Source organism: Scyliorhinus torazame, chromosome 10 (genome assembly GCF_047496885.1).
Source record: "Scyliorhinus torazame isolate Kashiwa2021f chromosome 10, sScyTor2.1, whole genome shotgun sequence".
Classification (NCBI taxonomy): Eukaryota; Metazoa; Chordata; class Chondrichthyes; order Carcharhiniformes; family Scyliorhinidae; genus Scyliorhinus; species Scyliorhinus torazame.
In genome coordinates this window covers 133,861,206-133,993,156 of record NC_092716.1, presented here as the reverse complement: position 1 = coordinate 133,993,156, position 131,951 = coordinate 133,861,206, and the positions used below count along the sequence as shown (strand labels likewise).

Here is a 131,951-nt window from a genome sequence, read left to right as displayed (position 1 = left end):
TCGGTAGTGCCAGCCCCCCCCCTATCCCTGCTACGCTGTATGAATCCCTTCCTCACTCTCGGGGTCTTCCCGGCCCACACAAAACCCATGATGCTCTTTTCAATCCTTTTAAAAAAAGCCTTCGTGATCACCACCGGGAGGCACTGAAACACAAAGAGGAATCTCGGGAGGACCACCATCTTAACCGCCTGCACCCTCCCTGCCAGTGACAGGGATACCATATCCCATCTCTTGAAATCCTCCTCCATTTGTTCCACCAACCGCGTTAAATTTAACCTATGCAATGTGCCCCAATTCTTGGCTATCTGGATCCCCAGGTAACGAAAGTCCCTTGTTACCTTCCTCAACGGTAGGTCCTCTATTTCTCTACTCTGCTCCCCTGGATGCACCACAAACAACTCACTTTTCCCCATGTTCAATTTATACCCTGAAAAATCCCCAAACTCCCCAAGTATCCGCATTATTTCTGGCATCCCCTCCGCCGGGTCTGCCACATATAGTAACAAATCGTCCGCATACAAAGATACCCGGTGTTCTTCCCCTCCTCTAAGTACTCCCCTCCACTTCTTGGAACCCCTCAACGCTATCGCCAGGGGCTCAATCGCCAGTGCAAACAATAATGGGGACAGAGGGCATCCCTGCCTTGTCCCTCTATGGAGCCGAAAATATGCAGATCCCCGTCCATTCGTGACCACGCTCGCCATCGGGGCCCTATACAACAGCTGCACCCATCTAACATACCCCTCTCCAAAACCAAATCTCCTCAACACCTCCCACAAATAATCCCACTCCACTCTATCAAATGCTTTCTCGGCATCCATCGCCACTACTATCTCTGTTTCCCCCTCTGGTGGGGGCATCAATCATTACCCCTAACAGCCTCCGTATATTCGTGTTCAGCTGTCTCCCCTTCACAAACCCAGTTTGGTCCTCGTGGACCACCCCCGGGACACATTCCTCTATTCTCATTGCCATTACCTTGGCCAGGATCTTGGCATCTACATTTAGGAGGGAAATAGGTCTATAGGACCCGCATTGTAGCGGGTCCTTTTCCTTCTTTAAGAGAAGCAATATCGTTGCTTCAGACATAGTCGGGGCAGTTGTCCCCTTTCCTTTGCCTCATTAAAGGTCCTCGTCAATACCGGGGCGAGCAAGTCCACATATTTTCTATAGAATTCGACTGGGAATCCATCCGGTCCCGGGGCCTTTCCCGCCTGCATGCTCCTAATTCCTTTCACCACTTCTTCTACCTCGATCTGTGCTCCCAGTCCCACCCTTTCCTGCTCTTCCACCTTGGGAAATTCCAGCCGATCCAAAAAGCCCATCATTCTCTCCCTCCCATCCGGGGGTTGAGCTTCATATAATTTTTTATAAAATGTCTTGAACACTCCATTAACTCCGCTCCCCGCTCCATCTCTCCTTCCTCATCCCTCACTCCCCCTATTTCCCTCGCTGCTCCCCTTTTCCTCAATTGGTGTGCCAGCAACCTGCTCGCCTTCTCCCCATATTCGTACTGTACACCCTGTGCCTTCCTCCATTGTGCCTCTGCAGTGCCCGTAGTCAGCAAGTCAAATTCTACATGGAGCCTTTGCCTTTCCCTGTACAGTCCCTCCTCCGGTGCTTCCGCATATTGTCTGTCCACCCTCAAAAGTTCTTGCAGCAACCGCTCCCGTTCCTTACTCTCCTGCTTCCCTTTATGTGCCCTTATTGATATCAGCTCCCCTCTAACCACCGCCTTCAGCGCCTCCCAGACCACTCCCACCTGGACCTCCCCATTATCATTGAGTTCCAAGTACTTTTCAATGCACCCCCTCACCCTTAGACACACCCCCCTCATCTGCCATTAGTCCCATGTCCATTCTCCAGGGTGGGCGCCCTCCTGTTTCCTCCCCTATCTCCAAGTCTACCCAGTGTGGAGCGTGATCCGAAATGGCTATAGCCGTATACTCCGTTCCCCTCACCTTCGGGATCAACGCCCTTCCCAGCACAAAAAAGTCTATTCGCGAGTAGACTTTACGGACATAGGAGAAAAAAGAGAACTCCTTACTCCTAGGTCTGCTAAATCTCCACGGGTCTACACCTCCCATCTGCTCCATAAAATCTTTAAGTACCTTGGCTGCTGCCGGCCTCCTTCCAGTCCTGGACTTCGACCTATCCAACCCTGGTTCCAACACCGTATTAAAATCTCCCCCCATTATCAGCTTTCCCATCTCTAGGTCCGGAATGCGTCCTAGCATCCGCCTCATAAAATTGGCATCATCCCAGTTCGGGGCATATACGTTTACCAAAACCACCGTCTCCCCCTGTAGTTTGCCACTCACCATCACGTATCTGCCCCCGTTATCCGCCACTATAGTCTTTGCCTCGAACATTACCCGCTTCCCCACTAATATAGCCACCCCCCTGTTTTTCGCATCTAGCCCCGAATGGAACACCTGCCCCACCCATCCTTTGCGTAGCCTAACCTGGTCTATCAGTTTCAGGTGCGTTTCCTGTAACATAACCACATCTGCCTTAAGTTTCTTAAGGTGTGCGAGTACCCGTGCCCTCTTTATCGGCCCGTTCAGCCCTCTCACGTTCCACGTGATCAGCCGGGTTGGGGGGCTTCCTACCCCCCCCCCCTTGTCGATTAGCCATTCCCTTTTTCCAGCTCCTCACCCGGTTCCCACGCAGCTGTATCTCCCCCAGGCGGTGCCCCCCCGCCCATCCCCTCCCATACCAGCTCCCCCCTCTCCCCAGCAGCAGCAACCCAGTAATTCCCCCTCCCACACACCCCCCCCGCTAGATCCCCCGCTAGCGTAATTACTCCCCCCATGTTGCTCCCAGAAGTCAGCAAACTCTGGCCGACCTCGGCTTCCCCCCGTGACCTCGGCTCGCACCGTGCGAAGCCCCCTCCTTCCTGCTTCTCTATTCCCGCCATGATTATCATAGCGCGGGAACCAAGCCCGCGCTTCTCCCTTGGCCCCGCCCCCAATGGCCAATGCCCCATCTCCTCCACCTCCCCTCCTCCCCCCATCACCACCTGTGGAAGAGAGAAAAGTTACCACATCGCAGGATTAGTACATAAAACTCCTCTTTCCCCCCTTTTTAACCCCCCTCTTCACCCCCCACATTCGCCCCACCACTTTGTTCAAACGTTCTTTTTAATAATAACCCGCTCATTCCAGTTTTTCTTCCACAATAAAAGTCCACGCTTCATCCGCCGTCTCAAAGTAGTGGTGCCTCCCTCGATATGTGACCCACAGTCTTGCCGGTTGCAGCATTCCAAATTTTATCTTCTTATTATGAAGCACCGCCTTGGCCCGATTAAAGCTCGTCCTCCTTCTCGCCACCTCCGCACTCCAGTCTTGATAAACGCGGATCACCGCGTTCTCCCATTTACTGCTCCGAGTTTTCTTTGCCCATTCTAAGGACCATTTCTCTATCCTTAAAACGGAGGAATCTCACCACTATGGCTCTGGGAATTTCTCCTGCTCTCGGTCCTCGCGCCATCACTCGGTATGCTCCCTCCACCTCCAACGGACCCGCCGGGGCCTCCGCTCCCATTAACGAGTGCAGCATCGTGCTCACATATGCCCCGACGTCCGCTCCCTCCGCACCTTCAGGAAGACCAAGAATCCTCAGGTTGTTCCTCCTTGCGTTGTTCTCCAGTGCCTCCAACCTTTCCACACATCGTTTCTGATGTGCCTCATGCATCTCCGTCTTCACCACCAGGCCCTGTATGTCGCCCTCATTCTCGGCTGCCTTTGCCTTCACGACCCGGAGCTCCCGCTCCTGGGTCTTTTGTTCCTCCTTTAGCCCTTCGATCGCCTGTAGTATCAGGGCCAACAGCTCTTTCTTCATTTCCTTTTTGAGCTCTTCCACACAGCATTTCAAGAACTCTTGTTGTTCAGGGCCCCATGTTAAACTGCCACCTTCCGACGCCATCTTGGTTTTTGCTTGCCTTCCTTGCCGCTGTTCTAAAGAATCCACTGCAATCCGGCCACTTTCTCCTCCTTTTTTCATCCGTATCCAGGGGGGATTCCCTTCTGGTTTACCGCACAGTGTTTTTAGCCGTCAAAATTGCCATTGGGGCTCCTATCAAGAGCCCAAAAGTCCGTTTCACCGGGAGCTGCCGAAACGTGCGACTCAGCTGGTCATCGCCGCACCCAGAAGTCTGTCTTTTTGTATAATGTTGACCAGCGGGCGATGGTCGGTCTCGACAGTGAATTGGGGGAGGCCGTACACATAATCATGAAATTTGTCGACCCCGGTCAACAGGCCCAGGCACTCCTTTTCGATCTGCGCGCAGCGCTGTTCCGTGGGGGTCATGGCACGTGACGCATATGCAGCAGGGGCCCATGATGAGGCCTCATCACGTTGCAGGAGCACCGCCCCAATGCCGGATTGGCTGGCCTCTGTTGAAATTTTTGTTTCCTTTGTGGGATCAAAAAATGCCAATACCGGGGCCGTGGTAAGCTTGGTCTTAAGCTCCTCCCATTTGCGCTCGTGGGCGGGAAGCCATTGGAAGTCTGTTGACTTCCTGACCAGCTTCCGGAGAACTGTGGTATGGGAGGCAAGGTTGGGGATGAATGTCCCCAGGAAGTTGACCATGCCCAAAAATCAGAGGACCGCCTTCTTATCCGCTGGCTTCTGCATGGCCGTGATGGCTGCCACCTTGTCCGCATCCGGCCGCACACCCAACCGGGAGATGTGGTCCCCTGGGAACTTGAGTTCCGTCTGGCCGAAGGAACATTTGGCTCTGTTGAGGCGAAGGCCTTGGTCCCGTATTCGTTTGAAAACGCGCTGGAGGCGACTGATATGCTCCTGCGGGGTGGTGGACCAAATGATGATGTCGTCAACATAGACGCGCACACCCTCAATGCCCTCCATCATTTGCTCCATGATCCGATGGAATACTTCTGATGCCGATATAATCCCAAACAGCATCCTGTTGTAGCAGTATCTGCCAAACGGGGTATTAAAGGTACACAGCTTTCTGCTGGACCTGTGTAGTTGAATTTGCCAGAATCCTTTCGAGGCATCAAGTTTGGTGAAGATGTTGGCCCGAGCCATCTCGCACGTGATCTCCTTGCGCTTGGGGATAGGGTAATGCTCCCTCATTATGTTGCGATTCAGATCCTTTGGGTCAATGCAGATCCGGAGCTCGCCGGAAGGCTTCTTTACGCAGACCATGGAACTGACCCAGTCGGTTGGTTCCATCACTCTGGAGAGCACTCCTTGTTCTTGGAGGTCCTCCAGTTTGCCTGGAAGTCGCTCCTGTTTTGCCGCTTGGAGAACTTGAATTTTTAAATTAAGATTTCTTCTGCTCTGGCACCGGCGATGGTGAGGAGAAGCTCTGTTTTTTCAGGATCGGCCAGGTCTTCTAGTTCAGCTGTCAGCAGGAAGATTTCAAACTTTTGCCGGAATGCCCGCCAGTTTTCGCGGCGATCGCCGTGGCACTGGAGCTGCTGCGGAACCCGGATCTTGAACATCTTGCCTGGTTATCGTTGCTGATTGTCACTGTACGCTGAGGTGCCGGTGATGCGGAGCGGCGGCAGCGGGTTGATGTTCTCCATACTGCAGGATGCCGGAATGCTGATTAGTTGCAGGTGGGTCTCAGAAGTGCTCGTATGCAACCACTCCTTGTACCATGATGTGTTGGGTGTTCTGGATCACAAACAGGTCACCAACACTGGAAGTGGTGCAACTCGATTTTATTATAAGGTTAACTATATTAACATGCTTGAAATGTGGGTAAATGCAATACCAGCTTTAACTGTTGACCCTTGCCTAGTCCTAACCAGGTGATGCACTCAGCACATGGTGAATGTCTGTGTTGCAGGCTGTGAGCTCTGTGCTCCGAGCTGGCTGCTACTAGAATGAGCGGGAACTCTCCTGTCCCCTGTCTTTATAGTGCGTGTGCTCTCACTGGTGATTGGCTGCGGTGTTGTGTATGCTGATTGGTCCCACTGCATGTCCATCAGTGTGTGTGTGTGTCTGCACCATGATATACTGGTGTATATTATGACAGGAGGGAGGGAGGGGGGGAAGAGAGAGGAAGGAGGAAGGGAGGGAGGGGGGGGGAGAGAGGAGGGAGGGAGGGGGGGAGAGAGAGGAAGGAGGGAGGGAGGGGGGGAAGAGAGACAAGGGAGGGAGGAAGAGGGGGAAGAGAGAGGAGGGGGAAGAGAGAGGAGGGTGGGAGGGAGGGAGGGGGAAGAGAGAGGAGGGAGGGAGGGAGGGTGAAGAGAGAGGAGGGGGAAGAGAGAGGAGGGAGGGAGGGAGGGTGAAGAGAGAGGAGGGGGAAGAGAGAGGAGGGAGGGGGAAGAGAGAGGAGGGGGGGAAGAGAGAGGATGGTGGGAGGGAGGGAGGGGGGTGGAAGAGAGAGGAGGGGGGAAGAGAGAGGAGGGAGGGGGGAAGAGAGAGGGGGGGGGAAGAGAGAGGAGGGAGGGGGATGGAAGAGAGAGGAGGGAGGGATGGAAGGGGGAAGAGAGGAGGGAGGGAGGGGGGAAGAGAGAGGAGGGAGGGGGGAAGAGAGAGGAGGGGGAAGAGTGATGAGGGAGGGAGGGGGAAGTAAGAGGAGGGAGGGGGGGGAAGAGAGAGGAGGGAGGTGATGTGCTGGGTGTTCTGGATCACAAACAGGTCGCCAACACTGGAACTGGTGCAACTCTATTTTATTATAAGGTTAACTATATTAACATACTTGAACTGTGGGTGAATGCAATACCAGCTTTAACTGTTGACCCTTGCCTAGTCCTAACCAGGTGATGCACTCAGCACATGGTGAATGTCTGTGTTGCAGGCTGTGTGCTCCGAGCTGGCTGCTACTAGAATGAGCGGGAACTCTCCTGTCCCCAGTCTTTATAGTGCGTGTGCTCTCACTGGTGATTGGCTGCGGTGTTGTGTATGCTGATTGGTCCCACTGCATGTCCAGCAGTGTGTGTGTGTGTCTGCACCATAATATACTGGTGTATATTATGACAGGAGGGAGGGGGGGAAGAGAGAGGAGGGAGGGAGGGGGGAGAGAGACAAGGGAGGGAGGAAGAGGGGAAGAGAGAGGAGGGGGGGGGGGAAGAGAGAGGAGGGTGGGAGGGAGGGAGGGGCATAGAGAGAGGAGGTAGGGAGGGAGGGAGGGTGAAGAGATGGGAGGGAGGGAAGAGAGGGGAGGGAGGGAAGGGGGGAAGAGAGAGGAGGGAGGGAGGGGGTAGAGAGGAGGGATGGAGGGAGGGGGAAGAGAGAGGAGGGAGGGAAGAGAGAGGAGGGAGGGAGAGAAGGGGGGAAGAGATAGGAGGGAAGGAGGGGGAAGAGAGAGGAGGGAGGGATGGAGGGGGAAGAGAGAGGAGGGAGAGAGGGGGGAGAGAGAGGAAGGAGGGAGGGAGGGGGGGAGAGAGACAAGGGAGGGAGGAAGAGGGGGAAGAGAGGAGGGGGGGAAGAGAGTGAGGAGGGAGGGAGAGAAGGGGGGAAGAGATAGGAGGGAAGGAGGGGGAAGAGAGAGGAGGGAGGGATGGAGGGGGAAGAGAGAGGAGGGAGAGGGGGGGGAAAGAGCGAGGAGGGAGGGAGGGGGGAAGAGAGAGGAGGGAGGGAAGAGAGAGGAGGGAGGGCGAGAAGGGGGGAAGAGATAGGAGGGAGGGAGGGGGAAGAGAGAGGAGGGAGGGATGGAGGGGGAAGAGAGAGGAGGGAGGGGGAAGAAAGAGGAGGGAGGGACGAAGGGGGGAGGAGAGAGGAGGGAAGGAGGGAGGGGGGGGAAGAGGCAGGACGGTGGGAGGGGGGGACGAGAGAGGAGGGGGTGAGGGGGGGAAGAGGGAGGAGGAAGGGAGGGAGGGGGGGAACAGAGAGGGGTGAAGAGAGAGGAGGGGGAAGAGAGAGGAGGGAGGGGGAAGAAAGAGGAGGGGAAGAGAGAGGAGGGAGGGGGAGAGAGAGGATGGAGGGGGGAGAGAGGGGGAAGAGAGAGGAGGGGGGAGGGGGGAAGTGAGAGGAGGGACGGGGGGAAGAGAGAGGAGGGAGGTGATGTGCTGGGTGTTCTGGATCACAAACAGGTCACCAACACTGGAACTGGTGCAACTATATTAACATACTTGAACTGTGGGTGAATGCAATACCAGCTTTAACTGTTGACCCTTGCCTAGTCCTAACCAGGTGATGCACTCAGCACATGGTGAATGTCTGTGTTGCAGGCTGTGTGCTCCGAGCTGGCTGCTACTAGAATGAGCGGGAACTCTCCTGTCCCCAGTCTTTATAGTGCGTGTGCTCTCACTGGTGATTGGCTGCGGTGTTGTGTATGCTGATTGGTCCCACTGCATGTCCAGCAGTGTGTGTGTGTGTCTGCACCATAATATACTGGTGTATATTATGACAGGAGGGAGGGGGGAAGAGAGAGGAGGGAGGAAGGGAGGGAGGGGGGAGAGAGACAAGGGAGGTAGGAAGAGAGAGGAGGGGGGGGGGGAGAGAGAGGAGGGTGGGAGGGAGGGAGGGGCATAGAGAGAGGAGGTAGGGAGGGTGAAGAGATGGGAGGGAGGGAAGAGAGGGGAGGGAGGGAAGGGGGGAAGAGAGAGGAGGGAGGGAGGGGAGGAAGAGCGAGGAGGGAGGGAGGGGGTAGAGAGGAGGGATGGAGGGAGGGGGAAGAGAGAGGAGGGAGGGAAGAGAGAGGAGGGAGGGAGAGAAGGGGGGAAGAGATAGGAGGGAAGGAGGGGAAAGAGAGAGGAGGGAGGGATGGAGGGGGAAGAGAGAGGAGGGAGAGAGGGGGGAGAGAGAGGAGGGAGGGAGGGAGGGGGGGAGAGAGACAAGGGAGGGAGGAAGAGGGGGAAGAGAGAGGAGGGGGGGAAGAGAGAGGAGGGTGGGAGGGAGGGAGGGGCATAGAGAGAGGAGGTAGGGAGGGAGGGAGGGTGAAGAGATGGGAGGGAGGGAAGAGAGGGGAGGGAGGGAAGGGGGAAGAGAGAGGAGGGAGGGAGGGGGTAGAGAGGAGGGATGGAGGGAGGGGGAAGAGATAGGAGGGAGGGAAGAGAGAGGAGGGAGGGAGAGAAGGGGGGAAGAGATAGGAGGGAAGGAGGGGGAAGAGAGAGGAGGGAGGGATGGAGGGGGAAGAGAGAGGAGGGAGAGAGGGGGGAGAGAGAGGAGGGAGGGAGGGAGGGGGGAGAGAGACAAGGGAGGGAGGAAGAGGGGGAAGAGAGAGGAGGGGGGGAAGAGAGTGAGGAGGGAGGGAGAGAAGGGGGGAAGAGATAGGAGGGAAGGAGGGGAAGAGAGAGGAGGGAGGGATGGAGGGGGAAGAGAGAGGAGGGAGAGAGGGGGGGAAAGAGCGAGGAGGGAGGGAGGGGGGAAGAGAGAGGAGGGAGGGAAGAGAGAGGAGGGAGGGCGAGAAGGGGGGAAGAGATAGGAGGGAGGGAGGGGGAAGAGAGAGGAGGGAGGGATGGAGGGGGAAGAGAGAGGAGGGAGGGGGAAGAAAGAGGAGGGAGGGACGGAGGGGGGAGGAGAGAGGAGGGAAGGAGGGAGGGGGGGAAGAGGCAGGACAGTGGGAGGGGGGGACGAGAGAGGAGGGGGTGAGGGTGTTGATCTCCAAATTTCTTTCTCTGTCAGTCTGGCCTCAATAAAAGTTGAGACGGATTCGCACGTAAACAGAAGTTATTTATTTAGCTTGCAAGCTTGAATCATCTTACAGAAATGTAACAGGACATCCTGCCTCTTACACTCCAGAAAACGACTGACTAAAAGACAAAGAGATCTCTGCAAAATCAATTCAAATGGTATCAAGTTTCACATACTCGACGGACATAGGTCAGCCTAGGTCCCTCCTGACCTGTTTAATCCATTCTGATTGGCTCACTTCCAATCCCTTTCTCTGGCCCCTATCAATGCAGTCTCACTCTCATAGACACACCTCGTCCTGCTTTTTCCATGCGGTCTCGAATTCCTTTGTCCCTAACTGCAAAAATCAAAGTGGCTTATTTCTACATTACATTAACTAGTAACTCTAAAGTAACTATTTTATATCACATTCGTCATTCCCTCCTTTTATCATTCCATGATAACCGAACTATCCAATCTATAGCTACGGTTCCTCATCTAAAAAGATTCGTCGCTGCATTTCCAATTCCTGTCTTAGCCCCCCTTCATCTGCTTCACCCTCATGGATTTTAACAGTTAAATTTTTTTTCTCGGTGATTGGGGCGGTGATCTGATCCAGTGCACCCAGCATTCTACCCATCACACATTTAAGGATGGCCAGGCCCACAAAGATGCAGCCGATAGCTACCACTAGATACATGGCCATATTTATCAACCAGTCCTTCCATCCTCCAAATCCCCAGTTACCCCAAGAGCCAGGATCCTGCATCCCGTCCAAGTGATCCCGTATGCGATCCATAAATTTAGTGATGTTAGCGGTCAAGTCTTGAACACCCATAATACACTTGCCCTGTACTATGGCGCATACCCCACCCTCACGGGCCAGAAGATAGTCAAGAGCATACCGGTTCTGCATTGCAAACAACCGTAGCTGAGACAACTCCTTAGTTATTGCCCCGAGGGCTCCCAAGGTTTCATTTCCCAAAATGGTAAGGCCGCAAATAAAATAATTCCGATCACTAACAGCCAAGGAACCCCCCACACCTCACAGTGTCAATACGCTCAGAATGCCCCACCCGGCTGAGTGGCCCCGGTTGGGCGCGAGAACCTGAGGTTTTTTCCAGTTCTCGCAAAATTCAGCAGAGACTGCCCGGCGTGCTAACTGATTATGCAGGTTCCACGCCGAAGGGCAGGGGACTGTGGTAGGGACTAGAGTCCCTATAGCAATTCGGCGGGGAAATGGGGGTGACAAAACGTTGGTCGCCGTACCATTAAATAAAAAGTAGTATCCTTGTTCCGTGTGGAGACTAGCATCACAATCAGTATATCGGTTGCGTAAGGACCTCCCAGTAGCCCAGTTTATCCAATTTTGAAATGCCCATTCGGGCCGCCCAGCAATGCGGAAAGCCCTATTCCCGACAGTGATATGAGAGACATTCGCCCAGCCACAAAGGAGCTGGAGGCCAGCGTTCAATGGAACGCAAGTGGTGCTATAACAAACGCATTGGCCAGACGCCTGGGTGATATGGCACCTCCTGTCCGTACAGGTGGGAAACAGACATGTTATATTTGTGTCCACCTCTACCAGCAAACAGCCATATCCTTCACTGCTGAAGCAATTCTCGTACGACCGGGAATCCCTATTGGGAGTGAAGTGGCTAGGTATGTACGCCCTCCACCGTCGCAGCCTATCGTACTGTGAATGGGAATTATCCCGAGGGAGGGGAAGGCAAATAGCCGGTGGTGCTGAATCCGGATCGTAAGGAAGAGTGACGTGCTCGGGCAATGGCTCGGAACGCTGACAATGAACCACCGTTTGGGGAGTGCCCCAAAGCGGTGAAACAGAAAATAACCTAGACACCGCTGCGGGGTTTGGGTAGCAGACAACCCGTCCCTGGCCATACAGACGGTGGTAAATCTGGTAGAAGAGATTCATACTACCCGGGTTTTCCTCAGTTTGGCCTTTAATTAACTTAAGTGTATCTCCCGGTAACCTACGTTCTAGCTGTACTTCCCTTCTCACACGCCCCGTCCTCTCTCTAGTCCCTTTCTCTTTCTCATGGTCTCTTCCTACACTCTTCTGACAGCCTGATGTTACCTTTATTGTACCACTTTTAACACATCCAAAATCAAATTTACATGTATTCCAAAAACAAGGCAATGTCCATATAATGTTCCCTTCCCATCGCCGGGACCGGTGCAGCTGCTTCATGACTCCCGCATTCTCCTTAACTTTGATGACCTTCCATGAGTCGATACCATGTCCTCGTATATGGGGCAGTGAAGAACATCACCTGTGCATAGGTGATGTATCCTTGTAGATTGGTTGGGGCTACACAGATACATAATATTCCCCTTTTCCATGTCCATCGCCAATAACACGCCAAGCGAAGTGAGGCCAAATATCAGACAGACGATGCGTAGCCACTCCATCATGCTCCACACCTGTAAAATAGCACTGGAGAAGGGAGGCAGGTTAGTATCCGACCTTTTACAGTAGTGGAGATGGACTCAATTTACAGTGATGTAGGTGGACCCAAGCACTTCGCCCCTCCACTTTAACTGCTGTGGGGGTGGTAAGGAGAACTTGGAAGGGCCCGTCCCATCGCGGCTCCGACCCCTTCCTAGTCCAATTTTTGACCATTACATAACTACCGGGCTGGACTGAAAGTGAGCTAGGTACTGGGGGCAATGGCTCGTGAGTGGCGCGGACTTGGCCATGGAGTTCCTTGAGCACTTGCGTAAGGGCCAGAACATAGGTGGTCATTTCCTCAGTCATCTGATGAAACTGAACCCGTCTGGGAACCTGCAGGCTCCAGGGAGTTCTAAGAGGCCTGCCATAGAGAATCTCGGCGGGAGAGAGCCGGGCTGGTCCCGCAGGTGTAACCCGCTGCTGGAAGAGGGCAACGGGGAGCAACTTAAGCCATGTCAGTCCCGTGTCTGCTCTTAAGTTAGCCAATTTAATTTTGAGGGTCTGATTGTGTCTTTCAACCACCCCGGCTGCCTGTGGTCTGTAAGCACAGTGTAACTGCTGGCGTATGCCCAACTGGGAGCAAAACTCCTTGTTAATTTGTCCAATAAAATGAGGCCCATTATCAGAACTTAACTGAGCTGGTATACCGTACCGGGGAATGATTTCCCTCATCAAGACTTTAACCACAGTAACAGCTTTACTCGATAGTCGGATACGCCTCAACCCATCTGCTGAACACATCCACAATGACCAAAACATATTTATAACATTGACACCTTTCCAACTCAATGTAATCCATTTGGAGCGTCTCAAAGGGACCACTGGGCAACGGGGTTTGCCCCTTCCCACAAGGGATACCTTTTCCGGTGTTATATTGCTGACAAATCAAACACCGATTACTGATACTTTGGGCCAACCCCTGCATTTTAGGGTGCCACCAAGTGTCCAGCAACAAATCACTAGTCCCCCGAGCCCCACAATGAGTTGCAAAGTGTACACATTCGATGACCCATAAAGCCAGTACATCAGACATACAAGTCTGATGTGCAGGCGTGGTCCATAAAGAGGAAACAGAATCATATGTACAACCTAACCGTTTCCACATTTGTTTATCACTCTCAGGAGCGTCCTCCTGTAACCTTATGACGTCTTGGATGGTTGGCATTGGCTTGTCAGAAGCAGACACATTCATAGTAGATCGTTTAGTCTGACTTAACATTTTAGGCACCATCACTTGCTGAATTTGTGCGGCTGTGCGCGCTGCACAATCTGCTCGTTCATTACCAACGTCAACTGGGGTTCTACCATTCGTGTGGGCAGCGCATTTAATAACGGAAATCTGCGCTGGCAGAAGGAGGGCCTGCAGTAGGTCATTAACTAAACCCCGGTGGGATATTTGACCACACATAATCATGTCAGGTTGTTCTGACGAAATGTCACTCAAATCGCCCCTTATTGTGGTAGTTTCCTGAATCAAGGCTAAACAGTCGTGGCCAGGTGCGTCTTCATGGACAGGGGGACCACTAAGAAAACAGGCTGGATTGATAGTGGTACAGTATTTAAATGTCAGACGTGGATTGTTCAAAAGGTATATCTCATACCTATTCTGACGAGCTGCGGTAAGATGCTGACCATTCGCCCCATATCCCTGGCATGGTACTGGTCATGGACCTGACGTGTAATATGAGGGCTTACCGAAGCTGACTGTGGCCATAAATGTGGTGATATTGTAACAAAATCGGCTTTTCCCGTGACTGTGGCTGTAACCTTGACTGGCCATTCGGTCTCAAGTAATGGCCAGTATTTGTCCTCCAACTCCCTGTTTCGTCCAGTTCTGTCATAGGCCAGGGTAACGTGATGCAGTGATAGTGGCTGTTCAATGTCTAACGTCCACCACTGGGGGGTGATAGAAATATAGCACTGTTGTCTCATCCTCCTCTTCGCTGATCCACCCACCCAAAGTCACTATATTGGAGCTCCTGCTGGTAAACTACCATTTCTGCCGCTTGTTGGGATCGCAGATCATCCTTTTTCATTACATACTCAGTCTTAACCTTTGTAACTGAGCCTCCTTCTTGGCCTACACCCTCCTTCCAGTAAAATCTGACTGCCCTTGCCATCTGGGAAGGGTCGTTCTCCGTCCAATTCATGTTATTACATTTCACAGCAGTAACCACACAAGGTGGTAGGCAATGCATTAACATAGCACAGTATTGAGGGGAATTCTGACCATTTTGATACAGCAAATCGCCTGACTGCCCCCGGTAGATTTCATTAAAACGCCCCAGACATTCCTATGGCTCATCAATCTTCCTAGGTTTTAGGTCTAAGATAACAGAAAGATTTATGGGCCTTTGAAATGTGCTATTCAACGCATTCAAGATCTGTGTCCTTCTTTTCTCTATTTGCTCTCTTCTTTTTTAAAACTTAAAAATGTTTGAAAATTCAAATTGAATTACTGCAACTTGCAAGCTTAGCTCTGATCTCAACTCAGAACTAAATTTACAATTTGCTTAACACAAACTTGTATAACATTTACAACTTAATTATTTCTTTATCTTAACAATTTTTTCTTTTAACAAGTTTTTTTTCTGTTACATACACATAAGTATTAGCAAAATCAACTATCATAAGTATTAGCAAAATCAATTATCATCTCCAGATTGACACTTTTTAAAATGGTGTCCATGATCTTCTTTAAGTTTCTATTAATCTCCAGATAAAATGAGATAAACCTTATTTCAAGTAAGTAAAATTTAAGATTCTGGCAATTTCAATCAATTGCTTTCGAAAATAATAACTTTTATCAAAGAGGTGGAGAAACCCACTGGTTTCCTTTAATTAATTCAAAACGTAACTTTGCTGGTGTTCACTGACTCAAAGGAAAGGTATCCGATTACACTGCAGACTGTTATCTCAAGGCCTGAGTGAGAAGCACTGTCTGTTTTCAACTCCGCCTGCTGCTGTTAACCCTTTGAGAGACTTCTGCTTCAACCTCACAATCTCAACTAGACCTCGGAACTTTACAGTCCAAGGAGACAATTTTAGCTTAATCAACTATATATTTAAAACACTCACACATAGAGTTGAACCATCTTCAGATTTAAAAACAGTTATACTGGACTGAACCCCCATCTATTGAAGTCCCATCAGCCCCTGAACCCATATAATAGACTGAACCTTTATTATTTAAAGTCCCATCAGCCTCTGAACCCTGATAATAGACTGAACCTTTATTATTTAAGTCACATCAGCCTCTGAACCCCGATAATAGACTGAACCTTTATTATTTAAAGTCCCATCAGCCCAAAACCCTAACCCAAGCCGAAACAACAATATGAAATCCCATCAATTAAAGTGCTAATCCCCAGTCTGACCTGTGATTTCGTCGAGGCGGTCTTTCTGTGCCAACCGCGAGTGACCAGACTAATCAGACGATAAGAAGAGGGGAACAATCAATGCTGGTCGTTTTCCATTTCTACATTGAGGGCCCTTTGTTCCCGTCCTCCTGTTCATAATCAGTCTAATTCTGATTTCGCAGTTGGAACAGGATCGCCCTGAGAAATCCCGGGTTTCGGCACCAAATGTTGATCTCCAAATTTCTTTCTCTGTCAGTCTGGCCTCAATAAAAGTTGAGACGGATTCGCACGTAAACAGAAGTTATTTATTTAGCTTGCAAGCTTGAATCATCTTACAGAAATGTAACAGGACATCCTGCCTCTTACACTCCAGAAAACGACTGACTAAAAGACAAAGAGATCTCTGCAAAATCAATTCAAATGGTATCAAGTTTCACATACTCGACGGACATAGGTCAGCCTAGGTCCCTCCTGACCTGTTTAATCCATTCTGATTGGCTCACTTCCAATCCCTTTCTCTGGCCCCTATCAATGCAGTCTCACTCTCATAGACACACCTCGTCCTGCTTTTTCCATGCGGTCTCGAATTCCTTTGTCCCTAACTGCAAAAATCAAAGTGGCTTATTTCTACATTACATTAACTAGTAACTCTAAAGTAACTATTTTATATCACATTCGTCAAGGGGGGGAAGAGGGAGGAGGAAGGGAGGGAGGGGGGGAACAGAGAGGGGTGAAGAGAGAGGAGGGGGAAGAGAGAGGAGGGAGGGGGAAGAAAGAGGAGGGGAAGAGAGAGGAGGGAGGGGGAGAGAGAGGATGGAGGGGGGAGAGAGGAGGGAGGGGGAAGAGAGAGGAGGGGGGAGGGGGGAAGTGAGAGGAGGGACGGGGGGAAGAGAGAGGAGGGAGGTGATGTGCTGGGTGTTCTGGATCACAAACAGGTCACCAACACTGGAACTGGTGCAACTATATTAACATACTTGAACTGTGGGTGAATGCAATACCAGCTTTAACTGTTGACCCTTGCCTAGTCCTAACCAGGTGATGCACTCAGCACATGGTGAATGTCTGTGTTGCAGGCTGTGTGCTCCGAGCTGGCTGCTACTAGAATGAGCGGGAACTCTCCTGTCCCCAGTCTTTATAGTGCGTGTGCTCTCACTGGTGATTGGCTGCGGTGTTGTGTATGCTGATTGGTCCCACTGCATGTCCAGCAGTGTGTGTGTGTGTCTGCACCATAATATACTGGTGTATATTATGACAGGAGGGAGGGGGGAAGAGAGAGGAGGGAGGAAGGGAGGGAGGGGGGAGAGAGACAAGGGAGGTAGGAAGAGGGGGAAGAGAGAGGAGGGGGGGGGAAGAGAGAGGAGGGTGGGAGGGAGGGAGGGGCATAGAGAGAGGAGGTAGGGAGGGAGGGAGGGTGAAGAGATGGGAGGGAGGGAAGAGAGGGGAGGGAGGGAAGGGGGGAAGAGAGAGGAGGGAGGGAGGGGGGGAAGAGCGAGGAGGGAGGGAGGGGGTAGAGAGGAGGGATGGAGGGAGGGGGAAGAGAGAGGAGGGAGGGAAGAGAGAGGAGGGAGGGAGAGAAGGGGGGAAGAGATAGGAGGGAAGGAGGGGGAAGAGAGAGGAGGGAGGGATGGAGGGGGAAGAGAGAGGAGGGAGAGAGGGGGGAGAGAGAGGAGGGAGGGAGGGAGGGGGGGAGAGAGACAAGGGAGGGAGGAAGAGGGGGAAGAGAGAGGAGGGGGGGAAGAGAGAGGAGTGTGGGAGGGAGGGAGGGGCATAGAGAGAGAAGTAGGGAGGGAGGGAGGGTGAAGAGATGGGAGGGAGGGAAGAGAGGGGAGGGAGGGAAGGGGGAAGAGAGAGGAGGGAGGGAGGGGGGAAGAGCGAGGAGGGAGGGAGGGGGTAGAGAGGAGGGATGGAGGGAGGGGGAAGAGAGAGGAGGGAGGGAAGAGAGAAGAGGGAAGGAGGGGGAAGAGAGAGGAGGGAGGGATGGAGGGGGAAGAGAGAGGAGGGAGAGAGGGGGGAAGAGCGAGGAGGGAGGGAGGGGGTAGAGAGAGGAGGGAGGGAGGGGGGAAGAGATTTGGAGGGAGGGAAGAGAGAGGAGGGAGGGCGAGAAGGGGGGAAGAGATAGGAGGGAGGGAGGGGGAAGAGAGAGGAGGGAGGGATGGAGGGGGAAGAGAGAGGAGGGAGGGGGAAGAAAGAGGAGGGAGGGACGGAGGGGGGAGGAGAGAGGAGGGAAGGAGGGAGGGGGGGCAGAGGCAGGAGGGTGGGAGGGGGGGACGAGAGAGGAGGGGGTGAGGGGGGGAAGAGGGAGGAGGAAGGGAGGGAGGGGGGAAGAGAGAGGGGTGAAGAGAGAGGAGGGGGGAAGAGAGAGGAGGGAGGGGGAAGAGAGAGGAGGGGAAGAGAGAGGAGGGAGGGGGGAGAGAGAGGATGGAGGGGGGAGAGAGGAGGGAGGGGGAAGAGAGAGGAGGGGGGGAAAGAGAGATGAGGGAGGGGGTGGAAGAGAGATGAGGGAGGGGGAGAGTGAGGAGGGAGGGGGGAAGAGAGAGGGGGGAGAGAGAGGAGGGAGGGGGAGAGAGAGGAGGAAGGGGGAGAGAGAGGAGGGGGGAGAGAGAGGAGGGGGGAGAGAGAGAGGAGGGAGCGGGGAGCGAGATGAGGGAGGGGGAGAGAGAGGAGGGAGGGGGGAGAGGGAGGAGGGAGGGGGGAGAGGGAGGAGGGAGGGGGAGAGAGAGGAGGGAGGGGGGAGAGAGGAGGGAGGGGGAGAGCGAGGTGGGAGGGGGAAGAGAGAGGAGGGTGGGGGGGAGAGTGATGAGGGAGGGGGAAGAGAGAGGAGGGAGGGGGAAGAGAGAGGAGGGAGCGGGAAGAGAGAGGAGGGAGCGGGAAGAGAGCAGGGAGGGAGGAAGAGAGAGGAGGGAGGGGGGGAAGAGAGAGGAGGGAGCGGGGGAAGAGAGAGGAGGGAGGGGAGAAGAGAGAGGAGGGAGGAGGGAAGAGAGAGGAGGGAGGGGGGAAAAGGGAGGAGGGAGGGTGTAACAGAGAGGAGGGAGGGGGGGAAGAGAGAGGAGGGAGGGGGGAGGAAGAGAGAGGAAGGAGGGGGGAAGAGAGAGGTGGGATGGGGGCAGAGAGAGGAGGAAGGGAGGGGGGAAGAGGGAGGAGGGAGGCAGAGACTAGCCACCTTTATACCGAGCCCGAGAGGAGGCGGAGCCATCGGGCAGTGGTTTACCACATTACATGTAATACAATAGCCCTTTACCACAATACACATATTATACAGTACAGTGGTTTACCACATACACCCCCTGTTAAAAAAAGAGTGGACTTAAAGGAAGAGTCTGTCGGGGGCCTTAACCTTCCGCCCTGATCGCCTCAGTCCCGGCTGTGATGTGGGCACTGGTGTCGAGACCTGCAAGTCCGGGAGCGTGTTGTCCTTCTTCGCCCAGTAGTTGAGTCAGTGGAGGGGTGGGGGAGTGTAGGGGCGGGGGTGGTGGTGATGGTCACCGGTGGGCCTGCGGGTGCTAGATCTTGAAGCAGCCGGGTAGAGGTGGAGGGAGACGGTTCTGGGTCAGGGGTGGTGGTGATGGTCGCTGGGGAACCTGCATGTGCCAAATCCCGGAGGGAGACTGTGTCCAGCCGCCCGTCCTGATGTGCCACGTAGGCATATTGTGGATTGGCATGGAGGAGCAGGACCTTCTCGACGAGGGGGTCCGATTTATGACTCCTCGCATACTTCCCAAGGAGGACGGGCCCTGGGAGTGTCAGCCACGACGGGAGCGAGACCCCGGAGGTGGACTTCCCAAGGAAGGCAAACATACGTTCGTGAGGGTCTCTTTGGTGGCAATGCACAGGAGCGACCGGATGGAGTGGAGCGCATCGGGAAGGACCTCCTGCCAGCGGGAGACTGGGAGCGTTCTAGACCGTAGGGTCAGAAGGACGGCCTTCCAGACCGTCGCGTTCTCCCTCTCCACCTGTCCGTTTACCCGGGGGTTGTAGCTGGTTGTCTGCTGGAGGCGATGCCCTTGCTAAGCAGGAACTGACGCAACTCGTCGCTCATGAAGGAGGAACCCCGGTCGCTATGGATGTAGGTGGGGAAACCGAACAAAGTGAAGAGACTGTGCAGGGCCTTTATGATGGTGACAGAGGTCATGTCAGGGAATGGGATGGCAGAGGGGAATCGTGAGTACTCGTCAACAACATTGAGGAAGTACACGTTACGGTCAGTGGAGGGGAGGGGCCCTTTGAAGGCGATGCTGAGGCGCTCAAAGGGATGAGAGGCCTTTACCAGGTGCACCCCGTCTGGCCGGTAGAAGTGCGGCTTGCACTCCGCGCAGACCTGGCAGTCCCTGGTCACGGTCCTGACCTCCTCGATGGAGTAAGGCAGGTTGTGAGCCTTGATAAAGTGAAAAAAATGGTTGACCCCCGGGAGACAGAGGTCATTGTGGAGGGCCCGAAGTCGGTGGCACATGTACCGCGGGATAGGGCATCTGGGGGCTCATTGAGCTTCCCAGGTCGATACAAGTTATCGTAGTTGTAGGTGGAGAGTTCGATCATCCACCTCAGAATCTTGTCGTTCTTGATTTTGTCCCGCTGTGTATTATTAAACATGAAGGCAACCGACCGTTGGTCAGTGAGGAGAGTGAATCGCCTGCCGGCCAGGTAATGCCTCCAATGTCGCACAGCTTCTACAATGGCTTGGGCCTCCTTTTCGACGGAGGAGTGTCGAATTTCGGAGGCATGGAGGGTACGGGAGAAGAAAGCCACGGGCCTGCCCGACTGGTTGAGGGTAGCGACCAGGGCAAAGTCCGACGCATCGCTCTCCACCTGGAATGGAATGGACTCGTCCACAGCGTGCATCGCGGCTTTGGCAATATCTGCCTTGATGCGGTTGAAGGCCAAGCGGGCCTCAGCCGTCAGGGGAAAATGGTGGATTCAATAAGTGGACTGGCTTGTCCGTATAATTGGGGACCCACTGGGCATAGTAAGAGAAGAACCCCAGGCATCTCTTCAGGGCCTTGGGGCAGTGGGGGAGGGGAAGTTCCAGGAGGGGGCGCATGCAGTCAGGGTCGGGCCCTAGGACTCGTTTTCCACAACGTAGCCACGGATGGCTAGGCGGGTTGTGCGGAAAACGTATTTTTCCTTATTGCAGGTGAGGTTCAGGAGTTTAGCGATGTGGAGGGAATGCCGGAGGTTTTCGTCATGGTCCTGCTGGTCATGGCCGCAGATGGTGACATTATCTAGGTACGGGAACGTGGCCCGCAGCCTGTACTGGTCAACCATTCGGTCCATTTCTCGCTGGAAGACCGAGACCCCATTGGTGACGCCGAAGGGAACCCTGAGGAAGTGGTAGAGGCGGCCATCTGCCTCGAAGGCAGTGTATTGGCGGTCCTCCGGGCGGATAGGGAGCTAGTGGTACGCGGACCTCAAGTCGGCTGTGGAGAAGACTCGATACTGCGCAATGTGGTTGACCATGTCAGATATGCGGGGGAGGGGGTACGCTTCGAGCTGCATGTACCGGTTGATGGTCTGACTGTAGTCAATGGCCATCCTGTGCTTCTCCCCACTCTTGACGACCACCACTTGGGCTCTCCAGGGGCTGGCACTAGCCTCAATGATCCCCTCTCGTAGGAGTCGCTGGACCTCCGACCTGATAAAGGGTCTGTCCCGAGCGCTGTATCGTCTGCTCCTAGTAGCGACGGGCTTACAGTCCGGGGTGAGGTTAGCGAAGAGCGAGGGTGGGGCGACCTTAAGGATCGCGAGGCTACAGACGGTGAGGGGGGGCAGGGGTCCACCGAACTTTAAAGTAAGGCTCTGGAGATGGCACTGGAAGTCGAGCCCCAGTTGCAGGACAGCGCAGAGATGGGGGAGGACGTAGAGCTTAAAGTTAGTGTACTCTACGCCTTGTACAGTAAGGGTCGTGACACAGTACCCCCGGATTTCTACTGAATGTGATCCGAAAGCCAGGGAGATTTTCTGGGTCGCGGGTAGGATTGGGAGGGAGCAGCGCCTTACCGTATCTGAGTGTATGAAGTTGTCTGTGCTCCCGGAGTCGAAAAGGCAGGCCGTCCCGTGCCGTGCCCGTTGACCCGGACGGTCATCGTAGATTTTGTGAGGTGATGAGGCCGGGACTGGTCGATCGTGATGGAGGCGAGCTTTGGAAGGTTATGGTAGGCCGGTCGGAGGTAGCGGCGGCCAGCGTACTACCCGGTGAGCAGGGCTCCGGGGAGACTGCAGAATGGTCCCAAGATGGCGGTCCCCATGGGTCGCGTGTGGTGGGTGGAGTACAAGATGGCATCAAAGATGGCGGCCCCCATGGGTCGCGCATGGTGTGTGGAGTACAAGATGGCATCAAAGATGGCGGCCCCCATGGGTCGCGCATGGTGTGTGGAGTACAAGATGGCATCAAAGATGGCGGCCCCCATGGGTCGCGCATGGTGTGTGGAGTACAAGATGGCATCAAAGATGGCGGCCCCCATGGGTCGTGCGTGGCGGGCGAAATCGAAGGTGGCGGCGCCCACGGGTCGCACATGGCTGGTGGCGCGGCAGCTGGGGGCGCCCCGAAAGGCAGCAGGCAGTGCTGCTGGGCCTAGGAGTTTTAGGGAGAGATCGGGCCTGGCAGGCTTTCGCAATGTGGCCCTCCCTCCCACACCCATTGCAAGTTGCGTTCCGTGCAGGGCAGCGTTGTCTGGGATGCTTACCCTGTCCAGAAAAGTTGCACTTCGGGCTTCCGGCGTTGGCGGGCTGCTGCGTGGCACAGGATTGCGCCGCAGTCGGGTCGGATGATGGCGGCGCCCACAAGGGTGCCGCGTGGTTGGAGGTGTAGGCCTTCATGTTCTGGAAGGCTACCTCCAGCGAGTTTGAGAGCTGCACTGTTTCTGGGAGGCCGAGTGTTCCCCTTCTAGCAATCGCTAGCGGATGTAGTTCGATTTCATGCCTGCGACATAGGCATCCCTGATCAACAGCTCCGTGTGTTGGGTAGCCGATACCGCCTGGCAATCGCAGTTCCGGCCGAGTACCCGCAAGGCACGCAGGAATTCAGCGTTGTCGCCTCGTGGCAAGAAGGTGCCTAGCATACACCTCGTTTACAGACTTTACATATTGTCCCTTCAGCAGCATTATCGCCTCCGTATACGAGGGGGCGTCCCTGATTAGAAGGAAAACTTGTGGGCTCACCCATGCATTGCGGGTCTGCTGCTTTTGGAAGTCGGTGAAGTCTTCGGTGGAGGATCCGAGGTAAGCTTCGAAGCAGCTTAGCCAGTGCTCGAATGTTGCAGTGGCGTTGGCTGCCTGTGGGTCCAGCTCCAGGCTTGAGCGATGAATTCATCTTAGAAGTTTAGTCTATAAAATTGATGTGCCATCAATGAACACACGACGAGTAGTGAACGTAACTGAGGCTTTAATAAACTAAACAGAAAGCCTCCTGGCCTCGGATCCCGAACTGGATCAGAGGCGGAGACCAACCACCTTTATACCGGGCCCGAGGGGAGGTGGAGCCATCGGGCAGTGGTTTACCACAATACATATAATGCAGTAGCCGTTTACCACAATACATTTATTATACACTACAATGGTTTACCACACATGTACAGTAAACGGCGTTCATATATCATTTGTGGGCCTGATCCGGTATTCTCCCAGGCCTCTGCGATACTCCAGCTCCGCCGGGAGGAATTACCCACAGCGGGTTTCACGTGTGGTCTCAAAAACCGTAGCTGATGAGGGAGAGAGAGGAGGCAAGACATGCAGAGGCACGACCGTGGGCTGCCGGGTCTGTCACTGGCAGGGCTGACTGTGGAGGGGGGGCCTCTGCCAGGCCCGGGGTGCAGCGGGGGATGACCAGGAGGTGGGCCTTGGGGTCGGGACTGACCCCCATGGGCTGCCATTGCCTGCAAGGCAGCCATTTTGCTGCGCACCCCACTGAACACCCACCTTGGCCCATGGTTGTGCAGCGGGAACACCAGCCGTATGGGTGCCCCCACCCCAACACTCCACCCCCACCCTCAAACCAATCAATCCCCCCCTCCCCCCAAACCAGCTGCCACCCACTGGCAGGGCAGCACACTGCCCACCCAAGGGCAATGCCCACCCAAGTGGCCCCTGCAGGAGGATGCTGGATGGGGGCCGCGGAGCATACCCCTGGCCTGGGTGGCGCCAACCAACGGTATCCCTGGCAGCAGGGACAGGCGCCGGGGCCAGAGGCCCGCAAGGTGCCGGGCACCACGGGTGCGGAGGGCAGAGTGCTGGAAGAATGGCCGGGGCTGGGTGTGGGGATGGGGAAAGGGGAGGGGGACATGCGGGGATAGAGACTGCAGTGCAGACCAGGGCCAACATGTAGCCCGTTGGACCTGGTTTGGGCACGGGTCTATGCATCATGTTAACATGTCTGTTAACCCTGCAGACAATGGATATTGGAATTCAAACCACAATGGTGGCCTATATGCCTAGTCGGCACAATATATCAAATTCAATATGGACCAAGCCCACCAGGATGCCCGGGTAGCAGGTTCGCGTCATTGCCGAGATGCCCCGGGTCCAGGGGGTGATCGACGGGATGCACCTACGAGCACCGGCCCATGACAGGCCAGTCTTCGCAAACTGAAAGGGGTTCCACTCGATGAACGTGCAGCTGGTGAATCACCATGAGATGCACGTCATGCACGTCTGCACCCGATACCCGGGCAGTGTGCACGATGCCTTCTCCCTGGCACACCCAACGGTCCCCGACTTCGCCGAGGCACACCCCCGGGTGCGGGGTTGGCTCCTGGGCAACAGGGGTTATCCCCGGCGGTCAGGGCTGATGCCGCCTGTCTGGAGGCCACTACCGACGCGGAGACCCGCTACAATGACACCCATGCCATGACCCGTGGCATGAGCGAGTGGTGCTTCGACATCCTGAAGATCTGGTTCAGAAACCTGGACCACTCTGGAGGGGAACATATAGTGCTAGGAGTGTCTCCCACATCGTGGCAGCCTGGTGCGCCTTCACAACATTGCGCAGCCGAAGAGCAACATGCTGGAGGAGGATGAACACCAGGCCTTGTCTGACGAAGAGGACCCGGGGGAGGGCGGGAATGGGCAGGACATGGTGCCTGGGCAGGCACAGAAGGCTGCATAACATGTGCGCCAGGGCCGGTGTGCACGGGATGCGCTAATCGCCTTCAGGTTCACTGACAGGGGGGCCTGGCCAACAGCACATCCCCCCCCGCGATTCCTACCTGCCTCACTACGGGGTGGGGGCCTTGGGTTGGCAGTAACTCTGGCACGGGGCTAACCCCTCAAGGTGACGGCTTGGCCCCTAAAGGTGCGGAGAATTCCGCACCTTTGGGCCGGCCCGACGCTGGAGTGGTTCCCGCCACTCCATTATGCCGGAACGCCCCGCCGCGCCGGGTAGGGGAGAATCCCGCCCCATGTGTCTATTGTGAAATGGTGAACCTACATATACAGGTTTGTGCATTAGCCACTATCACTATACTGTGTGTTGCAGTCGTGCCAACTTAACAGGTGTTTACCTTTATGGCCTTATGGGCCCTAATGCTACACCTAGGTGGTTCCCCAGGTGGTCCGTCAGGATGGAGGCAGCCTGCTGCGGTTCCCACCCTGTGACTTGCTTTGGCAGCCGTCTTCTGGAGCGACCGGGCCTGGACAGCTGCTCAGGTGTCCCTGCTGGTGTGGTGCTGCCCTGTTCTGCCCACTGCCCATCAGATGCGCCAGGGATGGGGGGGGGGGGGAGGTCTAAGGCGCTGATGTTTACTGGCATCACCCTTGCGGGGGTCATCAGCCTGGGCCCCATCACCTCCTCCTTCCTTGGGGTGTCCAATGGCCCCCAGGCTGGTCTGTGGGATGTAGGTTAAGCTAACCTGAGGCTCCCACGCCATCTGCCGCTGCCAGTCCCAGAGGTGTTTGCCTGGGTGGCATGCCTGGTCTGCACCGCCTCCTGCCCCTGCAGGAGCTGGATGGGTGCTGACAACCCGCTACGTGCAGCACGGTAGCCTTGTGGATAGCACAATTGCTTCACAGCTCCAGTGTCCCAGGTTCGATTCCGGCTTGGGTCACTGTCTGTGCGGAGTCTGCACATCCTCCCCGTGTGTGCATGGGTTTCCTCCGCGTGCTCCGGTTTCCTCCCACAGTCCAAAGATGTGCGGGTTAGGTGGATTGGCCATGATAAATTGCCCTTAGTGTCCAAAAAATTGCCCTTAGTGTTGGGTGGGTTACTGGGTTATGGGGATAGGGTGGCGGTGTTGACCTTGGGTAGGGTGCTCTTTCCAAGAGCCGGTGCGGACCCGATGGGACGAATGGCCTCCTTCTGCACTGTAAATTCTATGAAAACCCCTCATATAGTCCCTGGCTCCACTATCACCCTTTGCAGAAGTCCGAAAACAATCCATCTGATGTATTGCAGCATGTATGTGGTGCGCATCCGATAGTGCCCCAGGAGCTCTTCGCTAAAGTGCCCAACTGAGCTGAGTGTCTGTGGGATGCCTGAGGGTGTTGGTGAGAGCTGTGTCGGGAAGTCAGTGTTGTCCCTGGACTGGTGCTCCGGGGTGTCTCTGGTCGTGGTTTGAGGGCTCCCGTCGCTGCCTGTGTCCTCTTTCTCTATGCTATCCGCCTGCCGATGGTGTCTGCCTCAATGGAAGGTGATCCTGAAAGACAGAGACATGATGCACGATTGGATCGCGCATGTGGGATGGTGGAGGGGGGGGGGGGGATTGTGTGGGCAGAGGGGCTGCCGGCGGGGGTGGAGGGGCTGCGGGCGGGGGTGGGGGGCTACGGGCAGGGGGGTGGGGGCAGCGGGGCTGCGGGCAAAGGGGCTGCAGGCGGGGGGGGTGTGGGGGGTGGCGACACGTGCCATGGGGAACCGCAACTCAGCAGGGTCTCACTTGCTCGCCCGATGCCGACCTCCACCTTAGCGACTGCCCTCTCTCCGGGCCCATCAACCATGTCCAGTGCCTGATGCTCCGCTGCAGTGAGGGGCCGCAGATCCGGTGGTCCCCTCCAGTCATTTCCCTCTCCGGCGGTTGTAGGCTACCTTCTCCTGGGGCTTTTGTGGCTAGGGCATCCAGCTATGGCAGCCGGTAAGGATGCTGGGATGTGGTGCAGAGTGGGGAGCGTGCACATTGCCGGCAGGTGGGGTTCGGTCGCCCTCCGTGTGAGTGGGCGGGCAGGGTTAGGGGTGCGTGGGACAGGAGGGGCACCATGCTGGCAACTCACCCTGCCCGCCCGGAGGAGCTGGAGGTTTTTGTGACACTGCTGTCCGGTCTTGGAGGCGGGGCCGATGGCACCAGTGCCCAGGCCCAATGTACAGCAGTGGGAGGCAGCATCCTTCCCACTCCAGGGTGCAGGGTATCCCGCCTCTCCTCCACGTGTCCAGTAGGGTCTCCAGCTCTGTGTCCACGAACCAGGTGGCGCTTTTCATACTGCCACCTTGTTGGCTGGTGTGAGTATGTGTGTGGAAAGGAGTGCTAATATACGGTTGCAGCTCATCAGCCTCTCGAGTGTCAATCCTGACTCTGGTGTATCAGACACCGTTTCTCATTGGAATTGATCGTGTTCCATGTGGCGTCGGGGCTAGATCATTAACGGTTGTTGAATTGTTCCTGGAGTGGCGCCAATTTTGCTGACGTAAAGGTCCACCAGTTCTGTCTCGGGGATCAACACTTTGGGCTGGATTGACGCCAACGCAGAATCCACGGTCTTTCACAACAGAGAAATTGGTGCCACACTGCACCGATTCCACTACTATTTAAAACAAAATCTTTATATTGGCATTTTCAAAATTATATACATTGCTGTTGGTTTTCATTTATTGTACAGTCACAAAGGTTCCTTCTTAGGTTTCTCTATTTACAGTCTGTTGCCATATGGCTGGCTCAGCCTACAATCCTCCCTATTTCTCCCCCCCGCCTCCCTTCCCCTCTTTTTCACTGCTGTTCCCCAATTTTTCTTGCTGGGTTTTGCTACCTCGCCTTGCTCCCCCCCGCCGCCCCCCTCGACGCGGCAGGTTGTTACATGTATGGGTTCAACGACAAGGAAAATTAGGAGAAACGTTAAGAGTAAAAATAACTTAGAGGTTACTGATCGAGGTGTTAAGATTCAAAACAGAGGTATAAAAGCCAACATAAGTGTACTTTACCTGAATGCTCGTAGTATTTGGAATAACGTAAATGAGTTGATGCCGCAAATCATCGTGAATGACTATGATTTAGTGGCCATTACTGAAACATGGTTAAAGGATGGTCACGACTGGGAGTTAAATATCCGAGGGTATCAAACTATTCGGAAGGACAGAGTGGATGGTAAGGGAGGTGGTGTAGCTCTGTTATTTAAGGATGACATCTGGGCAATAGTAAGGGATGACATCGGTGCTATGGAGGATAAAGTTGAATCCATTTGGATGGAAATCAGGAATAGTAAGGCGAAAAAGGTCACTGATAGGAGTAGTCTATAGGCTACCAAATAGTAACATTATGGTGGGGCAGGCAATAAACAAAGAAATAACTGATGCATGTAGAAATGGTACAGCAGTTATCATGGGGGATTTTAATCTAGATGTCGATTGGTTTAACCAGGTTGGTCAAGGCAGCCTTGAGGAGAAGTTTATAGAATGTATCCACGATAGTTTCCTAGAACAGTATGTAATGGAACCTATGAGGGAACAAGCGGTCCTAGATCTGGTCCTGTGTAATGAGACAGGATTGATTAATGATCTCACAGTTAGGGATTCTCTCGGAAGGAGCGATCATAATATGGTGGAATTTAAAATACAGATGGAGGGTGAGAAGGTAAAATCAAACACTAGTGTTTTGTGCTTAAACAAAGGAGATTACAATGGGATGAGAGAAGAACTAGCTAAGGTAGACTGGGAACAAAGACTTTATGGTGAAACAGTTCAGGAACAGTGGAGAACCTTCCAAGCGATTTTTCACAGTGCTCAGCAAATGTTTATACCAACAAAAAGGAAGGATGGTAGAAAGAGGGAAAATCGACCGAGGATATCTAAATAAATAAGGGAGAGTATCAAATTGAAGGAAAAAGAATACAAAGTGGCAAATATTAGTGGGAGACTAGAGGACTGGGGAATCTTTAGGGGGCAACAGAAAGCTACTAAAAAAGCTATAAAGAAGAGTAAGATAGATTATGAGAATAAACTTGCTCAGAATATAAAAACAGACAGTAAAAGTTTCTACAAATATATAAAACAAAATAGAGTGGCTGAGGTAAATATTGGTCCTTTAGAGGATGAGAAGGGAGATTTAATAATGGGAGATGAGGAAATGGCTGAGGAACTGAACAGGTTTTTTGGGTTGGTCTTCACAGTGGAAGACACAAATAACATGCCAGTGACTGATGGAAATGAGGCTATGACAGGTGAGGACCTTGAGATGATTGTTATCACAAAGGAAGTCGTGATGGGCAAGCTAATGGGGCTAAAGGTAGCAAGTCTCCTGGCCCTGATGGAATGCATCCCAGAGTGCTAAAGAGATGGCTCGGGAAATTGCAAATGCACTAGTGATAATTTACCAAAATTCACTAGACTCTGGGGTGGTCCCGGCAGATTGGAAATTAGCAAACATGACACCACTGTTTAAAAAAGGAGGTAGGCAGAAAGCGGGTAATTATAGGCCAGTTAGCTTAACTTCGGTAGTAGGGAAGATGCTGGAATTTATCATCAAGGAAGAAATAGCGAGGCATCTGGATGGAAATTGTCCCATTGGGCAGACGCAGCATGGGTTCATAAAGGGGCAGGTCGTGCCTAACTAATTTAGCGGAATTTTTTGAAGGCATTACCAGTGCAGTAGATAACGGGGAGCCAATGGATGTGGTATATCTGGATTTCCAGAAAGCGTTTGACAAGGTGCACATAAAAGATTGCTGCATAAGATAAAGATGCATGGCATTAAGGGGAAAGTAGTAGCATGGATAGAGGATTGGTTAATTAATAGAAAGCAAAGATTGGGTATTAATGGGTGTTTCTCTGGTTGGCAATCAGTAGCTAGTGGTGTCCCTCAGGGTTCAATGTTGGGCTCACAATTGTTCACAATTTACATAGATGATTTGGAGTTGGGGACCAAGGGCAATGTGTCCAAGTTTGCAGACGACACTAAGATGAGTGGCAAAGCAAAAAGTGCAGAGGATACCGGACGCCTGCAGAGGGATTTGGATAGGTTAAGTGAATGGGCTAGGGTCTGACAGATGGAACACAATGTTGACAAATGTGAGGTTATCCATTTTGGTAGGAATAATAGCAAAAGGGATTATTATTTAAATGATAAAATATTAAAACATGCCGCTGTGCAGAGACCTGGGTGTGCTCGTGCATGAGTCGCAAAAAGTTGGTTTACAGGTACAACAGGTGATTAAGAAGGCAAATGGAATTTTGTCCTTAATTGCTAGAGGGATGGAGTTTAAGACTAGGGAGGTTATGCTGCAATTGTATAAGGTGTTAGTGAGGCCACACCTGGAGTATTATGTTCAGTTTTGGTCTCCTTACCTGAGAAAGGACGTACTGGCGCTGGAAGGTGTGCAGAGGAGATTCACTAGGTTAATCCCAGAGCTGAAGGGGTTGGATTATGAGGAGAGGTTGAGTAGACTGGGACTGTACTCGTTGGAATTTAGAAGGATGCGAGGCATCTTATAGAAACGTATAAAATTATGAAGGGAATAGATAGGATAGATGCGGGCAGGTTGTTTCCACTGGCGGGTGAAAGCAGAACTAGGGGGCATAGCCTCAAAACCAAGTGTAGATTTAGGACTGAGCTTAGGAGGAACTTCTTCACCCAAAGGGTTGTGAATCTATGGAATTCCTTGCCCAGTGAAGCAGTTGAGGCTCCTTCATTAAATGTTTTTAAGATAAAGATAGATAGTTTTTTGAAGAATAAAGGGATTAAGGGTTATGGTGTTCAGGCCAGAAAGTGGAGCTGAGTCCAAAAAAGATCAGCCATGATCTCATTGAATGGTGGAGCAGGCTCAAGGGGCCAGATGACCTACTCCTGCTCCTAGTTCTTATGTTCTTATGTTCTATCTTGTCCTGGCTATTTTCCCCTGGCTACTGGCTATTCCTGGCTACTGGCTATGTATTTATTTATGTGTTGGCCACAAACAGGTCTCGGAACAATCGGGTGAATGGCTCCCATGTTTTGTGGAAGCCCTCTTCCGACCCACGGATGGTGAATTTGATTTTCTCCATTGGGAGAGATTCCGAGAGGTCGGACAGCCGGTCTGCAGCTTTGGGTGGTGCTGCTGACCGCCAGCCGATCAGGATTCTATGACGGGCGATCAGGGAGGCAACGGCAAGGGCATCTGGCCTCCTCGCCATGAATAGATCTGGCTGGTCTGAAACCCCGAAGACCACCACTTTCGGGCATGACTCCGCCCTCATCCCCACCACTTTGGGCATTGCATCGAAGAAGGCTGTCCAGTACCCAGCAAGTACCCTTGCTAGTAAGGGCGTCTAATGAGGCTAGGGAGTGAGGGGTACTTACCCCAACGATGTCACAGGCCTCGATCTCCCTTATCCTGAAGCGGGAGAAAGACCCGGAACAATGTGGGTCATACAGACCAATCTCCCTTCTGAGTGTGGATACCAAGTTGTTGGCCAAGATCTTGGCCTTGAGAATAGAGGATTGTGTGCCAGATCAGATGGGATTTGTGAAAGGGAGGCAGTTAACGGCGAACGTCAGAAGGCTTTTAAATGTGATTGTGATGCCCTCCGTGGGAAGGGAGGTGGTGGTCGCAATAGATGCGGAGAAGACCTTTGATTGGGTGTAGTGGGGTACCTATGGGAGGTCCTGGGGCGGTTTGGGTTTGGGCAGGATTTTGTGGACTGGGTCCGGCTGCTGTACCAGGCTCCGTTAGCGAATGTGCAGACAAACCGAGTGAGCTTGGATTATTTTAGGTAGCCCCGGATGACGAGGCAGGGATGTCCCCTCTCCCCACTGTTGTTTGCCTTAACCATAGAGCCACTGATGGTGGCGCTGAGAGAGTCAAAGGGCTGGCAGGGGACGGGGGACAGTGGAGCACAGGGTCACGCTATATGTGGACGACCTACTCCTGTATATTTCTGACCCATTCGGGGGGATTGGAGAGATTATGAGGATCCTAGGGGAATTCAGCCAGTTTTCGGGGTATAAATTGAATATGGGCAAAAGCGAGGTCTTTGCGATTCAGGCGAGTGGCAAGAGAGGAGACTGGGGGGATGCCGTTCAAAGTGGTAGGGGGGAGTTTCCGGTATTTGGGAATCCAGGTGGTGCGGGGGTGGAAGCAGCTACACCAGCTGAATTTGGCTCGGGTAGTGGAGCAGATGGAGGAGACGGGCTATGCTCCTGTTGTCACTGGCGGGGAGGGTACAGACCGTAAAGATGACGGCTCTCCCGAGATTTTTGTTCGTATTCAAGTGCCTGTCTATTTTCATTCCGAAATCTTTTTTTAAGAGGGTGAACACGGTACTCTCAGGGTTTGTGTGGGTGGGTCAAACCCCGTTGGTAAAGAAGGTGCTGCTGGCGGGGCTGAGGGGCGGTGGGGGGGGGGGGCGCTGGACCTACCGAATTTCAGGAACTACTATTGGGCGCCGAACATAGCAATGATCAGGAAGTGGGTAGTGGGGGAGGGGTCGGTGTGGGAGTGGATGGAGGTGGCACACATTTAGGGGCACTAGCAATGGCACCTCTGCCGTTCTTGCAGGCTCGGTACTCCACAAGCCCGGTGGTGGTGGTGGCTTTGAGGGTGTGAGGACAGTTGCGGAAGCATATGGGAGTAGAGGGAGCGTCGGCATGGATTCCAATTTGTGGCAATCACCGGTTTGTGCCGGGGGGCTGGACGGGGGGGTTTCGGGGGTGACAGCAAACTGGGATTGAGCGGTTAGGGAACCAATTTATTGACGGCAGCTTTTCGTGCTTGGAGGAGGGGTTTGATCTGCCAGATGGGAATAGGTTCCGCTATCTGCAGGTGAGGGACTTTGCACAGAGGCAGGACTCGATCTTTCTTCACCTACCGTCCCAGAGGATACAGGATAAGGTAGTGTTGAAAACGGGAGTAGAGGAGGGGAAAGTCCCGTAAAATTTAAAAATAGCTCATGGAATGTGAGGGAACCCCGATCGGGGAGGTAAAGTGAAAATGAGAGGAGGAGTTGGGCAAGGAATTAGAGGCGGGTTATGGGAGGAGGCCCTGAGTAGAGTCAACGCGTCCTCGTCATGTGCCAGCTTGGCCTGACACAATTCTAGGTGGTCCACAGGGTGCATATGACTGTGGCCCGGATGAGCAGGGGTGGAGGACAGGTGTGGGCGGTGCGCGGGAGGGCACGCAAATCATGTCCACATGTTTTGGGCAAGTCCGAAGCTTAGGGGGTTCTGGCAGGGATTTGACTATGTCGTGTCCGCGGTATTGAAGATATGGGGGTAGTTCCGAGTCCAGAGGTGGAGATTTTTGGTGTGTCGGAAGACCCGGGAGTCCAAGAGGTGAGGACGTTTTGGCCTTTGCCTCCCTGGTTGCCCAGAGACAGATCTTACTGGCGTGGAGGGACTCGGAGCCCCCAAAATCGTGCGAATGGGTTAGTGACCTGGCCGGGTTTCTCCGACTAGAGAAAATTAAGTTCGCCCTGAGAGGATCAATGTTAGGGTTCCCGTACCAGCCTCCCCGAACAGGCGCCGGAATGTGGCGACTAGGGGCTTTTCACAGTAACTTCATTTGAAGCCTACTTGTGACAATAAGCGATTTTCATTTTTCATTTTCATTTCATTTCATTTTCATCTGGAGGTGGCAGCGTTTATCGATTCTTTTAAATCAATTAATTTTAAACTGTCAGCAGATACAAAAAGGGAGGGAGACAGAGAGGGATGGTTGAGGTGGAGGCGGGGGATGGGGCAACTGTGTATGTAAGCCATGTTGGCTGGGTGTAGCTGTTGGTTGGGGGGATGTTACTTACTTGGTTGTGTTTTCTCTTGAAATTGTTATTAAAAATTTACAAATGCCTTAATAAAATGTTTTTTAAAAAAAATCACAACCTTGTCAAGGCGGCCACGATGAGGAGGCAGCACTGTGCCCCTGACCCTGTGCCCCTGACCCCGCCACCCCCCCCCCACACCCGTAACCAGCCCCCTCCCCCCCCACCCCCAAAGGGGACAGCAAAATCCCTACCATGCCCCACATGCCAGCACCCATACCCAGCTGCAATGGCCGGGTACCCTAGCCACTGAGGCCACCAGCTACCCACCCCCTGGGCTGAATCGTCGCAACGTCTAACACAGTTGTGTTTCCTCCAACTCTTCCCCTCGCCGCGCCCCCCCCCCCCCCCCCCCCCCCCACCCACCCAACCCCCCAACACAGCGGTTTCTCAAAAGAAGAATCCCACCCATCGGTTTCTGATACGGAGAATCCCACTCCAGCGGTTTCTGATACGGAGAATCCCACTCCAGCGGTTTCTGATACAGAGAATCCCACCCCAGCGGTTTCTGAAACGGAGAATCCCACTCCAGCGGTTTCTGAAACGGAGAATCCCACTCCAGCGGTTTCTGAAACGGAGAATCCCACTCAGGGGTTTCTGAAATGGAGAATCACACCCCATCGGTTTCTGATACGGAGAATCCCACTCCAGCGGTTTCTGATACAGAGAATCCCACCCCAGCGGTTTCTGAAACGGAGAATCCCACCCCAGCGGTTTCTGAAACGGAGAATCCCACTCCAGCGGTTTCTGAAACGGAGAATCCCACTCAGGGGTTTCTGAAACGGAGAATCCCACCCCCAGGGGTTTCTGAAACGGAGAATCCCACTCCAGCGGTTTCTGAAACGGAGAATCCCACCCCAGCGGTTTCTGAAACGGAGAATCCCATCCCCAGGGGTTTCTGAAACGGAGAATTCCACCCCAGCGGTTTCTGAAACGGAGAATCCCACCCCAGCGGTTTCTGAAACGGAGAATCCCACCCCAGCGGTTTCTGAAACGGAGAATCCCACCCCAGCGGTTTCTGAAACGGAGAATCCCACCCCAGCGGTTTCTGAAAAAGAGAATCCCACTCCAGCGGTTTCTGAAACGGAGAATCCCACCCCAGCGGTTTCTGAAACGGAGAATCCCACCCCAGGGGTTTCTGAAACAGAGAATCCCACACCAGCGGTTTGTGATACGGAGAATCCCACTCCAGGGGTTTCTGAAACGGAGAATCCCACCCCCAGGGGTTTCTGAAACGGAGAATCCCACCCCAGGGGTTTCTGAAACGGAGAATCCCACCCCAGCGGTTTCTGAAACGGAGAATCCCACCCCAGGCGTTTCTGAAACAGAGAATTCCACCCCAGCGGTTTCTGAAACGGAGAAACTCACTCCAGGGGTTTCTGTTAAGGAGAATCCCACCCCAGCGGTTTGTGAGAAGGAGAATCCCACCCCAGCGGTTTCTGAAACGGAGAAGCCCCCTCAGGGGTTTCTGAAACGGAGAATCCCACTCCAGCGGTTTCTGATACGGAGAATCCCACTCCAGCGGTTTCTGAAACGGAGTATCCCACTCCAGCGGTTTGTGAGAAGGAGAATCCCACCCCAGCGGTTTCTGAAACGGAGAAGCCCCCTGAGGGGTTTCTGAAACGGAGAATCCCACTCCAGCGGTTTCTGATACGGAGAATCCCACTCCAGCGGTTTCTGAAACGGAGAATCCCACTCCAGCGGTTTCTGATACGGAGAATCCCACTCCAGCGTTTTCTGAAACGGAGAATCCCACTCCAGCCGTTTCTGAAACGGAGAATCCCCCCTCAGGGGTTTCTGAAACGGAGAATCCCACTCCAGCGGTTTCTGAAACGGAGAATCCCACTCCAGCGGTTTCTGAAACGGAGAATCTCAGCCCAGCGGTTTATGAAACGGAGAATCCCACTCCAGCGGTTTCTGAAACGGAGAATCTCAGCCCAGCGGTTTATGAAACGGAGCATCTCAGCCCAGCGGTTTCTGATACGGAGAATCCCACTCCAGCGGTTTCTGAAACGGAGAATCCAACCCCAGGGGTTTCTGATACAGAGAATCCCACCCCAGCGGTTTCTGAAACGGAGAATCCCACCCCAGCGGTTTCTGAAATGGAGAATCACACCCCAGCGGTTTCTCAAATGGAGAATCCCACTCCAGCGGTTTCTGAAACGGAGAATCACACACCAGCGGTTTCTGAAACGGAGAATCCCACTCCAGCGGTTTCTGAAACGGAGAATCCCACTCCAGGGGTTTCTGAAATGGAGAATCCCACTCCAGGGGTTTCTGAAACGGAGAATCCCACCCCAGGGGTTTCTGAAACGGGGAATCCCACTCCAGGGGTTTTTGAAACGGGGAATCCCACTCCAGCGGTTTCTGAAACGGAGAATCCCATTCCAGCGGTTCCTGAAACGGAGAATCCCACTCCAGCGGTTTCTGAAACGGAGAATCCCACTGCAGCCGTTTCTGAAACGGAGAATCCCCCCTCAGGGGTTTCTGAAACGGAGAATCCCACTCCAGCGGTTTCTGAAACGGAGAATCCCACTCCAGCGGTTTCTGAAACGGAGAATATCAGCCCAGCGGTTTATGAAACGGAGAATCCCACTCCAGCGGTTTCTGAAACGGAGAATCTCAGCCCAGCGGTTTATGAAACGGAGAATCTCAGCCCAGCGGTTTCTGATACGGAGAATCCCACTCCAGCGGTTTCTGAAACGGAGAATCCAACCCCAGGGGTTTCTGAAACGGTGAATCCCACCCCAGCGGTTTCTGATACAGAGAATCCCACCCCAGGGGTTTCTGAAACGGAGAATCCCACTCCAGCGGTTTCTGATACGGAGAACCCCACCCCAGCGGTTTCTGAAACGGAGAATCCCACCCCAGCGGTTTCTGATACGGAGAATCCCACCCCAGCGGTTTCTGAAACGGAGAATCCCACCCCAGCGGTTTCTGAAATGGAGAATCCCACCCCAGCGGTTTCTGAAACGGAGAATCCCACCCCAGCGGTTTCTGAAATGGAGAATGACACCCCAGCGGTTTCTCAAATGGAGGATCCCACCCCCGCGGTTTCTGAAAGGGATTTTAACACCCCAGCGGTTTCTGAAACGGAGAATCCCACCCCAGCGGTTTCTGAAACGGAGAATCCCACACCAGCGGTTTCTGAAACGGGGAATCCCACCCCAGCGGTTTCTGAAACAGAGAATCCCACTCCAGCGGTTTCTGAAACGGGGAATCCAACCCAGCGGTTTCTGAAACGGAGAATCCCACCCCAGCGGTTTCTGAAACGGAGAATCCCACACCAGCGGTTTCTGAAACGGAGAATCCCACACCAGCGGTTTCTGAAACGGGGAATCCCACTCCAGGTGTTTCTGAAACGGGGAATCCCACCCCAGCGGTTTCTGAAACAGAGAATCCCACTCCAGCGGTTTCTGAAACGGAGAATCCCACCCCAGGTGTTTCTGAAACAAAGAATCCCACCCCTTCCGGATTCTGATACGGGGAATCCCACCCCAGCGGTTTCTGAAACGGAGAATCCCACCCCAGGGGTTTCTGAAACGGTGAATCCCACCCCAGGGGTTTCTGAAACAGAGAATCCCACCCCAGCGGTTTCTGATACAGAGAATCCCACTCCAGCGGTTTCTGAAACGGAGAATCCCACCCCAGGGGTTTCTGATACGGAGAATCCCACCCCAGCGGTTTCTGAAACGGAGAATCCCACCCCAGGGGTTTCTGATACGGAGAATCCCACCCCAGCGGTTTCTGAAACGGAAAATCCCACCCCAGCGGTTTCTGATACGGAGAATCCCACCCCAGCGGTTTCTGAAACGGAGAATCCCACCCCAGCGGTTTCTGAATCGGAGAATCCCACCTCAGCGGTTTCTGAAATGGAGAATCACACCGCAGCGGTTTCTCAAATGGAGGATCCCACCCCCGCGGTTTCTGAAACGGAGAATCCCACCCCAGCGGTTTCTGAAACGGCGAATCCCACACCAGCGGTTTCTGAAACGGGGAATCCCACTCCAGGGGTTTCTGAAACGGGGAATCCCACCCCAGCGGTTTCTGAAACAGAGAATCCCACTCCAGCGGTTTCTGAAACGGGGAATCCAACCCCAGCGGTTTCTGAAATGGAGAATCCCACCCCAGCGGTTTCTGAAATGGAGAATCCCACCCCAGCGGTTTCTGAAACAGAGAATCCCACTCCAGCGGTTTCTGAAACGGGGAATCCAACCCCAGCGGTTTCTGAAATGGAGAATCCCACCCCAGCGGTTTCTGAAACGGGGAATCCAACCCCAGCGGTTTCTGAAATGGAGAATCCCACTCCAGCGGTTTCTGAAACGGAGAATCCCACACCAGCGGTTTCTGAAACGGGGAATCCCACTCCAGGGGTTTCTGAAACGGGGAATCCCACCCCAGCGGTTTCTGAAACGGCGAATCCCCCCTCAGGGATTTGTGAAACGGAGAATCCCCCCTCAGGGGTTGCTGAAACGGAGAATCCCACTCCAGCGGTTTCTGAAACGGAGGATCCCACCCCAGGGGTTTCTGGTACGGAGAATCCCACCCCAGCGGTTTCTGAAACGGAGAATCCCACCCTAGCGGTTTCTGATACGGAGAATCCCACCCCAGCGGTTTCTGAAACGGAGAATCCCACCCCAGCGGTTTCTGAAATGGATAATCACACCCCAGCGGTTTCTCAAATGGAGGATCCCACCCCCGCGGTTTCTGAAACGGAGAATCACACCCCAGCGGTTTCTGAAATGGAGAATCCCACCCCAGCGGTTTCTGAAACGGAGAATCCCACACCAGCGGTTTCTGAAACGGAGAATCCCACTCCAGCGGTTTCTAAAACGGTGAATCCCACTCCAGCGGTTTCTGAAACGGAGAATCTCAGCCCAGCGGTTTCCGAAACGGAGAATCCCACCCCAGCGGTTTCTGAAACGGAGAATCCCACCCCAGGGGTTTCTCAAACGGAGAATCACACCCCAGCGGTTTCTGAAACGGAGAATCCAACCCCAGGGGTTTCTGATACGGAGAATCCCACCCCAGCGGTTTCTCAAACGGAGAATCCCACCCCAGCGGTTTCTCAAACGGAGAATCACACCCCAGCGGTTTCTCAAATGGAGAATCCCAATCCAGCGGTTTCTGAAACGGAGAATCCCACCCCAGCGGTTTCTGAAACGGAGAATCCCACTCCAGGGGTTTCTGAAACGGAGAATCTCACTCCAGCGCTTTCTGAAACGGGGAATCCCACTCCAGGGGTTTCTGAAACGGAGAATCCCACTCCAGCGGTTTCTGATGCAGAGAATCCCACCTCAACGGTTTCTGAAACGGAGAATCCCCACTCAGAAGTTTCTGAAACGGTGAATCCCACCCCAGCGGTTTCTAAAACGGTGAATCTCACCCCAGCGGTTTCTGAAACGGAGAAACACACCCCAACGGTTTCTGAAACGGAGAATCCCACTCCAGCGGTTTCCGAAACGGAGGATCCCACTCCAGCGGTTTCTGAAACGGAGAAACACACCCCAGCGGTTTCTGAAACGGAGAATCCCACTCCAGCGGTTTCTGATACGGAGAATCCCACTCCAGTGGTTTCTGAAAAGGAGAATCCCAGCCCAGCGGTTTCTGATACGGGGAATCCCACCCCAGGGGTTTCTGAAACAGAGAATCCCACCCCAGCGGATTCCGATACGGGGAATGTCCGTGGTGTTAGGGCCACAGCGGTGACGGCCTCTGCCACCTCCCTCCACAGACGCCGGCTGTGGCGTGGGGCAACTCTGCGGCCGTGCCCGGGATACAGGGCGTCCCTCCTCTGCTCCACCGCGTCCAGGAGCGCCTCCACATCGCGTGACTCGAACCCCGGGGCTGAGCGACGGCCAGCCATCAAGTCGGGTGTTGCGGTCGGTTGTTCCGGTCGGGTGGGGGGGAGCTGCGCGGCCTTATGAGCCGTCACGCCGTGCAGCGCGTATGACGCTGCACGGCGTGAACCACTGCGCAAGCACGGATCCCGTTACGTCGCTGCTAGCCGATTTTGGGCCGCAGACAATCGGCCCATTTTTATGACGTGACGCAAGTGGGATTTGCGCCGTTTTTTGCGCCGATCGGCAGAGTTTCCGCCGATAACGGAGAATTTCGCCCGGAGAATCACACCCCAGCGGTTTCTAAAACGGAGAATCGCACCCCCGCGGTTTCTGAAACGGAGAATCCCACTCCAGCGGTTCCTGAAACGGAGAATCCCACCCCAGCGGTTCCTGAAACGGAGAATCCCACCCCAGCGGTTTCTGAAACAGAGAATCCCACTCCAGCGGTTTCTGAAACGGAGAATCCACCCCAGGGGTTTCTGAGACGGAGAATCCCACCCCAGCGGTTTCTGAAACGGAGAATCCCACCCCAGCGGTTTCTGAAACAGAGAATCCCACTCCAGCGGTTTCTGAAACGGAGAATCCAACCCCAGGGGTTTCTGAAACGGAGAATCCCACACCAGCGGTTTCTGAAATGGATAATCCCACCCCAGCGGTTTCTGAAATAGAGCATCCCATCCCAGGGGTTTCTGATAAGGAGAATCCAACCCCAGCGGTTTCTGATACGGAGAATCTAACTCCAGGGGTTTCTGAAACGAAGAATCCCACTCCAGGGGTTTCTGAAACGGAGAATCCCCCCTCAGGGGTTTCTGAAACGGAGAATCCCCCCTCAGAAGTTTCTGAAACGGAGAACCCCACTCCAGCCGTTTCTGATACGGAGAATCCCACTCCAGCGGTTTCTGAAATGGAGGATCCCACTCCAGCGGTTTCTGAAACGGAGAATCCCACCCCAGCGGTTTCTGAAACGGAGAATCCCCCCTCAGGAGTTTCTGAAACGGAGAATCCCACCCCAGCGGTTTCTGAAACGGAGAATCTCACCCCAGCGGTTTCTGAAACAGAGAATCCAACTCCAGGGGTTTCTGAAACGGAGAATCCCACCCCAGGGGTTTCTGAAACGGGGAATCCCATCCCAGCGGTTTCTGAAACGGAGAATCCCACTCCAGGGGTTTCTGAAACGGAGAAACCCACTACAGCGGTTTCTGATACGGAAAATCCCACTCCAGGGGTTTCTGACACGGAGAATCCCACCCCAGCGGTTTCTGATACGGAGAATCCCACCCCAGCGGTTTCTGAAATGGAGAATCCCACCCCAGCGGTTTCTGAAACGGAGAATCCCACCCCAGCGGTTTCTGAAACGAAGAATCCCACCCCAGCGGTTTCTGAAACGGAGAATCCCCCCTCAGGGGTTTCTGAAACGGAGAATCCCACTCCAGAGGTTCCTGAAGCGAAGAATCCCACTCCAGCGGTTTCTGATACGGAGAATCCCACTCCAGCGGTTTCTGAAACGGAGAATCCCACCCCAGTGGTTTCTGAAACGGAGAATCCCACTCCAGCGGTTTCTGAAACGGAGAATCCCACCTCAGGGGTTGGAGGTCATCCAACTGTTTACCATTCTTGTCAACCTTAAATTACTAATGAAGTTGATGGCAACATATTTGAAAAGGAGGGAACAAAACCTGAAAAGTACCTGTGTCACAAGGCTGCTGCCTCAGGTGGACCTAACCTCGGCAAACACTCAAATGCAGCAATCGGAGACTGCTGCATTATTTAAGTTGGTGATCTGATGGCCTGAGTATTTGAGCTTTACTCTGTATCTAACCCCGTGCTGCACCGGTCCTGGGAGTGTTTGATGGGGACAGTGTAGAGGGAGCTTTACTCTGTATCTAACCCCGTGCTGTACCGGTCCTAGGAGTGTTTGATGGGGACAGTGTGGAGGGAGCTTTACTCTATATCTGACCCCGTGCTGTACCTGTCCTGGGAGTGTTTGATGGGGACAGTGTAGAGGGAGCTTTACTCTGTATCTAACCCCGTGCTGTACCTGTCCTGGGAGTGTTTGATGGGGACAGTGTAGAGGGAGCTTTACTCTGTATCTAACCCCGTGCTGTACCTGTCCTGGGAGTGTTTGATGGGGACAGTGTAGAGGGAGCTTTACTCTGTATCTAACCCCGTGCTGTACCTGTCCTGGGAGTATTTGAAGGGGACAGCGTAGAGGAAGCTTCATGCTGTATCAAATCCTGTGCTGTATCTGTCCTAAGAGGGGTACAGTACAGAGCGAGATTTACTCTGTCTATATATTGCTATTACTTCTATTCTTTTTTTTTTTTTTAAAACACCGCAATCACAATCGTTAAACTTAGTGTTTTCTCCAGGCACTCTATCACCTCGAAGCATTTTCCCAGGATTAGTAACTCTTAAAACAGTGGGTATGAGCAAAACTGCACTTGTATAGTCACCTTTAACAATCTCAACATTGTTCCAGAGTGCTTTACAACCAATGAACAATTTTTGAACGGTATTCATTGCTTTCAGTGTTAAAACTAACATCCGTTGATTTATTGGTAGATTATAGAGACCTGCTAAGAGTTAGAGGATGGTCCATTGAACACTCTAGAACCATGGCACCTCAATTTCACATGTGCAATGCTGACTGTGACCGATTCACTGTAAATAATCACAAAATGAATGCCTGCGGCCAAGTTCACAACTAACCAGGTGTCAAATCTAGTCCAAGACTGAAAACTATTCCGAATTCAGCAACGTACTCCAAGCTGTGTCTTCAATCTGAAAGCATGTACATACAGGCAGATTCAATCAGGGCAGTGAAACACAGACTGCAGAACTGGCTTCTCAAAAAATTAGCTACCTCAAGCTTCCATCTTGATACATCATTTTTAATCTTCTCCCCAGGCCTCTTTCCCAAACAAGCTACACCACGGTGAGCGCGGGGCAGGATGACCAGCCTGAGCACAGCGGGCGAGGGGCAGGATGACCAGCCTGAGCATAGCGGGCGAGGGGCAGGATGACCAGCCTGAGCACAGCAGGCGAGGGGCAGGATGACCAGCCTGAGCACAGCGGGCGAGGGGCAGGATGACCAGCCTGAGCACAGCAGGCGAGGGGCAGGATGACCAGCCTGAGCACAGCAGGCGAGGGGCAGGATGACCAGCCTGAGCACAGCAGGCGAGGGGCAGGATGACCAGCCTGAGCACAGCGGGCGAGGGGCAGGATGACCAGCCTGAGCACAGCAGGCGAGGGGCAGGATGACCAGCCTGAGCACAGCAGGCGAGGGGCAGGATGACCTGTACATGTTACTGGTTCTTTCATCACTGGGTTTCAATAAAAAACACGTAGACATGAAAAAAACTGAATATGCATAGTTTATTTAAATATTTCATGCTAAATATTTACAAGTAAAATGAAAATACATAAAATGGTTTTTAAAATACGTTAAATAAAAAAAATCTATGCCTCAAGAAATAGAAGAAAGTGCAGAGAGTTAGTTTCATCGATGGCTCTGTACATAGCTGGGAGGTGTTGAAGATCTCATGCGTGCGCAATGAGCAACAGCCTGAACTAGAACAGAAAGCACCATTAACACTAATAGCTGGTAGTAACAGTCAGCCAGCAGGCCTCATTCTGAATACACAGATCGAGGAATGTTTCTAAAGAGGTGACTGATTTCATTAATATGGCAGTACCGAGCTACCAAAGGGCTTTGATCAATCCAATGGTTATAGTGATCCAATAAATAGACAGTCGCCAAACACCAAAAGCAACATTATGGCTGTGATTCCTGGCTGATGTGCTCAGCAGCAGATTTCAGCAGAGCCTTTTTGGTGTGGTAATCAACCAGCCAATGTGCTGAAATGATCACCCAAATGTTAGGCATGAAGAAACTGCTTCATGTGATGTGATGTGATTAGGAGTATCATGGAAATCTACAGGACATACAAGTAACTTATAGGGGAATAAGATTGAGACGACCAGACAGATAGTGTTTGGAGAATAAGATGAAGGAGAATGATGGGGAGTGTTTGGAGAATAAGATCAAGACAGATAGACAGACAGATAGTGTTTGGAGAATAGGATTGACGAGACTGGTGGGTTGTGTTTGGCCAATATGATCAAGGAGCACAGACAGGTTGTGTTTGGGAAATAAGATCAAGGAGCACAGACAGGTTGTGTTTGGGAATAAGATCAAGGAGGACAGACAGGTTGTGTTTGGGAAATAAGATCAAGGAGCACAGACAGGTTGTGTTTGGGGAATAAGATCAAGGAGGGCAGACGGGCAGTGTTTGGCCAATAAGATCAAGGAGGACAGACGTGTTGTGTTTGAGGAAGAAGATCAAGGAGGACAGACAGGTTGTGTTTGGGGAATAAGATCAAGGAGGACAGACAGGTTGTGTTTGGGAATAAGATCAAGGAGGACAGACAGGTTGTGTTTGGGAATAAGATCAAGGAGGACAGACAGGTTGTGTTTGGGGAATAAGATCAAGGAGGACAGACGTGTTGTGTTTGGGGAAGAAGATCAAGGAGGGCAGACGGGCAGTGTTTGGCCAATAAGATCAAGGAGGACAGACGTGTTGTGTTTGGCCAATAAGATCAAGGAGGACAGACGTGTTGTGTTTGGGGAAGAAGATCAAGGAGGACAGACAGGTTGTGTTTGGGGAATAAGATCAAGGAGGACAGACGGGTTGTGTTTGGGGAATAAAATCAAGGAGGACAGACGGGTTGTGTTTGGGGAAGAAGATCAAGGAGGGCAGGCGGGCAGTGTTTGGCCAATAAGATCAAGGAGGACAGACAGGTTGTGTTTGGCCAATAAGATCAAGGAGGACAGACGTGTTGTGTTTGGGGAAGAAGATCAAGGAGGACAGACAGGTTGTGTTTGGGGAATAAGATCAAGGAGGACAGACAGGTTGTGTTTGGGGAATAAGATCAAGGAGGACAGACGGGTTGTGTTTGGGGAATAAGATCAAGGAGGACAGATGGGCAGTGTTTGGACAATACAACCGAGGTGGACAGACTGGTTGTATTTGGACAATAAGATTGAGGAGGACAGACGGGCAGTGTTTGGACAATACGACCGAGGAGGACAGATTGGTTGTATTTGGACAATAAGATTGAGGAGGACAGACGGGCAGTGTTTGGACAATACGACCGAGGAGGACAGACAGATTGTGTTTGGACAATACGACCGAGGAGGACAGATTGGTTGTATTTGGACAATAAGATTGAGGAGGACAGACGGGTTGTGTTTGGACAATAAGACTGAGGAGGACAGACAGATTGTGTTTGGACAATACGACCGAGGAGGACAGATTGGTTGTATTTTGACAATAAGATTGAGGAGGACAGACGGGTTGTGTTTGGACAATACGACCGAGGAGGACAGACAGATTGTGTTTGGACAATACGACCGAGAGGACAGATTGGTTGTATTTGGACAATAAGATTGAGGAGGACAGACGGGTTGTGTTTGGACAATAAGACTGAGGAGGACAGACAGATTGTGTTTGGACAATACGACCGAGGAGGACAGACTGGTTGTATTTGGACAATAAGATTGAGGAGGACAGACTGGTTGTATTTGAGCAATATGATTGAGGAGGACACACGGGTAGTTTTTGGTGAACAAGATCGAAGAGGACAGGTGGATAATTTTTGGGACAATAAGATTGAGGAGGACAGACTTAGTGTTTGGGGAATAATCTCGAGGAGGACATATGGATAGTGTTTGGGTAATGTGATTGAGGAGGACGCCTTCCTGTGGTGGCCATGGAGTCAGTGGTTGCACATACGGCGGCTCTTGCTCGAAGGCATTGGTTTCGGCATTTGTCACACGTGTTTTGGGTAGATTCGGCAGAAAAGTGAAGCGGAACAAATAAGAGAAGACGTTCTCCCCTGGACTGGCATGTTTGTTGGTTATCAGACCTGGCAGAAGTCAGTGCGGGACCCGGCTAAGGAGTTGGAGCTCACTGGTGGTGCAGCACCAATTGTGAAAATGGCGCAGGGGAAAGAGTCGTCGTCAGCAGGAAAGCCTCAGATGGAGCAATGATGAGCTTCATCAAGGAGGAATTTCGGCAGCGGAGGAAGGAGATCCATAGTGACTGGTCGATGTTGATTGAGGGAGCAGTGGTGCCCCTTCGTGGGTCTCTGGATCGGGTGGAAATGTGCCTCAAAGCACAAGGGCAACAATCTGGGAGATGGAAAAGGTGGTGTCCAACCAGAGTGACCAATTGTGTCCTTGGAAGCGGAGGTGGTGATCCTGGGGGATCTATGCAAGTCGCTGTGGTCAAATAACTTCATTACAGTTTTAATGTAAGCCTACTTGTGACACTAATAAACATTATTATTGGGTGGAGGAGCAGGAGAACAGGTCGAGATGACAGAATTTGCAGATAGTGGGACTGCCGGAGTGAGTGGAGGGAACGAGTGTCACGAAGTATGTCTCGAGGATGTTGGCCAGGTTGGTGAGGAGAAGGTGTTGGACAAGGCCCCAGAGGTGGATCAGGCCCATAGGTCCTTGGAGCAGAAGCTGAGAGCAGGGGAGCCCCTGCGGGCAGTGATTGTGCAGATGCACAAGTGTTTGGACAAGGAGAAGCGAGTCTGTGAATGGAAGGGCAATCAAATACAGATTTACCAGGGCACTGGCACGGAGCTGGCGGGTTTCAACAAGACCAAGGTGGTGCTGTACAGACGACAGATTGGGTTCAGGGTGCTGTACCCGGCCAGACTCTGGATAACTCATGACGTTGGGAATATTACTTTGAGACGCCAGAGATGGTCTTTATCAGGGAACATAAGCTGGGGTAAAGCTGAGAGGTGGTAAGGGTTGGAGGAGTTAAGTCCATGCAGATTGGGATTTGCTGCTGTTTTAGTTTGCTGATGCTTTTTATTAGAAGTTCTAAGTTTGTAAGGGCCACACTGTTTCTTTTTTGGGAGATGTTTTTGGTGTATTTGGATGTTTTCTCGTGTAAAGGGTGTGTTCGATGGGGCACTTTGGGTTGTGTTGATAAGTTTGATGTTTTTTAGGGAGGTTGGGGACCTGTTGCACAGGCTACAGTGGCGTTGGTATGGGGGCCGGGTGGAAGGGGGCCTTCAGGCAGGAGTCACGACGCTGGCAAGTAATGCTAGTGAATGGGAGTGTGGTGGGGGAGAAGGCAGCGAGAGCTGGCCAGTTTTTTTTTTTGGGTGGGAAGAGAGGGGAGGCGATGTGGCAGGTATGGAGGATGAGCGTGGTCATGGGCGGGTCAGGGGGCCATCTTGGATGGGCCTGGTTTAGAGCGGGTTTGGGCGAGACACAGCCGAAGGGGGACACAATGACAGTCAATAAGGGGGGGGGGGGGGGAGGGGGGGCAGGCGCATGCCTCCGGTAAGAATTAAGACATGAAGTCTCCACGGGTGTAAACTCCGGTCAAGAGGTCCTAGGTTTTTTTGTACACCTGGAGAGTTTGAGAGCGGAGGTGATTTTCTTGCAGGAGACACATCTCCAGGTGAAGGACCAGGTTAGGCCAAGGAAACGATGATGGGACAAGTATTTCAATCGGGTTTGACTCGAACGGAGGACGGTGGCCATTTTGTTGAACACAAAAACAGTGTTTGTGGGGGCCAGGGAGCTGAGAGATATGTGATAGCGAGTGAGGCGTTAGAGGGGACGGCGGTAGTGTTAGTCAATGTGCATGCGCCTATCTGGGTTGATAGGGGTTTGTAAAGAGGTTACTGGGGGGGGAGATGGGGGGGGGTTCCAGACTTCGACACGCATCAACTGATTATGGGTGGGGATTTTAAAAAAAAAAATGTAGAGTGCCCAATTCATTTTTTCCAATTAAGGGGCAATTTATAGTGGCCAATTCATCTACCCTGCACATCTTTGGGTTGTGGAGGCGAAATCCATGCAAACACGGGGAGAATGTGCAAACTCCACACGGAAAGTGACCCAGAGCTGGAATCGAACCAGGAACCTCGACGCCGTGAGGGAGCAGTGCTAACCACTGCGCCACCGTGCTGCCCCTGGGTGGGGATTTTAACTGTGTAACGGAGTCGAAGGTGGATAAGTCAACCCCAAGTTGATGGGAAGGTTGAGGATGGCGAAAGAGCTGGGAACGTTTATGGAAAGGATAGGGATGGTGGATCCGTGGAGATTCATGAACCCTGGAGAGAGAGGATTCCTTCTTCTTGCACGTGTATAGGATTTATTTTGGATTATTTATTTTGTGGTAAATCGGGCGATGCCGATGGGAATGGTAGGGGCGAATATGCCAGAATTGTGATCTCGGATCATGCGCCTCACTGGCAGGATGTGAGGCAAAGGCCCCGAGGTGAGGTTGGATTCTGGACTCCGAGCAGACAAGGCATTTTGAGGTGAGAGTGGCGATTAGGAATGATGTGGAGCTTAATCAGAATGGGGAGGTGTCGGCGGCCATGTTTTGGGAAGCTATGAAGATGGTGGTTCGAGGTGAGATCATTTTGTTTAAGGCTCATAGGGAAAGGAGGGAGGAGCACCGGCAGCTACTGGATGAGACAGTCGAGGTAGATAGAAGATACTCGGCGGCCCCCACGAAGAAGCTGTTGGTGGAGAGGAAGAAGTTGCAGGGGCAGTTGCATAGGTTGACAACAGGCAAGGCGGTGTTGCACCTGCGGAGTGTGAGCGAGTGCACTACAAGTATGGAGAGAGGGCGAATAGTGCACTACGAGTATGGAGAGAGGGCGGATCGTACGTTAGCCCACCAGCTGCGGCATCAGGCAGTGTCTAGGGATATTTTGCAGGTAAAGCTGGAGAAGGGGGAGTTAGTGTCGCAGCCGGAAAAGATAGATGAGGTGTTCAGGGGGTTTGTGGCTCTGTTGTATAAGGCAGAACTGGCTGGAGAGGATACGGGGCATTTTCTGGATGGGTTGGAGTTCCCAGAGCTGAAAGGTGGGGGGGGGGGGGAGGAAGAGGCAGGCATTGGATGGGCCATTGGGGTTGAGGCAGTGATGGATTGGATTAGGGGAGGACAGGCAGGTAGTGTTTGGACACTAAGATCGGGGAGACAGACAGGTAGGGTTTGGGGAATAAGATCAAGAGGACAGACATATAGTGTTTGGGCAGTAAGATAGAGGAAGACAGACAGGTCGTGTTTGGTGAATAAGATCGAGGAGGCTAGACAAGTAGTTTTTGGGGAATAAGATCAAGAGGACAGATAGATAGTGTCGGGGAATAAGATAAAGGAGGGAAGATGGGTAGTGTTTGGCAATAAGATCGATGAAGATAGATGTTAGTTGTCAGACTTGGGTCATTTCCTCTCAGTTTGCTATTCTGTTCACACAATCAAATGGAAAAGGGTGTAATTGAACTGATAAAGTCTGGTGATAAGTACACACCTCCAATTACAGGTGCCAGCTGTCCTCTAGGAGATCTTCCTTTTTAAAAATAAATTTTGAGTACCCAATTCATTTTTCCAATTAAGGGACAATTTAGCATGGTCAATCCACCTACCCTGCACATGTTTGGATTGTGGGGGCAAAACCCACGCAAACACGAGGAGAATGTGCAAACTCCACACGGACAGTGATCCAGAGCCGGGATCGAACCTGGGACCTCGGCGCGGTGAGGCTTCAGTGCTATCCACTGCACCACCGTGCTGCCGTAAGGAGATCTTCCTGACGCCAACAGGGTGTGTGCAGCCTGAAGTCAGAGAATTCCGAGGCTCAACATACATTGGGCTGACACCTGTAAGTGGAAGAGTTTCAATGATGGGAATGATAATGACTTCAGTATCCCAAGCTGTCCATGTCTGACCTGTGATGTGAAGCAATGTCCAAGCTCCAGGCAGCAATCTCAAACTAACAGCAAAACGTTTGAAAGGCACATTTCCTATGCTCCTTCTGAATAAAAAGTGTGGAGTGGAAGCACAGTGAAGACCAGTCTGTGAAGAGCGGGACTCAAAAACTGCTGAGTACTTATACAATGCAGATCTGGTAAGCTCGGGGCTTGGTTGTCTGACATTGAAGTACCATCGATTGTATAGTGGCTGCTCCTAGTCGTGCAACATCTGGTTTATTGCATTTTTCTTTGGTTGAGAATTTTACTGGAGGTTCCGAGTCATTTAGTGTTGCTCCATTTAAAGGAAATGTGGGAAGAACATCAATTTCTTTTCTCCATACTGGAACAGTTGTTAATCTTGTTGATCGATTGTCTCATTCCAGCTGGCTGCAGGTTACCTTCCCTCTGTTTTATTGAAATGGCACTCTGATCCGGGAACATACCAGGACCTCAGACAATGGCAGAGACCAGCATCATGACTCCAATCCCACTGAACAGCAGCAACACCTGATAAACAGAGTTCCTGAAACACAATCAGAGATCAATCATGCAGCTACTGAAAAGGGAATCTGTGAAGAGTACAAAAGATGTTTGTGCAATTCCCCACCTGCCAGAAATCCACTTTCTTTTCCCACAATCATTTACTACTTTTGTAGCTGATGCACAGAAATCTGTATTGTTACGAAACCCTGGACGAGTGCGTGGTCAATTCCGGCCCCACAGACCCTGGAGTCCCAACATTAGTGAATTAACCAATAATTTGTGTTTTCCTGAGATCTTTAACCCATGACTGCTCCAATGAGTAACAGACACCAGATTTTTAAGTAAAACAATATATATATATATATATATATAAAATAAATAACAGGACCATGGCCTACCAGTCTACCTAATCCGAAAACCCCATCCCACCCTCCAGACACACACAAGACAGAAACAAGGTAAGGGCTGGAGAGGATCAGGAAGAAAATGGGGATTAAAGGGAAAAGTTTGAAGTGAGTCTTCACTTTGTGGTTGAGGTCTCTGAGAACAGATTGTCAAATTGGAGCAGTTCCGTTTCTCTGCCATCGGATGGAGGTAGGCACAGGATGGTCTCAGTGTAATTCTCAATGCCGGTCACCAGATGGTACTGTATACAGGATGTTCTGTACAGTTCAATTCTGCTCCTCTACCACCAGATGGTGCTTTTGTCTCCCTGTGAAATTATTATTACTGAATTCCTGAGTAAACAAAGTTTTTATTCCGTTTGTCTGAATTCAGCACAGGAACTCTGGCTGCACTTTAAGGAATATTCTCAGTTTAAGCTTCAATTTGAGCTCTTCCCAGCCCCCAAGTTAGAATGTTGCCGACCTGCACTTTCTCATTCCAGAGAGGGGGGGGGGGGGGGGGGGGTAAGAGGAGAGGCGGAAGGAAGGCAGGGAAACCACGAGAGATGATTCCACTCTGTCCGGAAAATAAATGAAAAACACAGCTGAAGTCAGGGGGGAGGGGGGGTTAACGGGGAAGGGGGGAGGAACCATAGACCGATCCAGAGGGCAATGATAGGCACGTAGGGTCAGTTAAACGAAGGACAAACTAAACCTCTGTATAATAAAGGAAATTAGTGGAGGCGAGAAAAATGTGATGTGCATATATACATAACTGCTTATAAATAAGAGAAATGCCAATAAAAATATATATTTTTTTAAAACACTCTCCTCCATTACTCCCAGTGTAAAAGTGCCGTAACCATACCCAATCAACATCAACACTCTCCTCCATTACTCCCAATGTAAAAGTGCTGTACCTGTACCCAGTCTGCATCAACACTCTCCTCCATTATTCCCAGTGAAAAATGCTGTACCTGTATCCAGTCTGCATCAACACTCTCCATTACTCCCAATGTAAAAGTGCTGTACCTGTACCCAGTCTGCATCAACACTCTCCTCCATTACTCCCAATGTAAAAGTGCTGTACCTGTACCCAGTCAACATCAACACTCTCCTCCATTACTCCCAATGTAAAAGTGCTGTACCTGTATCCAGTCTGCATCAACACTCTCCATTATGCCCAATATAAAAGTGCTGTACCTGTACCCAGTCTGCATCAACACTCTCCATTACTCCCAAAGTAAAAGTGCTGTACCTGTACCCAGTCTGCATCGACACTCTCCTCCATTACTCCCAATGTAAAAGTGCTGTACCTGTACCCAGTCTGCATCAACACTCTCCTCCATTATTCCCAGTGAAAAATGCTGTACCTGTATCCAGTCTGCATCAACACTCTCCATTACTCCCAAAGTAAAAGTGCTGTACCTGTACCCAGTCTGCATCAACACTCTCCTCCATTATTCCCAGTGAAAAATGCTGTACCTGTATCCAGTCTGCATCAACACTCTCCATTACTCCCAATGTAAAAGTGCTGTACCTGTACCCAGTCAACATCAACACTCTCCTCCATTACTCCCAATATAAAAGTGCTGTACCTGTACCCAGTCTGCATCAACACTCTCCATTACTCCCAAAGTAAAAGTGCTGTACCTGTACCCAGTCTGCATCGACACTCTCCTCCATTACTCCCAATGTAAAAGTGCTGTACCTGTACCCAGTCTGCATCAACACTCTCCTCCATTACTCCCAATGTAAAAGTGCTGTACCTGTACCCAGTCAACATCAACACTCTCCTCCATTACTCCCAATGTAAAAGTGATGTACCTGTACCCAGTCTGCATCAACACTCTCCTCCATTACTCCCAATGTAAAAGTGATGTACCTGTACCCAGTCTGCATCAACACTCTCCTCCATTACTCCCAATGTAAAAGTGCTGTACCTGTATCCAGTCTGCATCAACACTCTCCATTACTCCCAATGTAAAAGTGCTGTACCTGTACCCAGTCTGCATCAACACTCTCCATTACTCCCAATGTAAAAGTGCTGTACCTGTACCCAGTCAACATCAACACTCTCCTCCATTACTCCCAATGTAAAAGTGCTGTACCTGTACCCAGTCTGCATCAACACTCTCCATTACTCCCAATGTAAAAGTGCTGTACCCAGTCTGCATCAACACTCTCCTCCATGAGACTTCCGGTGACGGCGGGCGGGAAGCGGCCGCACAATGGAGAGCCCCCGCTCGGGAACGGCAATTTCGGGGCTTTAAGCCCGATCTCAGGAGGCGGCAGAAGAAGGGAGAAGGCATGGAGGAGGCACTGAGAAGACACAGGAGGGAAAAAAACCCCAAAGAAAAATGTCGAGGGTGAGCAGAAAAACAGCCGAAAAAAAACCAGCTGGAGGTCCGTCGGGGAGTGGAAAGGTCACCGCGGGGTCACCAGGAAAAATGGAGGCTGGAGCACCAGGGAAGGCCGCACTGCTTACGGCTGAAGAAATAACCAACGTGATGGCTGCGGAATTTGAAAAGCAGTTGGTGCAGATTGCAAAATGCATGGAGACGGTGAGGAAGGAGATGAGGGAGGCTTTGAGTGTGCTGGTGGAGGAGGCGGTTTCCCTGGTGAGGACGGAGGTGGCGAGCGCAGTGGCGGAGGTGCGAGAGCAAGGGGAGGCGCTGAAGGAAGTGGAGGAGACGCTATTGCAGCACGGTGATCAACTTGCCTCGATGGGGAAAGAGATGCGGAAGGTAATGGATACTAACAAGGATCTGCGAGGAAAAATGGAAGACCTGGAAAATAGATCCAGGCGACAGAACTTGAGGATTGTGGGGCTGCCCGAAGGAGTTGAAGGACCGAAGCCGACTGAGTATTTTGCCGCGATGCTGGCAAAACTACTGGGGGAGGGGGAGGACCCCTCCCGATATGAACTGGATCGGGCTCCTCGGTCGTGGAGGCCTGTACCAAAGGCGAGTGAGCCGCCAAGGGCAGTGACTCTGTGCTTCCGTAGGACAGGGTGAAGGAGAAGGTCCTGAGCTGGGCCATGCAGAAGCGGGTGGTGCAGTGGGCTGGAGCTGGTATACGTGTATACCAGGACTTTACGGTGGAGCTGGCAAGGAGGCGGGCTGCCTTCAACCGGGTGCATCATTGTATATCCAGCGAAGCTGAGGGTGACTTACAAGCTCAGGGACTTTTATTTTGGAACGGCGGAAGCAGCGGAGGAGTTGCGAAAGCAGAAGGACTGTGGCAGAACTGACAAACTGAGGAATGGCCATGTGCCGATGTAACCTCATGACTATATTTTCTTCTTTTTTGTATCACTGCGCGCGGGTGTAGAGATTAAAGGAGCCAAGGTGGTATATATTTGGATGCAGTACGAAGTCTTACAACACCAGGTTAAAGTCCAACAGGTTTGTTTCGATGTCACTAGCTTTCGGAGCGCTGCTCCTTTCTCAGGTGAATGAAGAGGTATGTTCCAGAAACACATATATAGACAAATTCAAAGATGCCAAACAATGATTGGAATGCGACCATTAGCAGGTGATTAAATATTTGCAGATCCAGAGATGGGGTAACCCCAGGTTAAAGAGGTGTGAATTGCATCAAGCCAGGACAGTTGGTAGGATTTCGCAGGCCAGATGGTGGGGGATGAATGTAATGTGACATGAATCCCAGGTCCCGGTTGAGGCCGCACTCATGTGTGCGGAACTTGGCTATAAGTTTCTGCTCGGCGATTCTGCGTTGTTGCGCGTCCTGAAGGCCGCCTTGGAGAACGCTTACCCGGAGTTCAGAGGCTGAATGCCCTTGACTGCTGAAGTGTTCTCCGACTGGAAGGGAACATTCCTGCCTGGTGATTGTTGCGCGATGTCCGTTCATTCGTTGTCGCAGCGTCTGCATGGTCTCGCCAATGTACCACGCTTCGGGACATCCTTTCCTGCAGCGTAAGAAAGGATGCATCGAGAAAGGATGTCCCGAAGCATGGTACATTGGCGAGACCATGCAGACGCTGCGACAACGAATGAACGGACATCACGCAACAATCACCAGGCAGGAATGTTCCCTTCCAGTCGGAGAACACTTCAGCAGTCAAGGGCATTCAGCCTCTGATCTCCGGGTAAGCGTTCTCCAAGGCGGCCTTCAGGACGCGCAACAACGCAGAATCGCAGAGAAGAAACTTATAGCCAAGTTCCGCACACATGAGTGCGGCCTCAACCGGGACCTGGGATTCATGTCACATTACATTCATCCCCCACCATCTGGCCTGCGAAATCCTACCAACTGTCCTGGCTTGATGCAATTCACACCTCTTTAACCTGGGGTTACCCCATCTCTGGATCTGTAAAGATTTAATCACCTGCTAATGCTCGCATTCCTAGCATTGTTTGGCATCTTTGAATTTGTCTATATATGTGTTTCTGGAACAGACCTCTTCATTCACCTGAGGAAGGAGCAGCGCTCCGAAAGCTAGTGACATCGAAACAAACCTGTTGGACTTTAACCTGGTGTTGTAAGACTTCGTACTGTGCTCACCCCAGTCCAACGCCGGCATCTCCACATTATATTTGGATGAGGGAAGGGACGGGACTTTCACTCGAAATGAGAGTTCTTTGGGGTGTAGGTGGATAGGTGGGGTTTGTGTGCTAAAAGGGGGTCTTTGGGCTTTCCTGGGGCCAGGCAAGTGGGAAAGGGACCCGGGCGGGGGCCTCCACGCTGGCCGGTGTGTGCCGGCCAGTGAACTGGAGTGAGGTGGGGGGAGGGGGCCATCGGAGCCCGGCAGAACACGGTCCGAGTGGTCTAGCCGAGGTGGAAAGTTGGGGGGGGGGGGGTGGGGGAAGGGACCGAGGGTAGGGGGAGGAGTTTTACAAGAGGCAGTGGACGGGAGGAGCTGGAGTCCTGGGGTGGGGGGGACGGGAGATGTGTAAGATTAAGGGTGACTACGGGCAATCCCGGATTCATTTTTGTCATTTGTTTATGTAAACATGCGGGTTGAGGTTTGGGGGTTGGTGGGTAGATGGGATCGTTGTTATTATGGGGACTGACATATCTTGCTGATTATTGTTTATCGTTGATGGATGTAAATGTGGGAGAAAATGTGAAAATAGAGGATAATTTTTTTTTTAAAAACAAACACTCGCCTCCATTATTCCCAGTGTAAAAGTGCTGTACCTGTACCCAGTCAACATCAACACTCTCCATTACTCCCAATGTAAAAGTGCTGTATCTGTACCCAGTCTGCATCAACACTCTCCTCCATTATTCCCAGTGAAAAATGCTGTACCTGTATCCAGTCCACATCAACAGTCTCCTCCATTACTCCCAATGTAAAAGTGCTGTACCTGTATCCAGTCTGCATCAACACTCTCCATTACTCCGAAGGTAAAAGTGCTGTACCTGTACCCAGTCTGCATCAACACTCTCCTCCATTAGTCCCGCTGTAAAAGTGTTGTACCTGTATCCAGTCTGCATCAACACTCTCCTCCATTAGTCCCGCTGTAAAAGTGTTGTACCTGTATCCAGTCTGCATCAACACTCTCCATTATGCCCAATGTAAAAGTGCTGTACCTGTACCCAGTCTGCAACAACACTCTCCTCCATTATTCCCAGTGAAAAAGTGCTGTACCTGTATCCAGTCTGCATCAACACTCTCCATTACTCCCAATGTAAAAGTGCTGTACCTGTATCCAGTCTGCTTCAACACTCTCCTCCATTACTCCGAATGTAAAAGTGCTGTACCTGTATCCAGTCTGCATCAACATCTCCGCCATTATTCCCAATTTAAAAGTGCTATACTTGTATCCTGTCTGCATCAATACTCTCCTCTATTTCTCCCAATGTAAAAGTGATGTACCTGTATTCAGTTCACATCAACAGTCTCCTCCATTACTCCGAATGTAAAAGTGCTGTACCTGTATCCAGTCTGCATCAACACTCTCCTCCATTACTCCAAATGTAAAAGTGCTGTACCTGTATCCAGTCTGCATCAACACTCTCCTCCATTATTCCCAATGTAATAGTGCTGTACCTGTATCCAGTCTGCATCAACACTCTCCATTACTCCCAATGTAAAAGTGCTGTACCTGTATCCAGTCTGCATCAACACTCTCCATTACTACCAATGTAAAAGTGCTGTACCTGTATCCAGTGTGCATCAACTCTCTCCATTATTCCCAGTGAAAAAGTGCTGTACCTGTATCCAGTGTGCATCAACTCTCCTCCATTACTCCAAATGTAAACGTGCTATACCTGTATCCAGTCTGCATCAACACTCTCCTCCATTATTCCCAGTGTAAAAGTGCTGTACCTGTACCCAGTCAACATCAACACTGTCCATTACTCCGAATGTAAAAGTGCTGTACCTGTATCCAGTCTGCATCAACACTCTCCTCCATTACTCCGAATGTAAAAGTGCTGTACCTGTATCCAGTGTGCATCAACTCTCCTCCATTACTCCGAATGTAAAAGTGCTGTACCTGTATCCAGTCTGCATCAACACTCTCCTCCATTACTCCGAATGTAAAAGTGCTGTACCTGTATCCAGTCTGCATCAACACTCTCCTCCATTACTCCGAATGTAAAAGTGCTGTACCTGTACCCAGTCTGCAACAACACTCTCCTCCATTATTCCCAATGTAAAAGTGCTGTACCTGTATCCAGTCTGCATCAACACTCTCCTCCATTACTCCGAATGTAAAAGTGCTGTACCTGTACCCAGTCTGCATCAACATCTCCGCCATTATTCCCAATTTAAAAGTGCTATACTTGTATCCTGTCTGCATCAATACTCTCCTCTATTTCTCCCAATGTAAAAGTGATGTACCTGTATTCAGTTCACATCAACAGTCTCCTCCATTACTCCCAATGTAAAAGTGCTGTACCTGTATCCAGTCTGCATCAACACTCTCCATTATGCCCAATGTAAAAGTGCTGTACCTGTACCCAGTCTGCAACAACACTCTCCTCCATTATTCCCAGTGAAAAAGTGCTGTACCTGTACCCAGTCAACATCAACACTCTCCATTACTCCCAATGTAAAAGTGCTGTATCTGTACCCAGTCTGCATCAACACTCTCCTCCATTATTCCCAGTGAAAAATGCTGTACCTGTATCCAGTCCACATCAACAGTCTCCTCCATTACTCCAAATGTAAAAGTGCTGTACCTGTATCCAGTCTGCATCAACACTCTCCATTACTCCGAAGGTAAAAGTGCTGTACCTGTACCCAGTCTGCAACAACACTCTCCTCCATTATTCCCAGTGAAAAAGTGCTGTACCTGTATCCAGTGTGCATCAACACTCTCCTCCATTACTCCGAATGTAAAAGTGCTGTACCTGTATCCAGTCTGCATCAACATCTCCGCCATTATTCCCAATTTAAAAGTGCGATACTTGTATCCTGTCTGCATCAATACTCTCCTCTATTTCTCCCAATGTAAAAGTGATGTACCTGTATTCAGTTCACATCAACAGTCTCCTCCATTACTCCCAATGTAAAAGTGCTGTACCTGTATCCAGTCTGCATCAACACTCTCCTCCATTACTCCAAATGTAAAAGTGCTGTACCTGTATCCAGTCTGCATCAACAATCTCCTCCATTATTCCCAATGTAAAAGTGCTGTACCTGTATCCAGTCTGCATCAACACTCTCCATTACTCCCAATGTAAAAGTGCTGTACCTGTATCCAGTGTGCATCAACTCTCTCCATTATTCCCAGTGAAAAAGTGCTGTACCTGTATCCAGTGTGCATCAACTGTCCTCCATTACTCCAAATGTAAAAGTGCTGTACCTGTATCCAGTCTGCATCAACACTCTCCTCCATTACTCCGAATGTAAAAGTGCTGTACCTTTATCCAGTCTGCATCAACACTCTCCTCCATTATTCCCAGTGTAAAAGTGCTGTACCTGTACCCAGTCAACATCAACACTGTCCATTACTCCGAATGTAAAAGTGCTGTACCTGTATCCAGTCTGCATCAACACTCTCCTCCATTACTCCGAATGTAAAAGTGCTGTACCTGTATCCAGTGTGCACCAACTCTCCTCCATTACTCCGAATGTAAAAGTGCTGTACCTGTATCCAGTCTGCATCAACACTCTCCTCCATTACTCCGAATCTAAAAGTGCTGTACCTGTATCCAGTCTGCATCAACACTCTCCTCCATTACTCCGAATGTAAAAGTGCTGTACCTGTACCCAGTCTGCAACAACACTCTCCTCCATTATTCCCAATGTAAAAATGCTGTACCTGTATCCAGTCTGCATCAACACTCTCCTCCATTACTCCCAATGTAAAAGTGCTGCACCTGTACCCAGTCTGCATCAACATCTCCGCCATTATTCCCAATTTAAAAGTGCTATACTTGTATCCTGTCTGCATCAATACTCTCCTCTATTTCTCCCAATGTAAAAGTGATGTACCTGTATTCAGTTCACATCAACAGTCTCCTCCATTACTCCCAATGTAAAAGTGCTGGACCTGTATCCCGTCTGCATCAACACTCTCCTCCATTACTCCAAATGTAAAAGTGCTGTACCTGTACCCAGTCTGCATCAACACTCTCCTCCATTATTCCCAATGTAAAAGTGCTGTACCTGTATCCAGTCTGCATCAACACTCTCCATTATGCCCAATGTAAAAGTGCTGTACCTGTATCCAGTGTGCATCAACACTCTCCTCCATTATTCCCAGTGTAAAAGTGCTGTACCTGTACCCAGTCAACATCAACACTGTCCATTACTCCGAATGTAAAAGTGCTGTACCTGTATCCAGTCTGCATCAACACTCTCCTCCATTACTCCGAATGTAAAAGTGCTGTACCTGTATCCAGTCTGCATCAACACTCTCCTCCATTACTCTGAATGTAAAAGGGCTGTACCTGTATCCAGTCCGCATCAACTCTCCATTACTCCGAATGTAAAAGTGCTGTACCTGTATCCAGTCTGCATCAACACTCTCCTCCATTACTCCTAATGTAAAAGTGCTGTACCTGTATCCAGTCTGCATCAACACTCTCCTCCATTACTCCGAATGTAAAAGTGCTGTACCTGTATCCAGTCCGCATCAACACTCTCCATTACTCCGAATGTAAAAGTGCTGTACCTGTATCCAGTCTGCATCAACACTCTCCTCCATTACTCCGAATGTAAAAGTGCTGCACCTGTACCCAGTCCACATCAACACTCTCCTCCAGTTCTACCAATGTAAAAGTGCTGTACCTGTACCCAGTCTACATCAACACTCTCCTCCATTACTCCCAATGTAAAAGTGCTGTACCTGTACCCAGTCTGCATTAACACTCTCCATTACTCCTAATGCAAAAGTGCTGTACCTGTACCCAGTACACATCAACACTCTCCTCCATTATTCCCAATGTAAAAGTGCTGTACCTGTATCCAGTCTGCATCAACACTCTCCTCCATTACTCCTAATGTAAAAGTGCTGTACCTGTACCCAGTCTGCATCAACACTCTCCATTTCTCCTAATGTAAAAGTGCTGTACCTGTACCCAGTCAACATCAACACTCTCCATTACTCCCAATGTAAAAGTGCTGTACCTGTATCCAGTCTACTTGAACACCGTCCTCCAGGTAAACATCAGAATATGTAATTGTTTTTCAATATTAACGTATGCATGCAAGTCTATAATATATACATTAATTATATGTTTCTACAGCGCTATTAGACAACATACTAGTTTAGTATTGCATCTCCCATCTCCTAAGCCTTCAATCGCCTACGCTCGAAGCAATTCAATGTCTTTTCAACCCAAATATGCAGGTTTTGTCCAACCACAACAGTTTGCTTTAGAGAATAGTCATGAGGGTATCTAACATGGACATAATTGCTCCAGGTATCTGCATGTTGCTTTGAGTTGCTAATTGTAAATACTTGTGGCAGCAGTTGGCTCAGATACTGCTTATATAAGCACATTTGGAAGACTATTCCAACAAAGGCCTTATCCGTGAAGCATTAGCATTGCAAAAATGATGCACCAATGTTAACATCAGGATGTGAAGATCTTCAAATTCATTTCATATAATGTGTGGAACGGTTTCGATGCTAGTTTATCTCTCCATCCAACATTTCCACAAACAATACTGACACTGCGTGAAAGTTCAAAGAGGAACGGATACTTACCACACGTCCTTTTCTTGAAGGAGATCAGGTACCACAGAAACCAGAGCAATGTATAGAAATCCTCCTGAAGTGAATGGTAGAATCCAAGCTACACTATCCCCTGTAAGATTTAACAAATAGACGCACTATATGAGTCAGGCTACTGAGTTACTTATACACACATTTATATCCTTTGACATGTTGATGTATAAACTGCATGTAAGTGATAAATGTCAGGGGAGGTGAGTGGGCCAGGGGCAGCGGAGGTTCTGAGAGGGAGGAGGCTGGGGGATGAGAGCGTTGGAGAAAGAGGGAGCACGCGGGAGTGTCAGAGAAAGCAGGGGCAGGCGGGAGCGTCAGAGAAAGCAGGGGCGGGTGGGAGCGTCAGAGAAAGCAGGGGCGGGTGGGAGCATCAGAGAAAGCAGGGGCGGGCGGGAGCGTCAGAGAAAGCAGGGGAGGGCTGGCGCGCAGGAGTGTCAGAGAAGGAGGGGGGTGGGAGGCGGGAGAGTGAATGGAGGAGAGGGAGGCGGGCGCGTCGGAGAAGGAGGGGGAGGGAGGGCGGGCGCGTCGGAGAAGGGAGGGCGGGCGCGTCAGAGAAGGAGGGGGATGGAGGGCGGGCATGTCAGAGAAGGAGGGGGAGGGAGGGTGGGTGCGTCAGAGAAGGAGGGGGAGGGAGGGTGGGCGTGTCAGAGAAGGAGGGGGAGGGAGGGGGGGCGCGTCAGAGAAGGAGGGGGAGGGAGGGCGGGCGCGTCAGAGAAGGAGGGGGAGGGAGAGCGGGCAGGCAAGTCAGAGAAGGACTGAGAGGGAGGGAGGGGGGTGTGTCAGAGGAGGGAGAGGGAGGAGGGAGCGTCAATGGTGGGGGAGGGAGGGGCAGGTCGCGTCAGACATGGAGGTGGAGGGAGGGCGGGCTCGTCAAAGAAGGAGAGGGAAGGAGGGCGGGCGCGTCAAAGATGGAGGGGGAGGGAGGGCACGTCAGAGATGGAGGGGAGGGGGGCGCGTCAGAGATGGAGGGGGAGGGAGGGGGGGCACGTCAGAGAAGGACGGGGAGGTTGGGCGGCTGTGTCTGTGAAGGAGGGGTAGGGAGGGTGGGTGCGTCAGAGAAGGAGGGGGAGGGAGGGCGGGCGCGTCAGAGAAGCAGGGGGAGGGCGGGCGCGTCAGAGAAGCAGGGGAAGGAGGGAGGGGATCGTGTCAGAGGGGGAGGGGAGGAAGGGAGGGGGGCGCGTCAGAAATGGAGGGGGAGGGAGGGAGGGGGGCACGTCAGAGAAGGAGGGGGAGGTACAGCGGGTGTGTGTGTGAAGGAGGGGGAGGGAGGGGACGCGTCTTGGAAGGAGGGGGAGGGAGGGCGGGCGTGTCAGAGAAGGACGGGGAGGGAGGGGGACGCGTCTTGGAAGGAGGGGGAGGGTGCAACAGGGAAGGAGAGCGTTAGGGGACGCGTCAGAAACGGAGGGGGAGGGAGTGAGCGTCAGAGGAGGGGGAGGGAGGGAGTGTCGGAGAAGGAGGGGGAGGGAGGGTGGGTGCATCAGAGAAGGATGGGGAGGGAGGGCGGGTGTGTGTGTGAAGGAGGGGGAGGGAGGGCGGGCGCGTCAGAGAAAGCGGGGGAGAGAGGGAGCGTCAGAGAAGGAGGGGGAGGGAGGGAGGGAACGTCTGAGAAGGAGGGGAAGGGTGGGCGGGCAGGCAAGTCAGGGAAGGAGGGAGAGGGAGGGAGTGGGGCGTGTCAGAGGAGGGTGAGGGAGGGAGGGAGCATCAGAGGAGGGAGAGAGCGTCAGAGAAGGAGGGGGAGGGAGGGAGGGAGCGTCAGAGATGGAGGGAGAGGGAGGGGCGGGTTGCGTCAGACATGGAGGGGGAGGGAGGGTGCGACAGGGAAGAAGGGGGAGGTAGGGCGGGTGTGTGTGTGAAGGAGGGGGAGGGAGGGGGACGCGTCTTGGAAGGAGGGGGAGGGAGGGCGGGCGTGTCAGAGAAGGACGGGGAGGGAGGGGGACGCGTCTTGGAAGGAGGGGGAGGGAGGGCGGGCGTGTCAGAGGACGGGGAGGGAGGGGGACGCGTCTTGGAAGGAGGGGGAGGGAGGGCGGGCGTGTCAGAGGAGGGGGAGGGAGGGCGGGCGTGTCAGAGAAGGAGGGGGAGGGAGGGCGGGCGTGTCAGAGAAAGACGGGGAAGGAGCGCGGGCGCGTCAGAGAAGGAGGGGGAGGGAGGGCGGGCGCGTCAGAGAAGGAGGGGGAGGGAGGGCGGGCGCGTCAGAGAAGGAGGGGGAGGGAGGGCGGGCGCGTCAGAGAAGGACTGAGAGGGAGGGAGGGGGGTGTGTCAGAGGAGGAGGGGGAGGGAGCATCAGAGGAGGGAGAGGGAGGAGGGAGCGTCAATGGAGGGGGAGGGAGGGGCAGGTCGCGTCAGACATGGAGGGGGAGGGAGGGCGGGCTCGTCAAAGAAGGAGAGGGAAGGAGGGCGGGCGCTTCAAAGATGGAGGGGAGGGGGGCGCATCATAGATGGGGGGGGGGAGGGGGGGCACGTCAGAGAAGGACGGGGAGGTAGGGCGGCTGTGTCTGTGAAGGAGGGGGAGGGAGGGTGGGTGCGTCAGAGAAGGAGGGGGAGGGAGGGTGGGTGCGTCAGAGAAGGAGGGGGAGGGAGGGCGGGCGCGTCAGAGAAGCAGGGGGAGGGCGGGCGCGTCACGAGAAGCAGGGGAATGAGGGAGGGGATCGTGTCAGAGGGGGAGGGGAGGAAGGGAGGGGGGCGCGTCAGTAATGGAGGGGGAGGGAGGGGGGCACGTCAGAGAAGGAGGGGGAGGTACAGCGGGTGTGTGTGTGAAGGAGGGGGAGGGAGGGGACGCGTCTTGGAAGGAGGGGGAGGGAGGGCGGGTGTGTCAGAGAAGGACGGGGAGGGAGGGGGACGCGTCTTGGAAGGAGGGGGAGGGAGGGTGCGACAGGGAAGGAGAGCGTTACGGGACGCGTCAGAAACGGAGGGGGAGGGAGTGAGCGTCAGAGAAGGGGGAGGGAGGGCGGAGAAGGAGGGGGAGGGAGGGTGGGTGCATCAGAGAAGGAGGGGGAGGGAGGGCGGGTGTGTGTGTGAAGGAGGGGGAGGGAGGGGGACGCGTCTTGGAAGGAGGGGGAGGGAGGGCGGGCGTGTCAGAGAAGGACGGGGAGGGAGGGGGGCGCGTCTTGGAAGGAGGGGAGGGAGGGCGGGCGTGTCAGAGAAGGAGGGGGAGGGAGGGTGGGTGCGTCAGAGAAGGAGGGGGAGGGAGGGTGGGTGCGTCAGAGAAGGAGGGGGAGGGAGGGCGGGCGCGTCAGACATGGAGGGGGAGGGTGGGAGGGCTCGTCAAAGAAGGAGAGAGAAGGAGGGCGGGCGCGTCAAAGATGGAGGGGGAGGGAGGGCACGTCAGAGATGGAGGGGAGGGGGGCGCGTCAGAGATGGAGGGGGAGGGAGGGGGACGCGTCTTGGAAGGAGGGGGAGGGAGGCGGGCGCATCAGAGACGGAGGGGGAGGGAGGGCGGGCGCGTCAGAGACGGAGGGGGAGGGCGGGCGGGCGCGTCAGCGAAGGAGGGGGAGGGAGGGCGGGCACGTCAGAGATGGAGGGGAGGGGGGCGCGTCAGAGATGGAGGGGGAGGGAGGGGGACGCGTCTTGGAAGGAGGGGGAGGGAGGGCGGGCGTGTCAGAGAAGGACGGGGAGGGAGGGTGACGCGTCTTGGAAGGAGGGGTAGGGAGGGCGGGCGTGTCAGAGAAGGAGGGGGAGGGAGGGCGGGCGCGTCAGAGAAAGCGGGGGAGAGAGGGAGCGTCAGAGAAGGAGGGGGAGGGAGGGAGGGAACGTCTGAGAAGGAGGGGAAGGGTGGGCGGGCAGGCAAGTCAGGGAAGGAGGGAGAGGGAGGGAGTGGGGCGTGTCAGAGAAGGAGGGTGAGGGAGGGAGCATCAGAGGAGGGAGAGAGCGTCAGAGAAGGAGGGGGAGGGAGGGAGGGAGCGTCAGAGATGGAGGGGGAGGGAGGGGCGGGTTGCGTCAGACATGGAGGGGGAGGGAGGGAGGGGGCCTGTCAGAAATGGAGGGGAAAGGAGGGCGGGCGCGTCAAAGACGGAGAGGGAAGGAGGGCGGGCGCGTCAAAGATGGAGGGGGAGGGAGGCGTGTCAGAAACGGAGAAGGGAGGGAGGGTGCGACAGGGAAGGAGGGGGAGGGAGGGTGGGTGCGTCAGAGAAGGAGGGGGAGGGAGGGCGGGCGCGTCAGAGAAGGAGGGGGAGGTAGGGCGGGTGTGTGTGTGAAGGAGGGGGAGGGAGGGGGACGCGTCTTGGAAGGAGGGGGAGGGAGGGCGGGCGTGTCAGAGAAGGAGGGGGAGGGAGGGCGGGCGTGTCAGAGAAGGACGGGGAGGGAGGGCGGGCGCGTCAGAGAAGGAGGGGGAGGGAGGGCGGGCGCGTCAGAGAAGGAGGGGGAGGGAGGGCGGGCGTGTCAGAGAAGGAGGGGGAGGGAGGGCGGGCGCGTCAGAGGAGGAGGGGGAGGGAGCATCAGAGGAGGGAGAGGGAGGAGGGAGCGTCAATGGAGGGGGAGCACGTCAGAGAAGGAGGGGGAGGGAGGGCGGGTGCGTCAGAGAAGGAGGGGGAGGGAGGGCGGGCGCGTCAGAGAAGGAGGGGGGGAGGGCGGGCGCGTCAGAGAAGGAGGGGGAGGGAGGGCGGGCGCATCTGAGACGGAGGGGGAGGGAGGGCGGGCGCGTCAGAAAAGGAGGGGAGGGAGGGCGGGCGCGTCAGAGACGGAGGGGGAGGGAGGGCGGGCGCGTCAGAGACAGAGGGGGAGGGAGGGCGGGCGCGTCAGCGAAGGAGGGGGAAGGGAGGGCGGGCGCGTCAGAGACGGAGGGGGAGGGAGGCGGGCGCATCAGAGACGGAGGGGGAGGGCGGGCGGGCGCGTCAGCGAAGGAGGGGGAGGGAGGGCGGGCACGTCAGAGATGGAGGGGGAGGGAGGGCGGGCACGTCAGAGATGGAGGGGAGGGAGGGGGACGCGTCTTGGAAGGAGGGGGAGGGAGGGCGGGCGTGTCAGAGAAGGACGGGGAGGGAGGGTGACGCGTCTTGGAAGGAGGGGGAGGGAGGGCGGGCGTGTCAGAGAAGGAGGGGGAGGGAGGGCGGGCGCGTCAGAGAAAGCGGGGGAGAGAGGGAGCGTCAGAGAAGGAGGGGGAGGGAGGGAGGGAACGTCTGAGAAGGAGGGGAAGGGTGGGCGGGCAGGCAAGTCAGGGAAGGAGGGAGTGGGGCGTGTCAGAGAAGGAGGGTGAGGGAGGGAGCATCAGAGGAGGGAGAGAGCGTCAGAGAAGGAGGGGGAGGGAGGGAGGGAGCGTCAGAATGGAGGGGGAGGGAGGGGCGGGTTGCGTCAGACATGGAGGGGGAGGGAGGGAGGGGGCCCGTCAGAAATGGAGGGGAAAGGAGGGCGGGCGCGTCAAAGACGGAGAGGGAAGGAGGGCGGGCGCGTCAAAGATGGAGGGGGAGGGAGGCGTGTCAGAAACGGAGAAGGGAGGGAGGGTGCGACAGGGAAGGAGGGGGAGGGAGGGTGGGTGCGTCAGAGAAGGAGGGGGAGGGAGGGCGGGCGCGTCAGAGAAGGAGGGGGAGGTAGGGCGGGTGTGTGTGTGAAGGAGGGGGAGGGAGGGGGACGCGTCTTGGAAGGAGGGGGAGGGAGGGCGGGCGTGTCAGAGAAGGAGGGGGAGGGAGGGCGGGCGTGTCAGAGAAGGACGGGGAGGGAGGGCGGGCGCGTCAGAGAAGGAGGGGGGAGGGAGGGCGGGCGCGTCAGAGAAGGAGGGGGAGGGAGGGCGGGCGTGTCAGAGAAGGAGGGGGAGGGAGGGCGGGCGCGTCAGAGGAGGAGGGGGAGGGAGCATCAGAGGAGGGAGAGGGAGGAGGGAGCGTCAATGGAGGGGGAGCACGTCAGAGAAGGAGGGGGAGGGAGGGCGGGTGCGTCAGAGAAGGAGGGGGAGGGAGGGCGGGCGCGTCAGAGAAGGAGGGGGGGGAGGGCGGGCACGTCAGAGAAGGAGGGGGAGGGAGGGCGGGCGCATCTGAGACGGAGGGGGAGGGAGGGCGTGCGCGTCAGAGAAGGAGGGGGAGGGAGGGAGTATCGGAGAAGGAGGGGGAGGGAGGGCGGGCGCGTCAGAGAAGGAGGGGGAGGGAGGGCGGGCGCGTCAGAAAAGGAGGGGAGGGAGGGCGGGCGCGTCAGAAAAGGAGGGGAGGGAGGGCGGGCGCGTCAGAGACGGAGGGGGAGGGAGGGCGGGCGCGTCAGAGACAGAGGGGGAGGGAGGGCGGGCGCGTCAGCGAAGGAGGGGGAGGGAGGGCGGCCGCGTCAGAGACGGAGGGGGAGGGAGGCGGGCGCATCAGAGACGGAGGGGGAGGGAGGGCGGGGCGCGTCAGAGACGGAGGGGGAGGGCGGGCGGGCGCGTCAGCGAAGGAGGGGGAGGGAGGGCGGGCGCGTCAGAGACGGAGGGGCAGGGAGGCGGGCGCATCAGAGACGGAGGGGGAGGGCGGGCGGGCGCGTCAGAGACGGAGGGGGAGGGCGGGCGGGCGCGTCAGCGAAGGAGGGGGAGGGGAGGGCGGGCGCATCAGAGAAAGCGGGGTCTGGCGGGAGTGTCAGAGATAGAACGGGAGAGTGTGCAGGAGTGTCAGAGAGGAAGGGGGGAGGGAGGCAGAATCGTCGGAGGACGGAGAGGGAGGTTGGGAGGGAGGGTCAGAGAAGGAGGGGGAGGGAGGGAGCGTCAGAGAAGGAGGGGGAGGGAGGGAGGGAGTGTCAGAGAAAAAGGGGGAGGGAGGAAGGGTCAGAGAAAGTGGGGCAGGGGCGTCAGAGAAGGAGGGAGAGGGAGGCAGGAAGGGTCAGTGAAGGAGAGGGATGGAGGGAGTGTCAGAGACGGAGGCGGAGGGAGTGTCAGAGAAGGAGCGGGAAGGAGGGAGCGTTAGAGAAGGAGGGAGAGGGAGGCAGGGAGCGTCATGAAGGAGGGGGAGGGAGGGAGTGTCAGAGACGGAGGCGGAGGGAGTGTCAGAGAAGGAGGGGGAGGGAGGGAGTGTGAGAGAAGGAGGGGAGGGAGGGAGCGTTAGAGAAGGAGGGAGAGGGTCATGAAGGAGGGGGAGGCAGGGAGGGTCAGAGAAGGAGGGGGAGGGAATGTCAGGGAGGGAGGGGGAGGGAGGGCGGGCGCATCAGAGAAGGAGGGGGAGGGAGGGCGGGCGCGTCAGAGAAGGAGGGGGAGGGAGGGCGGGCGCGTCAGAGAAGGAGGGGGAGGGAGGGCGGGCGCGTCAGAGAAGGAGGGGGAGGGAGGGCGGGCGCGTCAGAGAAGGAGGGGGAGGGAGGGCGGGCGTGTCAGAGAGGAGGGGGAGGGAGGGCGGGCGCGTCAGAGAAGGAGGGGGAGGGAGGGCGGGCGCGTCAGAGAAGGAGGGGGAGGGAGGGCGGGCGTGTCAGAGAAGGATGGGGAGGGAGGGGGACGCGTCTTGGAAGGAGGGGGAGGGAGGGCGGGCGTGTCAGAGAAGGAGGGGGAGGGAGGGCGGGCGCGTCAGAGAAAGCGGGGGAGAGAGGGAGCGTCAGAGAAGGAGGGGGAGGGAGGGAGGGAACGTCTGAGAAGGAGGGGAAGGGTGGGCGGGCAGGCAAGTCAGGGAAGGAGGGAGAGGGAGGGAGTGGGGCGTGTCAGAGAAGGAGGGTGAGGGAGGGAGGGAGCGTCAGAGATGGAGGGGGAGGGAGGGGCGGGTTGCGTCAGACATGGAGGGGGAGGGAGGGAGGGGGCCTGTCAGAAATGGAGGGGAAAGGAGGGCGGGCGCGTCAAAGACGGAGAGGGAAGGAGGCGTGTCAGAAACGGAGGCGGGGAGGGAGGGTGCGACAGGGAAGGAGAGCATTAGGGGACGCGTCAGAAACGGAGGGGGAGGGAGGGTGGGTGCGTCAGAGAAGGAGGGGGAGGGAGGGCGGGCGCGTCAGAGAAGGAGGGGGAGGGAGGGCGGGCGCGTCAGAGAAGGAGGGGGAGGGAGGGCGGGCGCGTCAGAGAAGGAGGGGGAGGGAGGGCGGGCGCGTCAGAGAAGGAGGGGGAGGGAGGGCGGGCGCGTCAGAGAAGGAGGGGGAGGGAGGGCGGGCGTGTGAGAGAAGGACGGGAGGGAGGGGGACGCGTCTTGGAAGGAGGAGGAGGGAGGGCGGGCGTGTGAGAGAAGGACGGGAGGGAGGGCGGGCGCGTCAGAGGAGGGGGAGGGAGGGCGGGCGCGTCAGAGAAGGAGGGGGAGGGAGGGCGGGCGCGTCAGAGAAGGAGGGGGAGGGAGGGCGGGCGCGTCAGAGAAGGAGGGGGAGGGAGGGCGGGCGCGTCAGAGAAGGAGGGGGAGGGAGGGCGGGCGCGTCAGAGAAGGAGGGGGAGGGAGGGCGGGCGCGTCAGAGAAGGAGGGGGAGGGAGGGCGGGCGCGTCAGAGAAGGAGGGGGAGGGAGGGCGGGCGCGTCAGAGAAGGAGGGGGAGGGAGGGCGGCGCGTCAGAGAAGGAGGGGGAAGGAGGGCGGGCGCGTCAGAGAAGGAGGGGGAGAGAGGGCGGGCGCGCCAGAGAAGGAGGGGGAGGGAGGGCGGGAACGTCAATGGAGGGCGAGGGAGGGCGGGCGCGTCAGAGAAGGAGGGGGAGGGAGGGCGGGAACGTCAATGGAGGGCGAGGGAGGGGCGGGTCGCGTCAGACATGGAGGGGGAGGGAGGGAGGGGGCGTGTCAGAAATGGAGGGGGAAGGAGGGCGGTCGCGTCAAAGATGGAGGGGGAGGGAGGGCACGTCAGAGATGGAGGGGAGGGAGGCGTGTCAGAAACGGAGGGGGAGGGAGGGAGCGTCAGATGAGGGGGAGGGAGGGAGGGAGTATCGGAGAAGGAGGGGGAGGGAGGGCGGGCGCGTCAGAGAAGGAGGGGGAGAGAGGGCGGGCGCGCCAGAGAAGGAGGGGGAGGGAGGGCGGTAACGTCAATGGAGGGCGAGGGAGGGCGGGCGCGTCAGAGAAGGAGGGGGAGGGAGGGCGGGAACATCAATGGAGGGCGAGGGAGGGCGGGTCGCGTCAGAAATGGAGGGGGAAGGAGGGCGGGCGCGTCAAAGATGGAGGGGGAGGGAGGGCACGTCAGGGATGGAGGGGAGGGAGGCGTGTCAGAAACGGAGGGGGAGGGAGGGAGCGTCAGAGGAGGGGGAGGGAGGGAGGGAGTATCGGAGAAGGAGGGGGAGGGAGGGCGGGCGCGTCAGAGAAGGAGGGGGAGGGAGGGCGGGCGCGTCAGAGAAGGAGGGGGAGGGAGGGCGGGCGCGTCAGAGAAGGAGGGGGAGGGAGGGCGGGCGCGTCAGAGAAGGAGGGGGAGGGAGGGCGGGCGCGTCAGAGAAGGAGGGGGAGGGAGGGCGGGCGCGTCAGAGAAGGAGGTGGAGGGAGGGCGGGCGCGTCAGAGAAGGAGGGGGAGGGAGGGCGGGCGCGTCAGAGAAGGAGGGGGAGGGAGGGCGGGCGCGTCAGAGAAGGAGGGGGAGGGAGGGCGGGCGCGTCAGAGAAGGAGGGGGAGGGAGGGCGGGCGCGTCAGAGAAGGAGGGGGAGGGAGGGCGGCGCGTCAGAGAAGGAGGGGAGGGAGGTCGGGCGCGTCAGAGAAGGAGGGGGAGAGAGGGCGGGCGCGCCAGAGAAGGAGGGGGAGGGAGGGCGGGAACGTCAATGGAGGGCGAGGGAGGGGCGGGTCGCGTCAGACATGGAGGGGGAGGGAGGGAGGGGGCGTGTCAGAAATGGAGGGGGAAGGAGGGCGGGCGCGTCAAAGATGGAGGGGGAGGGAGGGCACGTCAGAGATGGAGGGGAGGGAGGCGTGTCAGAAACGGAGGGGGAGGGAGGGAGCGTCAGATGAGGGGGAGGGAGGGAGGGAGTATCGGAGAAGGAGGGGGAGGGAGGGCGGGCGCGTCAGAGAAGGAGGGGGAGAGAGGGCGGGCGCGCCAGAGAAGGAGGGGGAGGGAGGGCGGGAACGTCAATGGAGGGCGAGGGAGGGCGGGCGCGTCAGAGAAGGAGGGGGAGGGAGGGCGGGAACATCAATGGAGGGCGAGGGAGGGGCGGGTCGCGTCAGAAATGGAGGGGGAAAGAGGGCGGGCGCGTCAAAGATGGAGGGGGAGGGAGGGCACGTCAGAGATGGAGGGGAGGGAGGCGTGTCAGAAACGGAGGGGGAGGGAGGGAGTGTCAGAGGACGGGGAGGGAGGGAGGGAGTATCGGAGAAGGAGGGGGAGGGAGGGCGGGCGCGTCAGAGAAGGAGGGGGAGGGAGGGCGGGCGCGTCAGAGAAGGAGGGGGAGGGAGGGCGGGCGCGTCAGAGAAGGAGGGGGAGGGAGGGCGGGCGCGTCAGAGAAGGAGGGGGAGGGAGGGCGGGCGCGTCAGAGAAGGAGGGGGAGGGAGGGCGGGCGCGTCAGAGAAGGAGGGGGAGGGAGGGCGGGCGCGTCAGAGAAGGAGGGGGAGGGAGGGCGGGCGCGTCAGAGAAGGAGGGGGAGGGAGGGCGGGCGCGTCAGAGAAGGAGGGGGAGGGAGGGCGGGCGCGTCAGAGAAGGAGGGGGAGGGAGGGCGGGCGCGTCAGAGAAGGAGGGGGAGGGAGGGCGGGCGCGTCAGAGAAGGAGGGGGAGGGAGGGCGGGCGCGTCAGAGAAGGAGGGGGAGGGAGGGCGGGCGCGTCAGAGAAGGAGGGGGAGGGAGGGCGGGCGCGTCAGAGAAGGAGGGGGAGGGAGGGCGGGCGCGTCAGAGAAGGAGGGGGAGGGAGGGCGGGCGCGTCAGAGAAGGAGGGGGAGGGAGGGCGGGCGCGTCAGAGAAGGAGGGGGAGGGAGGGCGGGCGCGTCAGAGAAGGAGGGGGAGGGAGGGCGGGCGCGTCAGAGAAGGAGGGGGAGGGAGGGCGGGCGCGTCAGAGAAGGAGGGGGAGGGAGGGCGGGCGCGCCAGAGAAGGAGGGGGAGGGAGGGCGGGCGCGTCAGAGAAGGAGGGGGAGGGAGGGCGGCGCGTCAGAGGAGGAGGGGAGGGCGGGCGCGTCAGAGAAGGAGGGGGAGAGAGGGCGGGCGCGCCAGAGAAGGAGGGGGAGGGAGGGTGGGAACGTCAATGGAGGGCGAGGGAGGGCGGGCGCGTCAGAGAAGGAGGGGGAGGGAGGGCGGGAACGTCAATGGAGGGTGAGGGAGGGGCGGGTCGCGTCAGACATGGAGGGGGAGGGAGGGAGGGGGCGTGTCAGAAATGGAGGGGGAAGGAGGGCGGTCGCGTCAAAGATGGAGGGGGAGGGAGGGCACGTCAGAGATGGAGGGGAGGGAGGCGTGTCAGAAACGGAGGGGGAGGGAGGGAGCGTCAGATGAGGGGGAGGGAGGGAGGGAGTATCGGAGAAGGAGGGGGAGGGAGGGCGGGCGCGTCAGAGAAGGAGGGGGAGAGAGGGCGGGCGCGCCAGAGAAGGAGGGGGAGGGAGGGCGGGAACGTCAATGGAGGGCGAGGGAGGGCGGGCGCGTCAGAGAAGGAGGGGGAGGGAGGGCGGGAACATCAATGGAGGGCGAGGGAGGGGCGGGTCGCGTCAGAAATGGAGGGGGAAGGAGGGCGGGCGCGTCAAAGATGGAGGGGGAGGGAGGGCACGTCAGAGATGGAGGGGAGGGAGGCGTGTCAGAAACGGAGGGGGAGGGAGGGAGCGTCAGAGGAGGGGGAGGGAGGGAGGGAGTATCGGAGAAGGAGGGGGAGGGAGGGCGGGCGCGTCAGAGAAGGAGGGGGAGGGAGGGCGGGCGCGTCAGAGAAGGAGGGGGAGGGAGGGCGGGCGCGTCAGAGAAGGAGGGGGAGGGAGGGCGGGCGCGTCAGAGAAGGAGGGGGAGGGAGGGCGGGCGCGTCAGAGAAGGAGGTGGAGGGAGGGCGGGCGCGTCAGAGAAGGAGGGGGAGGGAGGGCGGGCGCGTCAGAGAAGGAGGGGGAGGGAGGGCGGGCGCGTCAGAGAAGGAGGGGGAGGGAGGGCGGGCGCGTCAGAGAAGGAGGGGGAGGGAGGGCGGGCGCGTCAGAGAAGGAGGGGGAGGGAGGGCGGCGCGTCAGAGAAGGAGGGGAGGGAGGGCGGGCGCGTCAGAGAAGGAGGGGGAGAGAGGGCGGGCGCGCCAGAGAAGGAGGGGGAGGGAGGGCGGGAACGTCAATGGAGGGCGAGGGAGGGGCGGGTCGCGTCAGACATGGAGGGGGAGGGAGGGAGGGGGCGTGTCAGAAATGGAGGGGGAAGGAGGGCGGGCGCGTCAAAGATGGAGGGGGAGGGAGGGCACGTCAGAGATGGAGGGGAGGGAGGCGTGTCAGAAACGGAGGGGGAGGGAGGGAGCGTCAGATGAGGGGGAGGGAGGGAGGGAGTATCGGAGAAGGAGGGGGAGGGAGGGCGGGCGCGTCAGAGAAGGAGGGGGAGAGAGGGCGGGCGCGCCAGAGAAGGAGGGGGAGGGAGGGCGGGAACGTCAATGGAGGGCGAGGGAGGGCGGGCGCGTCAGAGAAGGAGGGGGAGGGAGGGCGGGAACATCAATGGAGGGCGAGGGAGGGGCGGGTCGCGTCAGAAATGGAGGGGGAAAGAGGGCGGGAGCGTCAAAGATGGAGGGGGAGGGAGGGCACGTCAGAGATGGAGGGGAGGGAGGCGTGTCAGAAACGGAGGGGGAGGGAGGGAGTGTCAGAGGACGGGGAGGGAGGGAGGGAGTATCGGAGAAGGAGGGGGAGGGAGGGCGGGCGCGTCAGAGAAGGAGGGGGAGGGAGGGCGGGCGCGTCAGAGAAGGAGGGGGAGGGAGGGCGGGCGCGTCAGAGAAGGAGGGGGAGGGAGGGCGGGCGCGTCAGAGAAGGAGGGGGAGGGAGGGCGGGCGCGTCAGAGAAGGAGGGGGAGGGAGGGCGGGCGCGTCAGAGAAGGAGGGGGAGGGAGGGCGGGCGCGTCAGAGAAGGAGTGGGAGGGAGGGCGGTCGCGTCAGAGAAGGAGGGGGAGGGAGGGCGGGCGCGTCAAAGACGGAGAGGGAAGGAGGGCGGGCGCGTCAAAGATGGAGGGGGAGGGAGGCGTGTCAGAAACGGAGAAGGGAGGGAGGGTGCGACAGGGAAGGAGGGGGAGGGAGGGTGGGTGCGTCAGAGAAGGAGGGGGAGGGAGGGCGGGCGCGTCAGAGAAGGAGGGGGAGGTAGGGCGGGTGTGTGTGTGAAGGAGGGGGAGGGAGGGGGACGCGTCTTGGAAGGAGGGGGAGGGAGGGCGGGCGTGTCAGAGAAGGAGGGGGAGGGAGGGCGGGCGTGTCAGAGAAGGACGGGGAGGGAGGGCGGGCGCGTCAGAGAAGGAGGGGGAGGGAGGGCGGGCGTGTCAGAGAAGGAGGGGGAGGGAGGGTGGGCGTGTCAGAGAAGGAGGGGGAGGGAGGGCGGGCGCGTCAGAGGAGGAGGGGCAGGGAGCATCAGAGGAGGGAGAGGGAGGAGGGAGCGTCAATGGAGGGGGAGCACGTCAGAGAAGGAGGGGGAGGGAGGGCGGGTGCGTCAGAGAAGGAGGGGGAGGGAGGGCGGGCGCGTCAGAGAAGGAGGGGGGGAGGGCGGGCGCGTCAGAGAAGGAGGGGGAGGGAGGGCGGGCGCATCTGAGACGGAGGGGGAGGGAGGGCGTGCGCGTCAGAGAAGGAGGGGGAGGGAGGGAGTATCGGAGAAGGAGGGGGAGGGAGGGCGGGCGCGTCAGAGACGGAGGGGGAGGGAGGGCGGGCGCGTCAGAGACAGAGGGGGAGGGAGGGCGGGCGCGTCAGCGAAGGAGGGGGAGGGAGGGCGGGCGCGTCAGCGAAGGAGGGGGAGGGAGGGCGGGCGCGTCAGCGAAGGAGGGGGAGGGAGGGCGGGCGCGTCAGAGACGGAGGGGGAGGGAGGCGGGCGCATCAGAGACGGAGGGGGAGGGCGGGCGGGCGCGTCAGCGAAGGAGGGGGAGGGAGGGCAGGCACGTCAGAGATGGAGGGGGAGGGAGGGCGGGCACGTCAGAGATGGAGGGGAGGGAGGGGGACGCGTCTTGGAAGGAGGGGGAGGGAGGGCGGGCGTGTCAGAGAAGGACGGGGAGGGAGGGTGACGCGTCTTGGAAGGAGGGGGAGGGAGGGCGGGCGTGTCAGAGAAGGAGGGGGAGGGAGGGCGGGCGCGTCAGAGAAAGCGGGGGAGAGAGGGAGCGTCAGAGAAGGAGGGGGAGGGAGGGAGGGAACGTCTGAGAAGGAGGGGAAGGGTGGGCGGGCAGGCAAGTCAGGGAAGGAGGGAGAGGGAGGGAGTGGGGCGTGTCAGAGAAGGAGGGTGAGGGAGGGAGCATCAGAGGAGGGAGAGAGCGTCAGAGAAGGAGGGGGAGGGAGGGAGGGAGCGTCAGAATGGAGGGGGAGGGAGGGGCGGGTTGCGTCAGACATGGAGGGGGAGGGAGGGAGGGGGCCTGTCAGAAATGGAGGGGAAAGGAGGGCGGGCGCGTCAAAGACGGAGAGGGAAGGAGGGCGGGCGCGTCAAAGATGGAGGGGGAGGGAGGCGTGTCAGAAACGGAGAAGGGAGGGAGGGTGCGACAGGGAAGGAGGGGGAGGGAGGGTGGGTGCGTCAGAGAAGGAGGGGGAGGGAGGGCGGGCGCGTCAGAGAAGGAGGGGGAGGTAGGGCGGGTGTGTGTGTGAAGGAGGGGGAGGGAGGGGGACGCGTCTTGGAAGGAGGGGGAGGGAGGGCGGGCGTGTCAGAGAAGGAGGGGGAGGGAGGGCGGGCGTGTCAGAGAAGGAGGGGGAGGGAGGGCGGGCGTGTCAGAGAAGGACGGGGAGGGAGGGCGGGCGCGTCAGAGAAGGAGGGGGAGGGAGGGCGGGCGCGTCAGAGAAGGAGGGGGAGGGAGGGCGGGCGCGTCAGAGAAGGAGGGGGAGGGAGGGCGGGCGTGTCAGAGAAGGAGGGGGAGGGAGGGCGGGCGCGTCAGAGGAGGAGGGGGAGGGAGCATCAGAGGAGGGAGAGGGAGGAGGGAGCGTCAATGGAGGGGGAGCACGTCAGAGAAGGAGGGGGAGGGAGGGCGGGTGCGTCAGAGAAGGAGGGGGAGGGAGGGCGGGCGCGTCAGAGAAGGAGGGGGGGGAGGGCGGGCACGTCAGAGAAGGAGGGGGAGGGAGGGCGGGCGCATCTGAGACGGAGGGGGAGGGAGGGCGTGCGCGTCAGAGAAGGAGGGGGAGGGAGGGAGTATCGGAGAAGGAGGGGGAGGGAGGGCGGGCGCGTCAGAGACAGAGGGGGAGGGAGGGCGGGCGCGTCAGCGAAGGAGGGGGAGGGAGGGCGGGCGCGTCAGCGAAGGAGGGGGAGGGAGGGCGGGCGCGTCAGAGACGGAGGGGGAGGGAGGCGGGCGCATCAGAGACGGAGGGGGAGGGAGGGCGGGCGCGTCAGAGACGGAGGGGGAGGGCGGGCGGGCGCGTCAGCGAAGGAGGGGGAGGGAGGGCGGGCGCGTCAGAGACGGAGGGGCAGGGAGGCGGGCGCATCAGAGACGGAGGGGGAGGGCGGGCGGGCGCGTCAGAGACGGAGGGGGAGGGCGGGCGGGCGCGTCAGCGAAGGAGGGGGAGGGAGGGCGGGCGCATCAGAGAAAGCGGGGTCTGGCGGGAGTGTCAGAGATAGAACGGGAGAGTGTGCAGGAGTGTCAGAGAGGAAGGGGGGAGGGAGGCAGAATCGTCGGAGGACGGAGAGGGAGGTTGGGAGGGAGGGTCAGAGAAGGAGGGGGAGGGAGGGAGCGTCAGAGAAGGAGGGGGAGGGAGGGAGGGAGTGTCAGAGAAAAAGGGGGAGGGAGGAAGGGTCAGAGAAAGTGGGGCAGGGGCGTCAGAGAAGGAGGGAGAGGGAGGCAGGAAGGGTCAGTGAAGGAGAGGGATGGAGGGAGTGTCAGAGACGGAGGCGGAGGGAGTGTCAGAGAAGGAGCGGGAAGGAGGGAGCGTTAGAGAAGGAGGGAGAGGGAGGCAGGGAGCGTCATGAAGGAGGGGGAGGGAGGGAGTGTCAGAGACGGAGGCGGAGGGAGTGTCAGAGAAGGAGGGGGAGGGAGGGAGTGTGAGAGAAGGAGGGGGAGGGAGGGAGCGTTAGAGAAGGAGGGAGAGGGTCATGAAGGAGGGGGAGGCAGGGAGGGTCAGAGAAGGAGGGGGAGGGAATGTCAGGGAGGGAGGGGGAGGGAGGGCGGGCGCATCAGAGAAGGAGGGGGAGGGAGGGCGGGCGCGTCAGAGAAGGAGGGGGAGGGAGGGCGGGCGCGTCAGAGAAGGAGGGGGAGGGAGGGCGGGCGCGTCAGAGAAGGAGGGGGAGGGAGGGCGGGCGCGTCAGAGAAGGAGGGGGAGGGAGGGCGGGCGTGTCAGAGAGGAGGGGGAGGGAGGGCGGGCGCGTCAGAGAAGGAGGGGGAGGGAGGGCGGGCGCGTCAGAGAAGGAGGGGGAGGGAGGGCGGGCGTGTCAGAGAAGGATGGGGAGGGAGGGGGACGCGTCTTGGAAGGAGGGGGAGGGAGGGCGGGCGTGTCAGAGAAGGAGGGGGAGGGAGGGCGGGCGCGTCAGAGAAAGCGGGGGAGAGAGGGAGCGTCAGAGAAGGAGGGGGAGGGAGGGAGGGAACGTCTGAGAAGGAGGGGAAGGGTGGGCGGGCAGGCAAGTCAGGGAAGGAGGGAGAGGGAGGGAGTGGGGCGTGTCAGAGAAGGAGGGTGAGGGAGGGAGGGAGCATCAGAGGAGGGAGAGAGCGTCAGAGAAGGAGGGGGAGGGAGGGAGGGAGCGTCAGAGATGGAGGGGGAGGGAGGGGCGGGTTGCGTCAGACATGGAGGGGGAGGGAGGGAGGGGGCCTGTCAGAAATGGAGGGGAAAGGAGGGCGGGCGCGTCAAAGACGGAGAGGGAAGGAGGCGTGTCAGAAACAGAGGCGGGGAGGGAGGGTGCGACAGGGAAGGAGAGCATTAGGGGACGCGTCAGAAACGGAGGGGGAGGGAGGGTGGGTGCGTCAGAGAAGGAGGGGGAGGGAGGGCGGGCGCGTCAGAGAAGGAGGGGGAGGGAGGGCGGGCGCGTCAGAGAAGGAGGGGGAGGGAGGGCGGGCGCGTCAGAGAAGGAGGGGGAGGGAGGGCGGGCGTGTGCGAGAAGGACGGGAGGGAGGGGGACGCGTCTTGGAAGGAGGGGGAGGGAGGGCGGGCGTGTGAGAGAAGGACGGGAGGGAGGGCGGGCGCGTCAGAGGAGGGGGAGGGAGGGCGGGCGCGTCAGAGAAGGAGGGGGAGGGAGGGCGGGCGCGTCAGAGAAGGAGGGGGAGGGAGGGCGGGCGCGTCAGAGAAGGAGGGGGAGGGAGGGCGGGCGCGTCAGAGAAGGAGGGGGAGGGAGGGCGGGCGCGTCAGAGAAGGAGGGGGAGGGAGGGCGGGCGCGTCAGAGAAGGAGGGGGAGGGAGGGCGGGCGCGTCAGATAAGGAGGTGGAGGGAGGGCGGGCGCGTCAGAGAAGGAGGGGGAGGGAGAGCGGGCAGGCAAGTCAGAGAAGGACTGAGAGGGAGGGAGGGGGGCGTGTCAGAGGAGGAGGGGGACGGAGCATCAGAGGAGGGAGAGGGAGGAGGGAGCGTCAATGGAGGGGGAGGGAGGGGCAGGTCGCGTCAGACATGGAGGGGGAGGGAGGGCGGGCTCGTCAAAGACGGAGAGGGAAGGAGGGCGGGCGCGTCAAAGATGGAGGGGGAGGGAGGGCACGTCAGAGATGGAGGGGAGGGGGGCGCGTCAGAGATGGATGGGGAGGGAGGGCGGGCGCGTCAGAGAAGGAGGGGGAGAGAGGGCGGGAACGTCAATGGAGGGCGAGGGAGGGCGGGCGCGTCAGAGAAGGAGGGGGAGGGAGGGCGGGAACATCAATGGAGGGCGAGGGAGGGGCGGGTCGCGTCAGAAATGGAGGGGGAAAGAGGGCGGGAGCGTCAAAGATGGAGGGGGAGGGAGGGCACGTCAGAGATGGAGGGGAGGGAGGCGTGTCAGAAACGGAGGGGGAGGGAGGGAGTGTCAGAGGACGGGGAGGGAGGGAGGGAGTATCGGAGAAGGAGGGGGAGGGAGGGCGGGCGCGTCAGAGAAGGAGGGGGAGGGAGGGCGGGCGCGTCAGAGAAGGAGGGGGAGGGAGGGCGGGCGCGTCAGAGAAGGAGGGGGAGGGAGGGCGGGCGCGTCAGAGAAGGAGGGGGAGGGAGGGCGGGCGCGTCAGAGAAGGAGGGGGAGGGAGGGCGGGCGCGTCAGAGAAGGAGGGGGAGGGAGGGCGGGCGCGTCAGAGAAGGAGGGGGAGGGAGGGCGGGCGCGTCAGAGAAGGAGGGGGAGGGAGGGCGGTCGCGTCAGAGAAGGAGGGGGAGGGAGGGCGGGCGCGTCAGAGAAGGAGGGGGAGGGAGGGCGGGCGCGTCAGAGGAGGGGGAGGGAGGGCGGGCGCGTCAGAGAAGGAGGGGGAGGGAGGGCGGGCGCGTCAGAGAAGGAGGGGGAGGGAGGGCGGGCGCGTCAGAGAAGGAGGGGGAGGGAGGGCGGGCGCGTCAGAGAAGGAGGGGGAGGGAGGGCGGGCGCGTCAGAGAAGGAGGGGGAGGGAGGGCGGGCGCGTCAGAGAAGGAGGGGGAGGGAGGGCGGGCGCGTCAGAGAAGGAGGGGAGGGAGGGCGGGCGCGTCAGAGAAGGAGGGGAGGGAGGGCGGGCGCGTCAGAGAAGGAGGGGGAGAGAGGGCGGGCGCGCCAGAGAAGGAGGGGGAGGGAGGGCGGGGAACGTCAATGGAGGGCGAGGGAGGGCGGGCGCGTCAGACATGGAGGGGGAGGGTGGGAGGGGGCGTGTCAGAAATGGAGGGGGAAGGAGGGCGGGTGCGTCAAAGATGGAGGGGGAGGGAGGGCACGTCAGAGATGGAGGGAAGGGAGGCGTGTCAGAAACGGAGGGGGAGGGAGGGAGGGAGTATCGGAGAAGGAGGGGGAGGGAGGGCGGGTGCGTCAGAGAAGCAGGGGAAGGAGGGAGGGGATCGTGTCAGAGGGGGAGGGGGAGGAGGGGAAGGGGGCACGTCAGAAATGGAGGGGGAGGGAGGGAGGGGGGGCACGTCAGAGAAGGACGGGGAGGTAGGGCGGCTGCGTCTGTGAAGGAGGGGGAGGGAGGGCGATCGCGTCAGAGAAGGAGGGGGAGAGAGGGCGGGCGCGTCAGAGAAGGAGGGGGAGAGAGGGCGGGCGCGTCAGAGAAGGAGGGGGAGGGAGGGCGGGCGCGTCAGAGAAGGAGGGGGAGGGAGGGCGGGCGCGTCAGAGAAGGAGGGGGAGGGAGGGCGGGCGCGTCAGAGAAGGAGGGGGAGGGAGGGCGGGCACGTCAGAGAAGGAGGGGGAGGGAGGGAGGGCGCGTCAGAGAAGGAGGGGAGGGAGGGCGGGCGCGTCAGAGACGGAGGGGGAGGGAGGGTGGGCACGTCAGAGAAGGAGGGGGAGGGAGGGCGGGCACGTCAGAGAAGGAGGGGGAGGGAGGGCGGGCGCGTCAGAGACGGAGGGGGAGGGAGGGTGGGCACGTCAGAGACAGAGGGGGAGGGAGGGTGGGCTCGTCAGAGACAGAGGGGGAGGGAGGGCGGGCGCGTCAGAGGGGGAGGGGGAGGGAGGGAGCGTCAGAGACGGAGGGGGAGGGAGGGCGGGCGCGTCAGAGACGGAGGGGGAGGGAGGGCGGGCGCGTCAGAGGGGGAGGGGGAGGGCGGGCGCGTCAGAGACGGAGGGGGAGGGAGGGCGGGCGCGTCAGAGACGGAGGGGGAGGGAGGGCGGACGCGTCAGAGACGGAGGGGGAGGGAGGGCGGACGCGTCAGAGACGGAGGGGGAGGGAGGGCGGGCGCGTCAGAGACGGAGGGGGAGGGAGGGCGGGCGCGTCAGAGACGGAGGGGGAGGGAGGGCGGGCGCGTCAGAGACGGAGGGGGAGGGAGGGCGGGCGCGTCATAGACGGAGGGGGAGGGAGGGCGGGCGCGTCAGAGACGGAGGGGGAGGGAGGGCGGGCGCGTCAGAGACGGAGGGGGAGGGAGGGCGGGCGCGTCAGAGACCGAGGGGGAGGGAGGGCGGGCGCGTCAGAGACGGAGGGCGGGCGCGTCAGAGACGGAGGGGGAGGGAGGGCGGGCGCGTCAGAGACGGAGGGGGAGGGAGGGCGGGCGCGTCAGAGACGGAGGGGGAGGGAGGGCGGGCGCGTCAGAGACGGAGGGGGAGGGAGGGCGGGCGCGTCAGAGACGGAGGGGGAGGGAGGGCGGGCGCGTCAGAGACGGAGGGGGAGGGAGGGCGGGCGCGTCAGAGACGGAGGGGGAGGGAGGGCGGGCGCGTCAGAGACGGAGGGGGAGGGAGGGCGGGCGCGTCAGAGACGGAGGGGGAGGGAGGGCGGGCGCGTCAGAGACGGAGGGGGAGGGAGGGCGGGCGCGTCAGAGACGGAGGGGGAGGGAGGGCGGGCGCGTCAGAGACGGAGGGGGAGGGAGGGCGGGCGCGTCAGAGACGGAGGGGGAGGGAGGGCGGGCGCGTCAGAGACGGAGGGGGAGGGAGGGCGGGCGCGTCAGAGACGGAGGGGGAGGGAGGGCGGGCGCGTCAGAGAAGGAGGGGGAGAGAGGGCGGGCGCGTCAGAGAAGGAGGGGGAGGGAGGGCGTGCGCGTCAGAGAAGGAGGGGGAGGGAGGGCGGGCGCGTCAGAGAAGGAGGGGGAGGGAGGGCGGGCGCGTCAGAGAAGGAGGGGGAGGGAGGGCGGGCGCGTCAGAGAAGGAGGGGGAGGGAGGGAGGGCGCGTCAGAGAAGGAGGGGAGGGAGGGCGGGCGCGTCAGAGACGGAGGGGGAGGGAGGGTGGGCACGTCAGAGAAGGAGGGGGAGGGAGGGCGGGCACGTCAGAGAAGGAGGGGGAGGGAGGGCGGGCGCGTCAGAGACGGAGGGGGAGGGAGGGTGGGCACGTCAGAGACAGAGGGGGAGGGAGGGTGGGCTCGTCAGAGACAGAGGGGGAGGGAGGGCGGGCGCGTCAGAGGGGGAGGGGGAGGGAGGGAGCGTCAGAGACGGAGGGGAGGGAGGGCGGGCGCGTCAGAGACGGAGGGGGAGGGAGGGCGGGCGCGTCAGAGACGGAGGGGGAGGGAGGGCGGGCGCGTCAGAGACGGAGGGGGAGGGAGGGCGGGCGCGTCAGAGACGGAGGGGGAGGGAGGGCGGGCGCGTCAGAGACGGAGGGGGAGGGAGGGCGGGCGCGTCAGAGACGGAGGGGGAGGGAGGGCGGGCGCGTCAGAGACGGAGGGGGAGGGAGGGCGGGCGCGTCAGAGACGGAGGGGGAGGGAGGGCGGGCGCGTCAGAGACGGAGGGGGAGAGAGGGCGGGCGCGTCAGAGACGGAGGGGGAGGGAGGGCGGGCGCGTCAGAGACGGAGGGGGAGGGAGGGCGGGCGCGTCAGAGACGGAGGGGGAGGGAGGGCGGGCGCGTCAGAGACGGAGGGGGAGGGAGGGCGGGCGCGTCAGAGACGGAGGGGGAGGGAGGGCGGGCGCGTCAGAGACGGAGGGGGAGGGAGGGCGGGCGCGTCAGAGACGGAGGGGGAGGGAGGGCGGGCGCGTCAGAGACCGAGGGGGAGGGAGGGCGGGCGCGTCAGAGACGGAGGGCGGGCGCGTCAGAGACGGAGGGGGAGGGAGGGCGGGCGCGTCAGAGACGGAGGGGGAGGGAGGGCGGGCGCGTCAGAGACGGAGGGGGAGGGAGGGCGGGCGCGTCAGAGACGGAGGGGGAGGGAGGGCGGGCGCGTCAGAGACGGAGGGGGAGGGAGGGCGGGCGCGTCAGAGACGGAGGGGGAGGGAGGGCGGGCGCGTCAGAGACGGAGGGGGAGGGAGGGCGGGCGCGTCAGAGACGGAGGGGGAGGGAGGGCGGGCGCGTCAGAGACGGAGGGGGAGGGAGGGCGGGCGCGTCAGAGACGGAGGGGGAGGGAGGGCGGGCGCGTCAGAGACGGAGGGGGAGGGAGGGCGGGCGCGTCAGAGACGGAGGGGGAGGGAGGGCGGGCGCGTCAGAGACGGAGGGGGAGGGAGGGCGGGCGCGTCAGAGACGGAGGGGGAGGGAGGGCGGGCGCGTCAGAGAAGGAGGGGGAGGGAGGGCGGGCGCGTCAGAGAAGGAGGGGGAGAGAGGGCGGGCGCGCCAGAGAAGGAGGGGGAGGGAGGGGGGGAACGTCAATGGAGGGCGAGGGAGGGCGGGCGCGTCAGAGAAGGACGGGGAGGGAGGGCGGGAACGTCAATGGAGGGCGAGGGAGGGGTGGGTCGCGTCAGACATGGAGGGGGAGGGAGGGAGGGGGCGTGTCAGAAATGGAGGGGGAAGGAGGGTGGGCGCGTCAAAGATGGAGGGGGAGGGAGGGCACGTCAGAGATGGAGGGGAGGGAGGCGTGTCTGAAACGGAGGGGGAGGGAGGGAGCGTCAGATGAGGGGGAGGGAGGGAGGGAGTATCGGAGAAGGAGGGGGAGGGAGGGCGGGCGCGTCAGAGAAGCAGGGGAAGGAGGGAGGGGATCGTGTCAGAGGGGGAGGGGGAGGAGGGGAAGGGGGCACGTCAGAAATGGAGGGGGAGGGAGGGAGGGGGGGCACGTCAGAGAAGGACGGGGAGGTCGGGCGGCTGTGTCTGTGAAGGAGGGGAGGGAGGGCGGGCGCGTCAGAGAAGGAGGGGGAGAGAGGGCGGGCGCGTCAGAGAAGGAGGGGAAGGGAGGGCGGGCGCATCAGAGAAGGAGGGGGAGGGAGGGCGAACGCGTCAGAAAAGGAGGGGGAGGGAGGGCGGGCGCGTCAGAGAAGGAGGGGGAGGGAGGGCGGGCACGTCAGAGACAGAGGGGGAGGGAGGGCGGGCGCGTCAGAGGGGGAGGGGGAGGGAGGGAGCGTCAGAGACGGAGGGGAGGGAGGGCGGGCGCGTCAGAGACGGAGGGGGAGGGAGGGCGGGCGCGTCAGAGACGGAGGGGGAGGGAGGGCGGGCGCGTCAGAGACGCAGGGGGAGGGAGGGCGGGCGCGTCAGAGACGGAGGGGGAGGGAGGGCGGGCGCGTCAGAGACGGAGGGGGAGGGAGGGCGGGCGCGTCAGAGACGGAGGGGGAGGGAGGGCGGGCGCGTCAGAGACGGAGGGGGAGGGAGGGCGGGCGCGTCAGAGACGGAGGGGGAGGGAGGGCGGGCGCGTCAGAGACGGAGGGGGAGGGAGGGCGGGCGCGTCAGAGACGGAGGGGGAGGGAGGGCGGGCGCGTCAGAGACGGAGGGGGAGGGAGGGAGGGCGGGCGCGTCAGAGACGGAGGGGGAGGGAGGGCGGGCGCGTCAGAGACGGAGGGGGAGGGAGGGCGGGCGCGTCAGAGACGGAGGGGGAGGGAGGGCGGGCGCGTCAGAGACGGAGGGGGAGGGAGGGCGGGCGCGTCAGAGACGGAGGGGGAGGGGGGGCGGGCGCGTCAGAGACGGAGGGGGAGGGAGGGCGGGCGCGTCAGAGACGGAGGGGGAGGGAGGGCGGGCGCGTCAGAGACGGAGGGGGAGGGAGGGCGGGCGCGTCAGAGACGGAGGGGGAGGGAGGGCGGGCGCGTCAGAGAAGGAGGGGGAGGGAGGGCGGGCGCGTCAGAGACGGAGGGGAGGGAGGGCGGGCGCGTCAGAGACGGAGGGGGAGGGAGGGCGGGCGCGTCAGAGACGGAGGGGGAGGGAGGGCGGGCGCGTCAGAGACGGAGGGGGAGGGAGGGCGGGCGCGTCAGAGAAGGAGGGGGAGGGAGGGCGGGCGCGTCAGAGAAGGAGGGGGAGAGAGGGTGGGCGCGCCAGAGACGGAGGGGGAGGGAGGGCGGGCGCGTCAGAGACGGAGGGGGAGGGAGGGCGGGCGCGTCAGAGACGGAGGGGGAGGGAGGGCGGGCGCGTCAGAGACGGAGGGGGAGGGAGGGCGGGCGCGTCAGAGAAGGAGGGGGAGGGAGGGCGGGCGCGTCAGAGAAGGAGGGGGAGGGAGGGCGGGCGCGTCAGAGAAGGAGGGGGAGAGAGGGCGGGCGCGCCAGAGAAGGAGGGGGAGGGAGGGGGGGAACGTCAATGGAGGGCGAGGGAGGGCGGGCGCGTCAGAGAAGGACGGGGAGGGAGGGCGGGAACGTCAATGGAGGGCGAGGGAGGGGTGGGTCGCGTCAGACATGGAGGGGGAGGGAGGGGGCGTGTCAGAAATGGAGGGGGAAGGAGGGTGGGCGCGTCAAAGATGGAGGGGGAGGGAGGGCACGTCAGAGATGGAGGGGAGGGAGGCGTGTCTGAAACGGAGGGGGAGGGAGGGAGCGTCAGATGAGGGGGAGGGAGGGAGGGAGTATCGGAGAAGGAGGGGAGGGAGGGCGGGCGCGTCAGAGAAGCAGGGGAAGGAGGGAGGGGATCGTGTCAGAGGGGGAGGGGGAGGAGGGGAAGGGGGCACGTCAGAAATGGAGGGGGAGGGAGGTAGGGGGGGCACGTCAGAGAAGGACGGGGAGGTCGGGCGGCTGTGTCTGTGAAGGAGGGGGAGGGAGGGCGGGCGCGTCAGAGAAGGAGGGGGAGAGAGGGCGGGCGCGTCAGAGAAGGAGGGGAAGGGAGGGCGGGCACGTCAGAGACAGAGGGGGAGGGAGGGCGGGCGCGTCAGAGGGGGAGGGGGAGGGAGGGAGCGTCAGAGACGGAGGGGAGGGAGGGCGGGCGCGTCAGAGACGGAGGGGGAGGGAGGGCGGGCGCGTCAGAGACGGAGGGGGAGGGAGGGCGGGCGCGTCAGAGACGGAGGGGGAGGGAGGGCGGGCGCGTCAGAGACGGAGGGGGAGGGAGGGCGGGCGCGTCAGAGACGGAGGGGGAGGGAGGGCGGGCGCGTCAGAGACGGAGGGGGAGGGAGGGCGGGCGCGTCAGAGACGGAGGGGGAGGGAGGGCGGGCGCGTCAGAGACGGAGGGGGAGGGAGGGCGGACGCGTCAGAGACGGAGGGGGAGGGAGGGCGGACGCGTCAGAGACGGAGGGGGAGGGAGGGCGGGCGCGTCAGAGACGGAGGGGGAGGGAGGGCGGGCGCGTCAGAGACGGAGGGGGAGGGAGGGCGGGCGCGTCAGAGACGGAGGGGGAGGGAGGGCGGGCGCGTCAGAGACGGAGGGGGAGGGAGGGCGGGCGCGTCAGAGACGGAGGGGGAGGGAGGGCGGGCGCGTCAGAGACGGAGGGGGAGGGAGGGCGGGCGCGTCAGAGACGGAGGGGGAGGGAGGGCGGGCGCGTCAGAGACGGAGGGGGAGGGAGGGCGGGCGCGTCAGAGACGGAGGGGAGGGAGGGCGGGCGCGTCAGAGACGGAGGGGGAGGGAGGGCGGGCGCGTCAGAGACGGAGGGGGAGGGAGGGCGGGCGCGTCAGAGACGGAGGGGGAGGGAGGGCGGGCGCGTCAGAGACGGAGGGGGAGGGAGGGCGGGCGCGTCAGAGACGGAGGGGGAGGGAGGGCGGGCGCGTCAGAGAAGGAGGGGGAGGGAGGGCGGGCGCGTCAGAGACGGAGGGGAGGGCGGGGCGCGTCAGAGACGGAGGGGGAGGGAGGGCGGGCGCGTCAGAGACGGAGGGGGAGGGAGGGCGGGCGCGTCAGAGACGGAGGGGGAGGGAGGGCGGGCGCGTCAGAGACGGAGGGGGAGGGAGGGCGGGCGCGTCAGAGACGGAGGGGGAGGGAGGGCGGGCGCGTCAGAGAAGGAGGGGGAGGGAGGGCGGGCGCGTCAGAGAAGGAGGGGGAGGGAGGGCGGGCGCGTCAGAGAAGGAGGGGGAGAGAGGGTGGGCGCGCCAGAGAAGGAGGGGGAGGGAGGGGGGGAACGTCAATGGAGGGCGAGGGAGGGCGGGCGCGTCAGAGAAGGACGGGGAGGGAGGGCGGGAACGTAAATGGAGGGCGAGGGAGGGGTGGGTCGCGTCAGACATGGAGGGGGAGGGAGGGAGGGGGCGTGTCAGAAATGGAGGGGGAAGGAGGGTGGGCGCGTCAAAGATGGAGGGGGAGGGAGGGCACGTCAGAGATGGAGGGGAGGGAGGCGTGTCTGAAACGGAGGGGGAGGGAGGGAGCGTCAGATGAGGGGGAGGGAGGGAGGGAGTATCGGAGAAGGAGGGGGAGGGAGGGCGGGCGCGTCAGAGAAGCAGGGGAAGGAGGGAGGGGATCGTGTCAGAGGGGGAGGGGGAGGAGGGGAAGGGGGCACGTCAGAAATGGAGGGGGAGGGAGGGAGGGGGGGCACGTCAGAGAAGGACGGGGAGGTCGGGCGGCTGTGTCTGTGAAGGAGGGGGAGGGAGGGCGGGCGCGTCAGAGAAGGAGGGGGAGAGAGGGCGGGCGCGTCAGAGAAGGAGGGGAAGGGAGGGCGGGCGCATCAGAGAAGGAGGGGGAGGGAGGGCGAACGCGTCAGAAAAGGAGGGGGAGGGAGGGCGGGCGCGTCAGAGAAGGAGGAGGAGGGAGGGCGGGCGCGTCAGAGAAGGAGGGGGAGGGAGGGCGGGCGCGTCAGAGAAGGAGGGGGAGGGAGGGCGGGCGCGTCAGAGAAGGAGGGGGAGGGAGGGCGGGCGCGTCAGAGAAGGAGGGGGAGGGAGGGCGGGCGCGTCAGCGAAGGAGGGGGAGGGAGGGCGGGGGCGCGTCAGAGACGGAGTGGCAGGGAGGCGGGCGCATCAGAGACGGAGGGGGAGGGAGGGCGGGCGCGTCAGAGACGGAGGGGGAGGGCGGGCGGGCGCGTCAGCGAAGGAGGGGGAGGGAGGGCGGGCGCGTCAGAGACGGAGGGGCAGGGAGGCGGGCGCATCAGAGAAAGCGGGGTCTGGCGGGAGTGTCAGAGATAGAACGGGAGAGTGTGCAGGAGTGTCAGAGAGGAAGGGGGGAGGGAGGCAGAATCGTCGGAGGACGGAGAGGGAGGTTGGGAGGGAGGGTCAGAGAAGGAGGGGGAGGGAGGGAGCGTCAGAGAAGGAGGGGGAGGGAGGGAGGGAGTGTCAGAGAAAAAGGGGGAGGGAGGAAGGGTCAGAGAAAGTGGGGCAGGGGCGTCAGAGAAGGAGGGAGAGGGAGGCAGGAAGGGTCAGTGAAGGAGAGGGATGGAGGGAGTGTCAGAGACGGAGGCGGAGGGAGTGTCAGAGAAGGAGCGGGAAGGAGGGAGCGTTAGAGAAGGAGGGAGAGGGAGGCAGGGAGGGTCATGAAGGAGGGGGAGGGAGGGAGTGTCAGAGACGGAGGCGGAGGGAGTGTCAGAGAAGGAGGGGGAGGGAGGGCGTGTGAGAGAAGGAGGGGGAGGGAGGGAGCGTCAGAGAAGGAGGGAGAGGGTCATGAAGGAGGGGGAGGCAGGGAGGGTCAGAGACGGAGGGGGAGGGAGGGCGGGCGTGTCAGAGAAGGATGGGGAGGGAGGGGGACGCGTCTTGGAAGGAGGGGGAGGGAGGGAGGGCGTGTCAGAGAAGGAGGGGGAGGGAGGGCGGGCGCGTCAGAGAAAGCGGGGGAGAGAGGGAGCGTCAGAGAAGGAGGGGGAGGGAGGGAGGGAACGTCTGAGAAGGAGGGGAAGGGTGGGCGGGCAGGCAAGTCAGGGAAGGAGGGAGAGGGAGGGAGTGGGGCGTGTCAGAGAAGGAGGGTGAGGGAGGGAGGGAGCATCAGAGGAGGGAGAGAGCGTCGAAGAAGGAGGGGGAGGGAGGGAGGGAGCGTCAGAGATGGAGGGGGAGGGAGGGGCGGGTTGCGTCAGACATGGAGGGGGAGGGAGGGAGGGGGCCTGTCAGAAATGGAGGGGAAAGGAGGGCGGGCGCGTCAAAGACGGAGAGGGGAAGGAGGGCGGGCGCGTCAAAGATGGAGGGGGAGGGAGGCGTGTCAGAAATGGAGGCGGGGAGGGAGGGTGCGACAGGGAAGGAGAGCATTAGGGGACGCGTCAGAAACGGAGGGGGAGGGAGGGTGGGTGCGTCAGAGAAGGAGGGGGAGGGAGGGCGGGCGCGTCAGAGAAGGAGGGGGAGGTAGGGCGGGTGTGTGTGTGAAGGAGGGGGAGGGAGGGGGACGCGTCTTGGAAGGAGGGGGAGGGAGGGCGGGCGTGTCAGAGAAGGACGGGGAGGGAGCGGGACGCGTCTTGGAAGGAGGGGGAGGGAGGGCGGGCGTGTGAGAGAAGGACGGGAGGGAGGGTGGGCGCGTCAGAGGAGGGGGGGAGGGAGGGCGGGCGCGTCAGAGAAGGAGGGGGAGGGAGGGCGGGCGCGTCAGAGAAGGAGGGGGAGGGAGGGCGGGCGCGTCAGAGAAGGAGGGGGAGGGAGGGCGGGCGCGTCAGAGAAGGAGGGGGAGGGAGGGCGGGCGCGTCAGAGAAGGAGGGGGAGGGAGGGCGGGCGCGTCAGAGAAGGAGGGGGAGGGAGGGCGGGCGCGTCAGATAAGGAGGTGGAGGGAGGGCGGGCGCGTCAGAGAAGGAGGGGGAGGGAGAGCGGGCAGGCAAGTCAGAGAAGGACTGAGAGGGAGGGAGGCGGGCGTGTCAGAGGAGGAGGGGGAGGGAGCATCAGAGGAGGGAGAGGGAGGAGGGAGCCTCAATGGAGGGGGAGGGAGGGGCAGGTCGCGTCAGACATGGAGGGGGAGGGAGGGCGGGCTCGTCAAAGACGGAGAGGGAAGGAGGGCGGGCGCGTCAAAGATGGAGGGGGAGGGAGGGCACGTCAGAGATGGAGGGGAGGGGGGCGCGTCAGAGATGGATGGGGAGGGAGGGGGGGCACGTCAGAGAAGGACGGGGAGGTAGGGCGGCTGTGTCTGTGAAGGAGGGGGAGGGAGGGCGGGCGCGTCAGAGAAGGAGGGGGAGGGAGGGAGGGAACGTCTGAGAAGGAGGGGAAGGGTGGGCGGGCAGGCAAGTCAGGGAAGGAGGGAGAGGGAGGGAGTGGGGCGTGTCAGAGAAGGAGGGTGAGGGAGGGAGGGAGCATCAGAGGAGGGAAAGAGCGTCAGAGAAGGAGGGGGAGGGAGGGAGGGAGCGTCAGAGATGGAGGGGGAGGGAGGGGCGGGTTGCGTCAGACATGGAGGGGGAGGGAGGGAGGGGGCCTGTCAGAAATGGAGGGGAAAGGAGGGCGGGCGCGTCAAAGACGGAGAGGGAAGGAGGGGCGGGCGCGTCAAAGATGGAGGGGGAGGGAGGCGTGTCACAAACGGAGGCGGGGAGGGAGGGTGCGACAGGGAAGGAGAGCATTAGGTGACGCGTCAGAAACGGAGGGGGAGGGAGGGTGGGTGCGTCAGAGAAGGACGGGGAGGGAGGGCGGGCGCGTCAGAGAAGGAGGGGGAGGGAGGGCGGGCGCGTCAGAGAAGGAGGGGGAGGGAGGGCGGGCGTGTCAGAGAAGGAGGGGGAGGGAGGGCGGGCGCGTCAGAGAAGGAGGTGGAGGGAGGGCGGGCGCGTCAGAGAAGGAGGGGGGAGGGAGGGCGGGCGCGTCAGAGAAGGAGGGGGAGGGAGGGCGGGCGCGTCAGAGAAGGAGGGGGAGGGAGGGCGGGCAGGCAAGTCAGAGAAGGACTGAGAGGGAGGGAGGGGGGCGTGTCAGAGGAGGAGGGGGAGGGAGCATCAGAGGAGGGAGAGGGAGGAGGGAGCGTCAATGGAGGGGGAGGGAGGTGCAGGTCGCGTCAGACATGGAGGGGGAGGGAGGGCGGGCGCGTCAGAGAAGGAGGGGGAGGGAGGGCGGGGCGCGTCAGAAAAGGAGGGGGAGGGAGGGCGGGCGCGTCAGAGACGGAGGGGGAGGGAGGGCGGGCGCGTCAGAGAAGGAGTGGGAGGGAGGGCGGGCGCGTCAGAGAAGGAGGGGGAGGGAGGGCGGGCGCATCAGAGAAGGAGGGGGAGGGAGGGCGGGCGCGTCAGAGACAGAGGGGCAGGGAGGCGGGCGCGTCTGAGACGGAGGGGGTGGGAGGGCGGGGCGCGTCAGAGAAGGAGGGGGAGGGAGGGCGGGCGCATCAGAGACGGAGGGGCAGGGAGGCGGGCGCGTCAGAGACGGAGGGGCAGGGAGGCGGGCGCGTCAGAGACGGAGGGGCAGGGAGGCGGGCGCGTCAGAGACGGAGGGGCAGGGACGCGGGCGCGTCAGAGACGGAGGGGGAGGGAGGGCGGGCGCGTCAGAGAAGGAGGGGGAGGGAGGGCGGGCGCGTCAGAGAAGGAGGGGGAGGGAGGGCGGGCGCGTCAGAGAAGGAGGGGGAGGGAGGGCGGGCGCGTCAGAGAAGGAGGGGGAGGGAGGGCGGGCGCGTCAGAGAAGGAGGGGAGGGAGGGCGGGCGCGTCAGAGAAGGAGGGGGAGGGAGGGCGGGCGCGTCAGAGACGGAGGGGAGGGCGGGCGCGTCAGAGACGGAGGGGGAGGGAGGGCGGGGCGCGTCAGAGACGGAGGGGGAGGGAGGGGCGGGCGCGTCAGAGACGGAGGGGGAGGGAGGGCGGGCGCGTCAGAGACGGAGGGGGAGGGAGGGGCGGGCGCGTCAGAGACGGAGGGGGAGGGAGGGCGGGCGCGTCAGAGAAGGAGGGGGAGGGAGGGCGGGCGCGTCAGAGAAGGAGGGGGAGGGAGGGCGGGCGCGTCAGAGAAGGAGGGGGAGGGAGGGCGGGCGCGTCAGAGAAGGAGGGGGAGAGAGGGTGGGCGCGCCAGAGAAGGAGGGGGAGGGAGGGGGGAACGTCAATGGAGGGCGAGGGAGGGCGGGCGCGTCAGAGAAGGACGGGGAGGGAGGGCGGGAACGTAAATGGAGGGCGAGGGAGGGGTGGGTCGCGTCAGACATGGAGGGGGAGGGAGGAGGGGGCGTGTCAGAAATGGAGGGGGAAGGAGGGTGGGCGCGTCAAAGATGGAGGGGGAGGGAGGGCACGTCAGAGATGGAGGGGAGGGAGGCGTGTCTGAAACGGAGGGGGAGGGAGGGAGCGTCAGATGAGGGGGAGGGAGGGAGGGAGTATCGGAGAAGGAGGGGGAGGAGGGCGGGCGCGTCAGAGAAGCAGGGGAAGGAGGGAGGGGATCGTGTCAGAGGGGGAGGGGGAGGAGGGAAGGGGGCACGTCAGAAATGGAGGGGGGAGGGAGGGGAGGGGGGGCACGTCAGAGAAGGACGGGGAGGTCGGGCGGCTGTGTCTGTGAAGGAGGGGGAGGGAGGGCGGGCGCGTCAGAGAAGGAGGGGGAGAGAGGGGCGGGCGCGTCAGAGAAGGAGGGGAAGGGAGGGCGGGCGCATCAGAGAAGGAGGGGGAGGGAGGGCGAACGCGTCAGAAAAGGAGGGGGAGGGAGGGCGGGCGCGTCAGAGAAGGGAGGGGGAGGAGGGCAGGCGCGTCAGAGAAGGAGGGGGAGGAGGGGCGGGCGCGTCAGAGAAGGAGGGGGAGGGAGGGCGGGCGCGTCAGAGAAGGAGGGGGAGGGAGGGCGGGCGCGTCAGAGAAGGAGGGGGAGGGAGGGCGGGCGCGTCAGCGAAGGAGGGGGAGGGAGGGCGGGGCGCGTCAGAGACGGAGGGGGCAGGGAGGCGGGGCGCATCAGAGACGGAGGGGGGAGGGAGGGCGGGCGCGTCAGAGACGGAGGGGGAGGGCGGGCGGGCGCGTCAGCGAAGGAGGGGGAGGGAGGGCGGGCGCGTCAGAGACGGAGGGGCAGGGAGGCGGGCGCATCAGAGAAAGCGGGGTCTGGCGGGAGTGTCAGAGTAGAACGGGAGAGTGTGCAGGAGTGTCAGAGAGGAAGGGGGAGGGAGGCAGAATCGTCGGAGGACGGAGAGGGAGGTTGGGAGGGAGGGTCAGAGAAGGAGGGGGAGGGAGGGAGCGTCAGAGAAGGAGGGGGAGGGAGGGAGGGAGTGTCAGAGAAAAAGGGGGAGGGAGGAAGGGTCAGAGAAAGTGGGGCAGGGGCGTCAGAGAAGGAGGGGAGAGGGAGGCAGGAAGGGTCAGTGAAGGAGAGGGATGGAGGGAGTGTCAGAGACGGAGGCGGAGGGAGTGTCAGAGAAGGAGCGGGAAGGAGGGAGCGTTAGAGAAGGAGGGAGAGGGAGGCAGGGAGGGTCATGAAGGAGGGGGAGGGAGGGAGTGTCAGAGACGGAGGCGGAGGGGAGTGTCAGAGAAGGAGGGGGAGGGAGGGCGTGTGAGAGAAGGAGGGGGAGGGAGGGAGCGTCAGAGAAGGAGGGAGAGGGTCATGAAGGAGGGGGAGGCAGGGAGGGTCAGAGAAGGAGGGGGAGGGAGGGCGGGCGCGTCAGAGAAGGAGGGGGAGGGAGAGGGCGGGCGTGTCAGAGAAGGATGGGGAGGGAGGGCGGGCGCGTCAGAGAAGGAGGTGGAGGGAGGGCGGGCGCGTCAGAGAAGGAGGGGGAGGGAGGGCGGGCGCGTCAGAGAAGGAGGGGGAGGGAGGGCGGGGCGCGTCAGAGAAGGAGGGGGAGGGAGGGCGGGCAGGCAAGTCAGAGAAGGACTGAGAGGGAGGGAGGGGGGCGTGTCAGAGGAGGAGGGGGAGGGAGCATCAGAGGAGGGAGAGGAGGAGGGAGCGTCAATGGAGGGGGAGGGAGGTGCAGGTCGCGTCAGACATGGAGGGGGAGGGAGGGCGGGCGCGTCAGAGAAGGAGGGGGAGGGAGGGCGGGCGCGTCAGAAAAGGAGGGGGAGGGAGGGCGGGCGCGTCAGAGACGGGAGGGGGAGGGAGGGCGGGCGCGTCAGAGAAGGAGTGGGAGGGAGGGCGGGCGCGTCAGAGAAGGAGGGGGAGGGAGGGCGGGCGCATCAGAGAAGGAGGGGGAGGGAGGGCGGGGCGCGTCAGAGGACAGAGGGGCAGGGAGGCGGGCGCGTCTGAGACGGAGGGGGTGGGAGGGGCGGGGCGCGTCAGAGAAGGAGGGGGAGGAGGGGCGGGCGCATCAGAGACGGAGGGGCAGGGAGGCGGGCGCGTCAGAGACGGAGGGGCAGGGAGGCGGGCGCGTCAGAGACGGAGGGGCAGGGAGGCGGGCGCGTCAGAGACGGAGGGGCAGGGACGCGGGCGCGTCAGAGACGGAGGGGGAGGGAGGGCGGGCGCGTCAGAGAAGGAGGGGGAGGGAGGGCGGGCGCGTCAGAGAAGGAGGGGGAGGGAGGGCGGGCGCGTCAGAGAAGGAGGGGGAGGGAGGGCGGGCGCGTCAGAGAAGGAGGGGGAGGGAGGGCGGGCGCGTCAGAGAAGGAGGGGGGAGGGAGGGCGGGCGCGTCAGAGAAGGAGGGGGAGGGAGGGCGGGGCGCGTCAGAGAAGGAGGGGGAGGGAGGGCGGGAACGTCAATGGAGGGCGAGGGAGGGCGGGCGCATCAGAGAAGGAGGGGGAGAGAGGGCGGGCGCATCAGAGAAGGAGGGGGGAGGGGAGGGGCGGGAACGTCAATGGAGGGCGAGGGAGGGCGGGCGCGTCAGAGAAGGAGGGGAGGGAGGGCGGGAGGACGTCAATGGAGGGCGAGGGAGGTGCGGGTCGCGTCAGACATGGAGGGGGAGGGAGGGGGAGTGTCAGAAATGGAGGGGGAAGGAGGGCGGGCGCGTCAATGGAGGGCGAGCGCGTCAGAGAAGGAGGGGGAGGGGAGGGCGGGCGCGTCAGAGAAGGAGGGGGAGGGAGGGCGGGCGCGTCAGAGAAGGAGGGGGAGGGAGGGCGGGCGCGTCAGAGAAGGAGGGGGAGGGAGGGCGGGCGCGTCAGAGAAGGAGGGGGAGGGAGGGCGGGCGCGTCAGAGAAGGAGGGGGAGGGAGGGCGGGCGCGTCAGAGAAGGAGGGGGAGGGAGGGCGGGCGCGTCAGAGAAGGAGGGGGAGGGAGGGCGGCGCGTCAGAGAAGGAGGGGAGGGAGGGCGGGCGCGTCAGAGAAGGAGGGGGAGAGAGGGCGGGCGCGCCAGAGAAGGAGGGGGAGGGAGGGCGGGGAACGTCAATGGAGGGCGAGGGAGGGCGGGCGCGTCAGAGAAGGAGGGGGAGGGAGGGCGGGGAACGTCAATGGAGGGCGAGGGAGGGGCGGATCGCGTCAGACATGGAGGGGGAGGGAGGGAGGGGGCGTGTCAGAAATGGAGGGGGAAGGAGGGCGGGCGCGTCAAAGATGGAGGGGGAGGGAGGGCACGTCAGAGATGGAGGGGAGGGAGGCGTGTCAGAAACGGAGGGGGAGGGAGGGAGCGTCAGATGAGGGGGAGGGAGGGAGGGAGTATCGGAGAAGGAGGGGGAGGGAGGGCGGGCGCGTCAGAGAAGGAGGGGGAGAGAGGGCGGGCGCGCCAGAGAAGGAGGGGGAGGGAGGGCGGGGAACGTCAATGGAGGGCGAGGGAGGGCGGGCGCGTCAGAGAAGGAGGGGAGGGAGGGCGGGAACGTCAATGGAGGGCGAGGGAGGTGCGGGTCGCGTCAGACATGGAGGGGGAGGGAGGGGGAGTGTCAGAAATGGAGGGGGAAGGAGGGCGGGGCGCGTCAAAGGTGGAGGGGGAGGGAGGGCACGTCAGAGATGGAGGGGAGGGAGGCGTGTCAGAAACGGAGGGGGAGGGAGGGAGCGTCAGAGGAGGGGGAGGGAGGGAGGGAGGGAGTATCGGAGAAGGAGGGGGAGGGAGGGCGGGCACATCAGAGACGGAGGGGGAGGGAGGGCGGGCGCGTCAGAGACGGAGGGGGAGGGAGGGCGGGCGCGTCAGAGACGGAGGGGGAGGGAGGGCGGGCGCATCAGAGACGGAGGGGGAGGGAGGGGGGGCCTGGCAGAGAAGGAGGGGGAGGGAGGGGGGCGCGGCAGAGAAGGAGGGGGAGGGAGGGCGGGCGCGTCAGAGAAGGAGGGGGATGAGGGCGGGAACGTCAATGGAGGGCGAGGGAGGGCGGGCGCGTCAGAGAAGGAGGGGGAGAGAGGGCGGGCGCGCCAGAGAAGGAGGGGGAGGGAGGGCGGGCGCGTCAGAGAAGGAGGGGGAGGGAGGGCGGGCGCGTCAGAGAAGGAGGGGGAGGGAGGGCGGGCGCGTCAGAGAAGGAGGGGGAGGGAGGGCGGGCGCGTCAGAGAAGGAGGGGGAGGGAGGGCGGGCGCGTCAGAGAAGGAGGGGGAGGGAGGGCGGGCGCGTCAGAGAAGGAGGGGGAGGGAGGGCGGGCGCGTCAGAGAAGGAGGGGGAGGGAGGGCGGGCGCGTCAGAGAAGGAGGGGGAGGGAGGGCGGGCGCGTCAGAGAAGGAGGGGGAGGGAGGGCGGGCGCGTCAGAGAAGGAGGGGGAGGGAGGGCGGCGCGTCAGAGAAGGAGGGGAGGGAGGGCGGGCGCGTCAGAGAAGGAGGGGGAGAGAGGGCGGGCGCGCCAGAGAAGGAGGGGGAGGGAGGGCGGGGAACGTCAATGGAGGGCGAGGGAGGGCGGGCGCGTCAGAGAAGGAGGGGGAGGGAGGGCGGGAACGTCAATGGAGGGCGAGGGGAGGGGCGGATCGCGTCAGACATGGAGGGGGAGGGAGGGAGGGGGCGTGTCAGAAATGGAGGGGGAAGGAGGGCGGGCGCGTCAAAGATGGAGGGGGAGGGAGGGCACGTCAGAGATGGAGGGGAGGGAGGCGTGTCAGAAACGGAGGGGGAGGGAGGGAGCGTCAGAGGAGGGGGAGGGAGGGAGGGAGTATCGGAGAAGGAGGGGGAGGGAGGGCGGGCGCGTCAGAGAAGGAGGGGGAGGGAGGGCGGGCGCGTCAGAGAAGGAGGGGGAGGGAGGGCGGGCGCGTCAGAGAAGGAGGGGGAGGGAGGGCGGGGCGCGTCAGAGAAGGAGGGGGAGGGAGGACGGGCGCGTCAGAGAAGGAGGGGGAGGGAGGGCGGGCGCGTCAGAGAAGGAGGGGGAGGGAGGGCGGGCGCGTCAGAGAAGGAGGTGGAGGGAGGGCGGGCGCGTCAGAGAAGGAGGGGGAGGGAGGGCGGGCGCGTCAGAGAAGGAGGGGGAGGGAGGGCGGGCGCGTCAGAGAAGGAGGGGGAGGGAGGGCGGGCGCGTCAGAGAAGGAGGGGGAGGGGAGGGCGGCGCGTCAGAGAAGGAGGGGAGGGAGGGCGGGCGCGTCAGAGCAGGAGGGGGAGAGAAGGCGGGCGCGCCAGAGAAGGAGGGGGAGGGAGGGCGGGGAACGTCAATGGAGGGCGAGGGAGGGCGGGCGCGTCAGAGAAGGAGGGGGAGGGAGGGCGGGGAACGTCAATGGAGGGCGAGGGAGGGGCGGGTCGCGTCAGACATGGAGGGGGAGGGAGGGAGGGGGCGTGTCAGAAATGGAGGGGGAAGGAGGGCGGGCGCGTCAAAGATGGAGGGGGAGGGAGGGCACGTCAGAGATGGAGGGGAGGGAGGCGTGTCAGAAACGGAGGGGGAGGGAGGGCGGGCGCGTCAGAGAAGGAGGGGGGAGGGAGGGCGGGCGCGTCAGAGAAGGAGGGGAGGGAGGGCGGGCGCGTCAGAGAAGGAGGGGGAGAGAGGGCGGGCGCGTCAGAGAAGGAGGGGGAGGGAGGGCGGGCGCGTCAGAGAAGGAGGGGAGGGAGGGCGGGCGCGCCAGAGAAGGAGGGGGAGGGAGGGCGGGGAACGTCAATGGAGGGCGAGGGAGGGGCGGGTCGCGTCAGACATGGAGGGGGAGGGAGGGAGGGGGCGTGTCAGAAATGGAGGGGGAAGGAGGGCGGGCGCGTCAAAGATGGAGGGGGAGGGAGGGCACGTCAGAGATGGAGGGGAGGGAGGCATGTCAGAAACGGAGGGGGAGGGAGGGAGCGTCAGATGAGGGGGAGGGAGGGAGGGAGTATCGGAGAAGGAGGGGGAGGGAGGGCGGGTGCGTCAGAGAAGCAGGGGAAGGAGGGAGGGGATCGTGTCAGAGGGGGAGGGGGAGGAGGGGAAGGGGGCACGTCAGAAATGGAGGGGGAGGGAGGGAGGGGGGGCACGTCAGAGAAGGACGGGGAGGTAGGGCGGCTGTGTCTGTGAAGGAGGGGGAGGGAGGGCGGGCGCGTCAGAGAAGGAGGGGGAGAGAGGGCGGGCGCGTCAGAGAAGGAGGGGGAGGGAGGGCGGGCGCGTCAGAGAAGGAGGGGGGAGGGAGGGCGGGGCGCGTCAGAGAAGGAGGGGGAGGGAGGGCGGGCGCGTCAGAGAAGGAGGGGGAGGGAGGGCGGGCGCGTCAGAGAAGGAGGGGGAGGGAGGGCGGGCGCGTCAGAGAAGGAGGGGGAGGGAGGGCGGGCGCGTCAGAGAAGGAGAGGAGGGAGGGCGGGCGCGTCAGAGAAGGAGGGGAGGGAGGGCGGGCGCGTCAGAGAAGGAGGGGAGGGAGGGCGGGCGCGTCAGAGACGGAGGGGGAGGGAGGGTGGGCACGTCAGAGAAGGAGGGGGAGGGAGGGCGGGCGCGTCAGAGAAGGAGGGGGAGGGAGGGCGGGCGCGTCAGAGACGGAGGGGAGGGAGGGCGGGCGCGTCAGAGACGGAGGGGAGGGAGGGCGGGGCGCGTCAGAGAAGGAGGGGGAGGGAGGGCGGGCGCGTCAGAGACGGAGGGGGAGGGAGGGTGGGCACGTCAGAGACGGAGGGGGAGGGAGGGTGGGCGCGTCAGAGACAGAGGGGGAGGGAGGGCGGGCGCGTCAGAGGGGGAGGGGGAGGGAGGGCGGGCGCGTCAGAGAAGGAGGGGAGGGAGGGCGGGCGCGTCAGAGACGGAGGGGGAGGGAGGGTGGGCACGTCAGAGAAGGAGGGGGAGGGAGGGCGGGCGCGTCAGAGAAGGAGGGGGAGGGAGGGCGGGCGCGTCAGAGACGGAGGGGGAGGGAGGGCGGGCGCGTCAGAGAAGGAGGGGGAGGGAGGGCGGGCGCGTCAGAGACGGAGGGGGAGGGAGGGTGGGCACGTCAGAGACGGAGGGGGAGGGAGGGTGGGCGCGTCAGAGACAGAGGGGGAGGGAGGGCGGGCGCGTCAGAGGGGGAGGGGGGAGGGAGGGAGCGTCAGAGACGGAGGGGGAGGGAGGGCGGGCGCGTCAGAGACGGAGGGGGAGGGAGGGCGGGCGCGTCAGAGACGGAGGGGGAGGGAGGGCGGGCGCGTCAGAGACGGAGGGGGAGGGAGGGCGGGCGCGTCAGAGACGGAGGGGGAGGGAGGGCGGGCGCGTCAGAGACGGAGGGGGAGGGAGGGCGGGCGCGTCAGAGACGGAGGGGGAGGGAGGGCGGGCGCGTCAGAGACGGAGGGGGAGGGAGGGCGGGCGCGTCAGAGACGGAGGGGGAGGGAGGGCGGGCGCGTCAGAGACGGAGGGGGAGGGAGGGCGGGCGCGTCAGAGACGGAGGGGGAGGGAGGGCGGGGCGCGTCAGAGACGGAGGGGGAGGGAGGGCGGGCGCGTCAGAGACGGAGGGGGAGGGAGGGCGGGCGCGTCAGAGACGGAGGGGGAGGGAGGGCGGGCGCGTCAGAGACGGAGGGGGAGGGAGGGCGGGGCGCGTCAGAGACGGAGGGGAGGGAGGGCGGGCGCGTCAGAGACGGAGGGGGAGGGAGGGCGGGCGCGTCAGAGACGGAGGGGGAGGGAGGGCGGGCGCGTCAGAGACGGAGGGGGAGGGAGGGCGGGCGCGTCAGAGACGGAGGGGGAGGGAGGGCGGGCGCGTCAGAGACGGAGGGGGAGGGAGGCGGGCGCGTCAGAGACGGAGGGGGAGGGAGGGTGGGCGCGTCAGAGACGGAGGGGGAGGGAGGGCGGGCGCGCCAGAGACGGAGGGGGAGGGAGGGCGGGCGCGTCAGAGACGGAGGGGGGGGGAGGGCGGGCGCGTCAGAGACGGAGGGGGAGGGAGGGCGGGCGCGTCAGAGACGGAGGGGGAGGGAGGGCGGGCGCGTCAGAGACGGAGGGAGAGGGAGGGCGGGCGCGTCAGAGACGGAGGGGGAGGGAGGGCGGGCGCGTCAGAGACGGAGGGGGAGGGAGGGCGGGCGCGTCAGAGACGGAGGGGGAGGGAGGGCGGGCGCGTCAGAGACGGAGGGGGAGGGAGGGCGGGCGCGTCAGAGACGGAGGGGGAGGGAGGGCGGGCGCGTCAGAGAAGGAGGGGGGAGAGAGGGCGGGCGCGCCAGAGAAGGAGGGGGAGGGAGGGAACGTCAATGGAGGGCGAGGGAGGGCGGGCGCGTCAGAGAAGGACGGGGAGGGAGGGCGGGAACGTCAATGGAGGGTGAGGGAGGGGTGGGTCGCGTCAGACATGGAGGGGGAGGGAGGGAGGGGGCGTGTCAGAAATGGAGGGGGAAGGAGGGCGGGCGCGTCAAAGATGGAGGGGGAGGGAGGGCACGTCAGAGATGGAGGGGAGGGAGGCGTGTCTGAAACGGAGGGGGAGGGAGGGAGCGTCAGATGAGGGGGAGGGAGGGAGGGAGTATCGGAGAAGGAGGGGGAGGGCGGGCGCGTCAGAGAAGCAGGGGAAGGAGGGAGGGGATCGTGTCAGAGGGGGAGGGGGAGGAGGGGAAGGAGGCACGTCAGAAATGGAGGGGGAGGGAGGGAGGGGGGGCACGTCAGAGAAGGACGGGGAGGTCGGGCGGCTGTGTCTGTGAAGGAGGGGGAGGGAGGGCGGGCGCGTCAGAGAAGGAGGGGGAGGGAGGGCGAACGCGTCAGAAAAGGAGGGGGAGGGAGGGCGGGCGCGTCAGAGAAGGAGGGGGAGGGAGGGCGGGCGCGTCAGAGAAGGAGGGGGAGGGAGGGGCGGGCGCGTCAGAGAAGGGGGGGAGGGAGGGCGGGCGCGTCAGAGAAGGAGGGGGAGGGAGGGCGGGCGCGTCAGAGACGGAGGGGGAGGGAGGGCGGGCGCGTCAGAGAAGGAGGGGGAGGGAGGGCGGGCGCGTCAGAGACGGAGGGGGAGGGAGGGCGGCCGCATCAGAGACGGAGGGGGAGGGAGGGTGGGCGCGTCAGAGAAGGAGGGGGAGGGAGGGAGGGTGGGCGCGTCAGAGACGGAGAGGGAGGGAGGGAGTGTCAGAGCCGGAGGCGGAGGGAGTGTCAGAGAAGGAGCGGGAAGGAGGGAGCGTTAGAGAGGGAGGCAGAGGGAGGCAGGGAGGGTCAGTAAAGGAGGGGGAGGGAGGTAGTGTCAGAGACGGAGGCGGAGGGAGTGTCAGAGATGGAGGGGGAGGGAGGGAGCGTTAGAGAAGGAGGGAGAGGGAGGCAGGGAGGGTTGTGAAGGAGGGGGAGGGAGGGAGTGTCAGAGAAGTAGAGAGAGAGAGGCATGGAGGGTCAGTGAAGGAGGGAGAGGGAGCGTCAGAGAAGGAGGGGGGAGGGAGGGAGCGTCAGAGAAGGGGAGAGAGAGAGGCATGGAGGGTCAGAGAAGGAGGGGGAGGGAGGGAGGGGGCGTGTCAAGGAAGGAGGGGGGGGCGAGGGGCGCGTCAAAGAAGGAGGGGGAGGGAGGATCCATCAGAGAGGGACGGGGATGTATCAGAGAAGGAGGGGGAGGGAGGCGTGTCAGAGAAGGAGGGGGAGGGAGGGTGGGCGTGTCAGAGAAGGAGGGGGAGGGAGGGTGGGCACGTCAGAGACGGAGGGGGAGGGAGGGCGGGCACGTCAGAGACGGAGGGGGGTGGAGGGCGGGCACGTCAGAGACGGAGGGAGGGGTGCACGTCAGAGACGGAGGGGGAGGGAGCGTCAGAGACAGAGGGGAGGGAGGGAGGGCTTGTCAGAGACGGAAGGGGAGGGAGGGCACGTCAGAGACGGAGGGGGGTGGAGGGCGGGCGCATCAGAGATGGAGGGGGAGGGAGGGGTGCACGTCAGAGACGGAAAGGGAGGGGGAGCGGGCGCGTCGGAGAAGGAGGGCGAGGGGAGGGCGCGTCAGAGAAGGAGGGGGAGGGAGGGTGGGCCGTCAGAGAAGGAGGGGGAGGGAGCGTCAGAGACGGAGGGGAGGGAGGGCAGGCGCGTCAGACGGAGGGGGAGGGAGGGCGGGCGCATCAGAGGAGGGGGAGGGAGGGCGGGCGCGTCAGAGGGGGAGGGGCAGGGAGGGAGCGTCAGAGACGGAGGGGAGGGAGGGCGGGAGCGTCAGAGACGGAGGGGAGGGAGGGCGGGCGCGTCAGAGACGGAGGGGAGGGAGGGCGGGCGCGTCAGAGACGGAGGGGGAGGGAGGGCGGGCGCGTCAGAGACGGAGGGGGAGGGAGGGCGGGCGCGTCAGAGACGGAGGGTGAGGGAGGGCGGGCGCGTCAGAGACGGAGGGGGAGGGAGGGCGGGCGCGTCAGAGATGGAGGGGGAGGGAGGGCGGGCGCGTCAGAGACGGAGGGGGAGGGAGGGCGGGCGCGTCAGAGACGGAGGGGGAGGGAGGGCGGGGCGCGTCAGAGACGGAGGGGGAGGGAGGGCGGGCGCGTCAGAGACGGAGGGGGAGGGAGGGCGGGCGCGTCAGAGACGGAGGGGGAGGGAGGGCGGGCGCGTCAGAGACGGAGGGGGAGGGAGGGCGGGCGCGTCAGAGACGGAGGGGGAGGGAGGGCGGGCGCGTCAGAGACGGAGGGGGAGGGAGGGCGGGCGCGTCAGAGACGGAGGGGGAGGGAGGGCGGGCACGTCAGAGACGGAGGGGGAGGGAGGGCGGGCACGTCAGAGAAGGAGGGGGAGGGAGGGCGGGCGCGTCAGAGACGGAGGGGGAGGGAGGGCGGGCGCGTCAGAGACGGAGGGGGAGGGAGGGCGGGCGCGTCAGAGACGGAGGGGGAGGGAGGGCGGGGCGCGTCAGAGACGGAGGGGGAGGGAGGGCGGGCGCGTCAGAGACGGAGGGGGAGGGAGGGCGGGCACGTCAGAGACGGAGGGGAATGAGGGCGGGCGCGTCAGAGACGGAGGGGGAGGGAGGGCGGGCGCGTCAGAGACGGAGGGGGAGGGAGGGCGGGCGCGTCAGAGACGGAGGGGGAGGGAGGGCGGGCGCGTCAGAGAAGGAGGGGAGGGAGGGCGGGCGCGTCAGAGAAGGAGGGGGAGGGAGGGCGGGCGCGTCAATGAAGGAGGGGGAGGGAGGGCGGACGTATCAGAGAAGGAGGGGGAGGGAGGGCGGGCGCGTCAGAGACGGAGGGGGAGGGAGGGCGGGCGCATCAGGGACGGAGGGGGAGGGAGGGCGGGCGCATCAGAGACGGAGGGGAGGGAGGGCGGGCGCATCAGAGACGGAGGGGGAGGGAGGGCGGGCGCGTCAGAGACGGAGGGGGAGGGAGGGCGGGCGCGTCAGAGACGGAGGGGGAGGGGAGGGAGCGTCAGAGACGGAGGGGGAGGGAGGGCGGGCGCGTCAGAGACGGAGGGGGAGGGAGGGCGGGCGCATCAGAGGAGGGGAGGGAGGGCGGGCGCATCAGAGGAGGGGAGGGAGGGCGGGCGCGTCAGAGGGGGAGGAGAGACGGAGGGGGAGGGAGGGCGGGCGCGTCAGAGACGGAGGGGGAGGGAGGGCTGGTGCGTCAGAGACGGAGGGGGAGGGGGAGGGAGGGCGGGGCGCGTCAGAGACGGAGGGGGAGGGGGAGGGAGGGCGGGCGCGTCAGAGACGGAGGGGGAGGGGGAGGGAGGGCGGGCGCGTCAGAGACGGAGGGGGAGGGGGAGGGAGGGCGGGCGCGTCAGAGACGGAGGGGGAGGGGGAGGGAGGGCGGGCGCGTCAGAGACGGAGGGGGAGGGAGGGCGGGCGCGTCAGAGACGGAGGGGGAGGGAGGGCGGGCGCGTCAGAGACGGAGGGGGAGGGAGGGCGGGCGCGTCAGAGACGGAGGGGGAGGGAGGGCGGGCGCGTCAGAGACGGAGGGGGAGGGAGGGCGGGCGCGTCAGAGACGGAGGGGGAGGAGGGCTGGTGCGTCAGAGACGGAGGGGGAGGGGGAGGGAGGGCGGGCGCGTCAGAGACGGAGGGGGAGGGGGAGGGAGGGCGGGCGCGTCAGAGACGGAGGGGGAGGGGGAGGGAGGGCGGGCGCGTCAGAGACGGAGGGGGAGGGGGAGGGAGGGCGGGCGCGTCAGAGACGGAGGGGGAGGGGGAGGGAGGGCGGGCGCGTCAGAGACGGAGGGGGAGGGGGAGGGAGGGCGGGCGCGTCAGAGACGGAGGGGGAGGGAGGGCGGGCGCGTCAGAGACGGAGGGGGAGGGAGGGCGGGCGCGTCAGAGACGGAGGGGGAGGGAGGGCGGGCGCGTCAGAGACGGAGGGGGAGGGAGGGCGGGCGCGTCAGAGACGGAGGGGAGGGAGGGCGGGCGCGTCAGAGACGGAGGGGGAGGGAGGGCGGGCGCGTCAGAGACGGAGGGGGAGGGAGGGCGGGCGCGTCAGAGACGGAGGAGGAGGGAGGGCGGGCGCGTCAGAGACGGAGGGGAGGGAGGGCGGGCGCGTCAGAGAAGGAGGGGGAGGGAGGGAGGGTGGGCGCGTCAGAGACGGAGGGGGAGGGAGGGCGGCCGCATCAGAGACGGAGGGGGAGGGAGGGCGGGCGCGTCAGAGACGGAGGGGGAGTGAGGGCGGGCGCGTCAGAGACGGAGGAGGAGGGAGGGCGGGCGCGTCAGAGACGGAGGGGGAGGGTGGGCGGGCGCGTCAGAGACGGAGGGGGAGGGGTGGGCGGGCGCGTCAGAGACGGAGGGGGAGGGTGGGCGGGCGCGTCAGAGACGGAGGGGGAGGGTGGGCGGGCGCGTCAGAGACGGAGGGGGAGGGTGGGCGGGCGCGTCAGAGACGGAGGGGGAGGGTGGGCGGGCGCGTCAGAGACGGAGGGGGAGGGTGGGCGGGCGCGTCAGAGACGGAGGGGGAGGGAGGGAGGGTGGGCGCGTCAGAGACGGAGGGGGAGGGAGGTCGGCCGCATCAGAGACGGAGGGGGAGGGAGGGTGGGCGCGTCAGAGAAGGAGGGGGAGGGTGGGCGGGCGCGTCAGAGAAGGAGGGGGAGGGTGGGCGGGCGCGTCAGAGACGGAGGGGAGGGAGGGCGGGCGCGTCAGAGACGGAGGGGGAGGGAGGGCGGGCGCGTCAGAGACGGAGGGGGAGGGAGGGCGGGCGCGTCAGAGACGGAGGGGGAGGGAGGGCGGGCGCGTCAGAGACGGAGGGGGAGGGAGGGCGGGCGCGTCAGAGACGGAGGGGGAGGGAGGGCGGGCGCGTCAGAGACGGAGGGGGAGGGAGGGCGGGTGCGTCAGAGACGGAGGGGGAGGGAGGGCGGGCGCGTCAGAGACGGAGGGGGAGGGAGGGCGGGCGCGTCAGAGACGGAGGGGGAGGGAGGGCGGGCGCGTCAGAGACGGAGAGGGGGTGGACTGAGGGGGCAGGAGAGTGGGCCGGTGGCCAGGGGAGGGGGATAAAGGGAAGAGGCAGGAGCGTCAGAGAAGTAACTGGAGGGAGGGCGGGCCGGTGGAGGAAGGGAAGGGAATGTCAGAAGGTGGGGGGGTGGGCATGGGGTTACATTGTGGTCCGTTTTAGCTCACGTAGATAGACAGCTAGTCCATGATGCAGAGCGACGAGAGCAACGCGTTATCAATTCCCTTATCGTGTGAGGTTATTCATGACGGCACTGCCTTCTCAACCTTGCCCCTTGCCCGAGGCGTGGTGATCCTCAGGTTAAACCACCACCAGTCAGCTCTCCCCCTCAAAGGGGAAAGCAGCCTGTGGTCATCGATGGCGACTTTACCTTCCTCACGGGGAGGGGGTAAACATAAATAAAAACAAATCAAAAATAGAAGCAGGAGGAGGCCATTCGGCCCTTCGATGCTGCTTAACGGTTAATTATGATCATGGCTGATCATCAAGTTCAATACCTTGAGCCCGTCTTCCTCCCATATCCTTTGATCCCTTTAGCTCCAAGAGCTATATTTAATCCCTTCTTGAAATTACGTTTTAAACTGGCACTGCTGATGGTGGGGATGGGGAAGGGGGTGCTGCCACAAACTTTGGGGCAGGCATCGATTTCCCTGTTGCTTAACAAAGATAAGGGGGCGGGATTCTCCGCAACCGGCGCGATGTCCGCCGACCGCCGCCAAAAACGGCGTGAATCAGTCCGGCATCGCGCCGCCCCAAAGGTGTGGAATTCTCCGCATCTTGAGGGGCTGAGCCCTCGCCTTGAGGGGCTAGGCCCGCGCCGGAGTGATTTCCGCCCCGCTGGCTGGCGGGAAAGGTCTTTGGGTCCCCGCCAGCTGGCGCGGAAATTACTTTGCCGGGCGGCGCATGCGCGTGAGCGTCAGCGGCCGCTCATGGCATCCCCGCGCATGCGCAGTGGAGGGGGTCTCTTCCGCCTCCGCCATAGTGAAGACCACGGCGAAGCCGGAAGGAAAAGAGTGCCCCCACGGCACAGGCCCGCCCGCAGATTGGTGGGCCCCGATTGCAGGCCAGGCCACCGTGGGGGCACCCCGAGGCCATATCGCCCCGTGCCCCCCCCCCAGGACCCCGGAGCCCGCCTGCGCCGCCTGGTCCCGCCGTTCGAAAGGTGGTTCAATCCACGCCGGCTGGCGTGGGTTGACAGCGGCGGGACTTCGGCCCATCGCGGACCGGAGAATCGCCGGGGGTGGGCCCACCGACCGGCGCGGCATGATTCCCGCCCCCGCGAATCTCCGGTGGCGGAGAATTCGGGACATGGCAGGGGCGGGATTCACGCCAGCCCCCAGCGATTCTCCGACCCGGTGGGGGGTCGGAGAATCGCGCCCAAGGATTTGATGGAGTGTGGGTCGTATTGGCCCATGTCACTTTTAAACGTGGACGCAAAGGTATTGGTGAAGGTACCTCCCAAAGGTGATAGAGGAAGATGAGACGGGGTTTGTGAGAGGGAGGCAGCTGTTTTCGAACTTTAGGAGGGTATTGAACGTGGCTATGGCACCGGCAGAGGGGAAGGAAACAGGTGGTTGTGGCATTGGACGCCGAGAAAGCGTTTGACTGGGTAGAATGCGGGTACTTTTTAAAAATATATATTTTTATTCTCCATTTTCACATTTTCTTCAGAATTTACACCCCACCAACAAACAGTAAACTGTAAAAATACAATGTCAATCCCCTTATCAACACAGCGATCCCATTCTCCCACCACTTCAAACAACGGCCCACCTGACAATATAAGCAACAAATAAATCAAACCCTCCCAAGGTGGGAAAATAAAGAGAAGGAAAAAAGAAAAAGGAATCAGGAATGGCCGGGGAAATACTCAGGGAGTCCGGTAGTAACAGCTTTGTTGAGAATTTCGAGGCAGTCAATACTTCGGGTTGGGGGCAGGGCCAAGAGAAATGCCGATTCGGGGGAACCACAGATTTGAGCCAGGGAAGTGGGATAGAAATTTTCGGAGATGGGAGAAGGGGATTAAGAGACTAAAAGATTTGTTTCTTGGGGATCGGTTTGCAGGATTGAAGGAGCTGGGAGCGAAGTATGGGCTGGAGTTCACCTCACAAGGGCGAGGATGGGGGGGCCTGCAAACCACGTTCATATGCTTTGGTCCTGTCCAAAGCTGGAGGATTACTGGAAGGAGGTTTTTAGGGTAATCTCTAAAGTGGTGCACGTGAAACTGGACCCGGGCCCTCGGGAGGCCATATTCGGGGTGTCGGACCAACTGGGGTTGGAAACGGGTGCTGAGGCAGATGTTGTAGCCTTCGCCTCGTTGATCCTGTTGGGATGGAGATCAATCTCTCCACCCTGTGCCCTGGTGTGGCGGGGGGAAAGTTAAGTTTGAACTGAGGGGAAGGATGGAGGAGTTCTCTAATTCATCGGCGTTATTCATTATGCACTTTCAAGAATTGGATTACATCGAACATTGCGGGGGGGGGGATGGTGTTTGGAGGACAACGACTGTGTGTTCGTGGTGACTGTGGGTGATTCGATTCCTTTCTGTTATTTGTTTATATTAACATGCGGATGGGATTGTTGTTGTTGGTATGGGGATTGACATTGTAGTCGTTACTGCTTCTTGTTGTGGGTGTAAATTTGGGAGAAAATGTGAAAAAGGAGAATAGAAATATTAAAGAAAAAGAAATTACATGTTTTGGCCTCAATTACTTTCTGTGGTAGCGAATTCAACAGATTTACCACTCTGGGTGAAGAAAGTTCTCCTCACTTAAGTCCCAAAAGGTGCCATGGGGCGGGATTCTCCGATATCGGCGCGATGTCCGCCGACCGGCGCCAAAAACGGCACGAATCACACTTGCATCGCACCGCCCCAAACGTCGCTAATTCTCCAGCCCGGAATGGGCTAGCAGTGGCGTGCCGCTATTCGCGCTGGCTCACGTGGTTCATGCCATGCGGCGTCATTCACGCCATTCGGCATCATGCACGCCGCACGGCGTGACGGCTCAAAAGAGGCGCTGCTCCCCCCACCCGACCAGAAAACCCGACCGGATGACCGCCTGCCGCTCAGCCCCGAGGTTCCAGTCCCGCGACATCGAGACGCTCCTGGACGCAGTGGAGCAGAAGAGGGAGGTCCCACGCCACAGCCGGCGTCTCTGGAGGGAGGTGGCAGAGGCCGTCAGTGCTGTGGCTCTGACACCACGGACAGGCACCCAGTGCCACAATAAGGTGAACGACCTCGTCAGAGCAGCCAGGGTGAGCCTCCCCCCCCCCTCCCTGCCCGATATCCCCCATAAACGCCCTCCCCATAAAGCCCCTCCCGCATAAACCCCCCTCCCCCATATCCCCCCTCCCCCATATCCCCCTCCCCATAGCCGCCATCCCCCATATCCCCAAGTGAATCCAGCCCTAACCTTAACCTCTGCAATGCACGCGCAACCGATGGCGTGCATTCATATACCTGTCTAAATACTGTTGCCTTTTACCCCCCCCCACCCCACAGGAGAAGCGCGCACACATCAGGGAGCATGTGAGGACTGGAGGAGGCCCAGCTGATGAGAGGCCACTGACCGTACACGAGGAAAGGTCCCTGGAACTGGCTGGCGGACCTGAGGACCGGGAGGTTGCTGATGCAGAGGTCGGGGGCACACCAGCAAGTGAGCCACCGACAGCCCGTCCCCATATCCCCCACCCCCATAAACCCCCTTCCTCCATATCCCCTCTCCCCCATACCCCCCTCCTCCATATCCCCCCCTCCCCCATATCCCCCCCACATCCCCCTCCCCCATATCCCCAAGTGAATCCAGCCCTAACCTTAACCTCTGGAATACAGGTGCAACCGATGGCGTGCATTCATATACCTGTCTAACACTGTTGCCTTTTACCCCTGCCACACCCCCCCCTCCCCCCACCCGCCACCCCCACAGGAGAAGAGCGCACACATCAGGGAGCATGTGAGCACTGGAGGAGGCCCAGCTGATGAGAGGCCACTGACCGAACATGAGGAAAGGGCCCTGGAACTGGATGGCGGTTGCCGATGCAGAGGTCGGGGGCACACCAGCAAGTGAGCCACCGACAGCCCGTCCCCATATCCCCCCTCCCCCATATCACCTGATCACCGCCTGCGTGTCTAACCATGCATGCTTCATTGTGTATCGCAGGAGCAAATGTCGAGGCACCCATCCCCGCAGATGCAGACCGCCCGCAAAATGCCCCTCGGAGACCACGGGAGACGGAGAGACCCGGACCCTCTGGCACGCGACGCCCGCATGATGCCCCGCGGAGACCACGGGAGACGGAGAGACCCGGACCCTCTGGCACGCGACACCCGCATGATGCCTCACGGAGACCACGGGAGACGGAGAGACCCGGACCCTCTGGCACGCGACGCCCGCATGATGCCCCGCGGAGACCACGGGAGACGGAGAGACCTGGAGCAACAGGGAGACGACGCACCTGTCGCGTGCGGGTGCGGCGACGCAGGCGTATGCCACCCAGCGACGAGAGGGGCAGCCACAAGCCCCCGTCACAGCCGAGCCACGAAACCACAACCCAGGACACCCCTACCCAGGAAACTGAAATACAGGACAGTGACACAGATTGGATGGGTGGAGATGAACCGCCACCCCAAAGTGCCATGGACTCAGTCCCAGCAGGCAATGGCCCAGTCTCAGCAGGCCATCGTTGAGGGCATCGCCGCCATTGCCCATGTGCTAGCCGGTGTCGCACAGTCACAGACAGGATTTGCCAACCCCCTGGGCTCCATGGCTGCAAACCTGCAGACCCCTGTCGATACCAGCACGGGCCTCCAGGACTGGCAGCGCCAGATGTCGGGGGGGCTTCGGATGGCCAGTCCGTTCGCATCCCCCACCCATGTAGAGGCCTGGGGGCCAATCCGGCACCCAGAGGGAGGAGGAGGTGGTGTGGTCCGTCCCGGCTCCCCCTGTAGGGGAGGTCCCGGAACACCGCGATACCTCGGACCCCCCCCCCCCCTTCCGTCCCAGGTGCATCGGGTGGGCAACGGGCAGGACAGGCTGGCAGCTCGCCATCCCAGTCGCCCGGGCCGCAACCTGGCCCATCTAGGCCAGGACACCCCAGGAAACGGGCGCCAAAGGGATCCTGTGTCAGAGGGCAGGAATCACAGGAGTCCACCTCCAGTTCTGCTGTACCGTCTGGGGAACCACGTAGACGTAGTCAAAGGGCCCATAAGGCCAAACAATTAGACACTGAGTAAGTTGGCACGGGTGCAGGGCACAGATGAGTTTTAGGGGCTAGGGCACGTGCATGAACTCCTTTGGTTATTAAAGTCAATGTTACACCTACAGAAGCTGCCTTTGTGCTCTGTCCAAAGCGTGCGGGGGTGTCATGTACGTTGAGCGCAAGTGTGTGTGTGAGGGGTGGTCTTACCTCAGCCCCAGGTGAGTCTGCCCCCTTCCCCCTGGGCCGCCATCAACATCCTCCCCGGGCAGAGGACGGGACCGTGCGCAGCAGTGTCACAGCCGCATGCAGGGATGGTCCGGGTGGATGGTGGTACTGTGGCCATGGGTCAGACATAGTCCAACGATGTGGAGCCAGGAGCTCATCACAGGGCGGGTTGTCATCATCCTCCATGGCCTGCAATAGACACGCGTCCACCCGCAACTGTGAGAGCCCGGCCGTTGTGCCGCAGGTGGATCGGCAATGGGGGGGGTGGTGTGCATGCGGGTGGGGTTGGGGAGGGGGTTGAGGGTGCTGGGTGGGTGGTCGGCTGTTGCCATGGTGTGCGGTCTGTGGCCATACTACCCGATTCCCACGCCCCCTAGTCAGTGAAGCGGGCGTCTATCAGCCTGAACGGTGGACAGCCACCCACCCATGTCTAGCCCGTCTGCCCTGACCATTGCCCCCATCCCCCTCATCTGGGGAGGACTGCGCCTCTTCCTGCTGCTCCTCCACTCCGCCGTCCTCTGCCTGCGGCACATCGTCCCTCTGCTGGGCTATATTGTGAAGGACGCAGCACACCACAATGATGCGGCCGACCCTATCTGACCGATACTGGAGGGCGCCCCCAGAGAGGTCCATGCACCTGAAACACATCTTCAGCACGCCAAAGCACCTCTCTACCACTCCCCTTGTCGCTACATGGGCATCATTGTAGCGGTTCTCCGCCTCATTGCGTGGCCTCCATATAGGCGTCATCAGCCACGATCGCAATGGGTAGCCCCTGTCGCCCAGCAACCAGCCCCTCAGCCGGGGATGGCGTCCCTCGTAGATGCCGGGGATGTATGACCGAAAGGATTTGAGTACAGGAATAGGGATGTTTTACTGCAATTGTATAAGGCATTGGTGGGGCCACAAAGCAGGAATACTGAGTGCAGTTTTGGTGTCCTTATCTGAGGAAGGATGTTCTTGTTATGGAGCGAGTGCAGCAAAGGTTTCCCAGGCTGTTTCCTAGGACTGTTTCTCTGGTTGGCAATCAGTAGCTAGTGGTGTCCCTCAGGGATCAGTGTTGGGCCCACAACTGTTCACAATTTACATAGATGATTTGGAGTTGGGGACCAAGGGCAATGTGTCCCAAGTTTGCAGACGACACTAAGATAACATCCCTATTCCTGTACTCAAATCCTTTCGTTATGAAGGCCAACATACCATTTGTCTTCTTTACTGCCTGCACGCTTACTTTCAGCGACTGATGCATGAGGACACCAAAGGTCTCGATGAGTATCCACCACTCTCAATTTACACCCAAACAATTAATAATCTGTCTTCCTATTTTTGCTACTGAAGCGTATAACCTCACATTTATCCACGTTTTACTGCATCAGCCAAACATATGCCCATTCACACAGCCTGTTAAAATCACACTGAAGCATCTCTGCATCCTCCTCACAGCTCACCCTCCCATCCAACTTTGTATCATCTGCAAATTTGGAGATAATATATTTAGTTCCCTCACCCAAATCACTAATAGAAAATGTGAACAGTTGGGGCACTAGCACAGATTTCTGTGGTACCCCACTCGTCAACCCTGCCAATTGAAAAAGACCCATTCATTCCAGCCTTTTGCTTCCTGTCTGCTAACCACCTTTTTATCCATCTCAAGACACTACACACACTCCCATGCACTTTAACTTTACATAGTAAAGTACGTGGAGGTGAGGTTAGCCAGGGGTATGGAGTTTGTGACGGTGAGGCAACCCAGGGGAACTTCGGGTGGGGGAGGGATCGCCATGGGGGATTAGTGGGTGGATGGGGGTAAGGAGATGGAGTTGGAGGTTGGATGATTCGAATGGGATGGAGGAAAACAGAAAGGGATTGGAGAATGTAAGCAGGGGGAGATGGGGGGAGTGTAAAATCGAGCGGGAGAATAGAGATGGATCACACAGCTCAACGTTGGGCCGTGTTTGAGACTCAAACAAAATTACGAATAATGAGATTATCTCTTTCTTCTCCCCACAGCATTGCCACGTTTCTCACTGACACCAAGCAGGTGTATCAGTACCTGCTCCTTCTGGAGACTGTGCACACATGGCGAAGCAGGCCCCGAGCACCCCTCCAAAGGCAGTTGTCAGCTGCATTTTTGCCGCACTCCATCGGTCGAATCCTGCCCTGAGTAGGATGGCAAAGTCTCCGACCTAGGGGTTAAACAGTGAAGTAATCAGTCAGGCCAAGTTCAATCAGATTCAGTTTTCACAGCGGAAATCCAAAATTCTGTCCCTGAATCATTGTTTTTTAAACAAACATTTTATTAAGGCATTTATGGTGGTTTTAGAACAAAAAAAAATACAAATACAAATGTAAACATAGTCAGTGCGTAACACCCCCCTCCATCTCTCACTGTTCCCACCGAAGCCAAACAAAAATAACCTAACTTCCCCTGCCCCCCCTTACTCTCTAACCGCCCCCCCCCCCCCCCACCCACCCGCCCCCAATTGAATCTGCTGACAGTTTAGTTTTCCCCGAAGAAATCGCTAAACGGCTGCCACCTCCGCACAAACCTTAACATTGATCCTCTCAGGGTGAACTTAATTTTCTCAAGCCTGAGAAACCCGGCCAGGTCGCTAACCCAGACCCCCGATTTCGAGGGCTTCGAGTCCCTCCACGATAATAAGGTCCGTCTCCGGGCTACCAAGGAGGCAAAGGCCAAAACGTCGACTTCTCTCGACCCCTGGATTCCCGGGTCATCTGCCACTCCAAAAATCGCCACCTCTGGACTCGGTGCCACCCTTGTCTTTAATACCGTGGACATGACATCCACAAATCCCTGCCAGAATGCCCCAAGCTTCAGACATGCCCAAAACATGTGGACATAATTTGCGGCCCTCCTGAACACCTCACACCACCCCAAAAAACCTACTCATCCGGGCCACCGTCATGTGTGTCCGGTGTACCACCTTGAATTGTATCAGGCTGAGCCTGGCACATGATGAGGACGTGTTGACTCTGCTCAGAGCATCCTCCCACAGACCGACTCGAACTCCTTTCCCAACTCATCTTCCCATTTACGCTTTAGCTCACCTATCTGTGTTTCCTCCCACTCCAAAAGTTCTTAATAGATCTCCGATACCTTCCCCTCCCTCACTCCCGTTCGAGAGCCTACCTTGTCCTGTATCCCCTGTGAAGGTAGAAGCGGAAAAGTCGAAACCTGCCTTCGCGCAAAATCCATCACCTGCAGATAAAGAAATCCATTCCCTCCCTGCAATTCAAACTCCTCTTCCAGATCCTCCAAATAGGGAAAGCTCCCATCAATAAACAGATCTCCCAGCCTCTCAATCCCTGCTCTCTGCCGCTTCCAAACCTCCTCATCCATCCATCCTCCCCGGAACAAACCGCTGATTACCACAAATTGGAGCAGATGCTCCCTCCAATCCCATATGCTTCCGCCACTGCCCCCAAACTCTCAGAGCCGCCACTACCACTGGGCTTGTGGAGTAGCGGGCTGGCGAGAATGGCAGAGGAGCTGTTACCAATGCCCTTAAACACGGTTGCCTCTACCCGCTCCCACACCAACTCCTCCCCCACTACCCACTTCCTGATCATGGCTATATTTGCCACCCAGTAGTTGTTACTAAAGTTCGGCAATGCCAACCCTTCCTCCCCACCTCGGCTCCGCTCCAGCAGCATTTCCTTTACTCACGGGGTTTTACCCCCCCACACAAACCCAAAGATCACCCTATTCACCCGCTTAAAAAAGGCCTTTGGTATAAAAATAGTGAGGCACTGGAAAACAAACAAAAATCTCGGGAGAATCGTCATTTCTACGGTCTGAACCGTCCCTGCCAGTGACAACGGGAGCATGTCCCACCTCCGGAAGTCCTCCTTCATTTACTCAACTAACCGGGCCAGATTTAATTCATGCACCTGTGCCCATCCCCGTGCCACCTGGCTACCCAAGTACTGAAAACTCCCTCCCACCACTTTAAACGGCAACTCCCCCAGCCTCCCCTCCTGCCCCCTCGCCTGGATCACAAAAACCTCGCTCTTACCCATGTTCAATTTGGACCCCAAGAACCGGCCAAATTCCCTTAAGATCCGCATAATCTCTCCCATCTCCCCTAACGGGTCAGAAATATACAGGTATAGGTTGTCTGCATATAACAAGACCCTGTGCCCCCCGCCCCCCAGACCCTTCCAGTCCTTTGACGCTCTCAGCGCCATCGCCAATGGCTCTATAGTCAAGGCAAACAACAGTGGGGAGAGGGGACATCCCTGCCTTGTCCCCCGGTGCAGTCTAAAGTAGCCCAAACTCACCCAGTTCATCTGCACACTCACCACCGGTGCCTGGTACAGCAACCAAACCCAGTCAATAAAGCCCTGCCCAAACCCAAACCGTCCCAGGATCTTCCACAGATAATTCCACTCCATCCGGTCAAAGGCCTTCTCCGCTTTCATAGCAGCCACTACCTCCTCCTCCCTCTTCTCGGAGGGCATCATGATTACGTTAAAAGAGCCTTCTAACGTTGGCCGTTAACTTCCTGCCTTTGACAAACCCAGTCTGGTCTTCCCCTATCACCTCCAGAACACAGTCCTCTATGCTCAAGGCTAGAATTTTGGCCAGCAATTTGGCATCAACATTCAGTAGGGAGATTGGCCTGTATGACCCGCTTTGCTCTGGGTCCTTCTCCCGCGTCAGGATCAAAGAGTCGAAGTCCGCGACATTGTTGGGGGAAGAACACCCTGCTCCCTTGCCTCATTAAATGCCCTCATTAGCAGCGGGCTCAACATCCCAAAAAACCTCTTGAAAAATTCCACTGGGTAGCCGTCTGGTCCCGGGGCCACGCCCGACTGCATGGCCCCCAATCCCTTTACTACTTCTACAATCCTGATCGGGACTAACCCGTCCTCCACCTTCAGAAACTCCAACTCTTCGAAAAACTTCCTCATCCCTCCACCCCAGCTGAGAGCTCCGACTCATACAGCCAACTGCAAAACTCCTTGAACACCCCATTCACCCCCGCTGGGTCCAAGAACGTGTTTCCCCCTCTGTCCTTCACTCTTCCCATCTCCCTGGCCGTCTCCATTCTCCTGAGCTGGTGTACTAGCATCCTACTGGCCTTCTCACCATACTCGTATATCGCCCCTCTCACCTTCCTCAACTGTCCCACTGCCTTCCCTTTAGATATCAGACCAAACTCCATCTGCAGCTTCTGCCGCTCTTTCAACCGCTCCTCCTCCGGGGCTTCCAAAAATCTTCTATCCTCCTGGAGTATCTCCCTAACCAGCCTATCCATCTCTCCCCGCTCCACCTTCTCCCGATGAGCCCGTACCAAAATCAGCTCCTCCCTAACTATTGCCTCAGTGCCTCCCACACCGTTGCTGCCGAAACCTCCCCATGTCGTTTATCTCCAAATAATTTTGGATGGCCTCCCTCACCCGCCAGCACTCCCCCTCATCCGCTAACAATCCTACATCCAATCTCCATTGCGGGCACTGACCTCCCTCCTTGCTCACCCGTAAATTCACCCAGTGTGGGGCATGGTCCGACACTACAATCCCCCCCCCCCCCCAACGATCAACCTATGCGAGTTCTGGGGCGAAATTCTCCCCCAACGGCGCGATGTCCGCCGACTGGCGCCAAAAACGGCGCCAATCAGATGGGCATCACGCCGGCCCAAAGGTGCAGAATGCTCCGCATCTTTGGGGGCCGAGCCCCAACATTGAGGGGCTAGGCCGGCGCCGGAGGGACTTCCGCCCCGCCAGCTGGCGGAAATGGCGTTTGTTGCCCCGCCAGCTGGCGGAAATGGCGTTTGGTGCCCCGCCAGCTGGCGCGGAAATGCGGCGCATGCGCGGGAGCGTCAGCGGCCGCCGGCAGTTTCCCGCGCATGCGCAGTGGGGAGAGTCTCTTCCGCCTCCGCCATGGTGGAGGCCGTGGCGGAGGCGGAAGGGAAAGAGTGCCCCCACGGCACAGGCCCGCCTGCGGATCGGTGGGCCCCGATCGCGGGCCAGGCCACCGTGGGGGCACCCCCCGGGGTCAGATCGCCTCGCGCCCCCCCCAGGACCCCGGAGTCCGCCCACGCCGCCTGGTCCCGCCGGTAAATACCAGCTTTGATTTACGCCGGCGGGACAGGCAATTTCTTGGCGGGACTTCGGTCCATCCGGGCCGGAGAATTGAGCGGGGGGGTCCCGCCAACCGGCGCGGCCCGATTCCCGCCCCGCCCAATCTCCGGTACCGGAGACTTCGGCGGGGGCGGGATTCACGGCGGCCAACGGCCATTCTCCGACTCGGCAGGGGGGTCGGAGAATGACGCCCCTGGTCCGGAATCTTCCCTAACACCCACCTCATAAACTCCGCGTCTTCCCAGTTTGGGGTGTAAATATTCACTAATACCACCAGCATCCCCTCCAGCTTCCAACTCACATAACGTACCTAATACCCCCCTGCCCCCCCCACCCAGAGTCCGCCACTATGCTCCCCACTTCAAATGACACCCGCTTGCTAATCAAGATCGCTACACCCCCAGTTTTAGAGTCTAGCCCCGAACGAAATACCTGCCCAACCCATCCCTTCCTCAGCCTAGTCTGATCCACTACCCTCGGGTGTGTCTCTTGTAGCATTACCACGTCTGCCATCACCCTTCTTAGGCCAGCCTCCAGCCCGCGTCCCGCACCTCCTCAGGCCTGCCCTCGGGTGGCCACCGTCATCGACCTCCAATTTTTCTCCACGCGCCAGTCCCTCCCCTGTCAGCAGAACAATTCCCCCCACCCACCCCCTCCATACCAAAATAACAATCCCAACCCCCCACAAGAAACTTTCTTGCCCCTCACTGCGCTTCCGTGAGCTAGCCCGCCCAGCTAGACCATGGCGTCAAGCATGCTATCCCGCACTGATCCCCCTCCCCCACCTGTCGAACATACATATGCAAAACATAACAATCCCCAATAAACACAAAGAAGAAAATCCTACCCACCATCCCCCATTAAGAATAAAGTTCACCCGCTTATAAAACTGAGCAACAGCCCAGAAATTGGTACAAAAACAATACACACAGATCCCAAAGAGAAAGAAATTTAGCAGCATAGGTACAGAATTACTCGCCCCCAAGTTCAACATCCTCCATCACCTGCCAGTCCCCTGTCCTTAACAAAGTTCATCGCCTCATAGGGCGATCTGTAATAAAGTTCTTGGCCCTCATAAGTGACCCACAAACGAGCTGGGTACAACATGCCGAACTTCACCCCCTTCTTGAAGGGGGCCGATTTAACTTTATTGAATCTCGCCCTTCTTTTGGCCGGTTCCGCACCCAAGTCCCGGTAAATACGCATGCTGTTTATCTTCCCATTTGCAGTTCCTCGTCTGCCTGGCCCACCTCAAGATCTGTTCCCTGTCAGGAACTGGTAAATTCGTACCACCATCGCCCTCAGTGGCTCATTTATCCGCGGCTTCCTCATAAGCGCTCGTGCGCCCTGTCCACCTCCAAGGGCTGGGTAAACGCGCCTTCCCCCAGCTGCTTCTCGAATATACGTGCCACATATGCCTCTGCGCCCGATCCTTCGCTGCCCTCCGGGAGGGCAACAATCCACAGGTTCTGCATCCGTGACCTGCTCTCTAGATCCTCCACCTTCTCCTGCAGGCTTTTCTGGGGGTCCTTCATCATCCCAATCTCCACCGCCATCGCAGTTTGCTGGTCCTCATGCTCAGCCCCCATCTCTTCCACCTTCTAGATCGCCTGGGGCCCTGGGCTTCCAATCTTTGCTCCACCCGGTCAATTCCCGTCTTAATCGGGTGCATGTATTCCTGTCTTTGCTTAGCAAAGCTCTCCTGGAGGATTTCCACCAGTTGCTCCGTTGACCACTGGGCCGGCAATCCCAGTCCCTGAGCCTCCGCCATGTTTTCCTGTGCTGCAGACTCCACTCCCTTCCTTGCCCAACGATCTCTCCTTTTCAGACCACTTCTGGTCCACGAATCCATACACTGGTGGGGAATTCTTCTCCTCTAGCTCAACAATCTCATATTTTGCCGATTAAATCCTCCATAAGTCGGGGAAAAAGGTCTCAATGGTCCACCACGAGAGGGAGCTACCAAACAAGTGACCACTCACTCCATGGCCGCCACCTGGAGTCCTACCTCTGAATCTTTACCAAGAGAAATTCATCTCTGGACAAAGTAAAGGGTCAAGAAAGACATTAGACTGGAGGTTTCTATGGATTGAAAGCAATGCCCGTTTTACAAATGTTTCTGGTGAAGCAGCAATTTAAATAATGCACTTCTTTCTGCTGTATTCACTGCTCAATCTCCCCTCTCCAATCACTTTGGCGAACATCTCTACTCAGTTCACAACCATGACCCCTGTGGCTTATCATCTTCTCACTACCTGACTCTGATGCTTACCGCTCTGCCCTCAGCCTATTGCACTGCTCCAATGAAGTTCAACACAAGCTTGAGGAACAGCACCTCATCTTTTGACGAGGGACTTCACAGCCCTCTGCACACAACATGCAAGTTTACATGTCCCATTATCACTCTCTTGATTTCCACCAACTCTTCAGCTATTTAATGTGTCTTGTCTTCGACCCCACCACATACTTTCCCCTTTTGTTTATTTCCACCCGCCACCGTTTCACCTTTTTCCTACAATTCAACAATTCCCTGATGATCAAATAGTTATGATATCAGGTTACGACCAGTTTCTCTCCACAGATTCAGCCCGACTTGCTGTGCACATGGAGCATTTGCTGTTTGGAAATGTTCATAGACGTTATATCATTCCAACAGGTACTGGTTTTGACAGGGCCAATGCTGAGAGTGTGGTGGAGACAGGGTCAATACTGAGAGTGTGGTGGAGACAGGGTCAGGGCTGAGAGTGTGGTGGAGACAGGGTCAGGGCTGAGAGTGTGGTGGAGACAGGGTCAATACTGAGAGTGTGGTGGAGACGGGGTCAATGCTGAGAGTGTGGTGGGGACAGGGTCAGTGCTGAGAGTGTGGTGGAGACAGGGTCAATGCTGAGAATGTGGTGGAGACAGGGTCAATGCTGAGAGTGTGGTGGGGACAGGGTCAATGCTGAGAATGTGGTGGAGACAGGGTCAGTGCTGAGAGTGTGGTGGAGACAGGGTCAATGCTGAGAGTGTGGTGGAGACGGTTAATACTGAGAGTGTGGTGGAGACAGGGTCAGTGCTGAGAGTGCGATGGAGAGAGGGTCAACGCTGAGAGTGTGGTGGAGACGGGGTCAATACTGAGAGTGTGGTGGGGACAGGGTCAATGCTGAGAGTGTGGTGGAGACAGGGACAATGCTGAGAGTGTGGTGGAGACAGGGTCAGGGCTGAGAGTGTGGTGGTGACAGGGTCAATGCCGAGAGTGTGGTGGAGACAGGGTCAATGCCGAGAGTGTGGTGGAGACAGGGTCAATACTGAGAGTGTGGTGGAGACAGGGTCAGGGCTGAGAGTGTGGTGGAGACAGGGTTAATACTGAGAGTGTGGTGGAGACAGGGTCAATGCCGAGAGTGTGGTGGAGACAGGGGCAATACTGAGTGTGGTGGAGATAGGGTCAGTGCTGAGAGTGTGTTGGAGACAGGGTCAATGCTGAGAGTGTGGTGGGGACAGGGTCAATGCTGAGAATGTGGTGGAGACAGGGTCAATACTGAGAGTGGGGTGGAGACGGGGTCAATACTGAGAGTGTGGTGGAGACAGGGTCAATGCCGAGAGTGTGGTGGAGACAGGGTCAATGCTGAGAGTGTGGTGGAGACAGGGTCAATGCTGAGAGTGTGGTGGAGACAGGGTCAATACTGAGAGTGTGGTGGAGACAGCGTCAGGGCTGAGAGTGTGGTGGAGACGGGGTCAATACTAAGAGTGTGGTGGAGACAGGGTCAATACTGAGTGTGTGGTGGAGACAGGGTCAATACTGAGAGTGTGGTGGGGACAGGGGCAATACTGAGTGTGGTGGGGATAGGGGCAATACTGAGTGTGGTGGGGACAGGGTCAATGCTGAGAATGTGGTGGGGACAGCGTCAGTGCTGAGAGTGTGGTGGAGACAGGGTCAATGCTGAGAGTGTGGTGGAGACAGGGTCAATGCCGAGAGTGTGGTGGAGACAGGGTCAATGCTGAGAGTGTGGTGGAGACAGGGTCAATACTGAGAGTGTGGTGGAGGCAGGGTCAATACTGAGAGTGTGGTGGAGACAGGGTCAATACTGAGAGTGTGGTGGAGACAGGGTCAATACTGAGAGTGTGGTGGAGACAGCGTCAGGGCTGAGAGTGTGGTGGAGACGGGGTCAATACTAAGAGTGTGGTGGAGACAGGGTCAATACTGAGAATGTGGTGGAGACAGGGTCAATACTGAGTGTGTGGTGGAGACAGGGTCAATACTGAGAGTGTGGTGGGGACAGGGGCAATACTGAGTGTGGTGGGGACAGGGTCAATGCTGAGAATGTGGTGGGGACAGCGTCAGTGCTGAGAGTGTGGTGGGGACAGCGTCAATATTGACATGTGTGGTGGAGACAGGATCAATACTGAGAGTGTGGTGGGGACAGGGTCAATGCTGAGAGTGTGGTGGGGACAGGGTCAATGCTGAGAGTGTGGTGGAGACGGGGTCAATACTGAGAGTGTGGTGGAGACAGGGTCAATACTGAGAATGTGGTGGAGACAGGGTCAATACTGAGAGTGTGGTGGGGACAGGGGCAATACTGAGTGTGGTGGGGACAGGGTCAATGCTGAGAATGTGGTGGGGACAGCGTCAGTGCTGAGAGTGTGGTGGAGACAGCGTCAATATTGACATGTGTGGTGGAGACAGGGTCAATACTGAGAGTGTGGTGGGGACAGGGTCAATGCTGAGAGTGTGGTGGGGACAGGGTCAATGCTGAGAGTGTGGTGGAGACAGGGTCAATGCTGAGAGTGTGGTGGAGACAGGGTCAATACTGAGAGTGTGGTGGGGACAGGGTCAATGCTGAGAGTGTGGTGGGGACAGGGTCAATGCTGAGAGTGTGGTGGAGACAGGGTCAATGCTGAGAGTGTGGTGGAGACAGGGTCAATATTGACATGTGTGGTGGAGACAGGGTCAATGCTGAGAGTGTGGTGGAGACCGGGTCAATACTGAGAGTGTGGTGGAGACAGGGTCAATACTGAGAGTGTGGTGGAGACAGGGTCAATACGCAGAGTGTGGTGGAGACAGGGTCAATACTGACAGTGAGGTGGAGACCGGGTCAGTGCTGAGAGTGTGGTGGAGACAGGGTCAATACTGAGAGTGTGGGGGAGACAGGGTCAATACTGAGAGTGTGGTGGGGACCAGGGTCAATGCTGAGAGTGTGGTGGGGACAGGGTCAATACTGAGAGTGTGGTGGAGACGGTCAATACTGAGAGTGTGGTGGAGACAGGGTCAGTGCTGAGAGTGTGGTGGAGACAGGGTCAATGCTGAGAGTGTCGTGGAGGCAGAGTCAATGCTGAGAGTGTAGCACTGCTGCCTCATGGCGCCCAAGGTCCCAGGTTCGATCCTGGCTCTGGGTCACTGTCTGTGTTTATGTGGGTCTCGCCACCAGAACCCAAAGATGTGCTGGCTAGGTGGATTGACCACGCTAAATTGTGCACTCTAATATTTTTTTTAAAGTAGAGTGTGGTGGAGTCAGATCCAATTGTTTTTTTCTAGCGGACTGGTGAAAGGAAATGCAGGGCTAAGTGTTGATCACTCGGGAGTGGGACCAGCTGATTTGCTCTTGCACAGGGCCAGCATAGACACAATGGGCGGAATTCTCCCACAATTGGCGGGGCGGCCCGTACCGGCGCGAACCACTCCAGCGTCGGGCCGCCCGGAAGTTTCGGAATCCTCCGCACGTCCGGGGGCTAGGCCGGCGCAGGAGGGGTTGGCGCGTGCACAAGGTTGCCGGGGGGGTCGGAGAATCCCGCCCAACGGGTTGAATAGCATCCTTCTGTGCTGTAGGTATTCTATGAGTGTGGCAGGCACTTTCTTAACTGTGTGCTATGGGGTGGTCTGCCTTTCCACCTGCCCAACCCAAAGTAGTATTTTTCTGGATTGGAAGAGAGGAAAGAGAAGGGAAGTGGGTGGGCATGGTGGCACCGTGGCTAGCACTGCTGGCTCACAGCGCCAGGGACCCGGGTTCGATTCCCACCTTGGGTGATTGTGGAGAGTTTGCACGTTCTCCCAGTGTCTGTGTGGGTTTCCTCCGGGTGCTGCGGTTTCCTCCCACAGTCCAAAGATGTGCAGGTTAGGTGGATTGGACACGCTAAATTGTCCCTTAGGGTGAGGTTGCAGGGCAGGCGGTAGGGTGGTCTTTCAACGGGTCGGTGCAAACTCAATGTGCCGAATGGCCTTTTTCTGGACTGTAGGGATTATATGACAGTGCCTGGTATTAAGGAAATATTTTTTAAAAGAGGTTTTGAAAGGATCAATTATTCATGTTTTGTATAAGCTTACTCACCTCATGTGGAACCTCATGGAGGAGGATGGCCAGGGTTGTTGTGAGCCCAACCTGCAGAACAGGACAGATACACGTCAACAACAACAGAACTGAACTAGCAGACAACTGTAGACACATCAATGACTAGGAATGGATAATGCAACTGTAAGGAGCATATCTCGGTATTCGGACAAACTGTAGCTCACTGCAGATATGACTGAAGGAAACCGTGACAAAGAGATGGTGAAATCTAATTAATTGTAATCATTTGTAGAAAAAAAAAGCTGCCCTGACACCAGTCAAAAATGTAAACCAGCAGGATGTGGAATAAAAACAGCAGTGATAAAATCAGTTGCATTCCTAAAACAAGCACACAAACAAAATATCTCTCACTGAAGAACTTACTTTTCCCCACTTACTTCTTTCAACTTAAAGATGCTGCTATGGGAATCTTTAAAGGTCCTTAATGTGTCTGCTCCTTTAAGGATATGTGAAACATTCTTTGTTCCACTCTTACCCAGGCCCCTTCTTCACCTCTTTTCTCCCCCGTATGTTAATAACTGCATCAATGTTTCCTGTAATTTCTGCTTACTATGGGCCTCTGGTCTTTTGGGCAATGCAGTGCATTTAAAATTGGCGTGCAACCTTGCAGGTGCCTATCTGAAGGCAACATTGCTGTGTGAGACCCATTTGTTTATTGTGCAGCAAGCCTCTTGTCGGCCACAGGCCCCCCCCCACCCCCCGTCAGCCACACGCCCCCCCCGCCAGCCAGCCCCCCCCCCCCCACCCCCTCCCCCCAGCCACACACAGGCAGGTGCCAGCCACACATAGGCAGGTGCCAGCCACACACAGGCAGGTGCCAGCCACACACAGGCAGGTGCCAGCCACAATTCCCTTGCCATAACTTGGTCCATCTCTATCTCTTTCTTTCCACAACATGTCTCAATTTCTGGAGGTAGGCTATCAATTAATTTCCACTTCAACCCGCTGACTCTCTCAGCTACCTCGAGATTAGGGACTGTTTTAGCACAGGGGTAAATAGCTGGCTTTTAAAGCAGACCAAGGCAGGCCAGCAGCACGGTTCAATTCCCGTACCAGCTTCCCCAAAACAGGCGGCAGAATGTGGCGACTAGGGGCTTTTCACAGTAACTTCATTTGAAGGCTACTTGTGACAATAAGCGATTTTTATTTCATTTCACTACACTTCCTTCTGTCTTGCTCTCAGTATGACTTCATTACATTCTCCTAGTTCTTTCATCAACATCTGTTCTGACAATGCAATCTTCCATATCAGTGCTTCAGATGTCTACCTTCATCCTCAGTGCCAATTTCTCTACCAGTCCCGGTCTTTTCCTCTTCACCAACTGCATCCTTGCTCGCTTTCTTTCCCACCACCAACAGCCCAAAACGCAATCTGGTTCCCGTTGTCCTCGCCTTCAAACCAATCAGCCTTCACATTCAATGCATCATCCTCCATCATCTTCAACCAAACACATCTCATCTCTCCTTTCAGCATTCGGAAAGGACCATTCGCTCCCCACCACCCTGGTCAAGTCCTCAATCATCTCCAGAACTTTCCCTCCCCTTCCTGTGGCACCTAGCCATACACAAGCACGAGAAGCAACATCTGCCCTTTTACCTCCTTCCTTCTCATTTCCCATGGTGTCAAGCACTCTTCCCAACCAACAGCAAATCACATGTACTTTCAATTTAAAATACTGTATTTGCTGCTCACAGTTGGGTCTCCTCTACATGGAGCAGACTAAACACAGGTTGGCTTTGTACAAAACCTCCAAGACGTCTACAGGCATAACCCCAAACCTCTGGTGGTCTGCCATTGTAATTCTCCATCTTGCTCCCAGTCTGATTCTCTGTCATCGGTCACCTGTATTGACCCAATGAAGCTCAACAGCAGCACCCCATCTTTCAGTTAGGCACTTCACAGCATTCAGAATTCAAATTATTTTTATTCTTAAAAAAAAAACTTTCGATCGCCCAACTCATTTTTTCAATTAAGAGGCAATTTAGCGTGGTCAATCCACCTAGCTTGCACATCTTTGGGTTGTGGGGGTGAAACCCACGCAAACACGGGGAGAATGTGAAAACTCCACACGGACAGTGACCCAGAGCCAGGATTGAACCTGGGACCTCGGCGCCATGAGGCAGCAGTGCTAACACTGGGCCACCGTGCTGCCCACCAGAATTCAAATTATAATCAGCAATTTCACATCATAAGCTATGCCCTGAATGGTTTGTTTTTGCAAGGCAGCTGTTCATGACAATTCTGCTTTTCCCATTTCCCACCTCTACTAGCTCCATTTTGAATTGGATTGGATTTGTTTAGCTTCTTTGGTATCAATAGCTTCTCTGTCATTTAATCCTTCCTGGCTCCACCCTATCACAGAGCTATACTTCTGAACACCCTCCATCCTCATTACTGCCTCTCTATTCGCTTAAAATAGATTACATTTCTAACTTTTCCATCTCTACAAATGCTGCCAGATCTGGAGTATTTCCAGCATTTTTCTTTAGTGATACATACAGCAGGACCTGGGGTAGCCCCGTCCTTGAATACGGAAGTGGACAGGCCAGTTGAGTCCGCTCAGTTTTTTTGTGACATTATTACCAAAGCTATCTGGTTGCAAAGTGTGAAGTGACAATGCACAGAAAAAACTGTCAGGAAGAATCTGTCTGGAGCATACACAAATTTACAGAAGCTTGCCCTTGGAAAAAGCATTTCTTCTTTGATCCCCTCTACAATATCAAGTAGAGGGACCAAGAAACACAACAAGCGGTTTATCTGCATCTAGGACAAGATTTGGAAATGGACAGAGGTAAAAGTGACCAATTTGTGCATAATTTGGGTTGGGTTTCCTTGTGTCCGCAGTTAACCCTTTCAAATCAGACATTGCTCCGCCCCATCCCACAGCAGACTACTGTGATCATGAGCATAGTTATTACATGCAACTTAAGACTGGGAGACATACTGTACATCCACTCCCAAAACAAAGGGGTGAAGCAAACCACTGTGAGCATCACCAAGAGCCAAATACAGTGATACCAACATCAAAAGTTAGAGAAAGTGTTACCAACAGACATTGCTCATGATGTTTAGAGCATATAACCAATGTAGACTAAGCAGCATGCAAGGGACATCAAGGTGATTCACAGCTCTAAGTAGCACTTGATTAGATTCCAGCTTATAGCTCATTCCTAGGTATTTACTACTCAATATTAAACCCATCGAACACCTTGATTAGATTTCAGTTTGTCACTCACTCCTGGGTATCTACTACTCGAGGTTAATCATGAAGGTCCTGCCTCTCAACCTAGCCCCCCCACCTGAGGTATGGTAATCCTCAGGCTAAATTACCACTAGTCAGCTCTTCCCCTCAAAGGCAAAAGCAGCCTATGGTCATCTGGGACTATGGCAACTTTACCTAACCTTATGAACCCATCGAGCACCTTGATTATAATATTATTATTAAACCTATCGAGCACCTTGATTAGTTTTCAGTGGGTAACTCACTCCAGGGTATCTAGTATTCAATATAAACCTATCGAGCACCTTGATTAGATTTCAGTCAGTGGGCTTCCAGTGACGTCATGTAAAGAGAAGATGGTTTGGGGTGGTGTACCCGGCACGACTGCGGGTTACACTGGATTCAAATGATCACTTCTTTGATATGCCGGAACAAGTAGAAGACTTCATCAGAGAGAGGAAATTGGGATCGTTGTGAAGAGGACTATTTAGGACTTTGTGTTTAACAGGGGTACTTGTACGATGTATTCAGGCTAATGTGTTTTTACTTTTGCTCTGTTGGGGGAGGATTTTTCAAAAGGGAATGTTTTGCCTTCCTTGTTTTTTTTTCCTTGGAGAGAGGCTTTGTTGCTCTTACTGAGATTTAGGCATTTGATTTGATTTGGTTTATTGTCACATGTACCAAAGTACAGTGAAAGTATTTTTCTGCGGCCAAAGGAACATACACAGTACGTACATAGCAGACAAAAAGAATAATCAACAAAGTACATTGACAAATGGTACATCGACAAACAGTGACTGGTTACAGTGCAGAACAAGGGGCCAAACAAAGAAAATACATGAGCAAGAGCAGCATATGGTGTCGTGAATAGTGTTCTTACAGGGAACAGGTCAGTCCGAGGGAGAGTTGTTTGAGGAGTCTTGTAGCTGTGGGGAAGAAGCTGTTCCTATGTAAGTTGGGGCAAAAAGGAATATATTAGCTCTTGTTTGAGGAGATGTGGGAGGGGAGCCACTTTGCTAGCTATTGGGAGAGGGGAGGCTAGCAAATGGGAGTGGAGTGGGGGAGAGGCTGTGGTCTGTTGGGCCAGGGTGGGAGGGGCGTAATAGGCCGAGCTGTAGGTTTGTGTGGAAGGAGGTTGCGGAGGATATGGTGCCGGGCAGTCTGTGGGCCTGGAAGTGGTGGGGCAGTGTGAACTAACAGGGACTTCTCTTTATCTCACCTGGAGGGCAAGGCTGACGGCCATCTTAGATGGGCCTGGGACCCACGAATTTGGATGGGGATATTGTACTACGGTGCAAATAACTGACTCAAGGGAGCGGGATGGTGAGAGACCCCAAAAAGGTTGATCACCTGGAAAGTGTGAGGTCTGGGGTGCCTGTAACTCACTCCTGGGTATCTACTATTAAATACAAACCCATCGAGCACCTTGATTAGATTTCAGTCTGTAACTCACTCCTGGGTATGTAGCCAGTTAAAATGACTAACTCCCGATTAGAATGGCCAAACCCCGATTTAAAATGGAGAACGGAAGAGGCTGATGGGAAAATCAGCCAACAGGACTCAAACAGACAGCTGCAGGTAAAACAGTGTATTCGCCTCCGAGGAGGCCAGACAGAATCGATACCTGCAGCCATCAACACAACAACACACCAGCCACCTGAATACTAATTAGCAATCCCCGGGAACAATATGCTACAAATTAGACACACAAAGCCAACCCAGACTTTTCGGCGCCAGCAGGAGCCTACACAAAAGAGAGGTGAACGACAACCCCAAGACCGCCCATCGATCAGGAAATCGCTCCAGCATTGGAGAATATCGAACCAAGTGATTGGGACGAAGTCCAATCACTTGGAACCAGGTACAGGGTCCGCCCCGAAAGGCGGGAAGCCCCTGGGGACTATAAGAATAGGGGCCAAGTTCAAATCAACCCTTCTTCTCCTCTCCGCACCCTTCGAGACCCTTCTGCTGACCTTCTACAACAGCCGCAAGAACCGTAAGTCTTACTCCAATGCTCGCTACGAGATAGGCACTCCTGACTATCGACCTGTACTCGCTTTGAATCCCGCAGGCTCAGAACCCATACGAAAGGCCATTCGTTTCCCCGACCTGGTGGGCCATTTCCAAAGTTAAGTATTGGCCTGTTAGTTGTAGGAAGTAACTTAGAAGTAGAATTAATGTATGAGTATTGATTACTGTATATAATAAATGTGCGTTGATTTAACTCTTACTAAGCTGTGTGTTGGATTATTGGTCATTACTCGGACTTGAACCACGTGGCGGTATCAGAAAGATATCTGGCGACTCAAGAGCAAAGGTGATAGAACAAGAGCAAGTAAACGAAGGCTAAAACGAGCAACAGGTATCTGCAATTAAATAAAACCCCATCGAGCACCTTGATTAAATTTCAGTCTGTAACTCACTCCTGGGTTTCTGCAATTAAATATAAACCCATCGAGCACCTTGATTAGATTTCAGTGGGTAATTCACTCCTGGGTATCTGCAATTAAATATAAACCCATCGAGCACCTTGATTAGATTTCAGTGGGTAACTCACTCCTGGGTATCTATTATTCAATATAAACCCATCGAGCACCTTGATTAGATTTCAGTCTGTAACTCACTCCTGGGTATCTATTATTCAATATAAACCCAGGGAACATCTTGATTAGCTTTCAGTCTGTCACTCACCTCCTGCGTATCTATTATTAAATACCGACTCAGCAAGCATCTTGATTTCAGTGGGTAACTCACTCATGGATGCCAGCAATTAAATATAAACTCATCAAGCATCTTGATTAGATTTCAGTGGGCAACTCAGTTGGGTATCTACGATTCAATATAAACCCATCAAGCGCTGATTAGATTTCAGTCTGTAACTGCATGGTGGCACAGTGGTTAGCACTGCTGCCTCACAACTCCAGGGTCCCAGGTTCAATTCCGGCCTCGGGTGACTGTGTGCAGTTTGTCCGTTCTCCCAGTGTCTGCATGGGTTTCCTCCGGGTGCTCCGATTTCCTCGCAAAGTCCAAAGATGTGCAGGTTAGGTGGATTGGCCATGATAAATTGCCCCATGGTGTCCAAAAGGGTAGGTGGGGTTACTGGGTTACGGCTATAGGGTAGAGTAATGGTATTAAGTAGGGTGCTCTTTCCAAGAGCCGGTGCAGACTCGATGGACCAAATGGCCTCCTTCTGCAATGTAAATTCTATGAATATTCTGTGAATGTAATTCTCCCCTGGGTATCTATTATTCAACATAAACCCATTAAGCACCTTGATTAGATTTCGGTCTGTCACTCACTCTTGGCTATCTACCATGCAATATAGACCCATCAAGCACCATTATTAAAGTTCCGTCTGAAACTCACGCCTTGTATATTATCCGATTCCACAGATGCCTATCTATACTTACCATTGTGTTCAAAATGTATTTGAAACAGTTATGACATTTTCTGCTGAGCAAGAATTACTGGAGAAATTCAGGGCAACCTGTTGATTTTGTGAGCAGATGAAATATACTGAGTAACTAAAGAGCAAAGTTAGCTTTGAAAATAGTCAGACAATTTGTCAAACTATATGGCCATACATTAAATAAATTCCTTAAGTGTATTGATTCACTGCCAGAAATGCGACTGGGGAGGATAAACACACCAAAACCACACCAACTTAACAACAAAGATGAGAAGTTTAAAATTAAAACATTTCTTCACCCAAAGAGTGGTGAGCTTGTGGAATTCATTATCACAGGAAGTAGTTGATGCTAAAATATTGAATATATTCAAGAGACGGCTAGATATGGCACTTGGGGAGGATGGGATCAAAGGCATGGGGAGAAAGCAGGATTAGGCTATTGAGTTGGATGATCAGCCATAATCGTGATAAATGGCGGAACAGGCTCGAAGGGCCAAAAGGCCTCCTCTTGCTCCTATCTTCTATGGATCTATATGTAACCTTTTTCCTGTACACCCATTCCACCACTGATCGCTGACCTCCTTTGGCTCTGGGTTAAGTAATGCCTCAATTTTAAACTTCTCATCTTTGTTGTTAAGTCCGTCCATGGCCTTGCTCCCTAACTGCCCCTTTTCTCTGTTGTCTCCTTCATGCCTCTGGCCTCATATCTGTACTCTGGCCCCTTAGCACCCTCAATTTTAATTATTCCACAGTAGGCAGCCACACCATCAGCTGCCAAGCTATAGAATTCTCTCCCTAAATCTCTGTCTCTCTTTCCTATAAGATGTTCTCGAAAACCCATCTCTGACTAATATTTCACTTGATTCAGTGACAAATATTTTGATACAATCCTGCAAACCACCTTGAGACAGTTTAAAGAAACTATACAAATACAAAGCTGTACTGATGTTAATATTTGCATTCCTACGGTTAACAGAGCCTGTGTGTTCGCCCACCTGAGGTAGTTAAAAGCGGACGTGGCTATGTTACAGGAGACACACTTGAAGCTGGGAGATCAAATTAGATTAAAGAAGGTGTGGGTCGGGCAAGTGTTTCATTCAGGACTGGACTTTAAAATAAGGGGGGTGGCTATCCTGATTAGCAAAAGGGTGACATTCGAGGTGGGGAGGATAGAGGCAGACTCGGGAGGCAGATTTATTATGGTTAATGGGAAGCTAGAGGGAATGGCAGTGGTGCTGGTGAATATATATGCCCCAAACTGGGATGATGTCGCGTTTATCAGGAAGGTGTTGGGAAAGATCCCAGACCTTGACTCGCACCGGCTGATCATGGGGGGTGACTTTAATACGGTCCTGGACCCAAGGTTGGACCGGTCGAATGCTAGGTTGGGGAAGCTATCAGCAATGGCAAAGGAACTGCGGGGGTTCATGGAGCACATGGGAGGGGCAGTTCCGTGGAGATTTGAGAGACCAAGGAGCAGGGAATATTCATTCTACTCCCATGTACATAAGGCGTACTCCAGGATAGATTTCGTCGTGCTAGATAAAACACTGTTGGCAGGGGTTGAGGAAACTGAGTACTCAGCAATTGTGGTTTCAGATCATGTACCACACTGGATACACCTACAGGCAGATACGGGAAGGTCCCAGTGCCCACAGTGGAGACTAGATACAGGCTGTTAGCGGATGAGGAGATCTGTGAGCGAGTGAGAGAGACCATTCGGGGGTACATAAAGATCAATGACACGGGAGAGACTACGGCTGGGGTGGTCTGGGAGGCACTTAAAGCGGTTATTAGAAATAGGGGAATGTATTTCGATTCGAGCCCACAGGGATAAAACTGAGCGATTGGGAGCTGGACAGGTTGGTAGGAGAAATCTTACAGGTGGACAGGGGATATTCAGAGTCTCCAAATGCGGAGCTCCTGAAGGAGCGTCAGAGACTTCAAATGGAGTTTGGGCTCCTTTCCACAGGAAAGGCGGAGGGTCAGCTGAGGAGGGTAAAAGGGGCAATATATGAAAGCCAGCAGCATGCTGGCGCATCAGCTGAGGAAACAAGAGGCGGTGAGAGAAATAGGGAAAATAAAAGATATGAGGGGGAAGACGGACCCGGGGGCGGTGAATTAAGTGTTCATGGAATTTTATAGCCAGCTATACGAGTCGGAACCCCCGGTTGGGGAGGAGGGCATGAATCAATTCCTGGGGAGGCTAGAATTCCCGAAGGTAAATGAGGAGCTGGTGGAGGCCCTGTGGGGCCCGATTGGGCTTGGGGAGGTGATAGATGGACTGGGGATGATGCAATCAGGTAAAGCCCTGGGAACCGACGGATTCCCAGTGGAATGTTATAAGAAGTTCTCTGGGTTATCATAGATTATCATAGAATTTACAGTGCAGAAGGAGGCCATTCAGCCCATCGAGTCTGCACCGGCTCTTGGAAAGAGCACCCTACCCAAGGTCAACACCGCCACCCTATCCCCATAACCCAGTAACCCCACCCAACACTAAGGGCAATTTTGGACACTAAAGGCAATTTATCATGGCCAATCCACCTAACCCGCACATCTTTGGACTGTGGGAGGAAACCGGAGCACCCGGAGGAAACCCACGCACACACGGGGAGGATGTGCAGACTCCGCACAGACAGTGACCCAAGCCAGAATCGAACCTGGGACCCTGGAGCTGTGAAGCAATTGTGCTATCCACAAGGCTACCGTGCTGCCCCAGGGTTACTGGGGCCACTCCTGGTTAAGGCTTTTAACGAGTCCAAGGAGCTGGGAGTACTCCCCCCAATGTTAGGAGTGTGGAGTGGGGGGGCAATGGAGGCAGCATATGAGACTGGAGAGGTCGTCAGTGTGGTCACCGATCAGTGACAATCACCGGTTTGTCCCGGGGGGGGCTGGATGGGGGCTTTAAGGTATGGCAGCGGGCAGGGATTGAGAGGTTTGGGGATCTATTCATCCAGGAGGGCTTTCCGACCTTGGAGACATTAGAGGAGGAGTTTGATTTGCTGGGTGGGAACGGGTTTCGGTACCTTCAAGTGCGGGACTTTATCCGAGACAGGTCCCAAGCTTTCCTCGCCTCCCACGGAGGGGACTACAGGATAAAGTGCTGTCAAAAACAGGGGTTGGAGGTGGGAAGGTTTCGGAGATATACAGGGAATTGTTAGAGTGGGAAGGGGCCCCTATCAGAGAGGTGAAGAGGAAGGGGGAAGAGGAGCTAGGAGGGGAGCTGGAAACTGAACTGTGGGAAAAAGCCTGGAAAAGGGTAAATGCATCCTTGTTCTGTGCTAGACTCAGCTTGATTCAGTTCAAGGTAGACCACAGGGCCCACATAACGGTAGCCCGGATGAGTAGGTTCTACGAGGAGGTGGAGGACAGATGTGACAACCATGTTTATATGTTTTGGGCATGTCCGAAACTGAGGGAATTCTGGCAGGGATTTGCAGATGTTATGTCAGAAGTCCTGGAAGGTCGGGTAACTCCAAGTCCAGAATTGGCAATATTTGGGGTGTCGGAGGATCTGGGGGAAAAGGGGGGGGGGGGGGGGGACCGATGTCCTGGCCTTCTCCTCCCTGGTGGCCCGGAGACGAATCTTGCTGAGATTGAGGGACTCGGAGCCCCCGAAATCAGGAGTGTGGGTCAGCGATATGGTCGGGTTTCTCAGTCTGGAGAAAATCAAGTTCGCTCTGAGAGGATCAATACAGGGATTCGCCCGGAGTTGGCAGCCGTTCATCAATTTCTTTAACAAAAACTGAATGTCAGCAGTAAGGGGGGAAAACAGGAGGCATGTTAAATAAGGACAGGGAACTTAGTATACGGGTAATTGGGGATAGGGCGGGAGATGTGGGGTACGTGGTTTATGGTTTGTTCTTATTTTAGGGGGTATTTTGTGCGTCGACACACGCGGTTGTTTTAGAAATGTCAATATGTTAAATTGTGAAAATTACAAATGCTTCAATAAAATATTTTCTAAAAAATAAAAAAAATATTTGCATTCCTCCACTCTCTTTGCGTATCATTTTCTT

At 58.5% G+C, this 131,951-nt stretch overlaps 1 protein-coding gene across 1 annotated transcript; it reads right to left on the bottom strand.

Annotated features, from left to right (window-relative positions):
• Nucleotides 1-42,482: 42,482 nt before the first annotated feature.
• On the bottom strand, nucleotides 42,483-122,737 carry LOC140430252 (zinc transporter ZIP13-like). The gene is made up of 5 exons (XM_072517679.1): nucleotides 122,657-122,737; nucleotides 121,279-121,329; nucleotides 110,922-111,054; nucleotides 59,925-60,024; nucleotides 42,483-49,448 (listed from the first exon to the last, which is right to left on the bottom strand). The coding sequence occupies exons 1-5, from the start codon at nucleotides 122,735-122,737 to the stop codon at nucleotides 49,376-49,378; spliced, it is 438 nt and encodes a 145-aa protein (XP_072373780.1). The 3' UTR covers nucleotides 42,483-49,375.
• Between the last annotated feature and the right edge of the window lie 9,214 nt (nucleotides 122,738-131,951).

What these genes read in the sequence shown, in the direction of transcription:
- LOC140430252 (XM_072517679.1), bottom strand. Translation starts at nt 122,737, where the DNA reads ATGATGGAGGATGATGCATTGAATGTGAAGGCTGATTGGTTTGAAGGC. An exon ending in TCCATGAGGTTCCACATGAG is followed by an intron (nt 111,055 to 121,278) that starts GTGAGTAAGCTT and finishes TTTAACCCCTAG; the next exon opens with GTCGGAGACTTTGCCATCCT. An exon ending in ACAGTCTCCAGAAGGAGCAG is followed by an intron (nt 60,025 to 110,921) that starts GTACTGATACAC and finishes TAAATCTTACAG; the next exon opens with GGGATAGTGTAGCTTGGATT.